The sequence below is a fragment of the Eutrema salsugineum genome, unplaced genomic scaffold, assembly GCF_000478725.1.
Source record: "Eutrema salsugineum unplaced genomic scaffold, Eutsalg1_0 scaffold_11, whole genome shotgun sequence".
NCBI lineage: Eukaryota > Viridiplantae > Streptophyta > Magnoliopsida > Brassicales > Brassicaceae > Eutrema > Eutrema salsugineum.
The window spans coordinates 1,618,837-1,760,907 of record NW_006256901.1 but is presented as its reverse complement, the minus strand read 5'-3'; the positions used below and the strand labels follow the sequence as shown (position 1 = coordinate 1,760,907).

General features: G+C 38.1%; 14 protein-coding genes, 1 non-coding gene and 2 pseudogenes across 17 annotated transcripts in view; 7 read left to right on the top strand and 10 right to left on the bottom strand.

Annotated features, from left to right (window-relative positions):
• LOC112089934 overlaps window positions 1–618 on the bottom strand; it is a 1,257-nt gene extending 639 nt beyond the window's left edge. The window contains exon 1 of the mRNA XM_024160802.1: window positions 1–618. This exon is cut by the window's left edge and continues 639 nt beyond it. Coding sequence (XP_024016570.1) covers window positions 1–618 — 618 coding nt within the window.
• A 784-nt stretch (window positions 619–1,402) lies between these two features.
• Window positions 1,403–3,663, top strand: LOC112089933. Its single transcript, XM_024160801.1, has 3 exons — window positions 1,403–2,392; window positions 2,518–3,471; window positions 3,553–3,663. Exons 1-3 carry the CDS (start codon window positions 1,403–1,405, stop codon window positions 3,661–3,663), a joined length of 2,055 nt encoding a protein of 684 aa, XP_024016569.1.
• A 408-nt stretch (window positions 3,664–4,071) lies between these two features.
• On the bottom strand, window positions 4,072–4,630 carry LOC112089932 (uncharacterized protein At4g04775-like). The gene is made up of 2 exons (XM_024160800.1): window positions 4,454–4,630; window positions 4,072–4,362 (listed from the first exon to the last, which is right to left on the bottom strand). Exons 1-2 carry the CDS (start codon window positions 4,628–4,630, stop codon window positions 4,072–4,074), a joined length of 468 nt encoding a protein of 155 aa, XP_024016568.1.
• Window positions 4,631–14,739: 10,109 nt separating this feature from the next.
• On the top strand, window positions 14,740–16,884 carry LOC18026078 (pentatricopeptide repeat-containing protein At2g17525, mitochondrial). Its single transcript, XM_006409228.2, has one exon. It carries the CDS (start codon window positions 14,865–14,867, stop codon window positions 16,752–16,754), a length of 1,890 nt encoding a protein of 629 aa, XP_006409291.1. The 5' UTR covers window positions 14,740–14,864; the 3' UTR covers window positions 16,755–16,884.
• A 48-nt stretch (window positions 16,885–16,932) lies between these two features.
• LOC18026077 (SRSF protein kinase 1) lies at window positions 16,933–19,628 on the top strand. The gene is made up of 4 exons (XM_006409227.2): window positions 16,933–17,427; window positions 18,118–18,909; window positions 19,010–19,057; window positions 19,134–19,628. The coding sequence occupies exons 1-4, from the start codon at window positions 17,248–17,250 to the stop codon at window positions 19,422–19,424; spliced, it is 1,311 nt and encodes a 436-aa protein (XP_006409290.1). The 5' UTR covers window positions 16,933–17,247; the 3' UTR covers window positions 19,425–19,628.
• A 4,712-nt stretch (window positions 19,629–24,340) lies between these two features.
• Window positions 24,341–31,541, top strand: LOC18026076 (annotated as a pseudogene).
• Window positions 31,542–39,547: 8,006 nt separating this feature from the next.
• Window positions 39,548–41,335, bottom strand: LOC18026075. Its single transcript, XM_024160853.1, has 2 exons — window positions 41,160–41,335; window positions 39,548–40,741 (listed from the first exon to the last, which is right to left on the bottom strand). The coding sequence occupies exon 2, from the start codon at window positions 40,730–40,732 to the stop codon at window positions 39,818–39,820; it is 915 nt and encodes a 304-aa protein (XP_024016621.1). The 5' UTR covers window positions 40,733–40,741; window positions 41,160–41,335; the 3' UTR covers window positions 39,548–39,817.
• A 1,522-nt stretch (window positions 41,336–42,857) lies between these two features.
• LOC18026275 lies at window positions 42,858–45,256 on the bottom strand (annotated as a pseudogene).
• A 12,429-nt stretch (window positions 45,257–57,685) lies between these two features.
• On the bottom strand, window positions 57,686–61,047 carry LOC18026273. 2 transcript variants are annotated; one of them, XM_024160810.1, is made up of 5 exons: window positions 60,524–61,047; window positions 60,372–60,448; window positions 58,899–60,275; window positions 58,640–58,808; window positions 57,686–58,546 (listed from the first exon to the last, which is right to left on the bottom strand). In XM_024160810.1, exons 1-5 carry the CDS (start codon window positions 60,606–60,608, stop codon window positions 57,885–57,887), a joined length of 2,370 nt encoding a protein of 789 aa, XP_024016578.1. In that variant the 5' UTR covers window positions 60,609–61,047; the 3' UTR covers window positions 57,686–57,884. The 2 variants fall into 2 exon arrangements, with proteins under 2 accessions (XP_024016578.1, XP_006409285.1); XM_006409222.2 differs by having other exon boundaries at window positions 58,899–60,272.
• A 4,695-nt stretch (window positions 61,048–65,742) lies between these two features.
• LOC18026272 lies at window positions 65,743–67,433 on the bottom strand. The gene is made up of 2 exons (XM_006409221.2): window positions 66,272–67,433; window positions 65,743–65,912 (listed from the first exon to the last, which is right to left on the bottom strand). Exons 1-2 carry the CDS (start codon window positions 67,431–67,433, stop codon window positions 65,743–65,745), a joined length of 1,332 nt encoding a protein of 443 aa, XP_006409284.2.
• A 726-nt stretch (window positions 67,434–68,159) lies between these two features.
• On the bottom strand, window positions 68,160–69,506 carry LOC18026271 (high mobility group B protein 4). Its single transcript, XM_006409220.2, has 8 exons — window positions 69,424–69,506; window positions 69,283–69,338; window positions 69,091–69,180; window positions 68,951–69,008; window positions 68,819–68,863; window positions 68,648–68,728; window positions 68,483–68,551; window positions 68,160–68,394 (listed from the first exon to the last, which is right to left on the bottom strand). The coding sequence occupies exons 2-8, from the start codon at window positions 69,327–69,329 to the stop codon at window positions 68,374–68,376; spliced, it is 411 nt and encodes a 136-aa protein (XP_006409283.1). The 5' UTR covers window positions 69,330–69,338; window positions 69,424–69,506; the 3' UTR covers window positions 68,160–68,373.
• Window positions 69,507–69,895: 389 nt separating this feature from the next.
• On the top strand, window positions 69,896–71,886 carry LOC18026270 (dehydrodolichyl diphosphate synthase 6). Of its 2 annotated transcripts, none has more exons than XM_024160709.1 (2): window positions 69,896–70,097; window positions 70,890–71,886. In XM_024160709.1, the coding sequence occupies exon 2, from the start codon at window positions 70,919–70,921 to the stop codon at window positions 71,741–71,743; it is 825 nt and encodes a 274-aa protein (XP_024016477.1). In that variant the 5' UTR covers window positions 69,896–70,097; window positions 70,890–70,918; the 3' UTR covers window positions 71,744–71,886. The 2 variants fall into 2 exon arrangements, with proteins under 2 accessions (XP_024016477.1, XP_006409282.1); XM_006409219.2 differs by having other exon boundaries at window positions 69,903–70,097; window positions 70,893–71,886.
• A 544-nt stretch (window positions 71,887–72,430) lies between these two features.
• On the top strand, window positions 72,431–76,422 carry LOC18026269. Its single transcript, XM_024160857.1, has 14 exons — window positions 72,431–72,565; window positions 72,655–72,742; window positions 72,850–72,954; window positions 73,040–73,137; window positions 73,235–73,318; window positions 73,437–73,633; window positions 73,747–73,819; window positions 73,903–73,948; window positions 74,043–74,152; window positions 74,256–74,363; window positions 74,453–74,509; window positions 74,599–74,660; window positions 74,733–75,045; window positions 75,186–76,422. The coding sequence occupies exons 1-14, from the start codon at window positions 72,494–72,496 to the stop codon at window positions 76,215–76,217; spliced, it is 2,445 nt and encodes an 814-aa protein (XP_024016625.1). The 5' UTR covers window positions 72,431–72,493; the 3' UTR covers window positions 76,218–76,422.
• A 6,176-nt stretch (window positions 76,423–82,598) lies between these two features.
• Window positions 82,599–84,383, bottom strand: LOC18026268. The gene has a single exon (XM_006409217.1). The coding sequence runs from the start codon at window positions 84,381–84,383 to the stop codon at window positions 82,599–82,601; it is 1,785 nt and encodes a 594-aa protein (XP_006409280.1).
• A 30,207-nt stretch (window positions 84,384–114,590) lies between these two features.
• LOC18026266 lies at window positions 114,591–116,873 on the top strand. The gene is made up of 6 exons (XM_006409215.2): window positions 114,591–114,684; window positions 114,873–114,983; window positions 115,073–115,129; window positions 115,219–115,280; window positions 115,353–115,665; window positions 115,805–116,873. The coding sequence occupies exons 2-6, from the start codon at window positions 114,891–114,893 to the stop codon at window positions 116,690–116,692; spliced, it is 1,413 nt and encodes a 470-aa protein (XP_006409278.1). The 5' UTR covers window positions 114,591–114,684; window positions 114,873–114,890; the 3' UTR covers window positions 116,693–116,873.
• Window positions 116,874–117,220: 347 nt separating this feature from the next.
• LOC18026265 lies at window positions 117,221–119,153 on the bottom strand. The gene is made up of 2 exons (XM_006409214.2): window positions 118,733–119,153; window positions 117,221–118,270 (listed from the first exon to the last, which is right to left on the bottom strand). The coding sequence occupies exons 1-2, from the start codon at window positions 119,064–119,066 to the stop codon at window positions 117,294–117,296; spliced, it is 1,311 nt and encodes a 436-aa protein (XP_006409277.1). The 5' UTR covers window positions 119,067–119,153; the 3' UTR covers window positions 117,221–117,293.
• An 8,098-nt stretch (window positions 119,154–127,251) lies between these two features.
• On the bottom strand, window positions 127,252–127,359 carry LOC112090147. Its single transcript, XR_002901497.1, has one exon. It is a non-coding gene; the product is annotated as a small nucleolar RNA R71 (small nucleolar RNA).
• Between the last annotated feature and the right edge of the window lie 14,712 nt (window positions 127,360–142,071).

Genomic DNA, 142,071 nt, shown 5'->3' with positions numbered 1-142,071 from the left:
ACTGAATGGGATTTTTGTTCGTCCCTCACTGGCTTTGTATCTTGGTTTTGCACAGAACTTGCAATGCTCTAACTTCTCATCTTCTTTCCAGAAGAGCATACAATTATCTATACATACATCAAATGTATGATACGGCAATCCTAACTTTCGCATCAAAGTTTCTGTCTCGTAGTACGAACCAGATGCTTGATTACCCTCTGGTAAATACTCTGTAAACAATTCAGACCATGAGTCCATGGCGCTTTCAGCCATATTATGGTCAGCCTTAATGTTCATGAATCGATCAGCCAAAGATAATTTTGATTGGCCTTCACGACAACCATCATAAAGTGAAGTGTTTGCAGCATCTAACATGTCGTAAAACCGTTTGGTTTCTTGGGTAGGGTCTTCATGAACATGATCATATCCACTTTCATGTTCATGATACTCATGATGATTAATTGGGATAGTACCATGAAATGCATCATTCACCATCCCAACATATCCATTCCCCCCATCAAATGTTGGTGGTTGATGATTATCACTAGTATAATCTACATTAGCATAATAACTACCCGATCTTCCCCCAAGCACATTATAATCTTCACCATGTTCAGACCATACATAATATTCTGACATAAATCCTCTACTATGCAAATGCTTCAAAATTGTATTTCCTGGTAAAAATTTATTATTTTCACATTTCAAACAAGGACAGTAAAATCTACCTCCACTACTTTGTGCGAGTGGCTGGCTATTAGCAAAATTCATGAATTGCTCTACCCCTGCCAATAACTCACTTGATATATTATTTGTGTGTGGATCAATTCTGTTATACATCCATCCTCGTGACTGATTCCACATCGATTTCTGATGAGACTTTTTGTTTCTTTTTTTGTTTTGAATATTTTCGGGGAAACGGTCTATTTCCCCCCATAACTTTCATATAATACTATATCACCCTGAACTTTGAGCCTCGGTTTGTGTCTCACTAAAACAAAAGTTAAATAGATTATTCCCCCTAGTTGCAAAGTTCGAGATCTATTTCCCCCTCAACCAAAATTTCGAAATCCTTTTCCCCCCAACCCACGTTTTTAGTTGGTTACTGTATACCAAATAGTTGCTAAACCAAAATTAACCTAACCTAAACCGATTACAACCCGATTACAACCCGTAAAAACCAATTAAAACCCACCCGAGCTCTAAACTGCAACCTAAAACCCGATTACAGCAAAATCCCCAAATCAGTTAGAACCCTAACCTGAGAAACGAACCCAGAATTCAAATTCGCCCAAATTGAGAAACCTTCTATCGAAATTGGAAAGCGTTTTCGATCATGGAGGTATTGGAGTGGAGAGAAGTACCTGAATTTTGAGACGAAGATTCCGACGGAGAAGATCGACGAGAAAGAGCTGATTACAACATGGAGAAAGCGCTGTTGGAGTTTGAGGATGAAGATCCTGTTCTTCACAACATGTATCCTGAAACCGATGATGAGGAAACTGGAACTCAATGCACAATGTCTGTTCCCAAGCCAAGTGATGGTCGCAGAGGTGGTAGTCAAAGTGGTGAATTTGATAGAGGCGTTGGGAATTTGTTTGAAGGGCAAGTGTTCTTTAATGGAGTGGCGTTTAAAGAAGCTGTGCTTGATTATGCACTCAAAACCGGTCGAAACATCAGGCAGTGGAGGTATGATAAAACTAAAGTCAGTTATGTATGCCGAGGTAAATCTGAAAATGGTGATAGTTGTGCTTGGAGGATCTATTGTTCGACTTCGGAGAAGAAGATCAAGTGGCAGGTTAAGACGTTTAAACAAGCTCATAGCTGTATTCCTAATGGTGTTTGCGAGATGTTAAAGGGTCCTGTGATTGCTCATCTCTTTCTTGACAAAATCCGAGAAGAACCAGAGTATTATATGCCAATGAAGATTGAAGAGATGATATTGGACAAATGGGGGATTAAAGTGACAAGGAATCAGTGTCAATCGGCTAGGAACAAAGCTCTGAGATGGATCCAGAGAGAATATGATGAGCAGTTTGCTAAGCTTCGTGACTATTGCCGTGAGATACTAGATGCGAATAAAGGATCTACTGTGGCGCTTGAGTGCATTAGAAACGAGCAAGGTGAAGATGTCTTCGACAGATTCTATGTCTGTTTTGATGTTATCAGAAAATCATGGAAAGAGACTTGTAGACCGATTATTGGACTTGATGGATGCCACTTGAGACACAAGATGAAGGGTCAGTTACTGGTTGCTATGGGTCGAGATGCGGATAATGCTATTTATCCAATAGCATGGGCGGTTGTACAAGCTGAAACCAAGGATAATTGGCTGTGGTTTGTGAGGAAACTCAAAGCTGATTTCGATTTGCAAGATGGAGATGGGTACATAATGATGTCAGATAGACATAGAGTAAGTGTTTTTGGTCTGGTTTTTAGGTGTTAACATTGTTTTGATTTGATTTGATTTGGATTGCTGTTTTTGTTTGGGTATTAACATTGTTTTTACTAAAATGTGAATTGTTATTTTTTTTGTAGGGACTCATAGCTGCTGTTGATCTAGAGCTCCCTCAGATTGAGCATCGGAAATGTGTTAGGCATATCTATGCTAACATGAGAGCATTGCATGGTAAGAACCCTGAAATGAAGAAATTGATATGGCGTTTAGCATGGAGCTACAAAAACACCGAATATGAAGAGAACTTGGACAAAATCTTCTGCTTTGACTCAGCTGTACATGCAAATCTGATGAAGACAAAGCCGAAAACTTGGTGTAGAGCCTACCACAAGATAGGTAATTTCTGTGAAGATGTGGAGAACAATTCTACAGAGTCATGGAATGGTTCAATTGTCAAAGCGAGAGACAAACCACTGGTTCCAATGCTGGAGACAATCGCAAGGATGGCAATGGTACGTATTGCAAGGAGGGGTTACAAAGTAATGGATTGGCAAAGTGTTTGCACCCCGTATGTGATCGACTATCTCGCTCTAGAGCATAAAAAAGCTAGGCTTTGTCAGGTCTACATATCCACAAATTCGACATTTGAAGTTAAACTCAGTGGCTGTTCATACCGTGTGAGTTTGATAGATAGAACTTGCACTTGTCGAAGATGGGAGATCACAGGTATTCCTTGTGAGCATGCTTATGCGGTCATCATCAACAAGATGTTGGAGGCTGAAGATTATGTCTGTCACTGGTTTAGGACAGCTCTGTGGAGAAGGACTTACCAAGAAGGTCTAGTACCAATGAGAGGTGCAAGGTTTTGGCCTGTAGGACAAGAACCACCGGTGCATCAACCTCCAAGACCGGAATCGCCTCCCAGGAAGAAAGGAGAAACCCATAAAGTTAGTAAGAAGGATAAGGAAAGGAAGAAAGGTAAAAATGAATCTCCAGTGAAGAAAGCACCAAAAATCTTGAAGAGAGTTATGCATTGTGGGATTTGTGGTGCAGCTAACCATAATTCAAGGTTTCATGACAAGAAAAAGAAAAAGGTTTAGTGGTTCTTTTTCTTTAGTATATGCGATTTTGGTGTATGGTCATGTTTGTTCATGTATGTTGTTATATCTGTACAGGGATTTGAAGGAGAGTCTTCTCGGGATGAATCTTCTCAGGTGCAGACTTCTCAAGGGAATCTCACACCGTTTGAGTCTTCTCAAGGGACTCTAACTCAGCTTGGTGATTGAAGAGTATGGGAAGCTTGGCGGTAGAAGCTTTTTTTTCTGTTTAAGGACAATATGTAGCTCGGTTTTAGGAATGTTGCAGGTTTTTGGTGTAAGATGCTGGTTTTTCCATTGCAGGTTTTTGGTTTTAGGACAAAACAATGTTATGTTCTCTATTTTAGGTGTAAGACAATCCTATTTTATGGTATTTAGAACCTGTTTATCAATGTCTTATCTTTGTGTTGTTCTGGTATTTAGAACCTGTTTATCAATGTTTACTATCTTAATTTGAAACCAAATGTGAAACAACACACCACACAGACAATTTATATTGTTCAAGACCATTAATTTGCTAAAAATAGACCATAAATGTCGATAAAGATACTAACCAAAACATACAACAACAAGCACACACTAAAAACCATACAAGACTCAACCTAAAAGCATGCTGAATCCGACAATGGCCACACACCCAAAGACTGCAAGCACCATCATTTTCTTCATCTTGGATTCAGTTTCACCAATTATTTCTTCAACTTTCTCAAATATCTCATTCTGTAGCTTCATTTCCATCTTGTCATACACCATTTTCTCAAGCTCCAAACGTGATTTTGAAAGCTCTTTCATCTGGTGTTCAATGCTTTCTGCTCGATAACCAAATGCCTCTATCTCATTAAGCAGAGCCTCATCAACCCACTTAAACACATGATTATCATTTGAAAGCTACAAAAATTAGATCAAAAATTGATTCAATTCAAAATTGTTAACATGAATATACAATTTCAAAATAAAAATCGATATGTACTTAGCTTACCTTCTTTGCAACAGCTAAAGAACACCTAAAATAGCGCCGGTATGGATTTGAATCCGATCGGGATATCTTTGTTATGATTTCTTCTCCACACCAATATCTTCTCGGAATTCCCATGACTCTTCCTCGATCTCGGCCACCATTTGATACTCCACTAGATGCGCCGGATATATTGCTCATCCTCCACTAGATTTGATTTTGAATTCGCGATTTTGATTTCGAATTCGCGATTTTGATTTTGATTTTGGAAAACTGAGTTTTAGGGTTTATATTCAATTTGGGGATTTTAATTGGGGAACGGGTCGGGGGAATGGGTCGGATCTAGGATCGGATTTGGTTTTTATTTCGGTTTTGTTTTCGGTCCAACACGTCTGGTTTACGGTTTACATGCGGAACCGATGTAAAACCATCGAAATTTTGGTTGAGGGGGAAATAGATCTCGAACTTTGCAATTAGGGGGAATAATCTATTTAGCTTTTGTTTTAGTGAGACACAAACCGAGGCTCAAAGTTCAGGGTGATATAGTATTATATGAAAGTTATGGGGGGGAAATAGACCGTTTTCCCAATATTTTCTTGTCTCTTTATGAAGACACAAATAATTTTTGTTTAATGGCAATGGAGAACAAAACTTATATAGGTAAATTTAACTAATAGATGGATTTTTCAAAACCCAAATGGTATATTTTTTTACTTGGAGTGTATCACTATTTATAGTACATGTTGAACTTGACCTTCATTCTTTTTTGTCGATGTGGGACCTTAACCAATTCAACACACGTACTTTATTTACCGACTACTTTGTGACGCAACAGTGACGGCAGAACAACGTTGCAAAATAGTCGCACATTTGCGACTAATTTGCGACTATATTTCTCGACTAATTTAACAGTCGTTATGTAGTCACACTTTGATACTAATTTGCGACTAAAATTAAGTAGTGAAAAGTTAGTCACTAAGTAGTCGCTAATTAGCGACTATGTACCGACGAATATCGTTGGTCGTTAATTACCGACTAATTTGTCTCTGCAGAAACGGTAGTCGCTTATTCGTCGCAACGTAGTTACACATTAGCCGCAAATAATTGCGACCATAAATGTGGTCGCAAAATATAGTCACAAAAATTGTGTTTTCTTGTAGTGTTGTTACCATATTGTGAATGACAAACACAAACACAATTCCCTCATTGTGAATGACAAACACGAACAACACTATTAGAATAACTAAAAAAAGTGTGAAGAAAGAGATCATTACCTTATAACCAAAAGGAGTTTCATCATTTTAGACTTCTCATTCTTTAAAGTTGCCTTGAGATTCAGAATCTGAAAAGTGAAAGCAATGCAAAGTACTTAAAATGGCAAGCATAAAACGTAAAAGTAGTTTAAAAGAGGCTTTTAAGAACTTCTTTACCTCTCTGAAGTTCATCTTGTAATTCGATCTCTTCAAGCATTTCTTCTTTAGTGACAATCCCTTGATCATTCATGCGAATTTCACACTTCAACCATTGTTCAGTGCACATCAATACCTCGATCATATAGTGAGTCAAGCAACTCTTATAAGGATCTAAGATTTGGCCACTTGTGCTGAATGCTGACTTAGAGGCAACAGAAGATACCTGCATAGCAAACACATCTCTAGCAATCTCGGATAACACATGGAACCTATAACCATTCAGCTTCCACCAACCTAAGACATCATAATCTGTTCCAAAAATGTTTTTCATTGGAATTTCACATTTTTCCTTCAAGTATATATCCAACTCTGAACTTGAATCTTCACCTCCTTGTTCTTCTAGCATCTCCTTGTACACAAAATCTATTCTCTCGTAGCCACTATCAAAATCTAAATCCATATTGTCGAACACAGTTTTGGGCGCCTGATCTTGTGACTCTTGAGTATCTGGCCCACTCTGAGATGTCCCTGCGGATTTAGTGGAAGTCTCAGGTCTGTTGTAGCTATACTCATCAAACAGCCTTTCCAAAACCTTTGTGACAGAATCTTGAACTGCTTTAAACTCTGGAGTATCTTTTCCGTAAATCATCTCAAAGCAAAGATTAACCTCATCTTGTTACTTGGGTCTAATATACTAGCTACAATCAACAACCTATTGATTTTCTTCAACCCATGCCAGTACTTATCAAATTTCTCTCTCATTTTGGTCGCCATTTCCCTCATCTTTTCATCAGAATCATTGCACATCCTTATCAGATTTCTTTCTATAGTTACAATTTCATTGTAACACTTGTAGAAGTTGACTGTAGAATTTGTTGAGACTATTAATGTGGAGTTATAAAAGATAACGAGAACTCTCGCTAAACTTGCAGTTGAATCCCAATCCTCTTTCATTTATGGCCCGTCTCTTTTTTTTCCATCCTCAGTTTCTCGAAAGTATTTGTTATACAGCATATCCTCTGCTCCCATTCTATCGAAACCTGTCCTGAACTTAAGGGCTCTTGTTAACATGAGGTAGGTTGAATTCCATCTCGTTTTGCAGTCCCAAGTTAAACTGCCCCTTGTCATCCTTCCTGATTCCACTTTCAAGTCGAATGCTTTGATCCTGTTTGAAGAAGCTCTCACATATGTAACACCATTACGAATGGCAGATACACTTTTTTCAATCCCATGCAATCCATCTTTCACCACCAAGTTAATAATATGAGCTGCACAACGCACATGCATGAATTCACCTCCTAAAACTAATGCATCATTACCGAGTAAGTTGAAAGCCTTTCCAAATCTCTTCAATCCAGTATTGTTGGCGGAGGCATTATCAACCGTGATTGTGAACAACTTCTTGATTCCCCAATAAGCCTAACACTCGATAAGAACATCACAAATAGTCTGCCCTTTATGATTGTCGATGTTCTTGAAGCCTATGATCATCTTCTTTAGAACTCATCTTGCATCAATGTAGTGTCATGTGATCACTATGTAGCTAGCTCCTGTAGTACGAGCAACCCAAATATCTGTTGTTAAGGACACCCTTTGCTTGTTCGCAGCAAGTACTTTTCTCATAGCTTCTTTTTTCTTCACATACATCTTCACAATTTCTTGAGTGGCTGTTCTCCTAGACTTAGGCTTTGGAAGGTTCACCCGATTGCATAGATGTTTCCATGCCACATTTTCAATGAATGAAAGAGGTAACTCAGCCAACACAAACATCTCGTTGGTTGCTTCCCTAAACACTTCTTCAGATACTTTTGACAATTGTAGCCCATTTTCAGTTTCAGGATTGATGATATTCTGCTTCTCCTTCTTAGTTTCCTCCCACGCAATGTGTTCCTTGCATATACCCAGATGATTCGTCAAACTTGAAGTTCCAGCAGAAGTCGCACAACCAAAGGACTTGCTACAATAATGGCAGATGCATCTATTCACATCATCTTCAATCCTTGTAAAGTGATCCCATACTAAAGACCTAGTGCTACTTTTCTTCTTCGGCTTCAGTGGAGGAGAACTAGCTTCAGTTACCGGATTCTCTTTCCGTTTGTTACGACTAGCAGCTACAGGATTAGTGTCGGGATCATCTTCGGTGGTATCCTTTGCAAGAGTAGGTGAGGAAGATTCCATCTGCATAGACAAAAATATGACTCAATTGCAAAGAGTAGGTTGAGAAGTGAATTGAGTTTGAGATTGTGTCAAACTCACATGAGAAAGCACTCGCGACGACGAAGAAGGAGGAGAATGGGGACCGAGACTTAGATCAATTAGAGTTTCCAGCTTTCCCGATTTGGGGTTTTTTCTTTTTATTAGTCGTCAATTAAAAAAAAAAAGAGAGAGAAATGAAATCGAATGTTTACATTGTTAGGGGATGAATTCAAAATGTAAAGAAGAAGGAGAGGAAATCGAATTCTCCATAAATGCGATTTTTTTGGGTATCTGATCGGTTTTCGGATATACCCGATCCAAACCAAAAACCGAATGAAATCTAGCTAAGAACCATTCGGTTATTGCATACAAACTGAAGCCGATCCGAATCCGTTTTTTTGGTTCCGTTCGGTTCGGATTTCTTGGATCCGGGTATTAAGCCCAGGGCTAGGTGTGCTTATGGAGCACACATGATTCTTAGATACATTAATTGAAATAGAAATAAAGAATATGCACAATATATGCAATAAACACACAATAACCTGTCAACCTATATGTTCTTAATACATTTCTACATTTCATGAAACAATCATTTCTATATGCAGTAATGCACTTCAAGACAATCATCCTAACAATACTATATCACATTCTCGAAGACTTCGGTCTAAGGTACTCATTCTCATTAACATCTGCAGCTCGTCAGCTGTTTTGTCCACTCACTGACGAATCCTTCGTGGAACCATGGCACTACACTTATCATCATGTCCTTTGTGCAGCCAACAAACAATACCGTGCTCCATGGCTCAATATCCATGAGGCCGGCAGCAAACACCGTGCTAACAGACATCTACTTCACATAATTATTCATCAACCATCTTTCAAATGCAACAAACAACAATCATATCTATCACCTATATCAAACATACACATATTCCTACTTCAACTAAGGCATCTTAGGAATCCACATCTAGTCATCACCTTAAAAACACCACAAAGACGAGCCTGAAGAGTAAAAGCTGGTATCCAAACCCTGTGATACACACAATACAAAAACTAGGGTTTCAGATTCGCATGACTAAGCTGTTTCTTGGCCGAGAAGGCAAGCCCATAACTTTCGCATCCCACCTTAAAATTTAAATCGGAAACTTGATCTGAAAATTTGGATGCAAGGGCTTCAAATTGATGTGTATACCGTGATCTGGGTCCTTCTTAAACCTCTCTCAAGTTGGCTCTGCGAACCTGGTAAAAATCAGATCTGGAGAAAAAATGATTTTTTGCCAATTTTGAGCTCGCATAAAATGCGGAGCTTACCTCGGATTTATAATCTGCAAACTGCTACGGATTGCTTGCAGCGAGTTCTTTCCAAAGGTATAAAATTCGGCACCTAGCTCGATCTGAATTGCTGGGAAACGACTTAGCCAAAACTCTCACTTGGGCAAATTTTAAACTGATGCTGCAGAGGTTATTATCGAGTTTTCCTGCGTTAATTTTGTGTAGCTCTCAATAGAAAATGGTAGGCCTTTATATAGGGAATAGGTCGAGCTCCTTAGGTATACGATGGAGAAGAAATGACAAAAATACCCTTACTCACACTGAGGGCTTTTTTTTTAACATCTATCTTTATTTATATAATATTCAAATTACATAAAATACATAAATTAGGATACATAAAAATATAATAATTACAATAAAAATAAACAAAGAAATTGAATGTGACGATTTTCTTCTTCAAAATTTTTTGCTTGCAATTAGAATATCCACTCTTTGCTTCCTCCTGATCGCATTCGATCTGATGTCACTTAGGGCTTTTATTTTCTTCTTTTGGCTTTTGGTGAATTTGAGCTTTTTTTTATAGAGGGGTTTTTAGAGATTGGCTTTTTTTATGAGATTCAACCCTAAGTTTGGGATATCACACTGAGATTCAGGGAGAAACGTTTCTGATGTTAATGATTGTATGAAGCGAAAAAATGGTTATGGCCTCAGTAGAGTGAGAGAAGAGATGAGGCTTTGTCTTTTTGACAACCAACGGATTCCAAAGAACTGAGTATTTCTTGTTTTTTCTCTTGGTCATACAAAATAAATGTATCTCTGACATGAACACAGAAAGTCTTTGTCAGAATTATCAAGTATTTTGATTTTAATGAAAAGACAAATTTCAGATTCATCACCAATATTATTTAATTGAATTTTATTAGTCAATGTAATACCAAATATATTTTGGAGTTTCATCAACAATGAAAGCCAGTAAAATGTGTATGATAGAGTATCTATTAATTTATAAGACTACTTTTAAAAAGATAGCATGGTTATTCTCCATTTCATCGAAATTATTTTATTTTTTCAATTTGCATTAATGGTTGTATCGATAATGTTTATATATCTGATAAATGCTTTATGATATCAATATATTTGATTTGCCAAGAAAAACTTATAAGTTTGATAATTTTTTTTTTTGGGCTTGTAACTGAAGATGAACATACATATACATATATATCTATATATATATATATAAACAAATATATATATATATATAAATCATTGGGCCATGATAACAAAATGGGATATCATTATAAAAAGGGAAATTATTTAAAATAGCCCTAAAAACCAAACTTTTTTTTTAAAGAACCTTCATTTGGAAGGGGACAACAATAGCATTTATTAAACCCAGAAAACACGCTTCTTCTATTTTCTTTTTCAAACCTTTGCAAAACCTAATTCAATTTTCCCAGAGAAAACTTCATCGATTTTTCTGAAGCATTCAAATAGGATTAAAATCACAGTATGAGAATGGAAGAACAAGCATCACACATCAATTAGGGTAAATTATTCTGATTGGTAATCGATTTTCATTGGATTGAGTATCAATTTTTGTCAGAGATCAAGAAAATGGTTAAACTTCGTCGGATTGATAACTCTCATAGGTTCCAATGGCCGGATTATGGGATATTAGGTGTTAGATCATGTCTGATTTTAGTCTAGGGCTGTGTTTATTGATTCGTAAAAATTTAGGAATGTCTGAATCGTTTTTATAAACCCGAAGACATTTGTATGTGATTTTTTTGTTTCTTCAGGTCTTAGATCTTAAGTGTACTTTGTCTTTCTTCAGGTCTGGAGAAGGAATTCTCAAATGGTGATACTTATTCTGGTCAACTCAAAGGAACACTCCCTCATAGGAAGGAGAAGTATGTATGGTCGGATGAAATCATATAGGAGTGTGATTGAGAAGAAGAGAAATATACCCGTTAATAATTTTTCCTAATTATAAATGATAATTTCCTAAAATTAAGTACTTGTATAATAGTCACAAAAGTTATAATTTGTATATGTATGCCTTCGGAAAATTGGCTTTTTTAGACCTGATCTTTCTGTAAATGTTAAACTTATGTCTAAACAATTTTTCTGGGTTAAACATACTTATACGTTTAAACAATTTGAAATTCAACCCTAATGTATGGTTTTTTGTGCGTAAAACTAATTTTCCGTATGCCTTTCTAAATGTATATGATGGGCTTCCAAAATTTCAGCGGTTGTATAACTATAAATAAAAGTTATCATTTAAATAAGGAACATTTGCTACAATAACCTTAAAAATATTAGAAATAGCCAAAATAACCTACTCAGATTTTTCAAAAAATTTTAAAAATATTTTCCTATATTACCCCTAATAAATTTATTTTTAACCAAAGTAAAATAATTAGAAAACATATTTAAGGAAAGTTTTAAAAGCGAAAATTCTATTTAAGGAAATCAAATCAGCAATAATAAAACAAATATTAAATACAAATCAATTATTTTTTTAAAAGTAAACTTATCTATTTTAAAAAATGAAATAATGTAAAGTCTACTATGTCTAGACTTGCATAAAGTCTATTAGTTTTTTGCAGACTTTAAGAGCCACTTATGCAGACTCATATTAAGTCTGTGTATATTCGGGAAACACTCGTGAAGTCTGCGTATATTCGGCAGACACTCTTGAAGTCTATAAAATTTTGATAGACTTCAATACTCAATTCTATAGACTTATATTTAATCCAAAATTATTCAGCAGATTTTCGTAAAGTCTACAAATTTTGGTAGACTTTAAAATGTGATAACGCAGAGTGATTACAAATATGCAAACATTCGGCAGACTTTCATGAAGTTTATAAATTTTTGGCAGACTTCAAAAACCTATCTTGCAGATTTACTTTCGATTTACTTACTTGAAGTTTACAATTTTTCGACAGACTTCAAAATTCAAGCCAACTGACTTACGTTAGATCTATATATATTTGATAGACTTGCGTAAAGTCTTTGTGTTTTTGGCAGATTTGAAGATTCTATCTGTAGACTTGCCTAAAGTCTGCTAGATGAGATTTTCAAGTCTACTAAACATGAGTTTACAAGATTGCCTATTTAAATTTGTCAAAAAAAATTTACAAATAACCATAGACAAAATATGAGTCTGTGATTCAAAAAAATATATTAAAACCATATATTAGGATAAAAACTAATGGTATACCGAATTTCGTTTAAAAATAAATAATTAATTTACTTAAAAAATAATTATTTTATAAAAACGTTTCTAAAAACAAAATTATAAAAATAGAAAGGGTAATTTTGGAATTATAAATTTATTTAAAGAATTAATGGGTTACGTGAGTAATAATATATTTGATGGGTTGTTATAGCTATTTCCAAAAAAGTAGGTTATTCTAGGTAATTTTCTCTTTAAATATTTAAGAATGTCTTCCTGACTATATATGATGACTTTCCAAATTTCATTTGTTGTATAAATAGATACATAAGTTCCAATAACACATTTTAGAATGAATTGAGATGTTTGTGTTGTTATCTATGTTATCAAAATACTCTTGAATTCTTAGAAATGTTTGTTGTTGCAAATTATTTTTATGTTCACTTGAATATTTTTTAAGTTTTTGGATGATCGTACAATATTTAGGAACGTTTCCTAAATATGTAGGAACGTTTCCTAAACTGCTGCAAATAATTGCAGTGTATCACAATGTCGTCTTCAAAAGTAGCAGCTTGTCCTTGTCGGCTCTCATCTACAGATAACAAACAATCTTCTGTATATTTGAAGGTGATGATATCATGCCTGAAATCGACATGTACTTAGCCCAATTCAATGACACATGAAAACCAATTGAGTTCCTAAATAACTCTGCATAATCACACATCTCAATATTTCTCTTTGAAAACATAGAGATTCTGTGATCATTGAAAACTAATAATCAAGAGAAGGTACCTGAAAAATTCCCAACGACTGATTCTGAAAAACTCTTAATTTAGATTGGAGAAACATAATGACCAAGATGATGATAGATGTGAAATCAATGAAATATCTCAATCTAAATGAACTATGATCGGCTCACGCAAATGAGCGATGTAAACCCAATCACAATCAACAACATAATCCTAAACTCAAATCTCTTAATCCAGTCGCCGATATGAAATTCCAAATCCATTCACTGATATAAATTTTTTTAGTCGCCCGTGGACTGAAATCGATAATGACCGGCTCAAAAAAAGTGATCGACAGCGATAATCCAGTTAATTTCAATTAATCTTTTTAATTAATCTTAATTCTCTTTAATAAAAGCTATAGTTGTTCCCTTCCAAATAGAAATATATATAACATAAAATTTAGTTTTTAGAGTTATTTTATTCAATTTATCTTGTAAAAAAAGAAGAAAAAAAATTCTAACTACTGTTTGAGCTTGAGACACCAAAGATATTTTCGATTGGTGATTCTGTTTAAACAAGGCGGTTAAAGAATTTTGAGCGTTTGTAGCTGAAACAATTAAAAAACAAAAAGTGATTAGAGATAACGGTTCGAAAAGATGGTTTTATAACAGAAAATAGTTGAAAATTAAGCTTAATTGGTAGCATTATAGCGGTTGAATAGTGTAAATGTATAACATTATTAGTACAATGTTTTTTAGAAGTTATTTATAAAATGATACAATAACACATAGTTATTATGACAAAGTTGTTGATAAATATGAAATGCACAACCTTTTTTTTTTTGCCGATGGACATAAATGCATGCACAATTCTTTTTTTAAAGAAGTTACAAGTAATTAATTTTAGGTTTTTTTTATATCAGTGATGATAATTGTTTTTAATAACTTTAAAATGCATATCCATTGTCTTATTAAAAAGTTCTTTTTTGTTTTGCCGAGTAAATTGGATTGAATGAAATAACAAAAAAAAACTAACACATACATATACATACAAAAAACATAAATAATTTTACTAGTTTCTAATTAAAAATTAATATCAAACCAAAAATTTTATTATTAAAAAAGGCTCTGACTATAACCGTTCGTTTGCTCTAAACGCCCACGTTTTTACAATTTGTAACTGCTCGAAAATTAACTTTCAACTGCCTGAATCTTCTTTCAACCGCCCGTTTTAAATGTTAATTACAACCATAGTTTTAAACGCTTTCTCCGATCGATGTTGCTGATTGGTAGTATTTTTTCAACCGTCCTTGGCAACTGTCGTTTATATGTTATCAATTAGACCCATTAAAAAGGAAGCACACAACCAGTTTTTTTTCTTGAATGAGTGTTAAATTTATTTAAGCAAAAAAAAAGTTTTTAGCGGGTCTCCTTCTCGTTTTAAGAAATTAAAAAACTTGCGTACCAGTTCCAATGAAAAGTGCCTTTTTTCAGTGCTTTTTTCAGTGACGGGTTGTTGAGTCGCAAACTCAGCTTAAGATCTCCCTGAACCCAATCTCGATGGATATTAATTGAATCTATTGACTTGGGTTTCGTCTCATCAGAAAATCGAACCCAAGTTGTGAGAGCTTCGTGTTCCTGATGCTTAAAATCTTGAATCTTTCGACATCTTCTCGGTACGTGCCAGTGACGAGATTATGGCTTCAACTGCGTTGTTTCTGCTCATCTTCTTCATTATCATCATCGTCGTCTTCTTCTTCTCTTTCTGTGCCTAGCGATGACCATATCGTCCGTCTCATTCTAGACCAGAAATCACCTTCAGGAGCTCTAGAAACGTTTCAATGGGCCTCGACTTTCCCTGGGTTTATCCATTCTCGTTCCACTTACCGTGCTCTGTTTCATAAGCTTTGTGTTTTCCGCCGTTTCGAAACTGTCTACCAACTGCTCGATGAAATGCCCGGATCGATTGGTTTGCCTCCGGATGATGCCATCTTCATAACTATCGTCAGAGGCTTTGGTCGCGCTAAATTGACCAAACAGGTGATCAGTGTCGTTGATCTTGTTTCGAAATTTGGGATCAAACCATCTCTGAAAGTTTTCAATTCGATTCTTGACGTTCTGGTAAAGGAAGACATCGACATAGCCAGAGAGTTTTTCAGGAGGAAGATGATGGCTAGTGGGATCCAAGGTGATGAGTACACATATGGGATTTTGATGAAAGGTCTTTGCTTGACGAATAGGATTGGCGATGGTTTCAAGCTCCTTCAGATCATGAAGACACGTGGTGTTACTCCAAACACTGTGATATATAACACATTGCTTTATGCTCTTTGTAAGAACGAGAAAGTTGGGAGAGCCAGGAGTTTGATGAGCGAAATGAAGGAACCAAATGATGTAACTTTCAACATCTTGATATCTGCTTACTGCAACGAGCAGAAGTTGGTTCAGTCGTTGGTGCTTCTGGAGAAATGCTTCAGTTTGGGTCTTGTTCCCGACGTTGTCACGGTAACTAAGGTGATGGATGTTCTCTGCAATGAAGGACGTGTATCTGAGGCACTCGAGGTTCTAGAGAGAGTGGAAAGCAAAGGAGGTAAAGTCGACATTGTAGCTTGTAACACCTTGGTGAAGGGGTATTGTGCGCTAGGGAAAGTGAGAGTAGCTCAACGCTTCTTCAAAGAGATGGAGAGAAAGGGATACTTGCCTAATGTGGAAACATACAATTTGTTGATTGCTGGATTTTGTGATGTTGGAATGTTGGATTCAGCTCTGGACACTCTCAACGACATGAAGACAGATGCGGTTAGATGGGACTTTGCTACGTTTAACACGTTGATAAAAGGTCTATCAGTAGGAGGGAGGGTTGACGATAGTTTAAAGATATTAGAACTAATGGAGGACAGCGAAAACGTTCATGGGGCCAGAATTGATCCATACAACAGTGTTATCTATGGCTTTTACAAGGAAAACCGTTGGGAGGAAGCTCTGGAATTCCTGTTAAAGATGGAGAAATTGTTTCCAAGGGCTGTTGACAGAAGCTTTAAGTTGATAAATTTATGTGAGCAAGGCGGCGTGGATGATGTAAAGACAGCGTATGAACAAATGATTGAAGAAGGAGGAGTCCCTAATGTTATAGTATCCCATTGCCTGATTCATAGATATTGCCAAGAAGGCTACATGGAAGAAACACTTGAGCTTATAAACGATATGGTGACCAGAGGCTGTTTGCCTCGATCCGCAACATTCAATGCTGTGGTTATCGGGTTTTGTAAGCAAGATAGAGTCATGAGTGGCATCAAGTTTGTGGAAGACATGGCTGAAAGAGGTTGCGTACCTGATGGAGAAAGCTACAATCCGTTGCTCGAAGAATTGTGCGTGAAGGGTGATTTTCAGAATGCTTGGTTGACTTTCTCACGAATGGTGAAGAAGGGTATTGTCCCTGATTTTTCTATGTGGAGTTCACTGATGTTTTCTCTTAACCAGAAAACGGCGATCCACTTAAATACCTTATTGCAGGACATAATCGAAAGTTGAAACTAGAGGCATTGCCATCCTTATATGCTTGTTGGGCTCGAACTTTGGGTCTTGTCGTCTTGATAGTGCATCTGCAACAAATACAGAGAAGGCTCTACACTGGGAAGCAGCGAGATAAATAAAGATGATGGTTCTTTTGTGTCTTTTTGAAAATCTGTTGAAAGCAAAGAGCTTTTGGAGAAAAGGAGATACCTGAACCAGAGCCAAAACATTACAACACCATGAGAAAAGGGTAAAATGGAGAATTGGACAACTTTAAAATGGAAAAAGTTTGAAGCACCCATCAATAAAAAAAAGGACAAGAAGAGCAAAAAGTGGAGAGAGTCTTACGTTTCGAGGTCATAACGCAATCTGAGTGCTATTCCTCTCTCTTTCTCTCTCTCTTTGTTCGAGAAATTAAAGAAAAGGAAGCTCTTTTATTCAAAGATCCAAACTTTGAAATTCAAAATCCACATAAGGATCAGGCGGTGGAATTCCGACAGGAAAACAAGATATGTCATGTTCATCCTCATCGGGATCAGATGAAGATGAGGGTATCGATGCTTACCGTAAAGGTGGATATCACGCCGTTAGAATCGGAGACCAGTTTTCCGGTGGCCGTTACATTGCTCAGAGAAAGCTTGGTTGGGGCCAGTTCTCCACCGTTTGGCTTGCATATGATACTCGCACCTCTGTAAGCATCTCTCTCCTTATAGAATACTCACAATCTCGTTGTACTATGCCCATTAGATCTTTTAATGCAGAATTTGATTTCGTAGATTTGTTTCTTCCCTTATTAAAAGCATGTATACATTAGTCTTCTCGAATTCCTTTTATCTTGGCTCTGATCTGTTTTGGTGCAAGATCTTGGCGTCTACCAACCTCTTCTTTTGACTTATCTTTCGGAAAGAAAGTGGATCAAGGTTCTAGATTTTGACACTGTACTCTGTAGTTAACCAACTATAGCAGTTTGTTTAAGGATGAAACTAGAGCTGCGTATTTGAAATAAATGCGTTGTTCCTTAAATGCCATCGTGACTTTATGAATGTTTCATCAACTATAGGCTTAATTTAATGTTTTGTTCTCTTCAAAGCTCTAACTTAGGAGTTCTTTTACTTTCTCTGAAACAGAGAGACATTTTTACTCTCTTAGGTTCTCTTTAAATGTGAGAAAATAATTCTGATGTTTTGCTTAGAATGTAGGAATGTCCATGTTCATGTCTATAGATTAATGATTCCTTATTTCACATAAAAAGTGGATTGAAATTAAATTCTACAAGCTCCTTGTCATAGGCATCCTCCTTTTTTGGCTCTTGTTTCAATTAGTTATTGTTTTTTTTTTCTACTCACATTTGGGCTTGTATAATAACTGTGTGTTTCTGCAGAACTATGTTGCTTTGAAGATTCAGAAGAGCGCCCAACAATTTGCTCAAGCTGCACTTCACGAGATCGAATTTCTTCAAGCTGCTGCTGATGGGGATCCTACAAATACCAAATGTGTTGTTCGTCTTATCGATGATTTCAAACACGCAGGTCCCAACGGGCAGCATTTATGCATGGTGCTCGAGTTTCTTGGCGACAGTTTGCTCCGTTTAATCAAATATAACTGTTATAAAGGGATGGAGTTGGATAAAGTGCGGGAGATATGCAAATGTATACTGACCGGTCTAGACTATTTGCATCGTGAACTCGGTATGATTCACTCCGACCTAAAACCAGAAAACATTCTTCTTTGCTCCAGCATTGACCCTGCCAAGGATCCCATCAGATCCAAACTAACACCAATACTAGAAAAGCCTGAGGGAAACCAAAACGGTGCACCAACCATGAATCTGATTGAGAAGAAGTTGAAGAGGAGAGCAAGAAGAGCGGTTGCTAAAATATCAGGAAGAAGAGTTTCCATAATAGGTTTAAGTGAAACACTGACAAAGACCAAGAGAGATTTGGATGGGATTGATGTGAGATGCAAAGTTGTAGACTTTGGGAACGCTTGTTGGGATGATCAGAAATTTGCAGAAGAAATACAAACAAGACAGTACAGAGCTCCTGAAGTAATACTTCAGTCAGGCTACACTTTCTCTGTTGATATGTGGTCTTTCGCTTGCACCGCTTTTGAGCTCGCCACAGGCGATATGCTTTTCGCTCCAAAAGATGGAAATGGTTACGGAGAAGACGAGGTAAAGATTGCTTTCAAGATATTCCAAATCGATTATAACCGAATAGTTTTCTTTTTTGCCTTTTCCCTAATATACATGCTTCTTCTCTGTTTGACTTCAGGACCACCTTGCTCTTATGATGGAACTCTTAGGAAAAATTCCTCGGAAGGTACCTTAAAAACACTTTAGTTTTAAGTCTCTTTATTGTTCGGTTATAGCCTCTTTGATACTTGTGATTTGATTAGATTGCCATTGGAGGTGCGAGATCAAAGGATTACTTTGACAGACATGGTGACTTGAAGAGGATCCGGAGATTAAAATATTGGCCACTCGACCGTTTACTCATCGATAAATACAAGCTTCCTCAAGCAGAAGCACGGGAATTTGCGGATTTTCTTTGCCCGATTCTTGATTTTGCACCTGAGAAACGACCTACTGCTCAACAGTGCCTTCAACATCCATGGCTGAATCTCAGAACACAGAATAATGAAGATCATATAGAAGGTCAGATGAGTAACTTGCAGATCAAAAGTTGAAGAATTGGAACTTTTTTTCCTCTTGTTTTTTGGCTTGCAAATGATATAGAACTTGTCTCTCTCTCTTTTTTTGTTTTATTCTTTGGTTCATTGCAGTTTAAATAATTTTGATTGTCTTTATTCTTTTGATCTTCTATTCTTTATTACTAAATTTTGGGGCGATGCCTAACAATTGCCAGTATACTTTGGATCCTACTTGGAATATTCCGGATTTTATCGGATGTCCCCGAAGGGACGAATATTCCGGATTTTGTTTGGTTTTGGGTTTGTTTTGTAACTAAGCTTCGGTTTGTGAATATTATTTTCTTGCTTCTATGCAATTGTCTTTTATCTAGTTTTAATTAAACTAGGTTTATTTCATATAATATATTTAAAATATATGTGTTAAGATATACACATAGTTAATTATAAGAATATGATAATTTTTTTAATTGTTTGGTATTATATTTTTTAAAATAAAATCTTTATCAAACAAAAAATATTCTCGTGTTTATAACATGCATAATTACCATGATTCTGTAAGAACCACTCATACTTTATGTTTCACAATAAAATGCAGTTATAATAATATCCTAGTTGACCTATAAAAATCATAAAATCTTTAAATAAAGAGAACGATATATCTTTACATTTTTTCATAAGACGAGCTTTGAAAAAAGTATTTATGATATGAATAAGCCAGAAGAAAAAATATCAAATTAGTACAAAAAAATATTAAAAAGTCCTAGATGAATACCAAAGAATTAGAAATATTGTTTATTTTTTTTTATTAGGAATGTAGAAAGCCTTAATTTCAATGTAATTATTAGTTATGAATATTATGTTAAAAAGAAAATAAAAGAAAAGTTATTTTAAACCCTGAACTATCAGAACTCTTAAACTTTTAGGTGCTGTTTCTCGCAATCTCTTCAAACCGGCTTCACATATTTTTAGAGGAAGCCTCAATATCAAAAAAATCAAATTTAATTTGTTTTTTCTTCTAGCGATATTATACTTTTCTAGCAGAACACCAAAACTAAAAAATTGAAAACGTCTTTTGAACCTATATTTTCATCGATAAAAAAGTTGAAAATACGAAGAATATGAAAATATATGATTGAAATTGTAGATGTGTTGTGAAAAAAAGACTGATAAAATTTCTCATTTAGAATATATATTTAATAAATTGAAAAATTGGAATAAATATCATTAAATTTATTTTTTAAATGGACACTTATTGTTCGCTGGAATGCTGATGTGACGAGTTGTGGGAGAAGGTTCACTTTTTTATATATACTAGGTGAATACCCGAATCCCGCCCGAGATCAGCCACTTGTAAGGGTTTTAACTATTACCCGAATCTAATGGTAAATCACCTGATTGATCTAATGACAAATACTTGGAATATGGGTTTGCTAAATGCAATTATTGAACCTGCGGATGTGGAAATTATTCGAGGAATACCTATTAGCAGGACCTACAGCCAGGATTCACTAGGCTGGCGTTTTACCAAATCTGGTAGATATACGGTTAAATCGGGATATCATATCAAAGAATTCTAACAATTCTCAATTTCCATGGATTGCGTGGTATATATGGAAAGCAAGAAATGAGAAAGTTTATTCGAATATCGATGTGGACCCAAGGATTACTTTAAAAAAGGCAGAAATTGAGGCGGTACTATGGACAGAGGCTCAAACGAATGAGCAAGATTTAGGGATACAAGACAATAGGAACATTTTGATGTCACAACCAATGATATATGAGGGTTGGTGGTGTTTTATCGATGCCTCTTGGAAGGCAACAGATTTATCATCGGGATTGGGATGGTATTATTTCCAGGACAGGGTTAAGGACAGAATAATGGGAGCACGAAATGTCAGACGGAGTCTATCACCTCTGCATGCAGAGATGGAAGCCCTAATTTGGGCCATGCTTTGCATGATCGAGAATCAGAAGACAGATGTCGCTTTTGCAACAGACTGTTCGGATTTGGTGCAGATGGTGTCTGACCCCGCCGAATGGCCAGCTTTTGCTATACACTTGGAGGAAATCGTGAAGATCAAGGAGCGGTTTAGTTTCTTTTCACTATCACATATTCCACGCGCGAAGAATAGGGAGGCAGATAACCTAGCAAGAAATGCTCGGATCTATCCTTGTGATGTTAATTATGTAAACTCGGTACCTCCGGTTTGGTTTGTCAAATCGTTATAGGTATCTAGACTGTTGACAAAAAAAAAAAAAAAACTAGGTGAATACCCACGTACATGTTTTTTTCTCATCTATTTCGAATTTATATATTTTTATATTTTCATCAAAAAATATAATCATCATTTATTATGTATTAGTATATTATTATAAATTAATCAATTTAAAATATAATATCATTAAAAATCAAAATTTCTACAAACAAATATTCATCAATATTTTTAACTAATAATAATATAATTTTTATTTAACATTTACATAATTGCTATTTATAAGTTAAAAAATAATTTCATTTTCTTTGATTCGTTTAATACTGAAAATTAAAATTTCTTAATTAATTTATTTCAAAAATAACTATCATTATTTTCAATTAATTATTTCATAAATTTTTGTTTAATATTTACATAAAATTTTTTTAAGAATCAAGTAAAAAAAAACTTTTCATTTTCTTTAAGTAATTTAAAATTTAATATTTACATAAATGTTATTTAAGAATCATTTAGTTAAAAAGTAATTTTATTTTTGAACGGTTTAAAACTTAATATTCAAATTTAGTAATTAATTTTCTTTAAAATAATAACTTTAAATTAAAAATATGATATATATCATTTCTATATTAACTTTCAAATGCTGATGTAGCACTCATATAGAGAGAATTTGTCTTTTTTATATATATAAGATAAAGAAAACATATAATTTTAAAATGATATTTTTTGTAAAATGAATGATCCTTTTTGTAACGTAAAAAATAAAACATCAAAAGGTAATTAGCTAATCAAACTACATGGCAAGATGAGTTTCACTTGACATTCACGCCACAGCACCACATGTGAACGTGACAGATCATATTTGTGGCTAGCTTTTTCTTTAGAGATTTGCATTTTTTTTGTCATTTTACATCTAAGTTAACGTCTCAGCACGTGAATCTGCACGTCACCAAGTTGTATCTATTCTTTAAATTCCAAACAAATTTGATTAATATAATAAATAGGCCTAATAATAAAGGTCTTTTCGTTATTTATTATTTACTGTCTAATGAGGATGTATCAGAAGGAAAGTGCTAAATCAATTTTGTTTTGGTAGTTAATCTCGGTTTAAGAATTAAGATTCAAGTGTCTTTAGAGATTTGCATTTTTGTCATTTTACATCTCAGGTTAACGTATCAGCACGTGACCAAGATGTATCTTTTTTTTTTTTCTTTTTTTTTTTTTTATATATATACAACTATCTATTCTTTAAATTCCAAACAAATTTTGATAAATATAATAAAAGTCTTTTCGTTATTCCCTTTATTTATTTACCGTCTAATGAATGTATCAGAAAAAAAAAAGTGCTAAATAAATTTGCTTTGGTTGGTAATCTCGGTTAAAGATTAAGATTTAAATGTTCGTCTCATTATCAATCAGAGGAGCGGAAGAAACGTGTCGATGCAATAAGTTATTGAAAGAGATGGTTTAAAGTTTTCTCAGATAATAAATAAGAGAAAAAATATATGGTTTAAGGTTGAGACGATTTTTTTGAATATGCATAACACATGTTCTCAAATGATTGTAAAATCATTAATTATACTTTCTATTTAGTTTTACTTTTTGTTTAATATTTAATTTAATTATTTATTTTTTGTAAAATTATAAAATTATTTTACCAATTTCTAATTAAACGATTCAGATCAAATCTGGATATCCCTTAATATTAAGGGATTTAGATCTATGTAATACTCTTATTGTTTCTTAATATTGAATATTTTAAAGTTTTTAGTTTGTTTTACAGTATAAGTATTTTTATATTTCAGTGAAATTTTAAATATAATTAATAGTTTATGACTGATTCTATTTTGCAGTTTTTTATAATTGGTTAGATTGTTTTAAATTAAATATTAAATAGATTTATTGTAAAAAAATAAAAAAACAGTGAAACTAGTATTTTACATTTGGATATATACTGACATTACAAGACATCCAATCCATGCTCATCCTTATTTATTACCAATCATAACTATAATTCCTGCTCAAAAACTCGGCCGCTTAGGCGTTCGGCGGAGGAGCACCGCCGCGATTTTCTCCTGGTCGGCTGGGCTAGGCGGTGAACCGCGGAACTAACACCTAAATCCGCCTAGAAAAAAAATCGGCCCAATTTCGTTAAAAATTGGCCCAATAAAAAAAAAAAATCGGCCGCATATTTCCCAAAAAATTTGGACTTCTGGTTCGGCCCACATTTTTTTTCATTCTCTTTTGCAAAACGACGACACTTCTTTCTTCTTGAACTCGGGATTTCCCCTTTTGAAACACTTAACACAGATTTTATGAAAAACTAAACCCTAATTACGATCAAATACACAAGCTTAATCCAGATTTCAGATGAACTCAGCAGGAATTCAGGCGTGATCGACAGCAATCTCTGACATCTACAACAAATCAAGCTCCCACATCATCTACGACATCAATCTTCTTGTTCTCGAGGTAAGAATCTCTCAAATTATCTTTCAAACTATCTTTCAAACTCTCAATCCCCTGAATCTTTAAACCTCTAATTTAAAAACTATCAACCTCTCAAACTCTTTCCTTTAGTGATTCTAACAACCTTCTTCTAACTTAGACCCTAAAAACTCTAACATAGAACCAATGTTTATTGGTTACGGTTCTGTTCTCAAAACCTTTCTTCTTCTAACTTAAACTTTATAACCACCACCTGAAACCTCACCTGCTCTTTATTAGCTTGATTGGGACGTTATGGCTGATCCACCACCTGAAACCTCACCTGCTCTTAAGCGCAATTCCACCGATGTTGGATGGGAGTATGGCAGCTTGTATGATCCTCAGAATCCAGACAAAATCAAGTGTAAGCTATGTTCTAAGGAGATTTCCGGTGGAATTCACAGACTGGAGCAGCATATAGCACATAAGAAAGGGGCAGTGGCTTCTTGTCCAAAATCCAGTCAGTCGGATAAGGATAAGTATATGAATGCACTTAACGGAGTAAAGGAGAAGAAAGGTCTGAAAAGGAAGAGTGAAGAGGCTTTACGGGCTGAAGTTAATGTTGACAAGGAAGCTGGTGATGAATTGGAAGGAGATCTTGGACCACTTAGATCACCTTATTTCCAAGGTCCAATAGATAGGTTTGCAGGCTTCATTGATCCAGAAGCTTTGTTGGCTGCTCAGAAACGACAGCAGAGCATCCATGATGCCATTTCTAAGGAGAAGACACATGTTGTACGCCAATATTGTGCTCGGTGGCTCTACCAGGCAAGTATCCCCTTCAATGCAATCGACAATGAACCTTTTAGGTTATTCTGTGAAGCTTTGGGACAATTTGGTCCAGGTTGGGTGCCTCCAAGTCAGTACCAGTTACGGGAACCACTTCTTAATGAAGAATATCAAAGGACAAAAGAAAAACTGAAGACTCTTGAAGAAGAATGGGATAAAGAAGGATGCTCTGTTATGACTGATTCATGGACCGACATGAAGAGGAGCAGCATTATGAATCTGTGTGTCAATTCCAGAGGAGGTACCTGCTTCCTTTCTTCGAAAGACACTTCTAAAGATGCTCACACGGGAGAGTATATCTTCAACTACATCGACAAGTGTATTGAAGATGTAGGGCCTGCAAGAGTTGTACAAGTTGTGACTGACAATGCCACCAACAATGTTGCAGCTTCAAAGATGCTTAAGGAGAAGAGACCAAATATATTTTGGAGTGGATGTGCAGCTCATACTATGGATCTAATGCTAGAGGGAGTATCTAAACTTTATGGTTTTTCTAAAGTCATCTATCAAGCAAAGGCTGACTATATTTGTTTATGCTCACCACAAGACTCTATCGATGATGAGAACATATACGAAGAAGAGAGACATTGTCAAACCAGGAGCAACAAGGTTTGCTACATGTTTTTGACTCTCCATAGCCTGTACGAGAAGAAGGCTCAGCTGAAATCCATGTTTACAAGCGATGAGTGGTATGAATGCACTCATTCAAAAGCTGTGAAGGGTAAGAACGTGTTTGATACTGTAATGAGTTTTGCATTTTGGAATTCAGTGATGTCAGTGTTGAAGATCTTCAGTCCTTTGGTGAAAGTTCTACGGTTGGCAGATGGTGAGAGGATTCCTTCTATGGGGTTCATCTATGGTGAGATATTGGAAGCTAAGAAGGCTATAATGAAAGCTTCTGATAATGTGGAAAGGAATTACCAACCTATCTTTCAGATCATTGATGAAAAAATGAAAGGTAGGTTGGATTCTCCTTTACATGTTGCTGTATACTTCCTCAATCCTTATTACTTCTACAAAGACACAAATATCCAATATGATTTGCAAGTCATCGAAAGGTTCTTGAGTTGTGTAGAAATTTTCTATCATGGTGATTTTGAGAAGCAAAACAAGGTTGTGAATCATGAAATCATTCTCTACAAGACCAAAGCTGGGTTGTTTGGTAGAGCATTAGCACTAAAAGGCTGTGAAAAGAAAGATGAGTCATTTGATCCAGGTATGTATTCTCAGTATAACTGATGGAGTAGCGGAAACTATAATCGACAAGAGAGAGGAGTCTCAAGCCGACGGAGTTGTTCTCGTAAATGAAATCGAAAACGCGAACAAAAGAGGTGCGAATACTCTTCGCAGTGCTTGTAAAAGCTCTTAAGAAAACTCAGATTCAATATTCAACGTACTTACAAATGAATCAGCTTTCAGCTATATATACAACTCCAAGGAAATCGTAACAAATCCCTTTCCTAATAATGTTAAAATATTTAAGCTTATCCTAAAAGATGAAGTAAACAAACAGAAAACCAGAGCAAACACGTATGGGCCAAAGAGTGTTTGCGTGAAGCCCAATAAGGGAATGATGCGCTGCATCAGGTCTCTCCGGGTGGGAGAGGATTCGGCCTCGAATCCAAAACGGCATTTTCACCACGAAATGGAGAAAGGTGCTTCACGTTAAAGACGTCGGAAGTGTGCATGTGAGAAGGCAGACGCAGACGATAAGCATTCGCATTGAGGCGTTCAAGTACTTCGACCGGACCAAACTTGCGAGACTTGAGCTTGTTGTACTCGCCTGCTGGTAAACGATCTTTGGTCAAGACAACCCACACCAGATCGCCAGGTTCAAAAAGGACTTCACGGCGTTTGACGTCGGCAGCTGCTTTGTACTTAGCTGCAGCGACCTCCAAATTCGATTGAGCTTGACGATGCACCTGCTCAAGATCAGCGAAGAAATCCACTGCATCGCCATGGAAACAAGTACGATCCGGCAAAGTGGTGAGGTCCAAAGGGCAACGCGGAACCACACCATAAACGACACGAAACGGACTAAAGCCTAAGCTGCGATTCGAAGCATGATTATGTGCGAATTCGGCTTGACACAATTTTGCATCCCACGACTTGATGTTATCGCCCACTAAACAACGCAGAAGATCACCAAGGGCACGGTTAGTCACCTCGGTCTGGCCATCCGTCTGCGGATGGTATGCCGAACTCATATCCAATGACGTACCCAGCAACTTCCACAAAGATCTCCAAAAGTGACTGAGAAAACGAGTATCACGGTCAGAGACAATCGACAAAGGCAGCCCGTGAAGACGATAAATCTCTCGAAAAAACAACACTGCAACGCTCACAGCATCTGTCGTCTTTTTGCACGGAATGAAGTGCGACATCTTCGAAAATTGATCGACAACAACCAAAAATGAGTCAAAGCCACGCTGTGTACGAGGAAGGCCTAACACGAAATCCATGCTCACGTCAGTCTATGGCTGCGTCGGAATTGGCAGAGGGAGATAAAGACCAGCGTTTGACGATTTGCCCTTAGCCTGTTGACAAACTCGACAACGCTCAACAAATCGCTCCACATCGCATCGCAAACAAGGCCAAAAATATGAAGACATGACGAGCTGGAGCGTCCTGTCACGTCCCACATGTCCCTCATTATGAAGTTCAATGTCCCTCATTATGAAGTTCACGAATAATCTGTAGACGAAGACTGCAGTCAGGAACGCATAAGCACAATCCTTTAAAGAGAAAGCCATCCTGTATCGTATATTCAGATCCCAACCCACGCTCAGCGTCTTGAAAAATGCGAGCAAAGAAAGCATATGTCGCATATAAATCAGCAAAGAAAGCAAACCCTTTAACAGAAGTGTGCATCGATGTCAGAAGGGAATGACGTCGACTAAGCGCGTCAGCCACACGATTCGTTTTTCCCGATTGATCACGAATAGAAAAAGTAAACTGTTGCAGGAACGAAATCCAGGTGGCATGTCGCGCAGACACCTTAGCTTGGCTGTCAAGATGACACAGAGCATCATGATCAGTAAACAGAACGAACTCGCGATGTACCAGGTAATGTCGCCAATGTTTAATGGCTTGAACAATGGCGTAGAACTCAACGTCATACGTGCTGTAACGGACCCTTGCACCAGACAACTTTTCGCTGTAAAATGCGATTGGACGACCCTGCTGGCTAAGGACGGCACCAATCCCCAACTTAGAGGCATCGCAGTGGAGTTCAAATGTCTGAGAAAAGTCTGGTAAGACCAGAATTGGTGCTGTCGTTGCTGCTTGAGTCTATTCGAATTTTCCGTCCTTCATGCAGTTTGTAATAGGTGCCATTATCGTGCTAAAATCATGCACAAAGCGTCTATAAAAATAAACCAACCCATGAAAGCTCCGAACTTCCGACACTGTCTGCAGAATAGGACAAGAACGCACTGCTTCGACTTTAGACACGTCCATTGCAAGCCCTTTTCCGGACACCACATAGCCCAGAAACAATACTTCCTGTACACCAAACTCGCATTTATGCCGAGCTGCAAGGAATTTCTCCTGCCGGAGAACAAGCAAGACGTCACGCAGGTGGTTCGCATGATCGGACAATGACGAGCTAAACACCAATATGTCATTGAAATAGACAACAAAAAACTTGCCAATAAATGGTCTGAGAGCTTGGTTCATAATGCGCATGAACGTGCTCGGCGCGTTCGAAAGACCAAATGGCATCACGAGCCATTCAAAAAGCCCCTCACGAGTTTTAAAGGCCGTCTTCCACTCATCTCCTGGGCGTATTCGTATCTGGTGGTAGCCACTCTTCAAATCAATCTTGGAGAAGACGGTAGCTGACCCAATCTGATCCAACAAGTCATCCAAACGCGGAATCGGAAAGCGATAATGCACCGTGATTTTGTTGATTGCGCGACTGTCCACACACATACGCCACGTACCGTCCTTCTTTGGGATCAAAAGAGCTGGAACAGCGCATGGGCTAAGGCTTTCGCGAATATGACCCTTGCGTAACAGCTCTTCCACCTGTCGACGCAACTCTTCATGTTCGTGTGGGCTCATGCGATAATGGGGACGGTTTGGTAACGTCGCGCCTGGGACGAGGTCTATGTGGTGCTGTATATCTCGAAGCGGAGGCAGTTCCTTGGGTTAATCACTGGGAAATACATCAGGAAACTCAGCGAGAACTGCAGACAGAATATCGGTCACTGGTGATGCCGATAGTAGCCGTGAAAAGGATGCATGTGTAATCGCAAAGGCAATGCCTTCAAGCTGGAATTCCGAGGCAAAATCTGCATAAGAGCAGATCAATGAGTTGAGGCGTGGCTGAGCAGTAGGCGTCTGTGGGATCGCGGCAGCTTCCGGTGGTGCTGGTAATGCTAAATCACCCGACGGCAGGAGCAAAATTTTGTGAGTTTCCCAAATTAAGCTATACGTGTTTTGAGCCCCATCGTGTACAATCTTGCGATCAAAATCCCAGGGACGCCCTAGTAACAGATGGCTAACGTCCATAGGAGCGATGTCACAATACGTTCGATCGCGGTAGTGTGGTCCAATGGAAAATGCCACTAGCGCACGCTGTGTTATGCGGACGCTAACACCATCTTGCAACCATCCCAATGTGTACGGTGCAGGGTGGTTCTCGCGCTGAATCCCCAGTTTGTCGACAGCAACATCAGCAATGACATTGCGGCAACTTCCCGAATCCACAACAAAGCTGCAAATGCGTCCTTTAATTGTGCAAGTGGACCGAAAGATACTGGTACGTAGCCATTGTTCGTCTTGCCGTCGTGGCGTGATACAAGAACGACGCACGACTAACATGTGTCCGGTATCACCATGAGTCGGTAGCACTGAATTGTCTACATCATCATCGCCATAAGAATCATACGCGAGGTCGGTTTCCCCCACAGGGACTTCAAGTAACAGACCACGGCGATGTTGATTAGGGCAAGCTGTCTGACGATGTCCCGGTTCCCCGCAAGAGTAGCATTTGAGGGCATTAGGGCGCGTCGAACGGCGTAGCGCAGGTGTTTCGTCGGTTGTCTGACCCGTCTCAGTCGTGGAAGCTGATGTCGTCTGGTCAGGTTCTTTAGTTGTTGGTGTCGAACTCATCTCTTGCAAGCGAGTACGCATCGATTGAGGCAACCAAGGGGTCTGGCGAAACTGTTGTTCGAACGTAGCAGCTCGACGATGTGCTTCTGCGATCGTGGTTGGATCAAACTGAGAAAGAGCGTTCTGTAACTGTGACCGCAACCCACCGATGAAACGGGAAACCAACTGTGATTCACTATCACGGACATCAATCCGCGTCAGCAAGAGGGCAAATTCTTCCGCGTAATCATCAACCGGGCGAGATCCATGTTTTAGCAGCTGCAGCTTGTTGTGCTGCGTACGCTCGTAGTTATGAGGCAGGAATGTTGCATGGAGGTGCTTTTTGAGTTTTTTCTCATGTCTGGATCGGATCTTTACCATTCCGATGATGCGTCACCTTCACTTGTTTCCACCAGGACGCTGCGTGACCTCGAAACTTCATCGCCACCAGAGGTACACGACGAGAAGATGGCACTTGTTTAAAGTCCAACATCTCCTCCACCGTAATTATCCAGTCAAGGACAGCATCACCACGCACACCGCCGTGAATTCCGGGATCTCAATACGAAACCCTGATTCCCAATGTGTATTGACGTTCCCTTGCTCACGAACCTGATTTGCGACTGGATTCTGGTCGTCGCCTGGCTCGTCTTCAACATACAAAGGATTGTTCCTTGTGAACTGCTGCGCGAGCATCTCCCCCAATTCATGGATTGACTCATGAATCGTTGTCTGAATGTTTTCCTGCAACGCCAATAGAAGTTGTCGAACGTCATTGCCGTCGGTTGCCGCGGCATCTGTCTGAGCAATGTGAACGTCAGCAGTCTTCTTTGGAGGAATCGGCGATGGACACTCAAACAATTCCCAGGAAGTTCCTGCTCTGATACCAACTGATGGAGTAACGGAAGCTATAATCGACAAGAGAGAGGAGTCTCAAGCCGACGGAGTTGTTCTCGTAAACGAAATCGAAAACGCGAACAAAAGAGGTGCGAGTACTCTTCGCAGTGCTTGTAAAAGCTCTTAAGAAAACTCAGATTCAATATTCAACGTACTTACAAATGAATCAGCTTTCAGCTATATATACAACTCCAAGGAAATCATAACAAATCCCTTTCCTAATAATGTTAAAAGATTTAAGCTTATCCTAAAAGATGAAGTAAACAAACAGAAAACCAGAGCAAACACGTATGGGCCAAGGAGTGTTTGTGTGAAGCCCAATAAGGGAACGATGCGCTGCATCAATAACTCTCTTGATTATCATATCATTTGGTTTCATTTAACACTTGCTAATGAAAAGTGATGTCTCTTGATGCATCGTAGCGAATTGGTGGGCCACTTATGGATGTAGTGCACCAACACTGCAAAGAATGGCAACCAGAATTCTGTCTTTGACCTCTTCTTCTTCAGGCTGTGAACGAAATTGGAGTAGTTTTGAAGGGGTAAGTCTACTATCAGCCTTTTCTGTTTCACAAACTCTTGTTATTATACTTGTAAAGAAACTTTTAATCTTTTTATGCAGATACACACTAAGAAAAGAAACAGACTAGATGTTCATCCGATGAACATCTAGTCTACGTTCAGTTTAATGCAAGGTTGTTTAACAAGCAGAAAAAAATCAGAGAGCAAAACTCAGATGTGATCTTCGAAGATGGAAATGAAGATACAGTTGAGGATTGGATAATTGGCCCGCGTTTAGAAGACCAAGATACTGAAATGAATGTGATCTTAGCCACCCAAGTTCCAAGCCTAAGAACTCTCTACGATGATGACTTTTATTCTTAACCAGAAGAGTTTGATGATATGGACTTTGAACCTGATCTATACCAAGAGGTTCCTCTGTTTCGTGACTCTCAAAGTTAGTAAACAGGTTAGTTAATGTTCTTAAACTCTTTTCCTTTATTGTTTTGGTTGTTTGATGTCTCGGTTGTTTGATGTCTCTCTGTTTTGGTTGGATGTCTTTGATGTTGTTTGATGTCTCGTATTAGCCTCTAGTGTCTATGAATGGATTGTACTTTTGCTATGAAAATTGGTCCATTTGCATAGTTCTTTTTTTGCTGATGGTTGTTTGATGTCTCGTATTAACAAGTTCTTTTTTTTCAACAGGTTTCAGTTCACTTATCAAAGACATAGAAGTGCAAAACAAATGATAACTTGATCATTGGAGAAGAAAAGGATGGAGATTTTGCTTATCCTTTGGCTTTTTTTTGGTGTATTCTCATGATCAAGACTCTATTTTTTTTGTATTATCATGTGATTGAACTTTATTTTTGTCTTTTGAATATTGTTTCAGTTTGATATCGGTTACTTAAGCAGATGGATAAGAGTTTTTATGCATTATTACAAGTTTCTTTATGCAATACAAGTTTAAAAATAGATTTTACATTGCATTTTTTGGTTCTAAACCCTATGACAATATCAATCTACAACTTCACAAACTCAATCTTTAATACAATATGAGAATTATACAAAAAAAAAAAAGAGTACAAACATAACTTAAACACCTAATAATCATAAAAAAATTCCCAAAAAATTAATCACTGATTAATCAGCGATTAACGGTCTAGGCGGTAATCTGTGGCCTTCCGCCCGTCTAGCGCCCAACGAGTATTCGAGCACTGACTATAATTAACCATTTTGTTGTGAAAACTTAGAAACTTTATTAATCACTGGAATGTATATATAGAGTACATAGGGAATCTAGGTTAAGTACAATGCCCTGATGGGCCTAATGGGCCGGTATAAGAGTCCATATATGATATGTGTTATAACACTCCCCCTTGGACGAGTGAACCGGGTCAGCTACTCAATCAGGATCTCGATAATGCGCTGGGGAATGTTGCCTCATTAAAACCTTACCAGGAAAAACCCAATGGGACAAAACCATGGTGAAGGAAAAAGAGTACATCACGCATTACTCCCCCTGATTGTAGCATCACTGCAGATCTCTAAGTCTATACATTCCTATCTGTTTGACGAGCTTCCGGTGTGTTGAAGTAGGCAATGATTTGGTGAAGAGGTCAGCTGAATTCTCACTGGATCGGACCTGCTGAACGCTGAGAGTGCCGTCCTTCTGCCAGTCTGAGGTTGAGAAGAACTTCGATAGAATGTGCTTCGTCCGATCTCCTTTGATATATCCTTCCTTGAGCTGAGCTATGCATGCCGCGTTGTCTTCATACATCACCGTGGGCTGTGTGTCTTCGTCCATACCATGGCTAGGATTTCAGCATGGTTTGATGAAGTGGCAGTGAGTGTCTGCTTCATTGATCTCCAAGAGATGGCTGTTCCTCCATGCGTAAAAACGTAGCCAGTTTGAGACTTGGCAGTGTGCGGATCTGATAGATATCCTGCATCGGCGAAGCCGACTAACCCATCTTTATTTTGGTTAGTATAGAAGAGTCCTAAGTCTTGAGTACCTCGAAGGTATCTTAGGAGATGTTTTATACCGTTCCAGTGCCTCTGAGTTGGAGATGAACTATATCGAGCGAGGAGGTTCACGGCGAAACATATGTCTGGTCTAGTGTGACTAGCCAGGTACATTAACGCTCCTACAGCACTGAGGTATGGCTTTTCAGGACCAAGGATTTCTTCATCATCCTTTTTGGGACCAAGAGGGTCATCACTTAAGCTTCTAACTACCATTGGGCTGGTCAATGTGTGAGCTTGGTCCATATTAAATCGCTTGAGTACCTTTTCGATATAAGCCGATTGATGCACAAGGATTCCTCCTTTGATGTACTCAAGTTGTAATCCCAAACAGTACTTTGTTTTGCCTAGGTCTTTCATTTCGAATTCTGCTTTTAAGCAGTCGACTGTTTGGGAGATCTCACCAGATGTTCCGAGGATGTTTAGATCATCCACGTATACTGCTATGATTACAAATCCTTTGTTTGAGTACTTCTTGATGAAGATGCATGGACTGATGGGGTCATTTTTGTAGCCTTCTTTGATGAGGTAATCGCTGAGGCGGTTGTACCACATACGCCCACTTTGTTTCAGTCCATACAAGGATTTGTTCAGCCTGATGCAGTATTGATCTCGAGATGCATTTTTGTCTTTTAGTTCAATGCCATCTGGGAGTCTCATATATATTTCGTTGTCCAGGGGCCCATAGAGATATGCGGTTACAACATCCATTAACCGCAGATCAAGATTTTCTCTTATGGCCAGACTTATGAGGAATCGGAATGTTGTTGCATCCACCACTGGAGAATAAGTCTCCTCATAATCGATTCCGGGTCTCTGTGAGAATCCTTGTGCTACAAGCCGTGCTTTGTATCGAACGACTTCACCGAGTTCGTTCCTTTTGCGCACAAAGACCCATTTGTGGCCCACTGGCTTGATGTGTGATGGGGTCCGGATGATCGGACCGAACACGTTTCTGAGTTTGAGACTCTTTAACTCCACGTTTATGGCTTCTTTCCATTTTAGCCAATCTGTTCGATGTGTACACTGTGTTATTGACGTGGGTTCTAGATCCTCTTGCGTGAGCGCAACATCAAGTGCTACTTTGTATGCAAAGAGTGCATTTAAGTCGACTTCTTTTCGATTCCATTGTATTCCGGACATATTGTAATTGATGGAGATCTCATTGTTATCTTCTGAACCTGGAGATTCGGCGTCCCGAACTTCCATTGAGGGTTCATTAGATTGAGTCTCAGCCGCGGCTATGTCTGATATTGCAGGAATCCCGGTTTTGGTTATTGCACCTTTCTTTGATTTCCAGGGATTCTTATCTTTGGAACCGAGAGGTCTGCCCCGTTTGAGACGTGATGCAGACTCTGTAGCAACTTGGGTCTGTCCCGTTGGGACAGCTATTCGTACTGGTGCATTACAAGTTGGGATGTACGATTTGGTTACTTTGGTCGGGTCAGCAAAGGAATCTGGCAATTGATTAGCTAGCTTTTGATAATGAATAATCTTTTGGATCTCTGAATCACATTCTAGAGTCCGAGGATCTTGCCAATTTAATGATGTTTGATTCCATGAAAGATCTTTGACCAGCTTGTTTGTCTCACCACCTAAAGAGGGATATACCGATTCATCGAATTGGCAATCCGCATATCTGGCCTTGAAGAGATCTCCAGTGGTTGGCTCGAGATATCTTATGATGGTGGGAGAGTCAAAACCAACATATATTCCCATCCTTCTTTGAGGTCCCATTTTGGTTCGATGTGGTGGAGCAATGGGTACATATACTGAACACCCAAATGTTTTGAGATGGGAGATGTCTGGCTCATGACCCAAGAGTAGTTGGGATGGGGAATATTTGTGTTCACTAGATGGCCGGATGCGTATGAGTTCAGCAGCATGTAATACTGCATGTCCCCATGCTGAGGCCGGGAGCTTTGATCTCATGAGTAATGGTCGGGCTATCCATTGAATGCGTTTAATGAATGATTCAGCCAATCCATTTTGAGTATGGACATGTGCTACAGGATGTTCCACGGTTACCCCCATGGCCTTACAATAGTCATTAAACGCTTGTGAGGTAAATTCACCAGCATTGTCACGGCGGATAGTCTTTAGTGGGAAGTCAGGGAAATGGGCCCGCAATTTTATGATTTGGGCCAAGAACCTAGCGAAGTCTTGGTTCCGAGAGGACAAGAGACAAACATATGACCAACGGGTCGATGCGTCTATAAGGACCATGAAGTACCGGAATGGTCCAGAAGATGGATGTATAGGTCCACAGATATCGCCCTGGATTCTTTCTAGGAAATAAAGTGTTTGTTTAGAGATTTTAACTGGTGAAGGCCGAGTGATCAATTTGCCTTGAGAACAAGCTGTGCACATGAGGTGTTGAGGATAAGCTCGGTTTTCTTTGAGGGTATGCCCTTGAGAGTTTTGAATTAGTTTACGCATCATATTTGCACCGGGATGACCGAGCCGGTCGTGCCAAATAGTATAATCAGTAAACCGGGCTTTGAGAGTGGTATTAGCTTCAATCATACTGACTTTAGCATGGTAAAGTCCAGTAGAGAGCGCGGATATGGTTTCGAGGATTTGTTTATGGCCGTCTACGGTTTTAGTGACTAGGAGGGATTCTTTGTTCCCTTGACCTTGGGTTTCTATGTGGAAACCATTCTGTCTTATATCCTTGAAGCTCAGAAGATTTCTCTTCGAACTAGGAGAATATAGAGCATCTGGTATTTCAAGTTGTGTGCCATTTGATAGCAACACATAGGCATGGCCATATCCTTCGATAAGGTTTGAGGGACCCGCGATGGTGCTAATATTTGTGGTTTGATAGGTTAGGTTTATGAAGTAACTTTTATTTCTTAAGATAGTGTGGCTGGATCCACTATCTACGACTATGGTTTCCATTTGCTGGTGTGCTTCATTATGAATAGAAGATAGAATCCAGTATTGAGGAATTCAGATAATGTGATAAATCATAAAGTAAAGCATTGTCTGAGAATAAAGGCAAATGGAAAAAAAAAATGAAACAAATCCCAAAATGAAAAAATAAAGAACAAAATCAAATTGTATCAGAGTTTCAGATGATTGAATTAATCGAGGAGATCAGCTGTTTCATAGTCCATGGGGTCGGTCTGCTCGTTTGTGGTGTTCTCATCATCAAGGAGGTCGTCACCTTCCAGGTTAGCAGCATCGACTGGCTGAGTCATGTTGGCTTCAGCAGGAGCTTTTCCGTACTTCTGGTATAGATCGCAGTGGATCTTGGGGGTGCGACATTGCTTTGTTGGGTGGTTGAACATCCCACATCTGGTACAAGCAGAGTGATCGGGGTTGGTGTGGCGGGTCGGCTTGGTGATGCCTCGACCACGACCAGGACCATAACTGAGGTTAGGTCGGTTGCCACGACCATGTCCGCGTCCACGTCTTCCACGTCCATGTCCTCGGCCATTACCACGTCCATTACCACGTCCACGGCGGTGATCTGAGGATCTATCGGGTTGAACATGGTAGGACTCTTGACGAGAAGCTGGGACAGGAGCCGATCCCGGGGGCCTCATAGCGCTGTTCCTCATAAGCAGCTGGTTATTCTTATCAGCGAGGAGAAGACAGGACAACAAGTCTTCGTACAATGTGTGTTTCATTGCACGGTATTGTTGTTGGAGCACAACATTCTCTGTGCTGAATGTGGATAATGTTTTCTCGAGGAGATCATTATCTGTCACATCCTCGCCACAGAGTTTCCGGATGGCAACAATACGAAAGAGTTCGTTGTTGTAATCATCTACGGATTTGTAGTCCTGGAACCGAAGGTTCTTCCAGTCGAAATCTGCCTGAGGCAACTGGACCATTTTCTGATGGTCATATCGCTTTTTCAGCGCTTGCCACAATTCAAGTGGATTCTCAAGAGTGAGATATTGCTGCTTAAGGCTCGGGGCCAGATGATGGCGTATGTGACATATCGCCTGAGACTGTCCCTTACGGGATGCGGTGTTACCGTCGGTAATACACGCATCGAGTTCTTTCGATGCAAGGAACAAGCGCATGTCTAGGGCCCACTCGAGGTAGTTATCCCCGGAGACGTGAAGGGCCTCGAATTCACATTTCTGAATGTTTGACATGTGAAACATGAGATTGATTTTGTTAGGGATTGTTTTGAGAAAATTTTGAATGCTGATGATGAAACTTTCTATTTTGAGAATATTTCTATTTTAGGAAAGTTTCTAAATTTGGAAAGTTTCTAATTTGGGTAATTTTCTAAATGAGGAAAGTTTCTATGCCGGGAAAATTTCTATATGAGGAAAGTTTTTATATGAGGAAACTTTCTATTAGAGGGAACTTTCTCGGAAATAGTAAATTTTAAAAGGGTATGGTTTTAGTTACCCTGAACATGATGTCGGTTTAATAGCTGTGATTTAATCGGTTAAAGCCGAATATAATTTCGGTTAATGAGAACCAGGTTTAGCCGGTTTTAGGCGGTTTAGGAGGAACCCTAGGGGAGCCGAATATGATTAGGGTTTTATCTAGGGTTTTAACGGTTTGGAAAACATATTTTGGATGTGATTTCGAGATCTATAGGATCTGTGGTCGATGGTTTTAATAATTTCACAAGGACAACAAAGAAATCACGTGAAAAGGACTAGGGTTTAAGCATTATGACTTACGATTTTGAAAATTACAAAATCGTGAATCAAGCTTAGGATTTAGGGTTGATTTTCTTAGTTTATTCAATCAAGTGTTTCAAGCAAGAGAATCAACAATCAAATAAGCTGCAACAAGCTTATTAAACATGAAGAAAATCGAATAGGTTTATGCCATAAACATGGCCAAAAACGGTTGTTAGGTTTTTGTAGATTAGGGTTTTATAAAACGAGTTTAAAACCTTTGAACATGCATAAACTTGTAATTTAAACAATCAATCAACAAGTTATCAATCAATCATCAGAGTATCAAACACTTTCAATCAATTAGAGATCGATTTTTTTTTTTATAGGGTTTTGAAGTGTTTAAACAACAGGTTCTATGGCTCTCAGTTTTAGAAGATACCTTTTCCACCTTTGGATTTCTGACAGGCTAATGAAACTGGGAGCTAATAGACCTCAGTTAGCCGCTACAAATTCCAAGGATTGATCACCAAAACTGGAGAAGCTGCTGGTTGAAGAAGGAAAACTCGGATCTGGTTTTTTTTTTTTCGGTTGATCGTCGTGTACTGTAAGTGTGCGTGAGGGCGCGTCCGACGTTGGATCGACAAACGGTTTTCACCAGTAGATTCGTCTCGTCGAGGGCTTCGATTTGATATGTAGATCGTCTTCTGGTTCCTCACGGTTTGGAAGATATGCGTCTTTTAAGTTTCGACTTGCTTTTAGGGTTTTGGTGGTGGCCGAATTTATTAGGGTTTTTCGCTCAGAGAGTCTTATCGTGCTGATAACGTGTTGTGAAAACTTAGAAACTTTATTAATCACTGGAATGTATATATAGAGTACATAGGGAATCTAGGTTAAGTACAATGCCCTGATGGGCCTAATGGGCCGGTATAAGAGTCCATATATGATATGTGTTATAACACATTTGTTTTAATTCAACTTCTTTTTTTTACCATTTTATTTACTATCATTAAAAAAACTTTTAACCGTTTTTTAAGTGAAACTACCACTCAAATCTATCGATTTTATCATAATTATCAATTTAATTTTGGAGAGAAGTATAGTTCTTTCTTTTTAAAAACTGGGAGATATATATATATATATATATATTCCGTTTTAAAATATAATTTCTTTCATATTTTTTGCATACAGATTAAAAAATAGTTTAATTTTTTATTTTATCCTTTATTAAAATATTATTTATTGTGTTCATACTAATTAATTAACTATAAAAATAAGGATAAAAGTGGATTTTTTAAAAAAATATTTGTATTAGAAACCAACTTATATTTCAAAATAAAATTAATTTCTAAACGACTTATATTTTGAAACTAAAGATAAAATACAAGGAAGGAACATAAGTTATCTACAAGATAAATTATTCCTTAGCACTGGAAAAAAAAATGTCTTAAAACATAAGAAACAAACACAGCAAACAACAAAAAGTCATTACTTTATTAAAAAAATCGATTCCATCTACAAATCCCAATAACTAGACCTTGTTCAACAAACACATACAAATGATTCAACAATAACATATATATAAAAATCTATGTATCTATTATTCCAAAATATACAAGTAACATAAATTCATGACACATTACCCAAAAAAAGCAAAACAAGAAGTAAAATAAAACAACATTGGGACTCTACTGAAAATAGCAATGCTCCTGAATTCTGCTGCACTCTCTTACCTCTTTTAGGTAAAAGAGTTGATATGAACGTACAACTTTGTTTTGCTTCACACATTCTCATGACTTTTTAGATCCTCGTCCTAAACACTTCCCTGCTATGATCTGACCTGAGCCGCCACACCACCACCATTAGAACCTTCCGGCTGAGCCAGCGGGTTACTGACCACGCCAACATTCTCAATTTCTTGATCTTTAGAGGTACACATGCTCAAAGGTAGCTTCTTTAGCTTCACTCTTCCTCTTCTTTTCCCCAATATTGAGCTACTCTCTTCCCCTGTTTTCTCCTTCAAGACCAGCTTCCCATTCACTCTTGTTCTGTCTACTTCCTCGTCATTCGAGCTGTCTGAATCCACAACACCAGCAACATCATTCCCATCGTACATAGTACTACTAGTCACTACGCTCTTCTGCTTCTTGTTTCTGTGACCAGTCAAGACTCTAGGAGAATTGTCTATAGCTCGATTCAACCTACGCGCTAGCTCCTCGTCCGCTACACCTTTCGAATACAGAAGCTGAACCGGGACGTGTTTCTTCTGCTTACTCTTCCTCGGAGACCTCTCCTTCACCGTCGTTGTCGTCGTCTCAGCCGCCGGAAAAGAAGCGAACAGTTCCAAAGCACTCTTGGCCGCAGCTACCGCCTTTGAAGCAATGATGGCTTTCTCATTAGCGGTGGCTCTCGCCGCCTTTGCGACCTTAATCGCTAAAGCAGCGGTTGCTTTCGACGCCTGAGCTAGCTCTTCAGGAGATCGGTTATGGTCATCGTTGAGCTGGCAAGTCAAGAGATTGTCGAGATGGGTCTGCACATCTGTTGAAGCAGAGGAGGATCCGTTTGAGTATGAAGTAGAAGAGGAAGAAGCGAAACAAGGAAGAGGAGGGCTCGGAGAAGAAGAAGATCCATTTCCGGTGGTTTTCGAGTTCTGTTTCTTGAATCCGGCGAGTAATCGCTTCCGTGGAGGTAGAAGCGAATCTGCGGAATCTAGCTGGTTCACATCGCAAGCATTTGTCGCCATTTTTTTCAGCTAAAAACCCAAAATTTGACGAACAATTAGAGATTAGATCATGAATCAAGGATCAGAATTTCAGAACATGGATCGAAACCAAACAAATCAGAATGATGAATCGAATCTGTAAAAATCGATACTTTAATCAAATCTCGCGAGAGAACAAAGAACATCTTGCAATATTAGCGAAATCGTCAAAAGTTAAGATTAAAATAAACATCCACCAAAACCAAATTTATCATTAGTTGATCAATCGAATTATCCAAAAGAACACATCCCAGAAAAAAACCCGGAATTTTCTTTCATATAAAAAAAAAAGCAGAATTTCTCAGTTTATTAAGGTTCTCGATCAAAGATCATTTTGCTCAACATTCAAGAGTAGAGGAATCAAAAATAAAAATGAGAGTGCCAGATGAAGAAGCTGTTCTTTGAGTACCTGAGACCTCCTTTTTTCCCGTTATTACAAGGTGAAATTCACGCGGATTTGAAGTTTACCTTATCATTCTCTGTTCGTAGAACAAAACAGAGAGACAAACACAGAGGTTAGAGATGAAGAGGAAAGAAAATTAGGGTTTTCAGAAGGAGAGAAATGGGGAATATAGAGAAGGAGATGGTTTGTTTCCAATCTCTGATCCATTTTCGTTTTTATATGTAAACCCTACGAATCAATTTTAATTATCTCTTAATTTTTTTTTGGCTAATTTTCTTACGGTTTTTTTGTTTCTTTTACATTTACCTCTGTCTCCATGACAAAAGTGAGACAGAAAATTAACCAGAGTTTTTTTTCGTTTTTCTATTACATTCCGTCTAACTATAATAACGGCCGTCATTACTCTTTCTTTTTTAACGGAGCTACTTACAGTATTATTACAAAACGTAGACTTTCTGTATCTACAATTTAGACATTTTGAATTTAATTTGGCTAACAAAAAATTTAATTTGACATATGTTGTAAATTATTTGTACAGTACTTTGTTTAAGATATAGACATTTTAAGATGTATTTTTGCATTGTAACATTTTATTTTAATTACCGCATAAAATTTGTTACAATTCAACACTGTTTGCGTACGCTACACGATAAAATAGAAAAAGGGTAAAATAGTCATTTAATATTAAAACATGACAAAAAAATATCTAACAATTTATGAATGTTAAAAATGATAATTCCATAATTTTAATACAAATTAAAATAGTATACAAAATAGATTACATGAAGGAATGTAAGATAAAATACATATGTAAAAGGGGTCACTGCAAACAAAAAAAAAAATCAAAGTCCAGTGGAAAATGTAAACTTTCTTCAGAAATAAAATCGGTGAAAGAAAGATAGATAAATCATTGAAAATCATGAAAACCAACAATTAATTACAAAAGAACATATAAAAAAAAAAAACTCCATTTAAAACAACCTATCAAGTCTCTAGAACTGTAGAACTAGCCTTAACATAAGCAAACCTTAAAGATAAACTAAGACATCCTCAAAACACGGATAAAACATATTCAAATAATCCAAAAACTACGTTAGAAATGCTAGAGAATCGCACAGCTTAAGAGATTATATCTACATTCATGCCATTGCCAGTCATATCGTTACACAACGGAACTCTTTTGGATTTTCAGAAGAAAGACGACAGATAAATTTACGACATCAAATATAAGCTCTCCCTCCACAAACCGATACCAAAGTTGTGTCTAAAGGAAAATGTTTTTCCATGCTACTTATTATGTATCTACATACTAATTTCCATTGCCCATAAAATTTCAAAAACATAGAGATACAGTATATTGAATGTTAGTAAAGCAAAATTATTGTTACGAATTCCACATTTATGTGACATCGGCAATGACCAATAAACAAAATGTTATCGACGGAGTACACTAGTAAACCAAAGTATATACAATGAATTATGTACACATGTGTTAGGAGAAAAAAGTCATAGCTCAAAGACTACCTTTGAAACATAACGGTAATGTTCAAAAATGATGGTTCTAATTCACCAAAAGACAACTCAACCCACTTCTAAACTAGATTAAATGAATCCGGCCCAAGTGGCTCATATTTGGCCCAATGTTAGTCAAATCCCATTTAGATTTGTAATTAGTGTGCACCATTACAATTATAAACTCCTTTTAGTATTAGTAAAATAGAAATTATATGTAGCAATGAGAAGAATTTTAGCTTCCCTGTACTGCAAGTAAACATTTACAGGTACAATGGAAACTCGCCTCTTAAAAAAAAAAACACCCCATTGAAAAACCCTATTTACAGAAACATACCAAAAAACCAATCACATTAACCAAACCAATCAGCTCTGCTTCAATATCTTAACTCTTGATCTTTAAACCATTTGTGTTCTTAGATCCTTAACAACTTCCTCAACAAGATCCGCCATGATCATACCTTCAACTTCTCTCCCCAACACATTAACTTCTTCACCAATCAAACCACTCCATGGACACCTCTCCAAGTCCCAACCAATGATCCCATCCAATGAACAAAAGGGTTTCTCTGGCTGAGAATATAAATACTCCGACATGATCCTCCAAGTTGATTCCAACAGATATTTACCTCGTATAGCCGTTGACTCAGATACACAAGAGCTTATAAATCTCTTCTTGAAACCTGACTTTGTCAATGGTCCAAGCACCACCGTAAGTACTTCGTTCAAAAGATCAAACAAGTATATTATGATTATCTTCACTTCTACTACTCTCTTTGCTGTCTTCGTCTTCTTGATTCTGATTGCTTCTCTCCTTGAGATTCTCTTTTATTTCTTCAAGAACAGACTTGTTTATAAGCTTTGCATATGGATCGAATCTAGACAATGATCTATCAGTAGTCCCTTCATACAAACCAGAAGCCACAGGAAGATCTCTAACAAATACTTTATCTGGATTTCCTAAATCAACAATGTTCTCAGTCTCTCGAGCCATCGCTTCTTCTTCCACAGGCGTTGGCACTTGTATGTCGGAGTCAAGCTCATTTATCTGCCTTCTTAGTTCTGAATTCAGCAGAAACAGAGAATGAGAAACACTTCAAGAAGTGTGTTGAACATTTCAAGAAAAAAGGAGAAAACTTTGTTTTGTTTTCTTACCACTTAGATTGGAACTGATGTCTCTGAAGACTTGAGGCATACCGTTCTCATCCGATACAGTCACATCCGGTGTCGAAATCTGGCTGAGATAATCAACATTTCTCCAGAACTCTTCTGAGATAATCTTTCTTTCCTCCTGATTGGTTCTATTTCTGCTTCTGTCTCTTCTCGTTCTGCTATTACAGCATCGTGCTATCTCATGATCTGCGCGCCTGTCAAAACATGCCGATCCTCTAACAGAAGCTTACCAAATGATGTCCCTGAGACAGGAGCAGATAGTGATCTTTTGAGATTCCTTGGTGATGAAGAATCTTTCTTAGGAATGTTTCTGTTTGTTCTCGTGTCTTCTTCATCGATTTCAACAGTTTGTTTCCGCAAGCTCTCTGCATCCGATACAGTAGGTCGCAAACAGCTACATTTGATCGCAGAATCATCTGAAGGACTCATCTCTTTTCTCAAAACGTTCCTAAGTCTCTCTGCCAAAAGCCTTCTTGTATCTCTACTTATAAACTCTTGAGGAGAGTCTGGTGCATTGCACTGAACCTCGCTCGCTGCATATGATCTCATCGATTCAGACCTCGGAAATGGTCTTTCGCTGAAAGGAGTCTCGATTTCGCTTCCTCTCACTGACGAACTTCTCTTGAGAGCTCTTCCTTGAAGCTCACCTTTCAACCTCTCCTTGACTTCCTCAAGAAACTCTTCAATGCTGCTTCCTCTGCTTCCTTCAATGGTCGTCCCTGAAGAAGTAGTTAACGAATCTTCGTAATCATACACTCTCTGAATACCAGGTCTTAAAACCACAATCCTTGTAGGAGCTTTCTTGTCTGACTTCAAGGTAAAATCTCGACCAAAGCTCCTAGTTCATGTGAAAAGCCTCTCCTTGTCATCACGAGCCACAACGCAGCCTGAACCAACGATTCTTGAACAATCTTTAAACCTTTTTATCAGCTTGCCAAGCTTCAAACTCTTTTCCTCGGAGACCTCTCCTTCACCATCGTCGTCGTCGTCTCAGCCGCCGGAAAAGAAGCGAACAGTTCCAAAGCACTCTTGGCCGCAGCTACTGCCTTTGAAGCACTGATCGCTTTCTCATTAGCGGTGGCTCTCGCCGCCTTTGCGACCTTAATCGCTAAAGCAGCGGTTGCTTTCGACGCCTGAGCTAGCTCTTCCGGAGATCGGTTATGGTCATCGTTGAGCTGGCAAGTCAAGAGATTGTCGAGATGGGTCTGCACATCTGTTGAAGCAGAGGAGGATCCGTTTGAGTATGAAGTAGAGGAGGAAGAAGCGAAACAAGGAAGAGGAGGGCTCGGAGAAGAAGAAGATCCATTTCCGGTGGTTTTCGAGTTCTGTTTCTTGAATCCGGCGAGTAATAGCTTCCTTGGAGGTAGAAGCGAATCTGCTGAATCGAGCTGATTCACATCGCAAGCATTTGTCGCCATATTTTCCAGCTAAAACCCAAAAATCGACGAACAATTCCAGATTAGATCATGAATCAAGGATCAGAATTTCAGAACATGGATCGAAACCAAACAAATCAGAATGATGAATCGAATCTGTAAAAATCGATACTTTAATCAAATCTCGCGAGAACAAAGAACATCTTGCAATTATCAAGCGAAATCGTCAAAAGTTAAGATCAAAATAAACATCCACCTAAACCAAATTTATCATTAGTTGATCAATCGAATTATCCATAAGAACACATCCCAGAAAAAAAAAACCCGGGATTTTTTTTTCAAATAAAAAAAAGCAGAATTTCTCAGTTTATTAAGGTTCTCGATCAAAGATCATTTTGCTCAACATTCAAGAGTAGAAGAATCAAAAATAAAAATGAGAGTGCCAGATGAAGAAGCTGTTCTTTGAGTACCTGAGACCTCCTTTTTCCCGTTATTACAAGGTGAAATTCACGCGGATTTGAAGTTTACCTTATCATTCTCTGTTCGTAGAACAAAACAGAGAGACAAACACAGAGAGGTTAGAGATGAAAGGAAAGAAAATTAGGGTTTTCAGAAGGAGAGAAATGGGCTGGGCTGGATCTTGTATTTTAGGCCGATATTTTTCTGGCTTAACTCCAATTATTCAAAATATAATTTATTTAATGGATTTATCCTGTATAACTCCAATTATTTTGTATATTTTTTTTAAGCTTTGTGGACTTAACCCAATTATAAGAAATCTAGCTCCCACGATTGCTCCCCAGCCCATTAAACGAATATCAAGCTTAATAGGCGGTGAAGCTCTATCGTTTCGTATTTGCGGATATACTTAAATCTTTTGAAAAATTTTTAAAATTTGAAATAAACGATGCAGATTTTATTACTACGTTTTGTGCTTCGCGAGCACCCTTAGATCCCCATTCTTTTTGAGATTTTACTCGAAATGGTTGCCATCCAACGGCCTGAATCTTCGGAGAATAAAATCTCTTTTTGGACTTTGGGAACCGCTTCACAAGTTGGGTATTTAACCTCGACTCTCCGTGTTCCCAATTAACTGCTCCACTCGTTTTTGATCAAGGTAACTTCTCTTTCCACACCCTTTGCTTTTATATTTGCTTTTAGGAATAGGGTTTTTTGGATTTTCGAGGTAAACTCGATTTGCTGCTTGGAGTCCTCCTTTTTGTTATTCTTTAGAAATCGCTACTTTTTTTTTACCGACATGAGTGTCAGCGAAGAGTTATTCGGTCCCTATATTCCCTGCACCACCTCGGAATATGATTTGCGAAGACTTCGGAATGCGCACGGCGTTCCTTCGGATGTTGAGATGGCGGTCTCATCGACAATGAAATCACCGGAGACCGTGAGGCCGGGATGGTTCTGCGCATACCACACTTACTTCGAAGAATGCGTACTGACCTTCCCGATTCTAGGGTTTCTCCTTCAAACCCTAGTGCAGCTCCGGATCTCTTTTTCCCACATGTGCCCGAACTTTGTTAGAAACATCGTTGGACTTTTCGTTCAGGCGCGGGAAGAAGGGATCCCCTTTACTCCGACCGACATCGTCACCTTATACTCGGTGAAGAAGAATCCCGGTTTCGAGGGGACCTCCTATTTTTTGCCTCGATGGAATCGAAGGATGCTCGTAGATGTCCTGCAATGAACGTTCCTTTTTAGGGTTAACGCCGCGTCGGTCGGCGATTTCGATTTCTCTCCCCTCCCCAGACTTTGGTCACAGGTCGCCGGTCGGGCACTCTTAGATGTTTAATCGATTCGGTGTTCGCTTTTGTTTTCGTCTTTCTAACCTTTTGATTTTACTTTCGCAGAAACTCTAAAAAAACCTCCACCGATAATGGATAGCGTTCTCGCAGCTCTTCGACAAGAAAGGGTCTCGTGGTACAATTTCACTCGTCAGAGGATTCTGCGAGCTCTTGAGATACCACTGCAGCCGATCGTTCACCAAGCAATCGTCAAACCTACTCTTTTCAGAGGTACACTGATAAAATCGTACTTGGGACCGTGTTATCGCGTTTTATGGGTTCCTTTGTACCTCGTTTTACTGACTAGGCTTTATCTGACCGGTTCAGCCGACGCTTCTCCGACTTCATCGACCGCCAGCACTTCAATGTCTCGACGCCTACCCTTCCGTCAGCGATCCTCTAAGGATCAAGTGGGTCCAAGCCGTGTCCAGAGTGAGACATTGCTGCCTCGATTTTCGAAGCCTTGGTGGCTCATGGTCGGCCGGCAGCGATTCCGAACGGTGCTCTGCCCCCTGCGGTGGCGACATAGGGGGTTGATCCCTCTCAGGCTCCCGCTACTGGCGTCCCGGCGGAGCCAATACGATTGAGCTCTGAGTCGGGGGGCTAAACGGCCGCGTCGCGAGGCCGACCCCTCTCGATCTCCGAGGCAGCGCCCAGCTGGCCCGATGAGGTTAGCCGGGAGTCCTCCGACCCATTCGAATGAGAGTGGTTCTTCCCAGGGTAACCCTCCTTTTCCCTAGAGGTTTACTCACTCGAGGGACTACCCGATCATTGAAGACCCGGAATCGTTCGCTACTTCAAGCCCGTTGGGTGCCGTCTCCCTACGGGTATTTTCCTTTCTGTTGTTTGTATATTTTCGATGTGTTATTTTCGTGACCCTGATTTTACTTTTCGCTTGCAGGCCATTACCGCACATAACCGCGTTGTATTTTTTGCTGAACGGATGTTCGAGGAGTCGCCTTGCTCCAACGAGCTAGATGCCGCTAAGAAGGTCTTTCAGGACCTAAGGGCGGAGCTTCAGGGGGCGAAGGATCGGGAGGCCGCGGTAACTGGTCAACTGGCTGAGCTTGAGGATTCCCGAGCTCGTTTAACCGTGTTGGAGGCTTCCAAACTCGAGTTGCAAGGAAAGGTGGGGACACTCTCGGAGCAGAACAAATCTCTGGCCGAAGAGAGCCATTCCTCCCTGGCTTAGTCGGCCCGGCTGGCAGAGGAGATCCGTCTGCTAAAGGCGGATTGGGAGGAGGAGCTGCATCGCCAGGTTCGTACTGAGAAGGGGGAGCTTAACCGCCAGTATCAGGAGATCCTTTTTTGATCAAGGACAAGTTCAACAAAAATAAAATCGAATTGAATGCTGATTCAAAAGAAAATTGAATGCTACTTGCCAATATTGATCTGCTTGAGGGTATGGGGAATGGGGATATTCAACCCGACACCAAGCTTGTGAACCTGCAGGCGCAGATACCGAACTTTGAAGTGGCTTTCCAGGCGGCCTTGGTTTCAGATTTCTCCCTCGGTAGGCTTAACCTCCAGGCGGTCTCGGAGTCATCGATGGCAGTGATGGATATCAATCCAAACACGTTGGTTCCAACAGGATTCAACCAGTTCGGGACCAACGTTCTGGAGGGGACGCGCGACAGGGCTCAGCGGGAGGGAAGACGAGGCGTAACAACCTTCAAGTCTTCGATTTTTTTTATTGTGGGGACCTGGAGTCCCCTTTTTACGTGTTTCTGAACATGGTGCCTGGGAGGGCTTTAATCCACTCTTTCTTTGCTTCGAATTGGTGTCCGGGAGGGCTTTAAGTTTCTATTTTGATTTTCATACTTAGTTGTTTTCACGTTTTTGCGACTAAGTTTTTTTGTCTTAGTTCGCTTTTATCGTGATGGGTCTTTGCTTTGAAAACTTAGTATTTAGTGGGCTTAATGCTGTCTCTTTCGAGAAATAGCTCGCTCGAGTTCGGGCCTCGTTTTCGACTTAGGTTGAATATTCCTTTGCTTCAGTCTCGGGAGTTGTGGGCTTTAGCCCGGACTTCACGAGGTGATCGGCTTTAGTGGTTTTAAGCGGTTGGCCTGAAATTTAACTTAGAAAATTTAATTCCTTAGCTCTTTTCAAGGCTTTATTGGTTTGTCGGTTAAACCTGACTAGGCACCAAGTTTTATTATTATTTAATTTGGGATTGCTTTGATACTACCGTGATAACTTGTTTTAACAAATTGTGGTATGTATCACATTCACCCCCCCCCCCCCAAAAAATTTTTAGAAAAGGAGGTCGAGTCGTATGTTCGAAATGTTTGTTTTATTGATGAGACACAATATTGTTTACAACATATCGAACTGAATACTTTTCAAGTTTTTCAAATGGTTTTTTAAAAAAAAATAGTGGCTGGATGCGTAGCTCGAGCTGCCTACGTATCCCGTCTACGGATCAAGCCGGACGTATTTCGATTGTTTTGAGAACTCAGAACTAATATCTTTTGAGATTCATGATGTTTCATGGTCTCTTTTTTGGTACTCCGTTGCGTGTTTTTAGTTAGCTTGTAGACGCCTGGGCGTACTATTTCGACGACCCGGTAGGGACCTTCCCATTTGGTCCCTAGTTTTCCGGTGTCTGCTTCCTTAGTGTGGTCAAAAACTTTGAGCAAGACTAAGTCTCCGACTGCGAATTTTCGCTACTAGACTCTAGTGTTGTAGAAGCGAGCTGCGGCTTACTGGTAGTTTTGGCCTCTGATCATAGCTTGATCTCGATGTTCGTCGATGTGATCCAAATGTTCTCGAAGAGCATCTTCGTTGAGTTCTGCGTTGTCCGGACACAAGGTTCTTCTCTGGCTTGGAACTACTGCCTCGAGGCCGTAAGCTAGCAAGAACGGAGTCTCGCTGGTGGCCTTGTGTGGGCTGGTTCGGCATAACCAGAGGATTGCTTGCAGCTCCTCCGCCCATCGAGCCTTTCTGGTGTCGAGGCGTTTCTTGAGGTTGCTCAGGATCGTCTTATTGGCGGTCTCGGCTTGACTATTGCCTTGAGGGTACCGAGGCGTCAACGTCGTAAAGCGGATTTTCCACCTATTGTAGAAGTTTCTGGTCGTTGTTGATATGAACTGGGGGTCGTTATCCGTTACGATTTCGTACGGGAGCCCGTGTTTGCAGAAGATGTACTTCCATATGAAGTTTTTGACCTCAGCTTTGGCTGAGTTCTGAAGGGCTTTTGCTTTAACCCATTTGGTAAAATAATCGGTTATGACTAGTAGGTATTTGACCTGCTTTCATCCGGAAGAGACTAGAAGTCCTATCAGACCCATAGACCACCTCATGAATAGGTACGGGGCTGTGACAGATGATAGCTTCTCCGCTGGAGAATGTATTATTAGTGCGTGCCTTTGGCATTTATCGCATTTTTGTGCGTATTTTTCGCAGTCGAATATCATTTTCGGCCAAAAATAGCCTTGCTTTCTTAATCTTGATGGTGAGGGTGTGTTCCGACGAATGGCTTCCACAGCGGCCATCGTGAGCTTCCTCCATCACTTTTCGAGCTTTGATGCCGTGTATGCATCGAAGGTAAGGTCCAAAGTCACTACGCTCATACAGCCGGTCTTCTATTATGGTGTACCTCCAGCTTTTGGCTCTTAGTTTCCTGGCTTCCCATTTGTTCGGCGGGACTGTGCAATCTCGAATGTATTTGAGAATGGGAATTCTCCAATCCGGTTGGTTAACGTATTCGTCGTGATCGTCAGGGTCGTCCTTGGTCCTTTCGTTCGGCGGAAGCTCTTCTGGCTCGTACATCGGGGGATCAAATTCATCGACTCTAACGTCTGCAGGTGTTGGTTCGGACTCCATCGAGGCCTGGGTTTGGTTAATCGGGCCCAGTCTGTTGGCGGGGCCCAAACTTCATTCACCGTTTGAATTTTTGGTGGGATATCTATGCTTGGTTTTTTTATACCTTCCACCGGGATTATCCGTTTGACCAGGGGGTCCAAGGTGGAAGCTAATGCGGCTAATGCATCCGCAGGAGTATTTTCTCCCCGGGGAATTTGAGTCAATTCGAATTTCTCGAACTGCTTACAATGTTGCACGCTAGTTTTAAGTAAGCTTCCATCCTCGTATCTCTGGTTTCATACTCGCTGTGGAATTGGCTGGTGACGGGCTGGGAGTCGCTGAAAGTGCTAACCTCGCGCGCACCTATTCTAAGGGCTAATTTTAGTTCGGCTATGAGGGCTTCGTATTCGGCTTCGTTGTTTGAAGCGTCGAAGCCAAGTCTGAAAGATTGTTCCATCACCTCTCCCGTCGGGGATATGATTCAAATTCCGACCCCGGAGCCTTGTCTTGACGAGACTACGTCTACAATCTACATAGAGGATCCATGTTTTGTTCAATGAGATTTCGTCTTGCGCTTCCGAAGCTAGCTCGATAATAAAATCGGCTAGGACTTGTGCTTTGGCGCAGTCTAGTTTGGTTTTCGATATCGTATTTGCTGAGCTCGATTGCCCATTTTGCGAGGAGCCCATATTGACTAGGACTGTGGAGTATGGTTCGCAGCGGTTGCGAGGTCATCCCCACAATTGCGTGGGATTGGAAGTAGGGTCTCAGTTTACGCGCCGAAACTACGACAGCCAAAGCCAATTTTTCCATTACTGGATAACGCGTTTTGGATTGAATTAGCGTTTTGCTCACATAAAATATGGGTTTTTGTTCACTTTGCTCTTCGCGAACTTACACGCCAGTGATTGCCGCGGGTGATACCACAATGTATAGGTAGAGAGGTTTGCCTTCTACAGGTTTTACGAGGATGGGAACTTTTTGTTCTCTTTGAGCAAGTTGTAAAACGGTAGACATTTGTCGGTTGATCGGGAGATAAACCTGTTTAAGGCCGCTATTTTCCCGGTCAACCTTTATACTTCCCTCGTGGTCTTAGGAGACGGCATTTCGAAGAAAGCGTTTATTTGCTTCGGGTTCGCTTTGATGTCCCGCTCGGTTACAAGGTAACCAAGGAATTTACTGGAGGGAACTCCAATGAGCATTTGGCTGGGTTCAGCTTCATGTTGTATTGATTGAGTATGTTAAAACATTCTCTGAGTTGCGCGACGTGATCGGTTTCTTTTTCGGATTTCACGAGCATATCATCAATGTAAACTTTCATCGTTTTCCCGAGCTGGTCGGCAAATATTTTGTTTACTAAACATTGGTAAGTTGCGCCGGCGTTTTTTAGTCCGAAGGGCATCACTCGATAACAGTATGTACTTCGGTCTGTAATGAACGCAGTCTTTTCTTGGTTCTCGGGATGCGTTTTGATCTTGTTGTATCCTGAGAAGGCATCCATGAAAGATAACAACTGGTGTCGGGCCGTAACATCGACTAAACGGTTGATATACGGAAGTAAGAAGCTGTCTTTAGGACAGGCCTTATAGAGATCGGTGAAGTCGATGCAGACTCTCCACTTCCTATTTTTCTTTTTTTACTACGACGGGGTTAGCTACCTCGTCGTTGACTGCTTTGGCCCGATCGGGGCCCAGCTTGCACCGTTTCTGTTTTACGGGGCTTAAACGTAAAGTCCACGTTTAATTCGAGCGAGGTGACTCCGAGATCGATGCCGGGCATGTCGGACATGGACCAGGCGAAGGTGCTGATGTTTTCTTTTAAGAAGCTCAGCAGTTCGTTTTTGATGGTGGGGAGAGGTCTCTCCAGATTCCTACGCATTTTTCTGGATGAGCATCGTCGATGCATTTTTGAACAATGAGCTCTCTGCGGGGTTTTCCCACGGAGGGATCTTTGTCGTTTTCTATTCAATGCATCGCGAGTTCATCCTCCTTCTGTGATTGCTATGTGAGAGATCGTTTGGCTTGTTTAAAGCATCCCATATAGGAGTGTCGGGCAGCTTGGTGGCAGACGCGCACAGTTTGGACTCCTTTCGGAAATGGTATGTAGAAGGGACTGCCTTCATGGTGTAGAGCCATGGCCTGCCTAAGATGGCGTTGTATGATGCACTTTCATCTACAACCACAAAGTCAATTGCTTTTTGTACTCCTCACGCTATCACTGGGAGTTGTATAGTTCCCATGGAGTAGCAAGTCTCTCCGGCAAAGCCGGTTAGGGGGTGTTTTTTCGCCTCTAAGCATGGAGGTGAAGAAACCCATTTGCTTGAAAGCGTCGTAGAATAGGACATCTACAGAGCTTCCAGTGTCGATCATGACGCGAGATAGTTCGAATCCACTCACATCGAGCTGGATTACAAGTGCGTCGTTGTGTGGTTTGTCAAGGCAGAGCGTTTCGCTTTCCAGAAAAGAGATCTCGTGATATGGTCCCTCGAGTAGTTGCTTTGGCTTAACGTTCGACTCGAGTATATGCTGAGGTCTCTGAAAATCAGGTCGATCCTCTTCCGAGGAGCTGGTGGTGGAGACTCCGGGGGTTCCTCATTGTCAGATCGCTTCTTTTCTTAGGGGTAGGCTTTTTCCTTTCTCTTCAGCCTTTTCCTTGGTTTTCTCAGTTTTTTCAGGGTCGTCTTTCGTGGCTAGCATCCTTATCCGAGTTCGGCATTCCTCGGTGGAATGTCCTTTCTTTTCGTGATATGTGCAAAATTTGCTTTCGTAAAAGTTTGCTTTTTTAGACTCGCCCTTCTTAGATTCGGGGCTATCTATGACGTAGATGTGTTATCCCTCGCCCTTGGGTCTCTCTTTGGATATCTTTTTCCCGGGAGGAGCACCTACGCTTTTGTCCTTGCGAGCTGTGATATCTTCTTCGAGGAAGATGAACTGGGTAGCTCGGTGCATGGCGTCGTCTAATGAGACGGGAGTTCATACGTTGATCAATTTATAGAATTTTGACGTAACTACTAGTCCTTGTTGCAGAGCTAGTAGGGCGACTTTTTCGTTTGGATTAGCTATCTGGGCTTTGAAAGCTTTAAACTTGTCCATAAAGGATCTGAGAGACTCTCCGGGTCTTTGTTTGAGTTTCCAAAATTCAGCTTCGGTTTTTCTTGACTGGATAAAAACGGAGTACTGCTTTAAGAATACGGACACAAGCTGAGTAAACTTGTCTATCGAATTGGGTTTGAATGTATAGAACCACTCTTGCGTGGGGCCCGTTATATTTCCGATGAAGAAACGGCAGTGTCCTGCGTCTTGTTCCTCTTCGTCTTAATGAGCTCCGGTCATGGCAAGCCTAAAAGCTCTGAGATGGGGTCGCGGATCGCCTTTCCCAGTGTACTCTGGGATATTGATTTTACCGAGGTCAGGAAGTCGAACATCAGTGACTCGCCGTGTAAATAGTGTTCTTCGAGTTTACTCGATTACCCGATCAATGTCTGGTGCTGAACTGGTCGTGCAACTTGCGAACTCAGCAGTTGTATCTCGTTGTGAGTTTGATCGGCATATCTCTCGAAGATTTCCCGGTTGATCATAGTGTGGGGGTTATCGCGATCTCTAAGGTTATCGCGGTTCTCGTTACCCTGTTCGACTGGGAGATTGTAGCGAGTCTCTCTGGCGGCAAACGAGCCTACGTTGCTCGTTCTTGGGTCATCATGCTGGAATTGCGGATATTCCTGATTTGCTGCGTTTGCTTCGGTCTGGAACTGCTATTGTGGAACCGAGCTCGGGTTTATATGGTCGTTCCACCTCCATGTAGGAGATCCGTTCCTTGGTGGAGGGGATGGCGATGGCAGGCGATCTGTGGATGAGCTTGCGTAGGATCACAGTGTCCTGCTTAACTCAGGAGTGACCGTCGACGGATACGTCGTAATGGTCTAATCGGGAATTGTTCCGAAGCAGACCAAGATTGTTAATTGCCTGTTCGAAGAGGTTTGAACAGGTGAGAAATTGAGAGTGGTTCGCAGGATGTAGGTTTCCTCGCCTCTCTCACGGCCGAGCTCGAACTACTGCCTCTGGATGATCAGTTCAAGTTCATGTTGCCTCTCAATCAGGAGTGTCATAGTGCAGCGTATTTTGGCCACCTCTTCGACGCTAAGACGTCTTAGAGATTTGGGCTGCATAGGCTGACAACGCGCTGGTAGCGGCCTGATCGACGTCGTATCTGTGGATGCGACAGGGTTACGAGAGCTATTCTGCTCCCGAGGTGGTGCATTGCGACCTGCCTCGGTTGGCAATACGCTTTGGGTCGCAACCGTGGTAGTTCCCACGAGTGCTGCTGGTGGGGTTCGGAGGTCCGGCCTGGTGGCAGCTTGGAGGCTCGATCCGACGATCAAGAGACTGGATTCGGAGCTTTGCGAGTCCTGAGAGGTAGATCTCTTTGACGATTGGTTTAAATCCATTTTCTTGCTTGCGATTCTAGGATCGGCTCTTGAGTAAGAAAATCTGATAAATCCCCACATACGGCACCAAAATGTGGTTGCTAAAATCGACACTCAGAATTTTGTATATAGTTTTAGGGAAGAGATTTATAACGATGGGTCATATTTATCTTTGAATCGATCGAGTATAGAAAAGTATTGAAGAAATTGGACTTTATTTGAATTAATCGGAGAAGAATACAGGATTTCTCTAAGAGAATGTGTACAAAAAGATAACTGTAATTTTAGGGTTTTTCCGGGGGAAAAGATGTCTCTTCTTTGTTTCTTGCAAGCTCTTTTTATACTTCTCTTTGGGTTTTGAACTGCCGCCGCGTATCTCGGGCCACTTCGTGTTATGCCGTTTCCGTGATGTCCGTAATGACTCCGAGCTGTTAGAGGAATATAATCGATTTTGACCGGATTTCTCGGAGCTCGAACGTGCGAGCTCGAAGCTCGTTTGGTTCGCACGTTCGAGGCGACACTTAGTTGGTCCGCGAGTGGGTAGATGAGCTGAATTCTGTATTTTGGGCCAATATTTTTTCTGGCCCAACTCCGATAATTCCATAATTTTAATACAAATTAAAATAGTATACAAAGTAGATTATATGAAGGAATGCAAGATATATGTAAAAAAGGTCATTGCAAAAAAAAAAAAAATCATAGTCCAGTGGAAAATGTAAACTTTTCTCAAAAACAAAATCAGTGAAAGAAAGATAGGTCAATCAATGAAAATCATGAAAGCCAACAATTAATATACAAAAGAACAGAAAAAAAAAACTCCATTTAAAACAACTTATCAAGTCTCTAGAAATGTGGAATATCCTTAACATAAACAAACCTTAAAGATAAACTAAGACATCCTCAAAACACGGATAAAACAAGTAAAGTTAACATTTTTAAGGTGTTGATTGGTTTATCGCTATCACCCGCAAACGTAGCGTTTGCGGTTGGTAGCGGTTAATGGCGTTTTATAATAATTATAGAAATCGCTTTAAACCGCTCTGTATCATTTTGTACCGCTGAAATCCAAAAGCTGATTCCCACCAGCGTTTGCAGTTACGGGCGGTAGCGGTTAGATAAAAAAAATTATGCTAGAAAAAAAAAATAGAAAATCACGATTAAAAACAATTACAAAACCCAAACCGTGCTAATCTTCTCATATACATATAACTCCTAACCTATCACTTTTTCTGTCAAATAAGTTGATTTGAGTTGGGTTATGTAAAAAATCGATTAGATCTATTGAAGAAAATTTATATTATGCATAAAAAATCCAGAAAATTCACGTTTGGAGCAAAAAATTTCCAGTTTGCTATATTACTAGACATAATTTTGGGTAATATTTCCAACAACTAAAATAAAACATGTCATTATAATTTTTTTTAGTTTTTTGAATAATTATTTAGTATTTATTTATAATTTTTTTATTATTATTAATTATTTTGAACTAGTTATTTTGATATTTAGCATAATAATATAGTTTTGTGTTTTTTTATAATTATATATTATGTTTATTTTAGTAATTTTATATTTAACCGCTGAAACATCCGCTGGTTAGTCAGTCAAAAATGTTTCGCAAACGGACTTGTTTTCAACAATTAAACCAGTCGTCCAAACCGCTTAATTACGCTTAAAACCGCAATCGTCCGCTTCCGCAAACTTCCGCACTCGTAATCGCAACCGCAACACTCAGGCCCTAAAAAATCTGAAAGAATCTCATGTGCAAATAATCCAAAAACAACGTTAGAAATGCCAGAGAATCGCGCAGCTTAAGAGATTATATCTACATTCATGCCATTGCCAGTCATATCGTTACACAACGGAACTCTTTTGGATTTTCGGAAGAAAGACGACAGATAAATTTACGGCATCAAACATAAGTCCTCCCACCACAAACCGATACCAAAATTGTGTTTAAAGGAAAATGTTTTTCCATGCTACTTATTATGTATCCACATACAAATTTCTATTGCCCATAAAATTTCAAAAACATAGAGACACAGTATATTGAATGTTAGTAAAGCAAAATTATTGTTACGAATTCCACATTTATGTGACAATTTGAATATCATCACTGGCAGTGACCAATAAACCAAATGTAATAGACGGTGTACACTAGTAAACCAAAGTATATACAACTATGTACATATGTGTTTACCAAAAAAAAAAAAACTATGTACATATGTGTTAGGAGAAAAGAGTCAAAGCTCAAAGACTACGTTTGAAACGTAATGGTAATATTTAAAAATGTTTGATGACTTGATTTACCAAAAGACAACTCTACCCACCTCTAAACTAGACTAAATGAATCCGGCCCAATTGGTTTATATTTGGCCCAATTTTGTCAAATCCCATTTGGATTTGTAATAGTGTGCACCATTACATTTATAAACTCCTTTTAGTATATAAGTAAAATAGAAATTATGTAGCAATGAGAAGAATTTAGCTTCCCTGTACTGCAAGTAAACATTTACAGGCACCGTGGAAACTCGCCTCTTAAAAAAAAAACACCCCATTGAAAAACCCTATTTACAGAAACACACCAAAAAACCAATCACATTAACCAATCCAAACCAATCAGCTCTGCTTAATATCTTAACTCTGATCTTTAAACCATTTGTGTTCTTAGATCCTTAACAACTTCCTCAACAAGATCCGCCATGATCATACCTTCAACTTCTCTCCCTAACACAATAACTTCTTCACCTATCAAACCACTCCATGGGGACCTCTCAAAGTCCCAACCAATGATCCCATCCAATGAACAAAAGGGTTTCTCAGGCTGAGAATATAAATACTCCGACATGATCCTCCAAGTTGATTCCAACAGATATTTACCTCGTATAGACGTTGATTCAGATACACACGAGCTCATAAATCTCTTCTTGAAAGCTGACTTTGTCAATGGTCCAAGCACCACCGTAAGTACTTCGTTCAAAAGATCAAACAGTATGTTATGATTGTCTTCACTTCTACTACTCTCTTTGCTATCATATTCTCCTTGATTCTGATTGCTTCTCTCCTTGAAATTCTCTTTTATTTCTTCAAGAACAGACTTGTTTATAAGCTTTGCAAATGGATCGAATCTAGACAATGATCTATCTGTTGTTCCTTCATACAAACCAGAAGCCACAAGAAGATCTCTAACAAATACTTTATCTGGATTTCCTAAATCAACAATGTTCTCAATCTCTCGAGCCGCCTCTTCTTCTTCCAAAGGCGTTGGCACTTGTATGTCGGAGTCAAGCTCATTTATCTGCCTTCTTAGTTCTGAATTCAGCAGAAACAGAGAATGAGAAACACTTCAAGAAGTGTGTGGAACATTTCAAGTAAAAAGCAGAAAACTTTGTTTTGTTTTCTTACCACTTAGATTGGAACTGATGTCTCTGAAGACTTGAGGCATACCGTTCTCATCCGAGACAGTCACATCCGGTGTCGAAATCTGGCTGAGATAATCAACATTTCTCCAGAACTCTTCTGGTGTACTGCTGCAGACTGATGCAGGACTTGGAGGCACTTCTGTTGAATTCTCCTGATAAAAAAAAAACAAAACTTGTATTTAGTTTAGATTATAAGGACAGTTGAAATTGGTGATAGAGAGAGAAAGTAGAAAAGTTCTTACATTTCGATCGTAAAAGCTGTTAAACCTTGAACCCGTCACAAAATCTTTGATTGATTCATCCTCAAAACTGTTTGATTCGATCATTGAACGTATCTTCTTACCAAAGATTCTTCCTCTAAGAGTTGATCTAAAGCTGGAAACTTTTTTCCTGAGATTAAATCTTTCTTTCCTCCTGATTGGATCAACAACAACAGCTGGTTCTGTTTCTGCTTCTGTTTCATCTCGCTCTGTTATTACAGCCTCGTGCTTTCTCATGATCTGCGCGCCTGTCAAAACATGTCGATCCTCTAACAGAAGCTTACCAAATGATGTCCCTGAGACAGGAGCAGATAGTGATCTTTTGAGATTTCTTGGTGATGAAGAATCTTTCTTAGGAATGTTTCTGTTTTCCCTCGAGTCTTCTTCATTGATTTCCTCAGTTTGTTTCCGCAAGCTCTCTGCATCCGATACAGTAGGTCGCAAACGGCTACATTTGATCGCAGAATCATCTGAAGGACTCATCTCTTTTCTCAAAACATTCCTAAGTCTCTCTGCCAAAAGCTTTCTTGTATCTCTACTTATAAACTCTTGAGGAGAGTCTGGTGCATTGCACTGAACCTCGCTCGCTGCATATGATCTCATCGATTCAGACCTCGGAAATGGTCTTTCGCTGAAAGGAGTCTCGATTCCGCTTCCTCTCACTGACGAACTTCTCTTGAGAGCTCTTCCTTGAAGCTCACCTTTCAACCTCTCCTTGACTTCCTCAAGAAACTCTTCAATGCTGCTTCCTCTGCTTCCTTCAATGGTCGTCCCTGAAGAAGTAGTTAACGAATCTTCGTAATCATATACTCTCTGAATACCAGGTTTTAAAACCACAATCCTTGTAGGAGCTTTCTTGTCTGACTTCAAGTTAAAATCTCGACCAAAGCTCCTAGTTCTTGTGAAAAGCCTCTCCTTGTCTTCACGAGCCACCACGCAGCCTGAATCAACGATTCTTGAACAATCTTTAAACCTTTTATCAGCTTGCCAAGCTTCAAACTCTCTTCTGAATCTTTGAAGCTCCTCTTCTTGTGGATGTTCTCGACGCATTGGTGGATTAATCTCCTCTGTCTCCATTACATTCACTGATGATGATGATGATGATAACCTCCCCTTTTTGTTTCTTTTTCCACCTGATTGATCCGCTTTAGTAGTCTGGCGAGGATTGATCCAAGCCGTTGATTTAGTTGACTCAAAAGGAATTGCATCCATTCCCATCAGCTTAGCTACAAGACTCGGCGAATTTTGTTTATCGTTGGAACGTTTTGAGAGCTCCTCGATGATCTTCTTCTTCATTGATTCCTCAATTGGGTAACAGCTTCTCTCGTACCATTCCTCTTCTTCAAATCCATAACTCTGCTATGAAAATCAAAATTAAAAAACAGTTATTCACCAGTTTTGTTTCCAATTTCAGAGAAAGTAAATAAAAACAGAAGTAAGTTCGTTATTAATTACCGGTTTATCTTTCTCGTTATGGTATGTGTGAAAATTGTCGACTTGAAGCTCGAAGCTATTCCTAGGAGCTTCCAGATCTGCAGAAGAAGATGATTGATCAATGTTCAAAGATAACTGTAGAACCCAGAAACAAGATTTGATTTTTTTCTAACCTTCATCGCGGCTTTTGTGATGGGAGAAAACTTTCCGGGAGAAACTGTTGTTATGGAAATCGAAGAGATGCAGCAATCCTCCCATTTTTCCGGCGATTGGATCTCCGGTGAAGAAATTGAGAGAAAAATGGAATTTTTCAAACGGAGATGAAATTTCCGATCTGATGAATCATCAGAAAGAGAGATAGAGACGAAACCCAGAATCCGACAAGAGAGAGAGTGGACTTCGGAAACTTTTTGAAACACTATTAATTGTCGTTTTAGAGAAGAAAGGATAAAACTTTATTAGAGAGAGATAAAAACAGAACAGAGCCTAATTCTGGATATAGAGACAGATTCTGAAACCAGGAACAGAACAGAATGAGCTTTACGCAATGAACCGATCGAGAGAGGTAAATGAATTATCGTCTCTCGTGAATCAATGTAAGCCTCGAAAATGGAGACTGTGAGAGGATGAGAGAGAAAGAAGCAGAAGAAGAAGAAGAATTGGGGGAACAGAGGAAAGTCGTTTTCAGACAGAGAGAGAGAAAGAAGAAGACTAATGGTGGTGAGTAGTAGGAAACTGACGAAACAGCGAGACGAGACACATCTAATCCAAAGTACGGAACTCTGGTCGCTTTCTCACTTTTGAAGAGAGAGAGAGAGAGAGAAAATGAAAAACGGAATTTTGCAGAAGAGAGAGAAGAAACGTGTAGATTCAAAGATAAACAGAGTATTCTTCTCCGGTACGTACGTGCTGTGAGCCGCTCCAAATTAAGTAATAATTAATAATTATGTTCCGAATTTAATAATTATTGATTAATTGATTGAGTTTCTTGTTAACCGTTATTATTAATCTCATTATTCTTTTTTCTTAACCCATCTTATCATTATTCTCATTATTGTGAATGACAAAGAATATAATCATCGAAAATGAATAGTGCTGGAAATTAGTTTTCTATTCTTTTTAAAAAATATGAAGTTTTATTTTTAGTTTGGCAGAACCGTTTTCATGTATATATATATATATATCATGAATATAGTTGTATATTGAAGGTTGTTTCAGAAGATATCTACAACAAGTAAACTTAGAAAATCGAAAATTCGTCAGAGAAGTTGAGAGATTCCTTCATTAATAGTATTTTTTATTGAAGAAGAGAACAAAATGAATGAGAACTCTCATTCTCTTTTGTAAGTTGGAACGTGTACAGAAGAGTGGTTGGATTGTGAAATCAGTCTCTTCGGTACTAACCTTCAATAACTACTTTAATTAGTTAATGCAATAAAGATTATGGGAAATAATACTTGTTGTATGTGTTACGAAAATTTCAACAACATAAGAAACTATGATATAACGAACAGCTCAGCATGGACATTGGACCGTCATTTTTCTATAATCAACTCCTTTAAGAAAAAACAAAAATTATTTGCCCGTTGCCCCAATAATAACTTAGTTATTTTGAAAACAAAAATTATTTGCCCGTTGCCCCAATAATAACTCAGTTATTCTCAAAATAGAATAACCCTCATCAATATAATGTATTTCATCAAACCTAAATTCTTAATTTATTTAATATTGTAATTTCCTTCTTTTTTTGCATTCTTTCTTATGTTAACATCGACAAACGGACATGTCGGTTCTTAGTAACATTAAATGTTATACTTATGCATATGTAACGGTGACTTTTTTTGTATAATATGAACACACAAAAAAGGTCTAACATGTTTTGTAACATAACAATTTATTAACTTTTGGTCATTTGGACCAAAACCTATATGAATTAGCAACCATAACACACAACCCATATATAGTTTCTCAAAAACCTCAAAAACAGATTAATAAAACAGCTAAATGTATTTATAAGAAACAAATTTAATGGTCGAAAGGTTAACAACTAGCGACTAGCATTCAAACTATTTACTCAATTGTTTCACTCTAATTATTTGCATAGTAATAATCTAGTACACAAAACTAAGCATACAAGACGTAGCTCTGCATACATGCAAAACACTAATCACCCATTACTAATTAAGTTATGTATTTTTCAATTATATATGTATGCATGGATAGTTCGTCAAAACAGATTCGCCCCTATTTGCACACAAAAAAAATAAAATTAAACTACTAAAAAATCATTGTAATAATCTAGTGGCTCTCAGGATTAATTAATAATCCCTCTACGTACCCAGTCAATAACCCCAAAACAAAGTGACTTATTAGAAAACGTTACACGATTAAATGATCCATAGAATTTCGATATCACCCAACTACCTATATTTTTATACTCTTAAATATATAAAGATAAATCACACCTTTTTGCCCATAATAAAATTATTTAGAATTTTTTTTTTCTACAACTTATACACTCATATATAATAAACTACATCAATAATAATAATAATAATCTTATATAATTAGAGAGTTTTCTCTCCTCTTAGAGTGTCCACATCAGCATAGAAAGAAAACTAAAATTAATAACTCAATTAATTCATACATTATAATATTATTGTAATTTAAAAGTAAAAGAAAAGTACTAATATTAAAAATAATGATTTAATTAATTCACATATTATTTATAATAATTATTTGTTATCAAGAAAAAGTAGAGTAAAAGCTGAAAAAAATAATAAGAAGAAGTAGTTAAAAAAAAACGATGATGAAAATGAAATTCAAAACCATAAAAAAGAAAAAAGGAGGAAGAAGAAAAAAATCAAATATAAAGAAAAACATGTAGATAAAGATGAAATAGAAGATGAAGTAAAAATAAGAGAAGAACAAAATTAAAAAAAAAAGATAAAGAAAAAACAAATCGAAGAAGATGAAGATAAAGATGAAGAAAAAAAGATAAAGAAGAAGAGGAAAAAGAACATAAAATAAAGAAAAATTTCGGAAAATATGAAAACAAAAAAGTTGAAAATGAAAAAAAAATTAAAATAAATAACTATTTTTGTGACTCGAAAATAAAAATAACAAACTATGTTAATATGATGATGGAGAAAAAGTTTAATAAAATGAAGAAAAATAAGAAAAAAAATATGATGAATTAGCTGTTTAAAAATAAAGTATGATGAAAGTATAAACACACAAAATTTAACATTAAAATATATTTAAAATATGCATTTAATACATGTATATTTATATTCATAATCAGTATATTTAGTACAAATAAAATAAAATAAAATAAATTTTAGTATAAAATCGAAGAAAAAATAAAACAGAAAATTAAAATAACAAACTATAAGAATATAAAAATGAAGAGAAACAAATTTGTTGTTATATAAAAACACTATTAAAAATAACTACAATAAAACACATGCATTGTTAACGCAATGCAAACCATAGAAAAAAAATTATTCAACCAAAAAAAAAGTTTTACCAAACAAACTATTTTTCAAAAATAACATATAAAAACATGAACATATGTTAAAATCCGCGCGAAACGCAAACTCAACTCTAGTACAAACAATTGGAGTAGAAGTCCCGATCATTAATTAGCAGGAAATCAAAACACATATATAATTTGTTTTGATGGTTTTTTCTTTTTAATAAGAAGACTCAAAATTGATAGCACTAACATAACTTTCACACAAAAAATCTAATTCATAACGTAAACGACCTAACACAACATTATTGTAGCTAATGAAAGCTAATACTAAATTAATTAATTCATGTATTACAGAGAACTAAAAAGGTGGATTCGATAAGAATACAATACATACAACTCATGGTGATGGTGATGGCATTTTGTGGGGCTTTTAGTTGTAAAGTTATGACTCAAAACACGCTTTGATATTTTTATATTCATTTATTATATGTATTAATGATGGATCGTCATGTGCTTCGTATCCTCCCTCGACTCTCCTCCATTATTACTTCTTTTATTTCCTCTCGTCTTTTTCATTAATTTTTTTAAAATTATTACATCTGTATATATACGATTGAAACTCTACATTAAAACCCTAGAGCCATTAAGACTATGCAATGACTCCCCTAACTTTTTTTTTTCTCAATAGAGGTTTTAATTACCACTAGACTACCAATGTATTTTACTAATCTAGCAGCCTGTAAAATAGATAATAGAATTATAGCTGTGAACCCAAATTTGGGCCGAGGACTGGCTTTGTCTACCAATGGGACCGTTCTTGACCTGATTTTAACCCTTTTTAAGTCAGCTAACCGATGGGTCATGAGCTGACATAAGTCACATAATGGTGTGACAAGAGCTTTATATAATCATGTGGCTCTGAGAGATGGGTAATTCGTTAAGGTCCACTCTGCTACAAATGGGAGCATTCGACTATTGAATCATTTTTCCTAGAGAGGAAAAGCTCCTAGATACTAACTATCATGATTTTTCTAGTTTTAACTCTTTCACCATTAATCAAACAATACAACATTCTAATTTCTTTTCGTTTTTATTCTGACTTGTGTTATGTTCATAACGAAGATCTAAGACCCAACTTCGTTGATCAATGAACTCGACTTGTTCATATATAAATGCATCCTCGCATCAACACTTAATAACATTTAGTACATTTCTTTAACAACAAAAAAACATATAGAACATTATAAATGTTAAGGATATTTAAGGTGTCGACCAATATAGACGTATACAAGAATCGCAGAGATCTTCAAATCTCATTGAAGAACACTTAGGTGAAAATACTAGAAACATTAAAAAGAAGGAAAACAATAAAAGGTTGAAAATCGAGTAGTCACATGTACACAAAAAAAAAGATTTATAGATAACTATGAAAGACCCAATATTTCATAATTTACGTATAATCTGAGATCCAAAAACACTGATAGAGACTATACTAACATAAAACTCCATTATATTATAAAATTTGCAACATAAAAAAGCACTAAACCTAAACTTACACATCTACATGTCTATGGGACCAACCTTAATCATTTTTGTCTTTGATCACATCGGTTTCTAAAAGTCGCTTCAGACTCACATGCAATCGAATTTTTCCTCTACTCGCGGCTTCTTTAATCATTATCACAAAAATGGAATAGTCCTTTGCTTTAAATCATTTTTTCCTTTATAGATTGGTCCCAAATAGAATATCTAACTAGGCCTATCTATCTAGTAAGGCACACCAAAATACATGATTAAGCCTGATAACCATAGTATTGGCCTATTATAATATAGCCCAAATATTAATTGCAATGGTCCAATACTTCAACCACATTCTCGGCCCGAAGTCAAATAATGATAACAATCTTTTGCGGCTTACAATTCAACGAAGCTAACAATGAGAAACTCGACGAGACAGGCAGCAACAGTCTTAATCTTATAAAGAATGCTCAAAACCATTCGTAACCATTTGATTATTTGGTCAATGTTTGGATGTTCGATGTCCTCCACGGCTAAGTTGCTTCTAATGATGTTGATTGTTGAGTCTAGTACGGGAGAAAAAAAAAACCATAATCTAAGAAGTCAAATAACCACAATGTTTACCCATAATCGAACGAAAAATTATTATAAATTTATTGGTTAGATACTTCTTCTTTCGATTGTCAACTGATTTATCATATAACAAATTGATTTGACCATTTTTAAAACTTCGAAACCAAAACCCTTAACCAAGCCGAATGAATGGAATTTTGACATAATTTATTTTAATCACTTGTAATAAAAATAGGTGTCATACAACATATGCATAATATTAGTTTTTTTTTTTTTGACCTAATTAATTAATTTAATTATTATGAGATAAAGAAAGATGAGGAATAATAATAATAGTTAGGAAATTGAGAACAAAATCCAAAATCATGATGGATTGGATTGGTGGGAGGAGCAAGCCAATAAGGAACAGTGAGAGAGTCGAGTTTGGCGAGTTGGGTGTAAGTGTGAGTAGCGAGATGGAAGATGCAAACGCAACCCTTGTCGATGAAGTAGATGGAATTAGGCTGAAGTCCAGAGCAGTTGGTGGCGTTGACGCAGAAGAGCTCGTTCTTACCAAAGAAAATGCAGAGATCTCCGATGTCTTCCGTGTAAGACTCGCAACCACCACCATTTTCGGAATATCTCTTAAGCACTGTGAACCGCTTGGTGGTAGGCACCACGACACCGCCCTTCTTCTTCCTTTGCTCCACCTCCCAGAACGGGATGGGTTTCCCCTCACTCGTGTACTCGATAAACCAATAAATGAGGAAGAAATCGCCAGAGGGAGACTGAACTAAGTGTTTGATGCGGATACACCTCTCCAGAAGCTGGTGCTCGGAGTCTGAGAGGTTGGGGATAGAGAGAGGAGCGCGTTGTTGGTAATGAGTCAGTCGAGGGAACTGGCCGGGACGTGCTTTGATCTTCTTGATTGGGTCCGAGCCAGGGAGTAGACAAGTGTTAGGAGTGAGATAAAAGCTTGCGTGTTTTTCGGAGAAGAGGACACCGGAGGCTGCGAACTGGTTAGGGAGAGAATGGAGGTGAGTCCAATTCGATCCATTGCTAAGCTTGCAGAAAGAGATGGAATCTCTCCACTTAACGGCCAACGTGACCGAGTCGGGGTCTTGTTGGTCAGGCGAAGATGAGAGAGAGACGCCCTCAACGATCCGATCCAGGCCGGGAGAACCAGAGCGGATAGGGTCAAGTGGAGGTAGCGAGATCACTCTTTGCCATGGCTTTGACACCGTTGGATTGAACAGATTGGTTAGATGTACGGTTAGATCTTCTGTGTTCATACGAGCTACCCAGCCTCGTGACGAGCCGATGTAGCTGCTACACGTACTACCCATCTTCTCAGGAATTGTCTGATTACCAACTTTCACCGTTTTATTCTTTGCCGGATCGTAGTAGTTCAAATTTACCACTTTGCCATCGAGACTATCTCCCACATCCTCCAAAGGAAGCAATAGGTACGGTGATGACGGTAGAGATGACGTCACACCCGCCGAGGAGGAGAACCCGCGAGACCCAGTTCGCATAGTTACAGAGTTCAAACTCAAGCCACCAACTGATTTTGCCAACCTAGTTTGCAAGAATCGATGCATCTTTTGTGGTTTCTTGCAGTGTTTTCTTTTAGATCGCCGAATCTTTCTCTCGTATCTCTAAAATTCAAGTCAATAAAATATATATCCTACTCATATGTGTAGTAGAGTAGGGTTTCTCTTCCCTCGCATAATAATAATATTAGTTAAAGTGTGTTTTATAAAAATGTATGGATTTTAAGCTACAAACAAACCGAACTTATTGGTTGTATCCGGTTTTAGGTTTTTTATAATACCGATAAAACGTAAACAATCGAACCAAAAGCAAACCATAAACCAAGCCGCCCAAGCATATAGACCAGTATTGCCCAAGCACACCATTTGCTGAATAAATTTCTTCAAATTTATGAAACCAACCCTAACAAGCAGAGATTTAACACAAAGGAACAAACCATGAATCTACCGAACCATGAAAAGACTCCTAACATACCGACAAACCCACAACAGCAAACAAACAGAGAGAAAGATTCTGTCACAAATATTCCCTTGCGAAAAGCCACACAAGAGTCAAACAACAACATACCAGAGAAAGAGAGAAAGCACAAATTGACAAAATCAGAGACTCAATCAACTAAAAGGTACAAACCAGAAGTCAACAATCAGTACCATTAGTAGAAATGAGACTTCAAAACTAAATCAATCTTTTACTAAACAGAAGGAAATAAGGAATAATAATATAGCATTCAGGTGATATTATCACTACAACTGACCTACAAAACACAAATAGAGAAGTAGCAAATGAGGTTCTCAATATCACAAACACAAAGCAATAACCAGTTTTTAATTTTTTTTTAGGTTATATCTAAGCAAGTTTACACAGACTGCTAATCCCATCCTCAAATCTGAGTCAGTCGATGGCCACCACAACTTAAAAACCTCAATCGTCGTCTTCTTCCTCCTGCCAAATCGAAGAGAACACCAATGTCACATACATGTAAGAAAAACAAATCAATACAATTAAGAATTTTAAAATCTTAATCAAAAACCTCGCTTCCTCCTGCTTCGTCCACTTCAGACTTGGATTCTTCATCTTCACCTCTATTGGTTCCACTAGCCTAAACAAATATTATAGGAAAAATTACAGTAAGAGCATAAGAAAAAGCACACACAAACTAGAAAGTGAAAGATGAATCAATGAGAGTGTTTCATACCAATTTCATGTTGTACTGTTGCATACTCTTGGCATATTCAGTCTTTCTCGTCTCTGCCTTGGAAGCGTAAGGCGCTTTATCCTGTAATTATAGATTCAGGAAACAATTGAGTATAGATTGACAAAGGTGATAACAATCGATTAAGCACATTTCAATGGCTAATACACTCACTTCATCACTCATAGACTTCCATTTAGCTCCGGCAGCTTTACCAACCTGATGTTGCAATATGATTCAGATTTATACAGATCTGAGAATGTGGGAATCAAAACAAATTTCCCAGAGATTTTGGAAAGTACTTACAGTAGCGACGGACTTGTTATTAGGGTTCGCCTCGTTAAACTCCCGTCGGAAATCATCCCTTAGTGTCGAACATTTTAATCAGTGAAAAAAATTGACAAAAAATCGAAGCAGAGAGGAAATTGCGATTCTGAAATTTTTACAGGAAGACGAAGAAAGCACTTGGAGGTCTCTTAGGCTTGTTTGGATCCTTCGTCGTCTTCTTTCCAGGCTTTCTTCCTCTCGTTTTGAGCCTGAGAAAATCGAAATCAAAATCAGGAGAAGAAGAAGCAAAAAAAAAAAAAAATATGGATCTCAGATGCGGAGAAAACGAAGAGTCGGAGAAGCAAACAAACCTCTGATCAGTGCTCGTCGCTTCAGATTTTGATTGACCACCTTTCATCTCGAACTTCTGAGACAAGAGAACAAACAAAAACGAAGAATCGTTAGTGAGAATCGGGTGACTCGGACTGAGTCGGTAGGAGCCATTTGTTTACCTTAGGTTTTTTTTTTTGTTGAGTGTTTGCTTCTTGATGAGCGATAAATGAAATAATAAAAAGTTTAGATTTAACAATAAAAGCAAATTGAAATTCGCACTGTGGCGGGATTTTATTATATGGAGGGATCGAATTGTGTTATTCGAATCTTGACCGTCCAAATTACACGTGTACCTAAGTTTGCGGATCGACCCCTTAATTACAGTTTTCTTTTTAAGTACTCCAACTTCCTTTTGCAGATCTGCCCCTTTAGTATGAAAAATCAAATACAGGTACACCGGACTCAACCGACACCAAACCAGAGCTATATAAAATCAAAAACCGGAACCAACATCGTTTTTAATAAAAAAAAAACAAAAAAACCTCGAACATTGACCAAAAAGGAAAATAAAATACAAAAACTGAACCGGGTTTCGATTGGTTTTGCCCTTATTAACCGTTTCCGGTTTCTTCCTCTTGAGTGAATATTCTATTATTCCCAGTGCGTCTCTCTCATTCACAGTCACAGCTCTTCGACGAAGAATTTTGGTCACACCGTCGACGACTTTGTTTAAGAATCGATTTTATCTGTCTTCAATCAAATAGTGAACAGATTCACTTCGGAAATCTCCCTGGTCTCTTCCCCGGTTCGATTTACTTTTTCAAGCTAGTCGTTGATATCGCTAATTTCTCAGGTAGGATCTGTTTTACCAGTTTTAGACTTGAATTGGATATTTCAAGTTTTCTCGCTTTTCTGTGTATTTTCCAGTATTAATACTTATTATCTGAATCTATGGATTGACTTGTTTGATCCATCAATGGGTTTTTATCTTCTTTCGGAAAATCGGAAGCATGCAAATTTACAAATTGTTTGTTCGTCTTCTGATCTATAGTGAGTAAGGATCTTAATTCCGTATTCGGGTTCGAGGCTAAAACACTAAGTTGATTATGTTCCAAGTGAGGTGTTTTAGTCTTCCATTTGAGGACTAGTATGAATAAAGGGTGAAGCTTTAATTTGTAAGATAGATTCAGTTGTTCCAAGAGCATCTTTCTTTGCTGAGTTGTTTCCATATGGATCGTTTAAGATGATAAATGTTAGCTAGTTAAGTACTGTTAAGGGTTTGTGTAGAACTAAATTTTCATTATGAAACGATGGAGTAGTTGATATATCTTGTTTTAGCCTTTTATTGATAAGCTTTTTGAATATTTTGGCATCCTTTTTCCTTTGAGGTAGCAGCGGATAGTGGAATATGAATAAAGGGGAAGATAGATTTAGTTGCTCCAAGAGCATCTTGGTTTGGCACCATTCTTTGCTTCGTTGTTTACATATGGATCGTTTAAGATGATAAGTATAGTTAGTACTGTTATGGTGTGTGTAGAACCAATTTGTCATTATGAAAACGATGGAGTAGGTTGCGTAATATTGTTTTAGCCTTTTATTGATAAGCATTTTTGAATGTTTTGGCATCTTTTTTCCTTTAATGTAGCAGAGAATAGTGGAAAGGGGGAATCCGAAATGGTTGAACTTCCGGGTCAAATAAGACGTATGAGCGGTGGAATTAGCCAACTGGTCGAGCAGATTTGCGGGTTTTCAAGAAAATGTTTATTCCGAGTCTTATCTATGGGTCCTTTGCCGATTCATCTCGCCTTTATCATGGATGGAAACCGGAGGTATGCAAAGAAGCTTGGTCTAGAAGTTGGGTCTGGCCATAAAGCCGGGTTTCCCGCACTTATGTCTATGCTACAATACTGCTACGAGCTAGGTATCAAGTATGTAACGATATACGCATTTAGCATAGATAATTTTAACAGACGTCCTGAAGAAGTTCAGTATCTAATGGAGTTGATGCTTGAAAAGATCAAGTCTTTGCTTGAGAAAGAGAGCTTTGCGCATGAGTACGGGATACGTGTGTATTTTATTGGTAACTTGGCGCTTCTAAGTGACCAAGTGAGAGCTGCTGCAGAAGAAGTCATGAAGGTCACAGCTAAGAATAGTAAAGTGGTGCTTCTTGTCTGCGTTGCCTATAACTCGACAGATGAGATCTTACAAGCTGTCAAGAAATCGTGTATGAACAAGTTAGGTGATAGGGATGTAGAGAGAATACAGTTGGTGGATATTGAAGGGAATATGCAGATGAGCGTTGCGCCGGATCCTGATATACTGATCCGGAGTTCAGGAGAGACGAGGCTGAGCAACTTTCTTCTATGGCAAACAGGTAATACTCAGCTCTTCTCTCCGGATGCTCTGTGGCCTGAGATTGGCCTGAGGCATTTGGTCTGGGCTATATTGAACTTCCAGAGAAGCCATTCATACTTGGAGAAGAAGAAGAAACAGTTGTGATTGTCCTCATCTTTTCTTTTGGCTTTTTTGTTTTAATGTGATATGATGTGATGTTCTTGTGGTATATTATCAAAAGGAAACTTGGGATTACATAGAACAGGCAATGTATTTAACACACGAATAATGCTCGCTTGAGATTTTTTTGTTCAGAGGTGTTCGTTCCACGATTCTCTTCCTCATGGAGATCAAGAGCTTGAAGTTCAATTCGGTAGAATTTTTGAAAATCGAATTACCCGATAACCGAATCGAACCGAACCTTATTTTGTTCGATTAATTTCAGTGGAATTACACGAAAAACCGAAATCAGTTTCGGTTCGGTTAACCCGAATTCCTAGGCCTAGCTTGAACATTATACCAAGCAACACAACAAAATTGTTTGGGAAATTGTTTTCATTCAATAACAAAAAAACCTCAACCGAAGACAATGTTACTTTGTCTGACTTGTTGTAGTAAGGAATAAGGATGTTGCGTTATACAAAAAATAATGTAAGCAATAAATTTAGATTGTTAATGGTTTAGCCTTGATTGATTTATAAATTTCCGATCTAGCAATTTCAAAAACCCAAAGAACCGGGGTTGTACCTGAACCGTACCGGGGACGTGGACTCTGGTTCGGTAGGTTAGAAGCAAAATCACGGTCGGGCTTAGACTTGTGCACTTGAAACCTAAAAATTCGCGACTCTGTCACGGAAAGAGCCTTTTTTTCTTCGGAAAAGATGGCTTAAAAAGCCATGATTTCGAGTCTTTGCCATGGCGGGTATCATTAAGCGCAGAGGGAACGTAATCTTTCGGTCTCAAACCCTAGCCGCCATTTACTCCAAGGTGGGTCAAATTCTCCTCTCGTTTTGTTTGTTAATCTCTCTGCGGCAATTGCTCGAACACTTCATCTGCGGGTTTCTTCTGGTCTTTAGCTGCAAAGGAGTAATTACACGCTCGCTGAGGGAGTCATGAAGAAGTGTTCGAGCATTCGTTCAGTTATTGATGAAGACATAAGTTCAGGTGCTGTATTGTTTTTTTTGTGATACTACTAAAGCTGGTTTGGGACGGTAACATGTTCTCTAAGTTAAAGGTTGTTCTTTTCTTTCTTATGGATTGGTTTTTAACAGTTGATACATCGAAGTGGAAGAAGGTACGAGCAAGTGATGCTGGGATTAAAAATTCAATGGTTCCGGAATCCTCTTTGAATGTACTGAGTCTCCTTAGACGTCAAGGTTTGTGTTGTGTATGTTTTGCGGTTTGTAATTATTGATGTAGAAGAATAAGAAGAAAGCTAAATATTTGTTTTTTTGTGCTTAGGTTTCGATGCATACCTTGTGGGTGGATGTGTGAGGGATTTGATACTCCATAGAGCGCCAAAAGACTATGATGTGATCACTACAGCTAATCTTAAGCAGGTCTTATGGCTTAATCTTGTGATAATATTACCTTGTTCAGGACATTATGCTTTGGTTATTGCTTCTCCACTCATCTTGTCTTTTTTTTCTCTTACAGATCCGGCGGCTGTTTCATCGTGCTCAGGTTATTGGGAAACGGTTTCCTATTTGTCACGTATGGATGAAAGGTTCGGTAATTGAGGTCAGTTTCCTGGCCTTTACATAGGTTTTGCCTAGTTTTAGAATTGTGCTTCTTTTTTTTTTTATCTTCTGTTTCAGGTTCCCATAAGCGTTGTGCAATTTTTCCTTTTGTGTTATAGGTGTCCAGTTTTGATACCGTGGCACAAAGTGACAGTGAGCATGAAAATGATTTGGGGGAGTCCAAAGCGAAATATGGTGTTCCACATAATACTGAGGCAAACGAGAATAGCAGCCTCTTCAAGATGTATTCTGGTTGGGATGTAAAAGACTGCAATCTCTGGAGGAATAGCTTGCAACGGGATTTCACAGTTAACAGGTGTAGTTTCTGAAACATATGCCTTTTTAGCACAGTGTACTGTTTTCTGTTTTTTGATAAACATATGCCATCATCGAAACCCAACTTACTTGTTGTATTATATCTATGTACAGTTTGTTCTATGATCCCTTTGAATTTAAAGTTTATGACTACTCCAATGGAATGGAAGACTTGAAGGATCTGAAGGTGACTGACTTTGCTTACTCGTTTTGAAAATTGTCAGTGTAATCATTTATGGTATTAACCATTGTTTACTAATGCGAATGCAGCTACGTACACTTGTCCCTGCACAACTGTCGTTCAATGAAGATTGCGGTATGCTTAGTTTATTCTCCTCACGGCCTTGTATCTGAACAAGGTGCTTTATTCTTGTGTCTGACTAATATGTCATGGTTTTCTCCAATCACAGCTAGAATTCTCAGGGGGTTAAGAATTGCAGCTCGATTGGGTCTATCGCTTTCAGAGGATATTGAGACTGCGATACCTGAATTTATATCTTCCGTCGCAAATTTGGGCCAGGTATTGGCTGTTTGAATGTGGACATACTTAGAATCACCGCCTTTGTTTTAAGTAATATGTTCATGGTCTTAGCTATTACAATCATGCTTTTTTCTTTGTTCAGTTTAGATTAATTTTGGAGATGAATTATATGCTTGCGTATGGAGCTGCTGCACCTTCCATCCTTCTTCTCATGAATTTCAAACTACTTCACGTTTTGCTTCCTTTTCAGGTATATCATTTGCTCTCACTCGTCAATCTTGTAACTTTTTTTTTTTGTTTTTGTTGTTGAGTTTTTACTTGGATGAATTTGTATTTCAGGCAGCTTACCTGGATCAAGCTAGTAAAACATCTCCACCAAGTTCCTCAATGCTAGTAGTACGTGACTTCTTTATGCAAGGAACGTTTTCTAATGATCCCCTTTTTTTGGACATTTTCTGAGTCGGGTTTACTGTTGTTTGATGCAGAGGTTATTCTCCAATATGGATAAGTTGGTTTCCTGCGATCAGCCTGCTGACTCAAGACTATGGTGCGTTGTTTCTCTATCTCTATAGGAATACGAATCGTCTCTTTCAATCATGTCCTGATTTGTTTTGAACAGGATTGCAGTGTTGGCTTTTCACACTGCACTAGTGCGTAGCCCTCAGGAGGCTATTGTACTGCACGCTTTTGCCTCCCTGCTCTACCATAGAAACTGGAGCAGAGCTGTCAAATTTGCTAGAGAACATGAAAACTCAGTACTAGGATACGCCTCTGAGATATCTAAATCTTCGAGTAAGAGATCCGATAAAGATCTTGCAGAAGCAGTTTCAGAGTTCGCATATCTAGTTAGAAAAACTTTAATTGTTCTGACTGAAATGGAGGCTCTCCGCGAAGCCCTACACCTATACCCAGACTTCAAATGCTCTGGTCTGGTAAGTACAAAGTGCATTTTACTACGATATAAATACTCGGTTTAAGTTTTGCTGATCTATGTTCGATCTTGTACTCAAATTCCTCAAATCTCTGCTTCAACTTTTCTTAATCGAACAATTGTTTTTACGCGGTTTCTCAGGTGTTTATACCGAAGACAAAGCGGAAAGATGTAGCAGATTGGTTTGCGAGATTGAGTGATGTGGAATCATATGAAAGCAAAAAAGAAGGATTCTCTATTGACTATATCTCACTTGGGAAGGGAAGTCCATGCGAAATAGGATTTGTTCTTGGCAAAATCATTATGGACACCATCATCGAACAGCCAAATTCAGTCGAGAAGAAACAGAGCTCCAGAGATCAAATAGTTCCAGCGGCTTGTATGGAGGAGAAGGCTGAGTTGGTAGTTTCTAAACAATCAAAGGAGGATTGCAACGGTCAAGCTCTAGTCCATGGCTCTAAAGCATCATCTGTTTTCAAGGCTCACCAAAGAAATTTGAAGAGGATGAGAGAAGACTGTGAGCACAAGAATGACCAAGAGACTGAGATGTGTCCAGACTCAACACTCTCTGGTCAAGCAAAGAATCAAGATAAGTCTGTAGTTGTCCAAAAACCTAAGCGACGTCGCAAAGAAGCACTAGCCCCAAAGGATCCGAAGCAAAAGACTTCAAAGAGGTCAAATACAGCTGAGCAAGAGACTGTGGAATCAACCTTCTCTGGTCAAGCAAAGAATCAAGATCAGTCTGTAGTAGTCCAAAAATCTAAGCGACGTAAAGAAGCACTAGCCCCGAAGGATTCGAAGCAAAAGACTTCAAAGAGGTCAAAATCAGCTGAGCAAGAGACTCTGGAAAGTCTCTCTGGTCCAGCTAAGAATGAGCATCAGACCGTAGTCCAAAAGAACAACAAGCGTGGCACTAAATCACCAGTCTCTGATCTGCCTAAGCAGAAGACTTCGAAGAACCGTTTGAAGGAGACACATAAATTGAAACCGAACGACATGCCTATGAAGGAGATTCAAGATGCAAAACACGGCTTCGTTTCCGACAAATCTATGAGCGATCTTCTAAAAGTTCTTGTGAAACCAAGTCAGCAAGCGTCTAGTAAAGAGGAGAGCGACTCATTATCATCAGAGAAGACAAAGAGACCAAGAAAACTCTCAAGTCTCTTCAGGTGAACTACAAAATACTCAGGGGGCTTAAAGCCAAGACGGAGATCCCTTCCGGACAAGTGAGAAGGTCTTCTTCATTCAGTCGCATTCTCACTCCACAATTTTTACTTGTACGGTACCATCTAGTGACTTGGAACCAATATGTTTCATCTTTTCCATCGATATAGAGGATTTTTGTCCCGAGTAATATGATATATGCAAATTAATTAGATATCTTATATATATATATATATATATGTATTGTAGATGATGCAAAGCCATCTATTTTCCTTACTCTAGAACTATTAGTTTCTTTAGTCCTCGATACAATCAACACAAGATCTTGTAAGCCACTGAATAATCCTATGGTTATATAACAGGAGATTTTGATAAATTATCGAATTCAAAAGGGTGTTTTATTTTTCACAAGTGGTGTGAATACAACAAGTCTAATAGAAAGAGAAAAAAAAAAAATACGCACAACAGAAAAGTTCATAACATTTCTCACAACTTAACTTTTCCACGTCAAAATGACTAATTAATCGAAGAAACACATATGCTTCACTTTAGTCAGCTCGAAGTATACAGGGGTCCAGCAGCGATAGCCATATTGATTACAAATGGTCGAGTGTCTAGTGTTGGAAATAGGGGTGTTATTGTTGGGTTTTTACCCCATGGGTACCCGAAACCCTTTAATTTTGGGAAGATTACTAAACTATTCTCTAAAACTATGTTTATTAATAGTTTGATATATTTTTATATTTTATATTGGATTAACTTCGTATACCGAAAATGACTTTTTGAGCTTTGTTGAAAAAAACAGTATTATAAAAATGCTATTATTTTTTATATGTCATATAAGCAAAAAGTAGTACGGAATTAAACTTAAATCTATCAATATTTGTAGTAGACTTGTTAAAATTTGGTCAACGCAAAATTTTGTTGGTTATTTGACAGAAGTTAGATTTGTGTAAAATTAGTAGACTTATTTTAGTAGACATATTTCAGTATTATAGTAGACATATTTCAGTATTATAGTAGACATATTTCAGTATTATAGCAGACATATTTTTTGTTGGTAGACATATTATTTGTTGATAGACATATTATTTGTTGGTAGATTTATTGTCCTTTATGATAAACTTATAAATATTCTGTTGACTTATGGTAAGTGTTTGACTTTTTTTGATAGATTTAAATACTAGTGGTGACAGATTTATCTTAAAATTTGGTAGACTTATTTGTAATGGTGACAGATTTATTTATTTTGATGTACGATAGACTTATTTAGGTTGATAGATTTATTACTATTTATTGTAGCTCTATTAGAATTTGATAGATTTATTAGTATTAATGGTAGATTTAAAACCATCAAAATTCAGTAAATAATGTGGTTGATTTAATTACAAGCATGATAGATTTATTAATTTTTGATAGATTTAATATTTTTGATTTACAATTATGGTAGACTTATATTTGTTTTTGGTACTTAATCAGATAACCTCATCATGCCAAAATATTGTTCAGTTTAGTAGACTTATAAGTATTTGCGAGGTTGCTAGACTTATGAACCTTCTTTATTGATAGATATTTAACTTTTTGGAAACGTGAAATGACTATTTTGCCCACATTTGTTCGTAATTTTACAAAAAAGATGATTGTGTCATCTTCTTCGATTAGGGTTGCAGTCGTCGAACTGTGGGACTTCAAAATTTGTTGCATGTATCTGTTTCTTTATAACAAGTTATTTTCATCATTCCACATCTTCTCACAAAATATTCCTTCGATCACCTTAAATCATGGAGCAAACTTCATTTACATCTGTAGTAGACGTGTTACATATTGGTAGACTTATTTTTATTTTATGATTGACATGTTATTTGAAGTAGCAGTTGTAGTAGACTTCTTGACATATTTCTTAAACAGGTCAGAGTTGAAGATGCCAAACTTTTGCTTGTGCAAGTAATTGATGTAGATCATTTGGAGGTTATGGGCACAACTTCTGCGCATGTTGTCAATTTGAGGAAAAAAACATGTATCTGTCGTAGGTTTGATCTTTATAAAATCCCTTGTGTACATGCCATAGCCGCTGCGGAAGCAAGAAAAACTTCACGAATCTCCTTATGCCATCCCTACTACCAAACGAACTACTTGCAACATGCTTACACAGGAAGTGTAATGCTAAGAGATGTAGCACTACCGGTGCCAGATTAAGTGGCTAACAAAGTTTGTCATCCTCCTTTCGTTCGCAATCCTCCGGGTAGGCCAAAGAAGACACGCATTAAGAGTGCATACGAGATTGCCATGGCGAACAAACGTCCCAGACAGATGCCTAAATGCTCTAACTGTGGTAAATGTGGACATAATCGCGTCACATGCAAAGCCTAAACTTTCTATGTACAACTTTTTTGGAACTATCTTGTAATAATCGGTCTACCGGACTTGTACGACCTTCTGCTTTTTCGAACTCTGTTTGTATTGAACTTGTCCTACTTGATGCAAAATACCCCAATAATTAACGGTTTCGACAACAAATATACCAAAATTTCAAAGGACTAACATCTTGCAAAAAAAAAAAAACATGGTCCTTTGAAAGCATCAACGTGTCCTAAAAACATCCAACATAGAAGTCTACTGCGTTCGAATTCGACGTACAAAACAATAAAAGTCTACTTTCGTCAGGGTTTGACATAACAAGTCTACCATCATAAGAGTTTCACATACAAAATAAGTCTACCCATAAACGAATATTTGATCCCAAAAAGTTTACCTCATCCTATCCTTCTCATTTCGCCGAGTTTGTATCGGGTCCGTACTTGTCGTCCGCTTCAACACGCGTTGAATCAGACATCTGGGCTTCTTCTGGTTCGTGTGGGTGGGTACTCATTCGTCTTGCTAGAAGAGCCCATCTCTGCATTGATGTAATAACTTCCAGAATGTAAAAAAAGATCTAAGAATATAACAAGGTGACATAACACTCTAGCAAAACAGATCTACAAAACTATACAACAAATAACAATTAGTCCACCACTTTCAACCATTTACGAACAAGTATACCAATATCTATCTTTTCAAACAAGTATACCAAACATAACTCTATCATTTACAAACAAGTCTACTACTCAATCATTTACGAGCAAGTCTACCAATCTCTATACGAACAAGTCTACCAGTCTCTATACGAACAAGTCTACCAGTCTCAATACAAACAAGTCTATCAATCTCTATTATTTACGAACAAGTATACCATACATAACTCTATCATTTACAAACAAGTCTATCTCTCATTTACGAACAAGTCTACCAATCTCTATACAAACAAGTCTACCAGTATCTATCATTTATGAACAAGTATACCAAACAAAACTCTATCATTTATAACCAAGTCTACCAAACTATACTATACCGTTTAAATCTACCATCAAAACTAAAAAAATCGACTACAATGTAATGAAGAAATCGACCATACAATAACCATGACTCACCGCAAATTCTTCACCCTCACTGGAATTTCGTCACCCTCACCGGAATTTCTCCTAACCCACCAGAATTTTGCCTAACACCTGCAAAAAAAAAATTAGGGTTAGATTTTTCACAAAAATCAGCCGCCGCCGCGAGCTCCAACTTCACCGTTGTAACTCTGCACTTCATCGTCGTCATCGTAACTCTGCACTTCGTCTTCGTCGTCGTAACTCTGCACTTCGTTGTCGTTGGAACTCCACAGAAACATCCCTTAACAAAAAGGAAAGTACAGAAAAGTGCGAGAAAGAAAAACCTTACCAGAAAACCTTTAGTCCATGCCGGAATCTGGTCGGAGAAAAACAAACCCTAGTTCGCCGCCAATCGCCTTTTATGTCATCGCTTCAGATTTTTTTTTTTAGAACCCAACATATGATTTCCTAAACCTAATTGTTTTTAATTACCTTAATATCTCTTTAAAAAATTTCCTACACAAAATTTATAAAAAAAAATAACAAAATAATAGCAATTTTGTAATAATTTCAAACATATGGATAAATTAGATAATGGCAAGTTTAATAAGGATTATTTAGCAAGGTAGACTTATTGAAGGCTAATCTGGCAATAAACATGGGTTGGAGGATAGTTTCATACATTCTCACTTAATTTTTTCCTACCCAATACTCTGTTCTTTTAGCAAAAAAAAACATGCGTGTTTAAAACAGGCAGTTTGGTTTTCATTCTACCCTGTCGGGTTCTAGCCTATTGGGTTTAGGGTACCCGTGGGTTTTTTTAATGATAGATTTGTGATGGGCTTACAGATAAACATGATATATATAGCCCATGAATAATTTTTTATCTTCTAATAATTCAAAATCTCGGTTTACCGTCAAAAACGCTGAATCTTGGTTTCCGAAAAAGACGCTAAATCTCGTTTTCTCGCCAAAAAAATAAAATCTTGTTTTCCCGCCAAAAAAGCAAAATTTTGGTTTTCTGCTAAAAACACAAAATTTCATTTTTTCGCCAAAAACATAAAAGTTCCCGCTAAAAACCCAAAATCTCGGTTTCCTGCTAAAAACGTAAAATATCAGTTACCCCTTGAAAACGCAAAATTTTATTTTTTGCCAAAAACATAATATCTCGGTTTCCTGCCAGAAACACAAAATCTCGGTTTCCCGCTAAAAACGCAAAATTTCATTTTTCCTCCTAACATAAAATCTCGGTTTTTCAACAAAAACACAAAAATTTATTTCCTGCCAAAACTGCAAAATCGCCAATTTGACCGTCAAATCTGATAAATGATGTTTTTCCGCAAAATTTTGATTTTCCGTCAAAATGCAAAATTTGGATTTCCTGCTAAAAATTCTGATTTCCCGCCAAAATGTAAAAAAAAAATTTCTGACAAATCTATGAAATGATGTTTTCATAAAAAATACAAAATTGTTTTTTTAATGTATATTTAAAAATTAATCTGATAAAAATATCACTTTGAAATAATTTTAGCTTAATTTAATATAAAACAAATTTGATAAAAAATAAAACAAATAATTCAAAAGTATGTCTTTTTAGTCATTATATATATTTTGCATCCAACTATTTTCATAGATTCATAACAAATAATTATGTATCTAGACACATAATCTTGATGTAAAGTAAATTTCCAAAACAAACAATATCTAGATGTTGTATCTAGATGCAGCATCTAGATACTAAATCTAGATTCAACATCTAGATAAAAAAACAAACATGGCCTAAGTTGTAACTTGTTTTTTTTTCTTTCAAGATGTATAAATTTTTATTAAAACATCATTTGTTTTGTTTTAGATTATTTGACATCAAGTAAACTAATAATTTATGTTATTTTTTTACAGTATATATATTAAAAAAAAATTTAGGGTACCCACGGGTAAACTTTAAAACTCATAAATTTATTTAGGTTACATTATAGGATAATAAATTCCAATAGGATTAACCGATACATAGTTTAAAACGGACGGGTTCATTTTGGGTTCAGGTCGAGTAGGATAAAATTACCCAATACAATACCATGAGTCGGAAAGAACTTTCACACTAGTATATATAATAGAGCGTGTAGTCTGGCTTAATATGGCGGAAGGTCCAACAGTGGATAATGTTATATTGGGAGATCGGTGACACTGAACCTAACGGAAATTATAAAAAAATCATGAAATTTGTATAGTTACCAATATTTTAAAATTTTTACATTTTTCTCTAAATATATTGTTTATATTTGTATCTTAGATCTCGATAGAGATAACTTGTACAATTGTTCTCATGAGAGTCTAATAATTCTTTCTAACACTTTTATATACTTACTCTCATCATTTTTTCATGTTGCAAGGTTTGTTGCATGTGTAGTACCATTCTCACATACCTCGCACCAATAAATATGTTTCATCTGAGACTTCTCCGTCGTAGCAAATGGAGAATGGATGATGTACATCATATTTGTTGTGTAACTTATCTGGAATATATGGCCGCACATTCATAACATATAGCAAATTCGAAAACGATAGAAAGAAAAAAAACTGATAATCTTTCAAAACTCCTCCACACCACGTGCAGGTTTCGAAAGTGTTACCATGGTAAATTATGCCAGCTCACGGCCATTGAACTTTAAATATAGTGGACGGTGGCTTCAACATGGTTCCATCAACATATTATATAACCTTTAAAGTCTAAATAACTAAATATTAAATCAAATTCTTCAATAATTATATTATGTGCAAAAACTTGTTAATCGACACAAGATCTTGTGATGGTATTGCATAATTTGCAAGAAACTGAATCATATGGTTATATAAAAGAAGAGATATTGATAATCATCGAATTCAAAAGGATGTTTTATTCTCTAGTAGAACCAAAAAAAAAAACACATAGTAATACTGAACAACAGAAGTTCATAACATTTCTCTCAACTTAGCTTTCTCACATCAAAAATGTAAGACAGCTGAAAGAACACATATGCGTCTCAGTAGACAACTCCAAGTATACAGAGCTCGAGCAGCGGAAACCACAATGATGGCAAATCGGTCGAGTGTTACTAGTGTTGGAAACAACTTTCACACTTAAAGATCTGTTGTAATGGAACGTGTAGCCTGGCTTCATATAAGCGAAAGACCCAAATAGGCAACTCCGGTGGATAGTGATGCAAGGTTTGTTGCATGTGTAGAACCATTCTCTTTGATCTATTTCTTCCTCACATACTTCGCACCAATATGTTTCGTCCGAGACGTCTCCGTAGCAGAGGGAGAGAGGTTGATGTACATCATATTTGTTGTGTAACTTATTTGGAATGGTAGCACATTCATAACATATTGCAAAGTCACATAAAGTACATTGCAGATAGTAACCAGCACACCTACGTTCGCAACTCGCACAAAAAATCATTGCTTCACCAGTAGAAATGGGGATGAACAAGGGATGTTCATGGCTCTTGTGAGTGAAATAATCAGGAACTAAGATGCACCGAACATCTACTTGAAACTGTCTGCGACTCTCTTCGCCACAACCATCTTTGCAGCACTTGTACCTAAAACCCGTGAACGCCCGAGAACAAACTGAACAGCCTACGGAGAGAAAGCTGTATTCTTGTGGAGGAGACGGATCTAGGACAAGAGGGTGATTATGCAATGCATGATCAAGTTTCCGAGGAAGATTGGCACATACCTCATGGAGAAAGTAGTCACACTGCACGCAATTGTAGAAATCGCGAGAATCGATATGAAGTGTGCACGCTTGACATTGCTTCTCAGCATCTCGAACACCATTATACTTGTCAAGCCTAAGATGATGTTCATGACAAAAATGTATTATCAAATCATCACCAACTCTCTTGAATGGGGCAACATCTTCTTCAGTTTCAACAGATTCTTCAGGTTCCCATTCGAGTTCGCTCCCATCCCATACTGTTGTATGAGTTGAACATTTGGAATGAGCCACATAAGAGCAATCCTCATGATTGCAAGAATACTGACCATACTTAATATCAACTGTCTTGTAGCAAAGTCGACATGACGATGAAAGTGTGGGTGAAAGAAAAGGTCTATAAAAGAGGCGATGGGGATGGCGAGTGATTTTTATGATGCGTGGTAAATCTATACAGCTCTCGTGGACAATGTAGTTACATTGAAGACAAGTATAACTTGGATTCTTTTTTTCTACCAACCCACATGCATCACATGGAAGCAAAAGTGGCCGAGGAAGGAAAAAGAGTGAATGGTGATGGCTTTTTGGATTTGGGATAGTAGGAAGTGGGAATATTTTGGAACAAGGTGGATCCAAGCAAAAGTTACAGATTGAACAACGGTAGAAAAAACTGTAATCTTTCAAATTTCCTCCACACCAAGTGCATGTTTCAAAAACGTTACCATGATCAGGTATGCCGGATTGGGGGGTGAATCCCTCGTCATAGTATTCATGTAGGTTGCACTCATATATGATCATGGTTTTGTGGTTTAAAACACTGAAAACAAGAGGATGTTGTGGGTGAAAAGGGTGTGTCATCTTCCTCGGCGACATGTGACAACGATCATGGAACTCTACATCACATGTTTTACATAGATAGTAGAATGCATCGCAAAACGTCATTTCTTTGCCGCTTGCAAAGCAACCAGACGGAGGCTTCCCGCCAGTTCGATAGGAGAGGGTGTGAGGATGAGCTGGATGAGACAGACGACATACGGGCCCTTCTTCTTCATCATCAGATTGCATTTTTTCTGTAAAAAAAAAACTTCTTTGATTGAATTTGTTATGACAAAATGTGTGTGTCAGTGTGTTACATTTATACTCCCACCTTCCTCATCTTGACTGAAAGTTGTATAGATGTGAACATAAGTTAATTTAATTAGACTAGTTACGATTTTATATTCAACTTGTCATATACTATATCATTGGTTTGAATTCACCCAAACGTGTCTCCGAGCTGTCCATATTTAAAATAGTATATATTAATAACATGTGTTAATATCACTACTACCAAGGAGTTTCATGTTATCTCGATCTACTTCAAAATAAATTACTCCCTCTTGTTTCAAATTACTAGAGTTGACCCCCGCGCGGGTTCATATTATGTTTGTGTCTTTATATTTTTTATACAAGAAAATAAGGGTAAATCTGGCGGAATTGTCCACTAATATAATATCTCAGAAAATTTTAACAGATTTCTAATATAATTTGATGCTTTTATAATCTGTTAGAAATTTCCAAGGGATTCAACCTGCTGGAATTTTATATATACTCTCTAGGTATAATCATTTTATATATATTTTATGTTTAAATGTGATGTAGCATTTGTACACAATAGATCCTAACATCTATCTTATCATAAAACATTGATTTGTTATAAGCAATAGAGAACAATTTTTTAGAGCACAAAATCATGACAAAGGACTCACGAAGCTTCTAAAATAGTCTGCACTCTATATGGTTTGAATCTAAAACCTGGCCTTTCCCATTCTTTCACTTCATGCACAACAACTTAGTTATTTTTCTTATTTATTCATGTTTAAATTTGCGTTTTTACATTACTGAGGCGACAAAGTTTAGATCAATCGAGAAATTTACTATGGAAAAAGAGGTCCAGCTTCAACTTTATTCTTAACTATTGCCTAAGGATACATTGTTTGTACTATCTCTAAATTATCCACAATTATTATCCTTCTGTTCGGACCTCAAGTCCCGCACAGTATATAATCTTTACCTCGATTAATTTGCTATGTTTGTGGACTTATCATAAATTCATAACATGCATCTATAAATAAGGTATATGCAAGCAAATTTGCTTACTGAAAACGAGGTATGAGCATGCAATTCCTAGTACCACTTTGACAAAGTGATAGATCCACAAAAGTGTTTTTCTTTTTAAAAAGATGGTAAAATGAGTAAATTCTACTATATATGATTTGGTTATGGACTGATTTATTCGGAGTCGATCATGTGTCGATTATTTGTTTTAGATGCAAGACATTAGATCATCGTGTGACTAACACATTCATCAATTGAAAATATTGTTAAAAACTTAGTTTTCAACGAAAGATTCGAAGAAAATGAATTATAATAATGACCTTTCATCGGCTCTCGTGGCCATCTGAAAAGAGACTCTAGCTACCAGAGATTCGATCCAGAACAAATTAAGGCCAATTTATAATGGGTGTAAGACTGTTGATCAAAATATTATAATTACCATTAATTTAGATTAAACTAAGTAAAGAAGGAATATTAAGGAGGAGAAGAAGGGGACAAGCGAGGAGGCAGCTTAGTGCACATGCACAATAACAGTTTTTGTCTCTTCTAAATCTCATCTTCAGGTTACAGCAGATATTAACCTTTTAGCTTCATTGAAACACTAACACTAATACTCTCTTTTAGTTTATCTAGTTTCATTAATTAACACACGTTCATGCGTGTCAGATCCAACTTAACCTCGTTATGACAAAAGATTCACTCTTTTTTTTTTCTTGTAAGCCTCAAAATTTAGAAAATAGTCCAATATTTGGCGAAAAAACAATCTACAAACCCCAAACTTCAATCAGATCACTATCACTAGGGACTGTCCGCGCAGATTTGTTCAATTTTTGGTTTATAAGTTAATTTTCTTGTTTTTTGGCTTTTTTATTATGTATTTATTGTTTGATAGATATCAAGTTTATTTTTCATGGTGTTGTATAGATACAATGCTTAGATTGAATTACTTTCTGTTATTGGTTAACAATATTTAATTTAGATAAGTTTGTATTGGTACTACTAATAAATCGTTCATTTTTGTAGTATAAATTTGTAGAATTTGACCAAATTTTAAAATTAATTTTTTTTGGAATTTTAGATGAAATTATTTAATTTTTTAATTTATGTTGAGAATCTGTGTAATCTTTTAAAAATTGCATTTCTTCTAGACTAAAATATAAAAAGTGTGCATATAAAATTCTTAAACCCAATTATGTTCTCTTAATTTTGCATTTTGAAAATCTTAATTTCTATTTAAAACATATACTTCCTAATTTTTTCTACTATGTTTCTTTATTTTTTTATCTCAAAATTATAGTATAAATATGTAATTAAAAAAAACATTTTTTTTTTATTTTGCTATTTATTCACCCAGTATAAATGTTTTTGGATCCACCTCTAATTCGTGAGCGGGTAATAGTAAGATGGATGGTTTGATGTATGTTCGTGTTAAAGGGTCAAGTTTGATATGAGAAAGAGCGTTATTTGTTGGTAGTTTGTCATTTTGTTTATATTGATTGTATTGTATTGTTTGTTATATGTTAGATTTTGTGAGTTAACTTCAACTTCAACAGGTTTGAGTTTTAAATTGTGATGAAAAGTTGGTTAATTTTTTTTTAGTTTCCAATTAGAGGGCTTGTATTGTGGCCATTTAAGTTTGGATTGATGCCCATATTTTTGGTAATTTTTCTTATTGTAATTTGAAACGGGGTAATTTGTTTACCGTAGATGGCTCTTTTGTTAAACGACATCACTTGCTTATATATTTTTCTTTGCCGTCCTCCATTCTCGTCTATATTTTTTTACTTCCCTTTCCCGGAGAACTTGCTTCTCCTTCTTATTCTTCTCCTTTCCTACTTTCTGTAAGGAATCTTTGGATTGATTTCTAATTTGATTGTTTTTTTCCATTTGACGAATTGGCGAAGTTCTTGAACTTGTAAGTTTAAATAATGTATTCCTAATTTTAGGTTGTCGCAAGGAAATTGTATTCTATTTTGTTTGGACTTTAACACGCCCATACTAAATGTCTCTGTATTATTTTTATTTGAGTTTTCTATATTTTGATTATTGAAGTGTATATAATATGTCTTCTTGTTAGTCTCTTTCTTATTTCATAGTTACTTTTCTTATTCGGCGAAGCCTAGTGCTTTCGGTCAATCCCGGCCCAGAGCATAGGCAAAGTAGATGACGGTATAGGACATCCCGTTTTTTTTTGGCATAATTTGGTTAAAATTTTTTTCTCTAAGTTATTTTTATAAGATAATGATATTTGTAAATTTTTTTAGTAATGTTTATGGATTTTTTTTCTAAAAAAATATTAGTTAAGGGCATATTTTATAATAATTATTATTTTATCAAATAAATTCTATTTTAGAAAAAAAAATCATAAACATGTTATGATTTATTGAGATAGTTATGACTGAAGTTAAAACTAATAAAAGTTATTTGTAGTCTACCATGTTATCAGACTATTAAATGAGTTAGTTTTGTTAACTATGATAATTTAATGAATAAGTTTATAGGTAAAAACACAAAAAAACTATATTTCAATAATAAAATATTAGTTTTATTGATTTTTTATTGATTTATAAATTATTTATGGAATTGAAATGTTTTATGAAATTTATTTTTGTTTTCTTATTGTTTTTTTTATTTTAAAAAATCTAAAAAATATATATTTTTAAAATTTTGACTAAGACATTTAAATTGATTAGTCCGGTACTGATTTCGATAACTCCTATTCCAACGATTTTTTATTATTCTCTCAGCTCAAATCTGGTGTATATACTCCATCATGAATAAATTGGTCTTGCTATTCGTGAACACGATGTCTTGTTGATATTTCATTCGAATTCTTTCGATTATCACATCAAACACTAAGCAAGTAACAATCCCATCGGAACACAAGAAGTTGCAAAGCTTGATACATAATAACTACCATTGATATATATATATATATATATATATATATATATATATATATGAACCAAACATGGGTAACAAATTTTTAAAATTATGATGAAGCGTCCTTATATTTTTGTTATACATGTTTGTTTATCACCCCTAATTTTCATAAATTTAGAATATGCCCATTCAGTTTTTTCATTTAATTAAGTAATCTCATAAATTTCTCTACATGTTATCACGTTCAAGTCATCATCATTGTCTACTGTTGTCTCGGCAAAGTGGATTAAAAAAAGTTGAATAGTTAGAAACCTTAAGTTTTCGAACCCTTTCAAGCAGCTCCGAGCCTGCGAGAGTAGTTTCTATGTACCATCTAATATTGTTGACGCTTTTCTAAAAACAAAAAGAGTGTAAATTAAACGTCTTACACTTTCTCAAAAGTCTTAATTTTTAATAGTAACGATGGAAAGAAACACAAAGAATTTATCGACTTGAAAAATTATGTACGGTTGTAAGCTTGTGAGTTTCAAATTAAATCACAAACCAATAACGAATCAACTCTGTATGGTCTCTTGAAGTGTAAGTCTAAAGAAGAGAAGACATGTACCTTAAGTGAAAAGAATAAGAGAGCTGGATCATCTCCTGAAATTGCAGGAGTCATGGTCTCCACGAATTTGTATTTATCAAAGACCAAAACATTGAAAAGCAGTTGTCTCGCCTTCTAATCTATATGGTTAGAAGTAGCGTTTAGAAATATATTAGACACTTGGTAGTAAGAATTATGTTAAAATTGAATACGGGTGGGACATATTAACTGGATTCAAATGCAACCTAAGTCACCATGGAAACTGTCAAAGCTATTTGAAAGGCAAAATATGAACCTTCATAAGCCCATAAAAGCGACATACCATAAAAAAAATTGAATTTCAGAGATTTACCTGTCAAGAAATCGTTAATGTGGTAAAAGGATTTCTTATTGATCAAGGTGTTGAGGCAATGCCTTTTATACAAGTAGGTTTGATATACAACAATGACCTAAGCCTAATTACGAAATACGAAAGCCCAATTAGGCCCAATACCCCCTTCAAGGTGGTGTGTGGAGGTTACGAACACCCATCTTGCAGAGAAAAGCTTCAAACTCTTTCCTTCCCAAAGCTTTCGTCATAATATCGGCCAATTGAGAAGTTGTAGACACATGTGCCGGAGAGATCGTACCTCGTATTATCTCATCACGTATGAAGTGACAATCAAGTTCCACGTGCTTTGTGCGAGCATGATAAACAGGATTCTTAGCCAATTTGATCGCGGAAAGACTATCAGAGTATAACACTGTTGGAGCCGAGCAGTCGATACCAAGCGCAGGAAGAAGTTCACGTAACCAGAGTATCTCGGACACTGTATCCGCCATAGCCCGATATTCGGCTTCAGCCGAAGAGCGAGAGACAACGTCATGTTTGCGAGTCTTCCAGGACAATGGTGAACCCCCAAGTTGTATGAACCAGCCTGTGAGTGAGCGACGAGTGAGAGGACAAGAAGCCCAGTCCGAGTCGCACTAAGCTGTCAATGTTAGCGGTGTGTTTGCACGAAGAAGAATCCACTGTCCTGGACTGTTTTTGAGATACTTTACGACGCGAAGAGCTGCATCCCAGTGAGCTGGTTTAGGAGCATACATGAACTGTGAAAGGACATGAATAACATAGGATAATTCCGGTCTTGTAACTCCCAAATAAATGAACTTTCCAACCAAGCGTCGATAACAATACGGATCGGGTATGACATCTCCTTCAGCCAGTGCCAGTTTAGGATTCTGTTCCAAAGGAAATGCAACCGGTTTAGAGCCAAGTAAACCAGACTCAGTAAGTATATCGAGTGCGTATTTTCGCTGACAGAGGTAGATTCCTTCTAGGCTGAGAGCTACTTCGATGCCCAAGAAATACCGGAGAAGTCCCAAATCTTTCATACGAAAACAGTCACTGAGATACTCTTTAAAGACCGAAACAAGGGAAGCAGAGTTACCCGTTATGATGAGATCGTCGACGTACACAAGTACATGAAGGCAAACATCATTACATTCATAGATGAACAGAGAATAGTCCGATCCATTCTGCTCAAAACCATACTCCGTAAGAGCTGTAGCAAGCTTCGCAAACCAGCATCTGGGAGCTTGCTTCAATCCGTAAAGAGCCTTATGAAGACGACAGACTTTGTTAGGTTCATTCGAGTGAAACCCCGGTGGAAATTTCATATAAACCTCTTCGTCTGAATCGCCATGAAGGAAGGCATTATGAACATCCATCTGATGCACTTCCCAATCATTTGACGCGACCTGTTGGAGAAATGTTTGAACTGTAACCATCTTTGCCAGAGGAGCAAAGGTTTCGTTGTAATCGACACCCTCTGTTTGGTTGTTTCCAAGGACGACAAGCCTGGCTTTATGTCGCTCAAGAGTCCCGTCGGAGTTGAACTTCAACTTAAAAATCCATTTGCAACCGAGAGCCTTTTTCCCAGGAGGCAAGTCTTCGACAGTCCAGGTTCCCAGCTCCTCCAATGCAAGCATTTCATCTTCTGCAGCAAATCGCCATTTCTCATCTTCAAATGCAACTTTATAACTTTTCGGTTCTGAACCAGCAGTGATAGCGTAGATGAAGGTTTGATAAGAATCCGAAAACTGAGCACTAGACAAGTAGTTGTCTATGGGATAAGGTGTCGCTGAAGGATAGGGGTCGTGCAGAAGAGTGAGAACATGATCAGCAAGACGTACAGATGGAGTTTTCTTACGCATACCTCGTCCAAGGAGCTCTGGTTCGACAGTGACAGGGACAATCTCATTACCCAATGAGTGGACAACAACTGTGGGATCAGGAGCTGTTTCCTCAGGTGCAGGCACAGAGATGTCCGTGTCGCAAGAGGTCGAACAGGAAGGAGACAATGTCTCATTCGTAACAGTAGGAGAAAAAGGTATCGATGTATCATCTGAAATATCAGTCGGAGAATTTCTGTCATCAGCAAGGGAAGACGAGCTCGGGAGAGGTTTTTCAACGGATTCAGAAGGCATAAGAGGATAAAGAAACAGCTCATCATCATCATACATCAGCGGTTGAGGCTCTGTGAGATCGAAACTCGGTGAAGGAGTTGGCATAGCGGTTGAAACAGGGTCATGTTGAAATGGAAATTCTGATTCACAGAATATAACATCGCGGGAGACAGATACGATGCCCGTGTCTAAATTATAGACTCTCCAACCCTTTTTGCCAAAAGGGTACCCAAGAAAAACAGATTTGTTTGTTCGACTAGCGAATTTATCCCCTCCGTGTTTTTGGTTGTGGACGTAACAGAGACAGCCGAACACTTTGATATGACTCATAGGTGGTGGTTTGTCATATAAAAGCTCGAATGGAGTTTTCTTATTTAGTAACACGGATGGTGTGCGATTGATCAGATATCCAGCAGCAAGAACGCAATAGCTCCAAAACTTGATAGGAAGATGAGCTTGGAACAATAAGGCTCTAGCAACGTTGAGCAGATGACGGTGTTTTCTTTCAACTTTACCGTTTTGTTGCGGAGTACCTACGCAGGAAGTTTCATGAATGATTCCTTTCTCAGCAAAAAAATTCTTATAGACAGATGAATTCAGAGCCGTTGTCACTGCGAAGAGTTTTGACTGTAGCATTGAATTGACGTTCAACTAAAGCAACAAAATTCTTTAAGTGTATCAGTGCATCCGACTTAGATGGTAACAGGTATATCCACACAGCACGTGAGTAGTCGTCAAGAATGGTAAGGAAATACTTAGATCCGCAAATCGCTGTAGTTCGATACGGGCCCCATAAATCACAGTGAATCAACTAAAAAAACATGCTAGTTTTATTACTGCTCAAAGGAAAAGAATCTCTGGTTTGTTTGGCAGGAATACAAACTTCGCATGCCTTAAAATCAAAAACAGAACTACTTAAATCTGAAAACTGCAACATCTCCAACGCTTTTGAAGAGGGGTGTCCCAAACGGCTGTGCCAAAGCTCCAAAGATGCCAAATTCTCACTTTGAACCGCCGCTGCTACCTTCACTCCTCTGAAGAAGTACAATCCACGTTCTTGCTCACCCATTCCAATCAGCATCTGAGTGGTGCGATCCTGAACAATGCAAAGTCGATCAGATATCTGAAACATACAGTGCCTATCCCTAGTCAACTGCGAGACAGAAATCAAATGGCAGTGAAGGCCATCAACAAAGAACACATTCTGCAGACTAAGGTTAGAACCCAGATAAACAGATCCTTGCTTATTAGACGTCGTAAATCTTCCATCAGGAAGTTTTATCAGCATCGGAGCCATATCACTGACATCAGAGAGGTAATCGAGACTCCCTGTCATGTGATTGGATGCTCCAGTATCGATGATCCAAGACTCAATAAAAAACATACCTGAAAGTTGATTGCTTGAGGTCGATTTTCTCTCATTAAGCAGATTGACCAACGTGTTCCATTGTTGATCGCTCAGTCCACTAAAACCAACACGGTCCACAGATGTAAGTGGCATACTTGAGCCAGTCATCGTAGCAGCTGTATGAACGTGGTTGACACGCGCAGGTTCAGCCTGTTTTCCACGCGAAGGAGCAGTAACATTCGGCGCAGAACGAGGAGCAGAGTCTGTGGCAACTGTCCCTTGTTTGTTCCGAGTTCTCTCACCCCACCACGAAGTATATCCAATTTTCTTGAAACACCTCTCAGCCAGATGACCAGTTCTTCCACACAGAGTACACACAGTTCGGGCATCTGGGTTACTGCTGGTGTGAGGCTGTGTCTGCACCGCAAAACTCACACCCCCTGCTCTTTCTTCATGTAAGCGAGCAAGTGATTTGGACTCCTCATCCTGAGTAAGGACATTGTAAGCTTCATCGAGACTGGGAAGAGGTGTTCTCGACAAAAGTGAAGACTTAACGCTACCATATAGCGTTTCGTCGATACCCATGAGGAACTGATGCAACTTGTCTTCCTCACGTTCTTTAGCAATATCCTCCATTGTTTTGGCCTGTTGATAATCAGCCAAACTCGTCCACAGCTTTGTGAGTGTACCAAAATACGTTTCAATTGGTACACCTTGTTGACGACAAGTTGCAAGCTCTGTTTTGAGCCTTTGCACCCGTTGCCTGTTTTTCACAGCAAATCGTCGCTTGATCTGATTCCACAAGTCGTGTGCATCTTCACAGTGTGACAGCGAAGAGCACAACTTTTCATCGATGGTGAGTTTAATCCACGAGATGACCAACGCGTTGTTAGCGCACCAGTCCTCGTAATCTTCCGATTCTTCACTCGGTTTAGATAAGGATCCATCTGCGAATCCAAATTTCTTCATTGCTCTCAAGGCCAATCTGAGACTGCTTGCTCATTCATCGTAGTTAGGACTGTGCGACAGAGGTCTAGAGATCACAGTTCCGGGATTATCTCCCGTAGTCAGGTCATATGGCGAGATCATTCGCCTCTTCACCTCAACGCGAGGGTTTGGTTTGGTGGCAGAGGTTTCCACCGCAGATGAATTTTGTGTTTCGTCTGCCATTGAGAACAACTTTCGATAGAGTATTCGAGAAGTTCTAGGTCAAAAGAAAGAAAAATAACGAAAAGAGAGTTCGGCGGCTAGAAGCAACCAAGATCGAAAAACAAAAACCTTTTCGTAGTTAGGTTAGTGCTCTGATACCATGTCAAGAAATCGTTAATGTGGTAAAAGGATTTCTTTTTGATCAAGGTGTTGAGGCAATGCCTTTTATACAAGTAGGTTTGATATACAACAATGACCTAAGCCTAATTACGAAATACGAAAGCCCAATTAGGCCCAATATTACCGTTGTTTTTCTTTCCTCACATTGCGTTATATGCCTTCTTGAAATTTGTACATTTCTTCCATTTTATGGCTTAATCATTCTCAAACTCAAGTGGGGAATTTCTTTGCACTGCATCCAATTACAATCCTTAAAAAGATCATGTCATTTGATAGATTACTGTGACTGCTTAATATCTCTCAGTTCTTCTTTTCCTCATTTTGATTCTTTATTTTGCCTTAGGTAGGAGAGGATCATGAATGAGACGCTTGGCTAAATAAGGAGCGATGTCTTGCTTGGCTATGATTCATTGAGCCACTCTTGAACGCTGAAGGGCTTTCCTTACTTTAACTGGATGCATTTTGTCTGTTCATAAACTCACTCATTTTCACGTATGTTCCCTCTTTTTATTTTTTCACTGGTTGCATTCAGACGATGCCGAAACCGTTTTGTTGGTATGGTCTTAATTCACACCTCACATTCTGTAGCTTTCCCTTCTCATTCTGATACTCTTTTAAGATAAACATGGAATTTTTTAGTTGCAAATACCGAGGAGGTTCTTGAGAGAGCGGAGACGGTTGTGAGTGTGACGTGGATTAGAAGCTCACCTCTGATCCCAAGGTTTATCTATGCCTATAAATACTAAAGATCAGCAATAACTTTAAATAATTTATTTAAGGCAAACTCTGTCTCTCTTACCTACTGTTCAACATCAATCATCTCATGATTTTGGACCTTCAGATCGGCGGAAGAGCTTGTTTCCTTGTACAAAGAGTCGTCGATGCGATGATATTAGATCTCATATCATTCGTGCCTTGATGCTACTCGGCGAGTAATTTTCTATGGCTTATGAAATGCACTGTAAAAGATTGTTCACATTTATTCTGTTTGATTTAAGTTTTACTTCCTCACTCACAGGTGCAAAAGCCTACAGCTCGAGTCAGCATGGTTCTTGTGTTCCAAATCTGAGCATTGTTAGCGAATATATTTGGACTACCTTGAGTTGATTTCATGAGCCTCTATTTAACTTAGAGACTACCTTGACATTGCTTTCTAATGTCAAAATGTCATTGCTCACCACACTGGAGGCTGCATATCATCACATAATGTGTTCCGAAAAGTGTTTTCTAAATCTGACTTATCGGTCATATCCTGCAATTGTGTAAAAACAACGTGAAATCTTTTTTTCCTTTTGACGGTGTGACAATGCAAGATTATAACCAAGTAGAGCCGTTATTGAAAAGACAGTGATATTTGTAAGATACCTCCTAGTAGAAGCTCGAGATGGTGCAGACTTCCTGGTTTTTCTATTGCTTGTCTTTGAATATCTCGTAGAAGATTCTCTTCGTCTTAAGTTCTGCAGAACAATGAATACAAAACCTTATTAAGCTCAGTAAACCAAGTTCTTTCACAGTTGACAAAGTATTTTTATACCTAGAAAACAGTACTTTTTCCTAATCATAAAAAAATATGTTTCACATAAAGCTAAACCTGCTTAGCAAGACTGCAACTATCTTTGACTTTGTTTGAAGTCGTCTTCTGCTTACAAAGTGAAAACAGAACTTTGTCGCTAGCTATCATAGAAAAAGAAAAGGAAAACAATGTTGTCATCCAGAAAGTGAAAACATACACAATAAAACAGTTTATTAAATCTTGACTTGCCTTAACATAATTTTGAATAACATTTGGGTTGTGATGTGGTGTGTGTGTCGAAGGTGTCAAGTTTTACCCTAAATGAAATCAATAGCCGCAAGTGCAGAGCTGATCGATTGTAGTACTTAGGAATCAAATCCACAGGGAAGGAGGATCTTTCCTGCAAAAGCCTTCGAAAAAAATATAAAGTAAAGAAGTCTAAAACCAGGCGAGTTTTGTGAGGGTTTTGGTGGTGCGTTTAAAAGGTAAAAACGAATCTTAAAGAGAGAATACGGGAATTAAAATGACCTAATAACTAAACTTAACGAAAACGGGTAAAAACGAGAAAAACGGCTAAACCTAATTGCTAAGTGAAAATCGATTGAAAGAGTAAATAAACTAGACTAAAGCTTGAATGAAAATCGGTGTAAATCTATAAGAAAAGAGGCGCTGGGGTTCAGGGAAGTTTTCTCAGGGGTATGAACGATTCAAAAAATTGCTAGAGAGTAAATTTGATAAGATCTTAGCTTAAACTTTTCGAACTGGAGTCACGGACATTTGAATACGCTACTGTCGTGATCATAGACAACTATCCCTCGCAACCCTGACCAGTAGGGTTCCACTCTGGCCCTGGAAAAGAAGAGATGCATTATGTTTAAGACTCGTCAGTATTCACAAATCACCCATAGGTAGGTTTCCACTCCTATGTTTGTTTTGCTCTCCCAAACTAGATCTGACACCGGATGAACACTTTCGTGTCACCAAGCATCTGGATCAGATTGTAGTTCATGACGCCAATCTCATGCAGTAAAAACGAATTCAGAAGAAAAAGTTCTAAGATTCGGCTCAAAAGCTCATGGAATCCTCACTGAACATATATATCCCCATCGAAAATCCCTTAGACCCAACAATAAAACTACTCAGACATAATAAACAAAATCAAAAACATAGTATTAAAAGTAGAATAGAAATAGAAATTGAAAAGAAAGAATAAGGGTTCAAGAGACATATCTCTCTCTCCTTAAAACCTTAAAACAAAGCTTAAAGTAAAATCTCTGTAAATTATTTCGTCTCTCTTCTTCTCTCTTTAAAAACGACCTAAATAACATGTATTTATAGTCTCCAATACTCTCTGTTGTCTAGGGTTCCGGAATTGAGACTGGGAAAATGATACGGGCTTCAGAAATGGGCCTTCAAAGTCGGAGTTAGCTGGCCGCGGTCGGGAAGTGCGTGACCGCGGGGAATGGGTGGCTGGCCGCGGTTGCGGTGATTGTGACCACGGAGAATGGCCTGTTGGCCGCGGGTGGAAACGCTTGCCGGCTGGTTTACAGGACATCTTGCTCTTCGCATATCTTTTGATTGAACCGTTGGATTGCCAAGCTGTAAAGTGTGCTGGAAAGCTGATACTTCCATATTTAAGATCTCCAAATTTGAGCTGGATCATACGGTGAGAAGGCCTTCAACCGGGGGTGAAATTCTGACGGTTTGACTCTGAGCTGAAATCTGGTTTTCTATCCATTTTGTTAAGCTTTTCCCTAAATTTCCTGAAAAGAGTCTTGGAACTACAAATACTAGAAAAACGTAATAAAAGTACTTAAAAGCAATTAAAAACATAGAAAAAGTATTTCAAAATAATCCATAAAAGTAGTCAAAATACGGTGTTATCAACTCCCCCAGACTTAAACCTTTGTTTGTCCTCAAACAAAGCAAAAGCCTAAACTGGTTAAATGAAAATAAAAATAGGAAATGCACAAATCTCAGAGACATGAACTCCTAAACTAGAACCAAAGATAGTGCATCAATCCACAACTTAGTCTAGAAAATTCTCACCAATACACAAAAGATACTAGTCCACTTTTTCCGTCATGCAAAACTTAAACAATCTAAATCTTGATTCCAGTCAACTAGCTCTCTACATTCATTAAGTTCAATAGTGAGTTCTTATTAAAGACATCATCCAGGGTAGACGGCGTTTAGCATTAAAGGGCTGTTTAAGTGGTGGAGTTAAAGTGTTTCGGGTTACCTGATGAATCTAGAGGATGCAAGATAATATGCAAAACCGCAAGAGAGATAAGGACCTGTTGAGGACCGCAATTTTCAGTCATTTCTTCTTGCCAAATGTTGTTGGCTTGTTGCATAATCCTTCCTCCTTTGTTGTGAACAGCTATTCCCCCAGGCTTAGATTCTTTCCGGGAATCAGAAAATGATCTCCAAAACTCCATAAAATCGAACTCCAGTTGCCTTGGGACTTAAAATTCGACCTCTCTAGACTCTCTAAGGCTTTTATTTCCTTTTTTTCTTATTTTCGGATTTTTTTTTTTTTGGAACGAAAAGGAAATGCATTTTAAAGACAGAGAGACTAGAGGACGAGATTATACCAAAATTTAAGATTTTTCTAAGGCAATCTGAGCTTCTTTTTGTGTTGAATCCTTCCGGGAACTTTTCCGGCAAAACGCTGGTCTCTGTCTTTGGTGACTGAAAACTGCGTCGTTCATCTTTCTCTCCAACGTTTTTGCACTTATCTGCATATAAGACAATATAAAACAAGAGTGCATGTGGTTTGAAAGAGGATTGGTTAAGGTGGGGAACTAGCTAAAGATGAACTAGCCATTCAGGATCAACATAGAGTGGTAAAAGGATAAAGGAGTCCTGAATGTATGATTCGTTTCCCTGGTCTAATGCTTCAATGAGAAAATTAAGTCCAAGTTAAGTCCAAATAAAACAGAGCTAGTGTATTCCTTCATCTAAATTGAAATCATTCAAATTCCTCTGGGGTACTTCGTTTCAAATGTGCTTAGCTACCGCCTAGTCTAGTCCTAAATCATGAATGAGTATGTCACTAGGAACAGTCTAAAAGCACACAGTCAACTATCATTGATTCATGTTCACCATTCCCTTTAAAACGTATTTTGTTTTGAAAACCAATTTCGAAAAACTTTAAGGAAAATGCAAAAAAGTGTAGATAATGCAAGACTCATGAAAGAAAAGTGGTTAGAAAGGGATGAAATCCTCCCCCAGACTTAAATCACACTGTCCTCAGTGTGAAACAAGTCGAGATTGGATGAGAAAAATGCATAAATAATTGAATTGGTAAGGCCAAAGAGAACTTACCTGGATCTAGGATGCTGGTGGTGATGGACCGGATTCATTCGAAGAGGTTTGGGAAGGTGATAGGTGGTGATGAAGGTGGTGGGAAGTGCTGAATGAGGTGGAGTGGGGATTGGTGAGGTGGAATGAGGTGAAGTTGGTGGTTTGGGGTCGGATTTCGTCTCAACGATCTTTCACTGCGGTCAGAGGTCACGCGACCGCGGTGAAGTGGTGCTCGGCCACAGTCAGAAAGATGCGGCCGCAGTCGATCATGCGTTTCCCACGATCAGAGCATCTGCGACCGCGGGGGCTTATATCGCAGCCTGTTCCTGCTTCTCCTTGGTTCCTGCTGGGCCGAGCAGTCAGGGACCATCCTTCTTTTTGGTTTTTTCGGGTTTTTTTTATTTTTTTGGCTTTTTTGTTTTATAAGAAACACATGAAACTAAGAAAAAGAAAAAGATCAATAGAAAAAGAAAGAAAAATCTTAAAGAAAACAATACCTAAATGGGTTGCCTCCCATTAAGCGCTTCTGTTTTAAGTCGTTTAACTCGACTTTTGGTGTTGGACGTGGCTTAGTCCAATGAAGAAGACCTTGTCCTGAGACAAGTCTTTTTTTAAATCTCCTTGCTTTGCCTAGCAGGTTCTTCGTCACTCCAAAGCTCTTCTTCAAATTCTTCCGTTGCAGAACGTTTTCCTGCTTTGTTGTTGTATGGGACAGCTTCTGTGAAGACATCTTTGTCAATATTAGCAAACGAAATCCTCCGGTTTGGCCAGTCTATTATAGCTCCGGAAGTCGCTAGAAAAGACCATCCGAGAATCACTGGATATGTTGCGTCTCTCGTTTCGACAATGTAGAAGTTGACTGGCACTATGCAATCTCCTATTCTCAAAGGAATTTCATGAGCTATTCCTTGAGGCGTTGCATTGGAATCATCAGCTAGACTAATCTTTGCTCTAGTCCTGCGTAGGTGTTTAATACCAAGTCTCAAAGCAATTACCTTGGACATCATGTTAAGACAAGTTCCAGAATTACAAAGTATGTTTTTAAACATTTCTCTTCTAATAGAACAAGAGATGAGAAACTGACCTACACCTTCGATTTTGTGAAGTGTTCGAACAGGTTTACCTCTTCTGGCGTGATTGAACAAGTCTTCTATCTCAGGGATTGATTCCTTGCTCTCACAGAAGTAATGGCCTATCATGAAGTCCTTGCAAGCTCTGGCAAAGGTGATTCCTTCAGGCAAATTTCGGACTACATCATTGAATTCATCTAGCTTTTCTTTGCTGATTTTGTTGGTGTAGTGGCTGCAGTCTTCAGGATTTTTGAGGTGAATCGCATAGACAGCTGCTTCTGGTGTTGTCATGTATCGAGCTCGCATAAAGTATCTATGGATATCCTCTTTAGACTCCTTGCAGTACCTGAAAAAGACTTGCAAACGACCAAGCTTCCAGATTTCATCAAAGCTTAGGTGAGCAGAGAATGACCTGACCACGTTGTTGAACTCCATGAGCTTCTCTCTACTGATGTTGTTGGTGATCCATTGAATTTCTCCTGAACTGTCCTCTGAGGAATATCCTGCGTTTGGATCTTCTACAAACAACCCATACTCTTCATCTTCAGAGTATTGTTCTTCATACTCATCTTCACAAGACAAAGCCATGTTGCAGGGCCATGACTTGTCCTCGTCTTCAGATCTTTGGGTGCTGATGGAGCAAAAAAGTTTTTGATGGAGTGGTTTAGTCATCCTAGGAGGTGTATCAGACGCACATCTGCTTGTATGAGCTGAACGGGACTATTTTGGAACGTTTTTCCGGTTGGCTTTGACTGCAGGGGACGCAACTGCAGGAAAACGCCCATGGGCCGCGGGTAGACCGAGCACGTCCGCGGGAGAAGGCATCCTGGCCGCGGTCGGAAGCGACGCGACCTCGGGAAAGTGTCTCCGAGTTGATTTGCTGCTGTTGCTTGCTCCTTGGCTTCCTGGATGATCTCCTGGGTCTTCTGGCTTGATGTACTTCCTCTCTGGACTTGAGTCTTTAGTTTTGGTTGCTGAAATCTGCTCTCCAAGTCCTTGTATGATCTCCTCAACCTTTTCTTCAACTTCATCAAGAGCATAGACTACTTTGTCCATGGTTGAGTCAAGCTCTTCGGTTTTCTCAATGACTTTGTAAACCTTCTCTGAAACTTCGACTGTGAAGTCATAAAAATCATTCTTAGCTTCGTTTTGGGCTTTGTCCACATCATCGAGTTTGAAATCCAGGTCCATGACTTTGTTTTTGGTGTTGCGGAGCTCGTAGGTGTGCTTCGCTTGCTCTTCCTCCATGGTGTCGAACCTGTTAGCGATCATAACTGCGTCCTTTGTTGCTCGTTCTTCTATTGATTTGACTTGTGAAACTAGGTTATCAATCTTCTCATTTAAAAGTTTTGATATCCTGTCAATCCTTTCGTTTAGAGCGGCTGTAGCGGTTGCTTGAACCTCTATGAATTGTTTGATTACGCCTTCGAGCTGACTCAATCGGTTACTGAGCTGGACGTTTTCATCTTGGTGGAGAACCTGGTGAGGTAGGCGATACATAGGATTTCTAGGGTTTGCCATTAGAGGTACGTATGGCTCGTTCTGGAATGTTCTGTAGTCTTCAGTTCAAATTTCTTCGTAGAGATCGCGTAAGTACTGCTTCTCTCTGCATCTGGTGGCTTGAGGAGTGTTGTAAAAACCTTCCTCATAGTGTGGATTTCGATTTATAGGATCCATATCTTCTGAAATCGAAACAAAATAACCGAAAAATGGAAATATGCAGAAAAAGGGGTTCTAGAGTCGATTTACCAACTTTTCTTAGGGTTTTGCGGAAATGAAAACGCGTGCCTTCCCCAGCAACGGCGCCAAAAACTTGATGTGGTGTGTGTGTCGAGGGTGTCAAGTTTTACCCTAAATGAAATCAATAGCCGCAAGTGCACAGCTGATCGATTGTAGTACTTAGGGATCGAATCCACAGGGAAGGAGGATATTTCCTGCAAAAGCCTTCGAAAGAAATATAAAGTAAGGAAGTCTAGAACCAGGCGAGTTTTGTGAGGATTTTAACGGTGCTTTTAAAACGTAAAAACGAATCTTAAAGAGAGAATACAGGAATTAAAATGACCTAATAACTAAACTTAACGAAAACGGGTAAAAACGAGAAAAACGGCTAAACCTAATTGCTAAGTGAAAATCGATTGAAAGAGTAAAGAAACTAGAATAAAGCTTGAATGAAAATCAGTGTAAATCTATAAGAAAAGAGGCGATGGGGTTCAGGGAAGTTTTCTCAGGGGTATAACGATTCAAAACATTGCTAGAGAGTAAATTTGATAAGATCTTAGCTTAAACTTTTCGAACTGGAGTCACGGACATATGAATACGCTACTGTCGTGATCATAGACAACTATCCCTCTCAACTCTGACCAGTAGGTTTCCACTCTGGCCCTGGAAAAGAAGAGATGCATTATGTTTAAGACTCGTCAGTATTCACAAATCGCCCATAGGTAGGTTTCCACTCCTATGTTTGTTTTGCTCTCCCAAACTAGATCTGACACCGGATGAACACTTTCGTGTCACCAAGCATCTGGATCAGATTGTAGTTCATGACGCTAATCTCATGCAGTAAAAACGAATTCAGAAGAAAAAGTTCTAAGATTCGGCTCAAAAGCTCATGGAATCCTCACCGAACATATATATTCCCATCGAAAATCCTTTAGACCCAACAATAAAACTACTCAGACATAATAAACGAAATCAAAAACATAGTATTAAAAGGTAGAATAAAAATCGAAATTGAAAAGAAAGAATAAGGGTTCAAGAGACATATCTCTCTCTCCTTAAAATCTAAAAACAAAGCTTAAAGTAAAATCTCTGTAAAGTATTTCGTCTCTCTTCTTCTCTCGTTAAAAACGATCTAAATGACATGTATTTATAGTCTCCAATACTCTCTGGTGTCTAGGGTTCCAGAATTGAGGCTGGGAAAATGATACGGGCTTCAGAAATGGGCCTTCAAAGTCGGAGTTAGCTGGCCGCGGTCGGGAAGTGCGTGACCACGGGGAATGGGTGGCTGGCCGCGGTCGCGGTGGTTGTGACCGCGGAGAATGGCCTGTTGGCCGCGGGTGGAAACGCTTGCCGGCTGGTTTACGGGATATCTTGCTCTTCGCGTATCTTTTGATTGAACTGTTGGATTGACAAGCTGTAAACTGTGCTGGAAAGCTGATACTTCCATATTTAAGATCTCCAAATTTGAGCTGGATCAGACGGTGAGAAGGCCTTCAATCGCGGGTGAAGTTCTAACGGTTTGACTCTAAGCTGAAATATGGTTTTCTATCCATTTTGTTAAGTTTTTCCCTAAATTACCTGAAAAGAGTCTTGGAATTATAAATACTAGAAAAACGTAATAAAAGTACTTAAAAGCAATTAAAAACATAGAAATTTTTTTCAAAACGATCCATAAAAGTGTTCAAAATACGGTGTTATCAGGTTGGAGTTGGAATCAGAAGCATGTATATTGCTGGTGCTCATTCTTTATCACTCCATTTCTTATGTAAATTTAAGAATTTCATGTGAGAATCCAACAGAAGTGATACATAGTAATAGAAGTCTTACTATATCCATGGCCAAAAAAATACTTACAGTTACAGTCTCAGATTGAGAACCAAGAACAACTTCTGCAGCAATGGTGAAGATTGCTCCTCGAGAAAGATTGGCCTTTGGTCTAGTACCGGAGGAATCGGTTCGCGTTAACCAACCAATTGACCTGATAAGATGAACAGCTATGATCAATATGAAGCAGAGGAAAAGGACGCCATCAAATTATAACAGTACGCCAAAAAGATTCAGATATGAAAATTGATAGAGAGAATCTGGAAACCAACATTTTAGAACAATATGTGGAGACCAAGATTTGAAATTCAATCTGCATAAGACCTCGTTGCAAAAATCACCTTCAATGAATAGAACGCTTAGCTCAGTTGGTAGCGTATCCGTAAATTTTTATATTTTCTAAAAAAAAAAAACCTTCAATGTCTTGGAAAGTTTTCCGGCTTGGTATCTAACAGATACGAAAATATTAAGCTATAAACGTAAAACAAAGACACAGAATTAACGTGGTTTACTAATGATGTGTTGGCTATGTCTACGGGCAAAAGAAAACTGATTTATTAATGGAGGCTGAAGGTTTAGAATACATCATATTTAGGTATAATAAGGTTATTCATAGGTAACACCAAATTAACCCTAAACAGATTTAGACCTATTCGCTTAGGCCCACGTAACAACCTTAAGTTAGTAGCTTCGGCCCATATAGGAATTATCCTATCCAAAAAGCTTCGTAGCTTACAATCTGCTAACAGTTTGGCAGCTTATACAATCTGCTAACAGCTTTGCAGCTTACACAAGCTGCTAACAGCTTCGCAGCTCACACATTCTCCAAACTCCACCTTCTGCAGTTTGCTGTGTAGACAGCACCTTCCGCAGGTGGCACATTCCTCAGTTCGCACCTTCCTCAGATCGCACCTTTCTTAGCTTGCACCTTTCTCAGGTCGCACCTTCCGTAGGTCGCACCTTCTGCAGGTCGCACCTTCTGCAGTCTCAGATTCAATGCACACTAACAAGTCTCCACCTTGATTTGAATCCTCCAAACAGATGTACTTGACGCACCTTAATGATGCCAGATATACCCGATTTCTCCTTTTGCCTCAGATGTCCTTTCGAACCAGACGCCCGAAGGGCCAGTTGCCCTGAAGGGTCTGATAAACAGCTTGTGACGTTCAGCAAATCCAAACAATGTTGGAACTTGCTGCGAGGAACTGGCTTAGTGAACATATCGGCTGAATTATCAGCAGTTCCTACCTTTTTCACAGTGATTCTCTTCTCATCTCTTAGAAAGTGATACCTCACGTCAATATGCTTGGTTCTTTCATGATGAACCTGATCTTTAGCTAAGCAAATCGCACTCAAGCTGTCATAATACACTGTAGCTTGATCATAATGCAAACCCAGATCACTAACCAACCTCTTTAACCAGATATTTTTCTTAGCTGCTTCTGTCAAAGCCATGGATTCTGCTTTAGTAGTAGACAACGTCACTGTAGGTTGCAGAGTTGCTTTCCAGCTAATAACAGAGTCGCCTAAGGTAAACATGTAGCCAGTCATTGACCTTATACTGTCTACATCTGCAACATAATCAGAGTCAGAATAATTTGTCACTTGGCAGGGACTCTCACTTCCGTAGATAAGACCAACATCAGATGTACCTCTAAGATAACAAAAAGTTCTCTTCACAGCTAACCAATGTTCCTTTCTTGGTTGTCCCATAAACCTGCTAACAACACTGACTGCATGTGCAAGATCTGGTCTTGTACATACCATAGCATACATCAAACTTCCAACAGCACTAGCATAAGGAGTCCGAGACCTATACTTCTTTTATTCTTCAGACTGAGGAGCAACCATTGTGAGATGAACGTTAGCTGCGATTGGAGTATCGATAGGTTTAGCTGTGTACATTCCAAACCTTACTAATACCTTTTCAACATAGTTTTTCTGTGACAAGAAGAGCTTCTTCTGTTTTCTATCCCTGAAAATCTCCATGCCTATAATCTTCTTTGCCGCACCTAAATCTTTCATCTCAAACTCAGAGCTAAGCGAATCTTTCAGCTTTTGAATATCACACATCTCCTCTGCAGCTACTAGCATGTCATCCACATAAAACACCAGATAAATATATGATTCATCCTTCAACCTTTTGTAGTAAACACAATAATCATAAGGACTTTTAACATACTCCAACATCGTCATGTAGCTGTCAAATCTTTTATACCATTTCTTTGGAGATTGCTTAAGTCCATATAAAGACTTGTTCAGATTGCACACATAGTCTTCCTTGCCTGGAGCTTCAAACCCCTCTGGTTGGGTCATGTATATCTCTTCCTCTAACTCTCCATGAAGGAAAGCTGTCTTCACATCAAGTTGTTCGAGCTCCAAATTCTGACGTGCCATTATTGCTAACAGCACTCTGATAGATGTGTGTCTGACCACTGGTGAAAAAATCTCGTTGTAGTCTACTCTTTCTCTTTGACTGAAACCTCTAGCAATAACCCGAGCTTTATACTTGACTCCTTTTGAAGGTGATGTCCCTTCCTTTATTTTGAAGACCCACTTGCAAGTGACAATCTTTCTCTCTGATGGACGTATGACCAGATCCTATGTATGATTTTTATCATGAGACTCCATCTCGTCTTCCATTGCAGCAAACCATTTCTCAGCTTCAACACTTGATACAACTTCATTGTAAGTGCATGGCTCATACGTATCAACCTCTTCTGCCACCTGCAGTGCATATCCGACCATATCCTCAAAGCCATATCTCACAGGTGGTCCAACACCAATCCTCTTGGGTCGATCCTTTGCAATACTATATTTTGTAACTTCAGATGGTTGAGTTTCAGATACTGTAGGTCCCAAAAGAACATTTTCTGTTTGTTCTTCTTGACCCTCTTTGTGTTGCTGCAAATCACCATTGTCATGATCTTCATGCAGCTCCACTTGCTTGTCGAAGCTCTCATTATCTGCAACAGCTGTAGGCTCTGCTGAACATCAGAGCATAGAACTTTCATCAAAGACAACATTCGTGCTTGTAATAACTCTTTTCTCTGGTGGAGACCATATCCTGTACCCCTTAACTCCATCTCCATAGCCTACGAAAACTCCCTTCCTTGCTCTTGGTTCTAGCTTACCTTCACTCACATGATAGTAAGCTGTGCAACCAAAAAAATTTCAGATTCGAGTAATCAGCACATGTACCTGACCACTTCTCAGTAGGTGTCTTGCACTTGATACTTGTATGTGGTGCACGGTTTATTAAGTAGCAAGCTGTACTTACAGCTTCAGCCCACAACCTTTTCTCTAAACAATCATTAGAGAGCATGCACCTCGCTCTCTCCAGTAACGTCTGGTTCATCCGCTCAGCTACACCATTCTGTTGGGGTGTATCTCTGACTGTGTGATGACGTGCAATACTTTCATCTCTACACAACTGATTGAACTCAAATGAACAGAAATCCAAACCATTATCAGTTCGCAACCTCTTGATATTTTTCCCTGTTTGATTTTCAACTAGAGCTTTCCACTCCTTGAAGTTTTTAAAAGCATCACTTTTATTTTTCAGTATGAACACCCAATTCTTCTGTGAGTAGTATTGTGGAGCCTTGCAGAAAATACAAAGTACCATGTATCACACCTTTCAGAATCACGTCAGAACCCATGCACACTTTCAAAACTCCATCACCACCTGAATACTTGAACCCTCTACTGTCCAAAAGACTTAGAGATATCAAGTTTTTTTTTGTCATAGACGGAACATGTCTGACATCTCTTAAGGTGCAGAATCTACCATCATGTGTCCTGATCTTGATCGAACCAATTCCAACAACCTTGCAAGCAGAACTGTTAGCCATCTTTATGCTACCATCATCTACATGGTCATATATGTAGAACCACACTCTCTTAGGACACACATAGCCAAAAGCTCCAGTGTCTAGAACCCACACATCTGAGGAATGTGTATGTTCATCTACAGCCAGTGCAAAGTCTACTTCAGACTCGCTGTCATTCTCTGATACGGCAACAACAACAGACTGCTTCTTCTTCTTAGGACAATCTGTTTTTCAGTGCCCTTTATCTTTACATTAATTGCAAATATCATATGGTTTCAGACCTTTCAAAAAATATCGTTTTGCATTCTTCTGCTTGTTATTTCCACCGCTGACAAACAGTCCAGAAGCTTGATTATCTGCACTTGTACCAGACGCCTGATGTTGTAGCTCTCTACTATGAAGTGATGAGCGAACCTCTTCCAAAGATACAGTATCTTTACCGACTATAAACGATTGCACAAAGTTTTCGTATGATAGTGGTAGAGATACCAACAGAAGTAGAGCAGCATCCTTATCCTCCATCTTAACATCAATATTACATAGCTCTAGTAATAATGTGTTTAGCTGATCTAAGTGATCCATGAGGTTTGTTTGTACCCTCTTGCATTCTTAACCCGAAAAGATGTTGTTTCAGAAGCAACTTGTTTGTAAGAGACTTTGTCATATACAATGTCTCCAACTTCCCCCATAAACCAGCAGCAGTCATTTCATTTGAAACCTCGACAATGATGTCATCTGCAAGACAAAGCAAAATTGATGCATGTGCCTTCTCTACCAGACTTGCCATCTCAGCAGCGTTACCATTGTTATTTTTAATTAATGGCGCCCACAAGCCTTGTCGCTTGAGCAACGCTTGCATCTTGATTTGCCAGAGACTAAAACTGTTTCTCCCTGTGAACTTGTCGATCTTCACGTTTATTTCAGACATCTTCTCACCAGACACGGAAACTCCCAGAACCTGGAGCTCTGATACCAGTTTGTTATAACAGATGCGAAAAAAATAAGCTATGAACGTAAATCAAAGACACAGAATTAACGTGGTTCACCAACGATGTGTTGGCTACGTCCACAGGCAAAAAGAGACTGATTTATTATGGAGGCTGAAGTTTCAGAATACATCATAATTAGGTGTAACAAGGTTATTTATAGCTAACACCAAGTTAACCCTAAACAGATTTGGACCTATTCACTTAGGCCCACGTAACAACCTTTAACTAGTAGCTTTGGCCCATATAGGAATTATCCTATCCGAGAAGCTTCGTAGCTTACAATCTGCTAACAGTTTTGCAGCTTACACAATCTGCTAACAGCTTCGCAGCTTACACAAATCTGCTAACAGCTTCGCAGCTCACACATTCTGCAAAGTCCAACTTCTGCAGTTTGCTGTGTATCCAGCACCTTTCGCAGGTGGCACCTTCCTCAACTCGCACCTTCCTCATATCGCACCTTTCTTAGCTCGCACATTTCTCAGGTCGCACCTTCCCTAGGTCGCACCTTCCACAGGTCGCACTTTCTGCAGGTCACACCTTCCGCAGTCTCAGATTCAAGGCACACTAACAGTATCTTTGAGGGAACGCAGGGTGATGAAGTTGGGCGGCGATACAGAATTTGTTTTGTGTTGGTCGGACTTCAGAGACTCGGAATTTAGAACCAAAAGTGGTGGTGGTGGAGTTTAATTTAAAACACATCAAAAAAGGAAGAAAAGAAGGGTCTGAAAAAATTTAAAGAGTTAGAGGAAGTAGGAACTTGTACTTTTATTTAAAGTCTCTTGAATTTGAAAGAAATTAGGAAATAGCATAAACTGATGCCACATGACAATTTTTTAGAATATGTGTGTTTGGCTGACGTGGACAGAGTGAGGAGTTTCAAACAGCTCATTTTATTAGAGTAGATTAGATTTTACACCCACGTTATGCGTAGGTAATTTTTTAATACTATCATATTGATAGAAATAATATTTAAGCAGTTATATTTATTTAGATGTTAATTTATTGTAACCTCCCACCTTTTAGCTCGGCTCATCGACAAAAACATCAGAAATCGTATATCTTTTCTCAAGCGTGCGGGCTCAACGAAGTTTGAAGATGGTCTCCAATGGTGGTTTGCCACCAGATGAATTATTCCCCCTGTAAACTAGTAACTCTACTCTAGTTTTAGTGGTCTTAAATTTCAAAACAATGAGGCATTTATTGTAAAAAGGTTTTTTTTTACGAATAAATTTTACATTCTGCAATAAAATAAAATAAAATAAAATAAAATTTATCAAAAGTAATTCAGTTTTAATTTCAAAATTTATATATAGTTTCTGAGGTTTCAACAATCTTGTTTGTATTTATAGATATGTCGTTTCAAAAACATATTATTTTGTTGAACGCTTAACATTTTGTATACCAAAATTAATCCAAAATGTAAAAAACTAATTAATAGTACTTAGTTAATATTAACATGAAGAGAAAGTACTATACATCACTTATTAGTCAAGAAATAAGTTTTTTTTATCAGTTGCATCCTTGTTATGTATGTTTTTTTTTATGAAAAATGATAAAATTAAAAATTATTCTCTTTCCTTAACTAGTTTAGTCGATACAAATTTTTGATTTATTTTAAATTAAAAAATAAACTAATAAACATAATTTTTGCTTTCATATATTTTCAGTAAATAAATATATAATATAATAAAATATATAATAAATTTTAGTCAATTTTATCTTAAATTGGTAAATACCAAATTTTTTGTCAAGTAACATATTGTGTGTGATAACTTCTAAATGATTTTTTATTGATAACCAAGAAAAGAAAAATTTTCTCCTTATTTTACCGTTTTAATGAGTATAAATTATACTTGATAGCATTGAATTACCCCTTAATAAACTATTAAATTAATTTTTTGATATATATTAAAATAGATTTCACAAACTTATTGTCGTCTTAAAATTATGTTTAAACCACAAATTATCTCCACATATTAATATTGTGTTGTTTTATGTTATAGTAAATATTATTTTAATTTGTTTTATAATTTAAATTTGTATAAATATTTTTAAATTCTTCTAATGTTTGTAGGTTAGTATAATAAAAAGATAACTAAAAACAATAACAAAATAATCAATTACTGTTTAATAAAAATAGTATTAACACGAAAAAATTAGTATATGTTTCTTCTCTAATAAAAGAAAATAAGATTTTTCATCATCTTCAATTTCATTCTTTTTATATCAGTTTTCTAAAAAAACTGAAAAACAATTTTAAATTTTACTTTCTTTCCTTAATTGATTGCATATTATTTTATATCTAAGTAAATTTGTATTTTGTTTAAAAAATGTAATTAATTTAATATTATTTTATTTTTTGTTGTTAATGGAAATTTAATACATAATTTCATTTTTTTTATATATACCGTCGGACCGCTTGGACCCCCCCCTCATGTAGTCGTCGGCCTTCCCCAGCCACCACCTGGTCGTATGAAACTGGCATGCATCCTGGCTCCCGAGACTCTTTCATAGAATTCCAACAATTTCTCCCGTTCCTCAAAAGCCCACTGAGGAACTGATAAGGATGTGTTTTTGCTTTGCCAGGGTGTTCTATCACGTTAATCGTCACCCACTTAAGCTCGAACAAGTCCGGGTCAAATAGCAATGATTCGAAGCACATATTAATTTTTAGAAACTTTCTTAATTTTGAATGTTGATGTGGACCAATAGAATTGCATTTTTAAGTCTATGTGGACACACTTAGAGGTATTTAACTTCAACTTTTATTAGTAATAGGATGTTATTTAATATCTTAGAAAACAATTTATTTGTTAATAATTGGTTCCTTTTTTTTAAAAAATTAGTTCTTTTTATGTTTGCATTAAATTAGAATGTGTGTTTTGTCAGCTCTTCTGATTAGTTTTTCTATATAACAATAGATTTCTCATAATTCTAATCAAGGAAAAACTGGGAATACATTCAGAAGGTGGAACAGGAAATACTTAGCCTCCCAGAATGTTTTAGTGGTTCAAAAGTTGAGATGCTGAGCTTTATTCAAGACAAGATGAAATCACGTTTTCATGGCTGGTATGGAAGATTCTTGTCACAAAGTGGGAAAGAAATTCTTCTGAAATCGGTGGCAATGTCTATGCCAGTGTACAACATGTCTGTTTTCAAACTCCCAAAAACGACGTGCCAAAACTTCACTAGTGCCATGTTAAATTTCTGGTGGGATGCACAAGAGGACAAGAGGAAAATACATTGGGTATCTTGGGAGAAGTTGTGCCTGGAAAAGGAGTTGGGTGGCCTTGGATTCAGAGATATAGAAATGTTCAATCAAGCCTTACTTGCTAAACAAGCATGGAGATTACTAGCACAGCTGGAAAGCCTCTGCTCCCAGGTTTTAAAGAGTCGATACTACCCTAACTCATGTGTCCTCTCAGCAGTTGTGGGTTCACGACCTTCATACGCATGGCGAAGTATCCCTCATGGGAGGGACTATTGGAAAAAGGTTTAAAGAAGTCAATTGGAACGGGTGATACTGTTAATGTGTGGCTTGATAATTGGATCATTGACGAGACGCCACAGGCTCCTTATCGGAGGGAACTGATTTGGGATCTGAATCTTAAAGTTGGTGACCTGATCAACCCTCAAACCAAAACTTGGGACCGCGGCAAGCTGGATGAGGTCTTTGTCCCAGGTGATGTTGAGATTATAATGAAGAATAAACCAGCTTATGGAATGCCGGATGGATATGAATGGGCTTATAACAGGTGTGGCGACTATTCTGTTAAGTCTGGATACTGGTTGGAAAGGAACTTGAATCCGTCGGAAGCAAGGCTAGCTGCCATGGTAAAACCGTCACTTAATCTTTTGAGGAGCAAAGTTTGGAGCTTAAAGACAACCCCAAAGATCAAATTGTTCATATGGAAAATATTGAATGACGCACTATCTGTATCAGAAGGCCTTAAAGCCAGAGGAATGAAAGTTGATTGTGGCTGTCAGATCTGTGGCGGGGATGGGGAATCTATAAACCATGTCCTTTTCGATTGTACGATTGCGCACCAGGTTTGGGCACAGACCAATTTCCCATTCCCACCTAATGGCTTTGATAAACAATCGATATATGGGAATGTGTCATACTTACTTAACAGTGTGAATGACAAGGAGATACCGACGGAGATTAGCAGAAGCTTTCCATGGATACTCTGGCAGCTCTGGAAAAATCGAAATGCCTTCTTATTTGAAGGAAAGAAGTACACTGCTACTCAAACTGCAGAGAAAATCTGGGAAGATTTACTTCAATGGTTCTCTCTTCAAAGGTGCAAGACTGAGCTCGATAAAAAGAACCAAAAAGATGGCTACCCCCTGAGCACGGAACCCTGAAATGCAATATTGGCGTAGCGTGGTCAAGAAGGAAGAGAATAGGTGGAGCGGCATGGATTGTTAGAGATCACAATGGAATAGTCCAAATCCATAGCCGCAGAGCCTTCAGTGCCATTGAAAGCCTGAGTGAGGCGAAAGCGAAAGGGCACCTCTGGGCTGTGGAAAACATGCGCAATCACCACATTGACAAGGTTATTTTTGCTACAGAGGCTTCTGAGATAATTGGAGCTGTAAACAGACCAAAAGCATGGCCATCTTTTCTAGCTCAATTTAACAAACTACTTGAGGCTTTGAAAGATGTATGAGAATGGGAATGGAAACTGGAAGTCCACAGAACGAATAGGCCGGCTTCGTTAATTTCGAGGAGTGTGCTAGTGGAGGACATATTGCAATCGTATGTAGCTGCAGGAGGCTCGGGGTGGCTAAATGATGTTCTTGAGCAGGATAGGTCGATTACCTCTGTGTATCAGGCCTGATTGGAATGGTTTTTATTCTTCTTGTTTGGCATGTACAAGACTCTGTTTATCATGGTGTGAACTCTGTTTTTTTGTGTGAATTAATAAAATGATCATTTTGTGTTAAAAAAAAAAAAAAACACTTCTGTTAATTTTATTATTTCTTGTGTTATATATTTTTATCTGTCACTAATTTTATTATTTCTTGTGTTATATATTTTTATCTGTCACTATTATATGATTATAATTATAGTTTTAAATTTTTTATTTTTTTTAAACCATCTCAATTATCTCATAAGTTACATAACTAGCTGTTACCCATTCGAGTTCTCTCCCGATTCAAATGTGCATATGCGTTGCACATTTGGAATTTGGAATGCGCAACAGAATAAATCTTCATGGTTACAAAAAAATTTGATAATATTGAATGTTGGTGCAAGAGGTTATTATCCTTGTGTTGTCACCAAGAGAGGAAGCTTAACAAAGTAAACTTTACAAAATCTCCTAATCTCTCACAAGTTAGCGTCTTTGATTGTTGTCGATTTGATTGTTCTTATGGGTTATTTTGGGTGCTTTGAATCAGTAAGCAAGAAGAAGGATGTCAAAAGAAGAAGCTTGATTCTCTGCGACCCTCAGTTTTTTTTTTTTTTTTTGAATCTAATGTTAAATTATATTCAAAAGAAAAAACAACTCTGCGACCCTCAGTTACAAGGTATAAAGCTTGAATCTTTTTGTGTGTTTTGTGTTGACCTGATTCGAAAGAAAATATCTGATTTGAAAGAAAAGATCTGAGATTGTTTTGATCTTTGTGCAGATCTCGTGTTGAAGAGCCATTGTGTGAAGAGGAGACGAAGAAGCTGAAGCAATCAGTTCCAAGTGCAAACGATTTCGTTGACTGTAAATTCTTTGAGGATGAAGAAGAAGTTACATTGGACCATCCCATGCCAATGTCGCTGGAGAAGCCATACACAAGCATCTCTGACTCTGATCCAATGGTAAACATAAATCAATTCACTTCATAAAAGATCTTAGCTTTGAATGCAAATAAAATATTGTAGAATTGCATAATGCTGAATTTCAATCTTGTTCGGTTTTGATTGGACAGGAGGAAGTTGAGATGGAAGATGTAACAGTGGAAGAATCAATTTTGGATATAGATGTCTCAGATGCGAAGAACTCACTTGCAGCTGTTGAATATGTCCAAGATCTCTACGCATTCTACCGGAAAATGGAGGTAAATTAGTCTGGTTTAATCCGTCTCTCAAGGAGCAAGAGTCTTTGAGAGCTTGTTTAAGACGATCCTTGTTTTGAATTTGCAGAGGTTTAGCTGTGTTCCAGTAGATTATATGATGCAACAAATCGACTTAAACGAGAAGATGAGAGCAATACTAATCGACTGGCTAATCGAGGTATACATCGAAATTCGACCTGAGAACGGTACTGTGTAATTTGATAGAGGCTAAAGAAACTTGAGTATAATCGCAGGTACATGACAAGTTTGATCTGATGAACGAGACGCTGTTTCTCACAGTGAATCTGATAGATATATTCTTGTCTAAGAAAGCTGTTATGAGAAAGAAGCTTCAGCTAGTAGGGTTAGTGGCTTTGCTCTTAGCTTGCAAGTATGAAGAGGTTTTGGTTCCTGTTGTCGAAGATTTAGTACTCATTTCAGACAAAGCTTATACGAGGAATGATGTTTTGGACATTCTTAGAATCACCGCCTTTGTTTTAAGTAACATGTTCATGGTCTTAGCTATTACAATCATGCTTTTTCTTTGTTCAGTTTAGATTAATCTTGGAGATGACATGTTATATGCTTGCGTATGGAGCTGCTGCACCTTCCATCCTTCTTCTCATGAAGTTCAAACTACCTCACTTTTTGCTTCCTTTTCAGGTATGTCATTTGCTCTCACTCGTCAATCTTGTAACTTTTTTTTTTTGTTTTTGTTGTTGAGTTTTTACTTGGATGAATTTGTATTTCAGGCAGCTTACCTGGATCAAGCTAGTAAAACATCTCCACCAAGTTCCTCAATGCTAGTAGTACGTGACTTCTTTATGCAAGGAACGTTTTCTAATGATCCCCTTTTTTTGGACATTTTCTGAGTCGGGTTTACTGTTGTTTGATGCAGAGGTTATTCTCCAATATGGATAAGTTGGTTTCCTGCGATCAGCCTGCTGACTCAAGACTATGGTGCGTTGTTTCTCTATCTCTATAGGAATACGAATCGTCTCTTTCAATCATGTCCTGATTTGTTTTGAACAGGATTGCAGTGTTGGCTTTTCACACTGCACTAGTGCGTAGCCCTCAGGAGGCTATTGTACTGCACGCTTTTGCCTCCCTGCTCTACCATAGAAACTGGAGCAGAGCTGTCAAATTTGCTAGAGAACATGAAAACTCAGTACTAGGATACGCCTCTGAGATATCTAAATCTTCGAGTAAGAGATCCGATAAAGATCTTGCAGAAGCAGTTTCAGAGTTCGCATATCTAGTTAGAAAAACTTTAATTGTTCTGACTGAAATGGAGGCTCTCCGCGAAGCCCTACACCTATACCCAGACTTCAAATGCTCAGGTCTGGTAAGTACAAAGTGCATTTTACTACGATATAAATACTCGGTTTAAGTTTTGCTGATCTATGTTCGATCTTGTACTCAAATTCCTCAAATCTCTGCTTCAACTTTTCTTAATCGAACAATTGTTTTACGCGGTTTCTCAGGTGTTTATACCGAAGACAAAGAGGAAAGATGTAGCAGATTGGTTTGCGAGATTGAGTGATGTGGAATCATATGAAAGCAAAAAAGAAGGATTCTCTATTGACTATATCTCACTTGGGAAGGGAAGTCCATGCGAAATAGGATTTGTTCTTGGCAAAATCATTATGGACACCATCATCGAACAGCCAAATTCAGTCGAGAAGAAACAGAGCTCCAGAGATCAAATAGTTCCAGCGGCTTGTATGGAGAATATGGCTGAGTTGGTAGTTTCTAAACAATCAAAGGAGGATTGCAACGGTCAAGCTCTAGTCCATGGCTCTAAAGCATCATCTGTTTTTAAGGATCACCAAAGAAATTTGAAGAGGATGAGAGAAGACTGTGAGCACAAGAATGACCAAGAGACACAGATGTGTCCAGACTCAACACTCTCTGGTCAAGCAAAGAATCAAGATAAGTCTGTAGTAGTCCAAAAACCTAAGCGACGTCGCAAAGAAGCACTAGCCTTAAAGGATCCGAAGCAAAAGACTTCAAAGAGGTCAAAATCAGCTGAGCAAGAGAGTGTGGAAAGTCTCTCAGGTCCAGCAAATAATGAGCATCAAACCGGAGTCCAAAAGAATAACAAGCGTGGCACTAAATCACCAGTCTCTGATCCTCCTAAGCAAAAGACTTCGAAGAACCGTTTGAAGGAGACACAGAAATTGAAACGCAATGACATGCCTATAAAGGAGATTCAAGATGCCAAACGCGGCTTCGTTTCCGACAAATCTATGAGCGATCTTCTAAAAGTTCTTGTAAAAATAAGTCAGCAAGCGTCTAGTAAAGAAGAGAGCGACTCATTATCATCAGAGAAGACAAAGAGACCAAGAAAACTCTCAAGTCTCTTCAGGTGAAGCGGTTACCCTACAAATTACTCGGGGGGCTTAAAGCCAAGATGGGGACCTTCTGATTCAGTCGCAGTCTCACTCCACAATTTCTACTTGTTTGGTACAATGTATTAACTTGACCAATTGTTTCATCTTGTTCATCGACATAGATGATAATTTTGTTTTTCTTTCTCCGGAGTAATATGTAATATGCAAATTAGATGTCTTTTTGGGGTAATATATGTGTTTAATTCAGAGAATCAAATAATTTTCTTCTTTTCTACATAATATATATGTTAGATGATGCAAAGCCTCTATGCGAAGCCATCTATTTTCCTTACTCTGTATTCTGTAACAATTACAAAAGAGATCACATTAATAGTTTTTTTAGACCTCAATACAAACAACCGTATGAACTGATTTGAAACATACTGCGAAAATTTGTTACTCCACACAAGGTCTTGTGATGATATTGCATAATTTGAAAGAAACTGAATCATATGGTTATATAAAAGAAGAGGTGTTGATAATCATCGAATTCAAAAGGATGTTTTATTCTCTAGTAGGAAAACACACACACACACACACATAATACTGCACAAGAGAAGTTCATAACACTTCTCACAACTTAGCTTTCTCCCAAGAGACAACTCAAAGAACATATATGCGTCTCAGTAGACACCTCGAAGTATACAGAGCTTGAGCAGCGGCAGCCACAATGACAACAAGTTGGTCGAGTGTTACTAGTGTTGGAAACAACTTCCGCACTAAAAAAAAAAGACTGGAACGTGTAGCCTGGCTTCACATAAGCGGAAGGCCCAAATACACAACTCCTGTGGATAGTGATGCAAGGTTTGTTGCTCGTGTAGAACCACTTTCTTTGATCTAAATTTTCCTCACATACTTCGCACCAATATGTTTCATCCGAGACCTCTCCGTAGCAGAGGGAGAGAGGTTGATGTACATCATATTTGTTGTGTAACTTATCTGGAATGGTAGCACATTCATAACAGATTGCAAAGTCACATGAAGTACATTGTAGATGGTAACAGGCAGACCTGCCTTTGCAACCCTCACAAAAAATCATTGCTTCACCAGTAGAAATGGGGATGAACAAGGGATGTTCATGGCTCTTGTGAGTGAAATAATCAGGAACTAAGATGCACCGAACATCTACTCGAAACTCCTTGTCACTCTCATCCTCACAACCATCTTTGCAGCACTTGTACGTAAAACCCGTGAAACGTCGAGAACAAACCAAGCATTTTGTGAATCTATGGAGGTGTTCTTGGTGAGGAGACGGATCTAGGACAAGAGGGTGATTATGCAATGCATGATCAAGTTTCCGAGGAAGATTGGCACATACTTCATGGAGAAAGTAGTCACACTGCACGCAGTTGTAGAAATCGCGAGAGTCAATATGAAGTGTGCACGCTTGACATTGCTTCTCCGCATCTCGAACACCATTATACTTGTCAAGCCTAAGATGGTGTTCATGACAAGAATGTTTTATCAAATCATCACCAACTTTCTTGAATGGGGCAACATCTTCTTCAGTTTCAACAAATTCTTCGGGTTCCCATTCGAGTTCACTCCCATCCCATACTGCCTCATGAGTTACACATTTGGAATGGACCACATAAGAGCAATCATCATGGTTACAACAATACTGACCATACTTAACATCAACTGTCTTGTAGCAAAGTCGACATGACGATGAAACAGTGGGCGAAAGAAAAGGTTTATAAAAGAGGCGATGGGGGTGACGCGTGATTTTTATGACGCGTGGTAAGTCTATACAACTCCCGTGGACAATGTAATTACATTGAAAACAAGAATAACTTGTACTTTGTTTTTCTACCAACCCACATGCATCACATGGAAGCAAAAGTGGCCGAGGAAGGAAAAAGAGTGAATGGTGATGGCTTTTTGGATTTGGGATAATAGGAGGTGGGAATATTTCGGCACAATTTTTATCCAAGCAAAAGTTACAGATTGAACAACGGTAGAAAAAACTATAGTCCTTCAAATTATCTTCACACCAAGTGCATGTTTCAAAAATGTTACCTTGATCAGGTATTCCGGAATCGGCGGTGAATACCTCCATGAAGTTATCTAGGTTGCAGTCATATATGATCCCGGTTTCGTGGTTTAAAACACTGAAAATGAGAGGATGTTGTGGGTGAAAAGGATGTATCATCTTCCTCGGCCACCTGTGACAATGATTATGGAACTCTACATCACATGTGGTACATAAATAGTAGAATGTCGCGGCAATCTTTTCTTCGCCGCATGCAAAGCAACCAGACGGAGGGTTTTTGCCGGTTCGACGGGAGAGCGTGTGAGGATGAGCCGGATGAGACAGACGACATACCGGCGGCTCTTCTTCATCAGATTGCATTTTAAAAAAAAAAAAACTTCTTTGATTGTTATTTTGTTATGATCAAATGATTGTGTGTCTTTACATTTATGCTCTCACTTTCCTCATCTTGACTGAAAGTTGCATAGATGGGAATATAAGTTAGTTTAATTAGACTAGATACAAATTTATATTCAACTTGTGATATACTATATCATTGGTTTGTTCACCCAAACACGTCTATGAGCTGTCCATATTTAAAATAGTATATATTAAAATAATAACAAGAGTTTTTTTTTTTGTCGGCCAACATTAATAACAAGAGTTAATATGATAATATCACTACCAAAGAGTTTCATGTTGTCTCGATCTACTTCAAAATAAAGTACTCCCTCAGTCTCTCGTTTCAAATTATAGATGTTTTAAAATGTTTTGTGTTTGTTTCAACAGAATTAAGTTTTTTAAATTTTATAGGTGTAGTTATTGGTTTTTTCCTTTTATTTACCACTACTATTTTTATTAGTTAAAAAGAAATTTTAAGCAGCAATTAATAAAAACAAGGATAGAACTATAGTTACAAATTTTTGGCAAAAAAACTGTAGTTATAAATAATTGTTCAATATATATATATATATATATATGAAAAACCTAAAACATCTAAATAATTTAAAAAGAGAAAATAGAATAAAGTTTTGAGATAATTATCACCAAAGACACTTTTCAACACTTTGGTTATTATTATAGGCACTTTGATGTTTTGGTGCACTTATCTTGTTACACCTTATTTCTTAATAATACCCTTCATTTACACTTATCTTATTTCATTTATAAAAAAAAATATATTAAAACTCTCGGATCCATTTGACTTCACTCATCTGCTTTCACACACTAAATCGCAGGGCACCTATCTTAACTCACTCACATCTATATAATTATGTATATACAGTAAAACCGTGATCTTGGCTCGAGTGTCAACCTCATGCCTTACTCTGTAGCTACAGCTGGAGCGGAACCCAAAGATCCTCTTATCCTGAAAAGATCATTTTTAGCTACAGCTGGAGCGGTAATTGATGTCAAGCATGGTAACCTTGATTTCCACCTGGGAGATACAATCATGAACTTCGAGATGGAGAAGCTGAAGGATCCAACCATAGATGACCAGACATTCTAAGTCAGTGCAATACCGGAAGTGATAGTTGGAGATCAGAAGGTGCTTGATGCTGAGAAGGTGATAGATCAATATGAGTTGACTAAGACGTCTACAGAACCAGTAGCTGCTATTGAGCAGAAAGCTCAAAACATCATGCTCCATTCATTTCCACCAAAGCAAAGGTACGCACCTCTTGAGCATATTCCTAATAATTCTTGTGATATTATCAAAGCTGATTTGAAAGATGCAGACTTTGTCTCACGACGAAGGCTACGAGATTATCGTAGAGCACTTGGTTTTTCGATTTGATGATATTGCAGGGAATAGGTTAAAGCCGTCCAAACACAGATCTCACCCTGGTGCTATTCCTGCATTCCTTGGACGACCTCATGCGCACAACGCTTACAAACCACCATGGATGAGATGACTTTTACAGAGGCATTATTTGCCACTGTGTGATCCACCAGATGCATAGTCCATCCGTCAAGTCAAGCTAATGACTTAAAACAAGCGCTTGGTGGGAGGCAACCCACCGGTAAGTCTGTATATAATTTTTTTTGTTTCTTTTGATTTTCGTTTTTTGTTTTTGTGTTTTAGGTGTAGCAGATACGAAGTGGTTGGTGTCGAGCGACACCACCATCAGTGTCAATCGACACCAGCCTTAAAAAAAAAAAAAATTGGCAAACCGGAACCGGACCAGTGACGATTCTAAACCGGAACTGGAAGCAGACCAGTGTCGAGACACAGAGCATTGGTGTCGCTCGACACTACCATTGGTGTCGCTCGACACCGTCTAACAGATTTCACTCAATGTCGCTCAACATGAGTACTTGTGTCGACCTAAGCATGGTGTCACTCGACACCAAGCTGTGTGTCAGTCGACACCAACCGAGAGGTAAGGTATTATCGCCGTAATCATGAATCTTTTCAGTTCCATTCCCTTCTTTTACCAACTTTGGACTTTATAACACTGGGGACAGTGTTGTTTAAGTCTGGAGGAGGTAGTTGCTGACATTGTGTTCGTTTTTCTTAGAGTCAGTAGTGTCAAATTGTTTTTAAGTCAAAACCTGTTAGAGATTATGATGCTTTTCTTGGAATTATTGTGCTGACCTTTCATTTAAGTGACTATTGCTGTAGAATCAGTCTAGATCCGACTAATAAAAAATCCAAAGGCTCACCAGTTGACTAGAGGCGTCCATGTTTCCAACAAAGTCCACTAACCTGAGCTAATTTCTGAACTCTATCTTTTACCTCATTGATGTGACTGATGTTCATAGAGCTTGATTCTTCATTCATACTTGACAAATGAAAGCCTGTGTGAGATCTAAAGTTAGTGTTTCTCTCTCTTATGTTCAGTATTTAAAAAAAAAAAGGAAAAAGGCGAAAAGATTGAGATGATTTTCTTCTAAGAGTAAAGGGTTAGGAAAATTTTCAATGATCCCATTATTTTACTTTTAAGAAGGAATGATCACACAAAGGAAGGAAGCGAGGGGTAGAAAAGTTTCCTATGACCCCATTATTCGCTGAAAACCTTTGATACATAGTAAAGGGACAAATCGGGGATTCGATGGCAAACACCATCAATACTCGCATCTTTAACCTTATCGTGTATGCCATAAAAGATGAGAGTACAAAAATAATAAGTCTGGGGGAGAGAAAAGTACCAAAGTGTATGGCTGATTTGTAAAAGTGTAGTACGGGAAAGAGTTTAGAAGGTTCTTGGCATTAGAACATTGATGAGACCCAGCGATGAAGCTTATGGACAATGTTGTGGAATTTTGGACTTAATCTGGGAGGCTGCAAATGTCTGAACCCCTGTTTCTTAAACTCATTATTCTTTTCTGCAATCTATTCATTCATGTTTATTGCTTCAATCTCTATGTCTGAGTAGTTTGCTTGTTAGGTTTAGGATTCTCATAAAGGATTTCATTGAATGTTAGATTAATTGATTAGTTAGGGTTCATAATCTATTTAGTTCTTCACCATAGGTTGTTCTTAAAGCTAATTCTGGACTGACCACCTAGAACTTAGATCTTAGGTTAATTGATTGACACGAAAGTGTAATTGAATAATTGGAAAGAATCTAGGGTGAGCAAAGTAGCTATCTGCAAAGAAATTTGGTTTAGATACTTTGTGAACATATCGAACCTGCACTTAAGGCTAGTTTACATCTTTAGGATTTGCAAAGAAATTTGGGATTCTAAGATTTAGACTTAGATAATTCTCGCAACAAAAGTTTGTTAATTATAATTTCGTGATTTGAGTTCAAGAACTGCGCTTAGCTTGAATCCTGACTAGTTGATTTATCTGCATTCTCTGATTTCTTAAGAAAAACCCTGAGCCTAATTCTTTTCCATCGAGTTTACAACCGTTTTGCTTTCATTGTTATTTTAATTTCATTGTGTTTGCTTAGCGTAATTCAAGCCTATGGAGTTTATTGAGCGAATCTCTCATCTCTGTGGTTCGACCCCTACATACTACAACTGTACATCTGTGCTCTTGCACAGTAGCTCTAGGGATTAAACTTTGAGCAGATCAGCTCATCCACGCGTTACTAACGCGGCAGTTGGTTACAAAAAGAAAATACGAGATGTGGACGGCTTTCGGTGGATATCCAATCAGGTTCTCTTTGAAAGAGTTTCAGCTGGAGACTGGCCTGCTTTGTGGTGAGTTTAACAATGATTACGATCATGATTCTGTGTTTCAAAACAAAGCATTTGGGGTCGATATTTGTTGGCATAAGTGGATTGGTGATGACAAGAGGACGACATGTACCGATATTGCCGAGATGTTAAAGTCTGAAAAAAAACATGAGCGGTGGCAGACGTCTTCGCCTGACCCTTATTCTTATAGTTGAGTGTGTTTTAATTGAAAAAACTCAGGCTCACAGACCAACGCCGCGTTATGTCAGACTTGTTGATGATCTCGACGCTTTTTAAAGTTTCTCTGGGGCAGAGAATCTTTCCTGGTGACAATTACGTCAATGATTCCTGCCGTAAAACATTTAAAAGGGCAGAAGACCCAGTTTCCCATTTCGTTCAACAATTGAAACAAGAGACATATATAATGCAAGGATTTCCTTTGGTGCTACAACTAGTTACGTTACGATGTGTGCCCACACTAGTAACCAAGCTTCCTGAGACAGTGGATAATCTTACACTTTTTGATTTACACACTTTGGAGTTATCTGCGTTGTCAATGAATGAAGTACTTGAAGCTGAGGCACATGTTAATGTAAGTTAATGTATTTTCTAGTGTGGATAACTTATAATATTAGTTTTCGATGACGCTAATTGAAACGTTTTGCAGTTGGTAGTACACTCCAGCGTAGGGAATGACACTGAAGAACTAGACGGATGGGGAGAGTGGGACGAAAAAGTCCGAGATAAGAAAGTTTTATACATGTTGGATTTGTTAAAGAAAAGTCATTTGTTTCAAAATCTTGATTGGCCTGGTGGTGATAATTCTCAACCGTTAATCAGGGTAGAGCCTGAGGTTATCAAAGGGAATCTTATGATTCATCTCATAGATAGGAGGGGAATTAAAAAGGGAATGACAGTTGTAGAACATAAGACAGTAGGCGGAAAAAGGGGTAATTCCATTCTGTCCAAAGCACCAGAGGATCCTGAGGGGCGTCAGAAATGGCTGATCGAGCAATTGTGTTTGTTAAGTGAAAAGGCAGACATACTAGAAAAACTAATTAACCATGTGCTGCTGGAGTGAAAAGGAAAAGAAGGGTTAAAATGGATAAGCAGGACACTGGAACTAGTAAAGCATTGATTCCTGTAGAAGAAGGAATTAAAAACCTTAGTGATCACGAAAAATCGGCGGAGTTGTGTGGTGGTGAGATATCCTCAAGTATTGTTGCGGTTGATATGCGAACTCCCGGCCAAGAGGTTTGTATGTTTGTACTAAACATCAATCTCCTTTAATAGCACAACATAATTGTATAATGGTTTAAACTATCAGTTAATGTGTAGGTTCCTGCAGTTCTTGAATGCGACTGCGAGGAAAATGAATTTGTGAGTTTTTAAATGGTATTTAGTATAAAACTTGGTAAAATTGACTCTAACTTAGATGGTTACGATCTTATTTCGTTGTGTAGGCACCACCTCTGAACCAGATATGTTCAATGATGAAGAAAGGATATATATAAAAGTAGGTTCTTACTAAATCCATTAACTTATTATTTCAAATATTAACGCTTACATTTTTCTGCTTGTTTGCACTTTGTCTTAAAATGGAGTCTACGTTGGAGATGTTAATGACCGTTTGGTTCGAAATATCTACTTAGCGTATCAGGAACCAGAAGGGATAGACGGGAATGTGAAGAAGGTATGATATTATCCCGGTTTTGTGGTGTTATTTAATAAAGATTTTCTTGTAATGGTCGAATCTGTATCTACATTCCCCCTGTTGGCAATGGGTATTGTTTACATTTGAATGTTTGCAGAACACTGAGGAAACTAACAAGCACGAGACGAATGAAAACACTCCAGCTGCGAATCCTGAAGAGGTTAAAATCATGTAGAGATTGTTGTGTGAATAACAATAAAAAGATAAACTAATCAGTTTTGGCTCTCATCATTTGTAATTGTATATGTACAGGAAGGAAATCAAACCCAGAATGACGAGTTAAATGCCCTGCTTACAATTGTTCAATCTGTTGATGGTAAAGAAAGGTTAAGTAGTGGATGTAATTCGTTGGTCATTTATAAACGAAGGAAGCTTGGTGATTCTGTTGAGGTAAAATATCCAGCACCAACTTCTATATGACCGTTGTTGGTTTGTTTGTTTACTTACTGTATTTATTAAAGATCTATATGTTTACAACAAGTACAAGTGATAACACCGTATTTTGACCACTTTTATGGATCATAATTGTATCTTATGCAGGTGTTTTAACTCTGTTTTCAATGGTTTTTAAAGTGTTTTCAATGTCTTAGAGTTTCAAAAGACTTTACAGGAAACTTGGGCAAAAGATATGCAATTTGGAACAAATGAGCAATTTTGGATAAATGCAGACCATCAGAAGTATGGCAAACTATGAAGACCTTATCACAGTCTGATCACCCCTAAAATTTGAGACAACATAGAGGATCCAACCATCTTTCTAATGCACTTGGTTTGGAGACAATCCAACGGTTAGATCTTCAGATACTCCTGATGCAAGAATGATAAAAAATGCAGTTCCGGAAGAGAGCCATGTGCCGGGACCGCGGCCAACACCTATTTTCCCGCGGGTAGAGCCACCGCGACCGCGGACATTGGTCGTTCACTTTCCAGACGACTTAATTAAAGCCCAGATCAATTCCTTTCATTATTTTTGAAGCCTTAAGTGTCTAGGACAACTCCAGAAGCAATAAATACCCCCTTTAGGTCATTCCTAAAGAGGGGTAGACGACATAAGGTAGAAAGAGAGAGAGATCTCGTGGAACCCTAGAGAGGAGGCCGCCGCATCAGAAGAAGGAGCCGCCGCTGGAGGAAGTCATCGCGCCTCCATCTGCTTCTCCGTTCTTTGTTTTTCTTCCCTGTTCTTTTAATTTCCTGCAACTTTCAATACTCTGTGATGATTGTTTACAATATGTTTGAGTAGTTACCCAGTTGGGTTTAAAGGGATTGTTCAAAAGGAATTTCGTGTGTCTTTGCTTATAAATCGATAGATTTAGGATTACTAATCTTCTATATGTTCTTCGTTTGCCTTTGATTTTACTGCGTGATTCTTTGCTGGCCACTTAGAAGCCGATCTGATATGATATGTTGGAAAGTTTTCATTGATTGTCTGGACTAGGGTGAAACGAGTAATTATTCTATAGGAGTGGAAACCTACCTGTAGTTGAGTTGTGAATGTTGATGAGTCTTGTTCTGCTATTGCGTCTTCTCCCTTCCAAGATCAGAGTGGAAACCTACTGATAAGGATTGCGAGAGATAGTTGTTTAGTGCTGCGAAAGTAGGCTATTCATACTTATGTGTCTCGAGTTCTAGAACATACATAGTTGATTACCTTTATCATTTGTTTAAAATCGACATAGCTTAGTCCATGAACCCCTGCGAATTCCCCTTGATGCCCAACGTTTGTTTTTTATTGCTTACAACCTTCGATTTAGTTTGCTTTTCAATCGCTATTCACTTGCTTCCATTCGCCTTTGTTAATCGCTTTTGATTTTCTTTACCTGCTTTCGTTTTCAATTGCTTTTACTTGTTTTGCTTTCTAGTTTAAGATTTAGTGACAACCAAAACCCAAAACCAAATCCCAAACCTATTTAGTTCTAATCTGATTTAAGCATTGCCGTGAATTCGTACTGAAACAACTAAGTCTCTGTGGATCGATACCCTAAGTACTACAGCGCACATCTGTGCACTTGCAGACATTTCGGGGTTATCAATTTAAAACCTGAAGCTTAGTAAAACGAAAACAACAACCCCATTTACAATCGCAATCAAGTTTTTGGCGCCGTTGCCGGGGACTTTGATTTGTTTCGTTGCAAATCCCAGCTTAAATCCATTAGAACACTTGTTTACTTTTACTTTTTTTCTTTTGAATTTTTCAGGTTTCTATACAATGAGAGACCGGGAACATGTTCCCGGAGCTCTCGGTGATCCACCATATCACGTGGATGGTGACCCGGTTGATGATGATGACCTGACTGATGATGAGTTTGAAGAACCGATCTATGATGATAATGAGCTAATCAGATCAACAAAACGTGAAGATGATGATGAACTGATTGGAAGTTTCGATTCACTCGAGAAATTCTAGGGAGATCGAAGAGCTATTCAACCAGCCTTAGCAAAGGATGGCAAAACCGATATTAAGGTATCCTATATCCATTTAGTTCAACAAAATCAATTCTATGGTTATTCATTCGAAAACCCGATTGACCATATCGAGACGTTCGAAGAATTATGTGCAACCATTACAGCAAATGGGGATTACCACAAGTGTAGTCTTTTCCCATTCTCTTTGAGAGACAATGCCAGCAAATGGCTAAAATCCTTGCCACCTGCTTCACTAAAAACGTGGGCAGCATGTAGAACTGCTTTCCTAAATCGTTTTTACACTAGAAATTGTTGAAATCTCTTAAGAAACAAGATAAGAACTTTTAAACAAAAAGAAAATGAAGATCGTTTAGATACTTGGGAAAGATTCAGGGAATACTAAAGAGATTGTCCACACCATGGATAGACCGACGAATACCTGCTGAGTATCTTCTATCGCGGTATAACTCTAGAGTTACGACATTCTTTCGACACAGCAAGTAATAGAGACTTCTCAACTAGATCTGTAGAAGATGCTCACGTTTTCATCAAAAATTTTGCAAACAGCATCCGAAATCAAGCAACCTTTGGTAATTCTGCACTTCCTGAGAAGAAAAAAGAGATCTCAGAAGTTATAAAGTGTCTCCATCACATAATGAGTCATCTTGGATTGCAACAACCAAACAAGGTACACAATACGTGTAACTTTGACATTTGGGACAGCCCAATGGATTCTTATGATCAAGGGATGGTTAACACTGCAGATGTCTATCAAATCCTAGATTTTCCCTTCATTTCTGATCACCGCAGGTCCATTCATTCGGACCGCGGCCAACACTACAAGAATGAGGGGCTTTTCCGTCGAAATATTTACGACGATTTATAGTCGTCGTAAATTTACGACGACGTTACGTCGTATTTACGACGACTATAAATTTCGTCGTAAATTCGACGTAAAAAATGACCGTCGTAATATCGTCGTAAGATTACGACGATTTTACGACGAATGAAGAACAAATTTTATTTCGTCGTAATATTGTCGTAATATTTACATCGATAATACGACTAATTGTCCTCTATATTGTAATTGACGTAAAATCAATGTAAATGTGATATAAGTTTTATTTCGACGTAAAGTTGATGTAAATATGCAATGGTAATATGTTGGTAACCAAACAAAAAATTCTATATATACCCTTTCTTCTCTCATTATTCCATCACCCAAAAAAACATATAAAGACACAAATGTTGATGAAGACTAATTAAATATGTTGACATTTAATTGCATGCTTTGAACGTTTCAATATAACATTTGTCAAATTTAAATTTTTGAAAAATTAAAGCCAATTAATGAAGACTAATTAAATGTTGATGAAAATTTCTTAAAGTGTTGACTTGGACATATGTTGACTTTTACGACGAATTTACGATGATTATTTGGAAATCGTCGTAAATTCGTCGTAAAATGCAAATCCTAAATCCTATAGGGTTTAGCTTTCCCAACTTACAGAATGATTTTTGGGTTCATTTTCCTAAGTAAACTGATGTATTATATAAGGGTCTGTAGTATAAGGTTCAGGAACTTGTAGAAATGTGGTTTTTATTACGACGAATTTACGACGAATGGGAGTGATCGTCGTAAATCCGTCGTAATATACCATCGAAATTACGACGAAATATAACCCCTAAATCTTATAATCAATCTTTTATGGGGTTCAGGGGGGATTTTGATGAAGAGAATGAAATGGCTTACCATCTCATAAGGTAAAACAACTTTCTAAACAAAAAAAAAAAAATTCAAAATTTGACATATATGTGTTTATCAAGTAATCTTAAGGTGTTATATACATTTACACAAGATGTATGGATTTATCTTACATTTTACTAAATTCTTCATTAAGTTATGTAAACATGCTAGAAAGTTATACATACCACATTTATCATGAATAGACATGCTTGTATGTGCTTATGGATGTTTCAATTTTTGAATTTCATCAATTTTGGTATAATTTGTCGTAAATTCGTCGTAATATTACGATGAATTTACGACGATTTGTGGATACACAGCCATCTTAATTTTTATAATTTATACGATTCGTCGTAAAATCGTCGTAATGTTACGACGATTTTAAGACGAATAACACGGATCATCGTAAACTCGTCGCAAAGCCCAGATACAGCCACGTGTGTTTGTCTTATTCGCTTTGTTGTACGGTGGGACCTTTGTGACGAATTTACGACGAATTCGTCGTAAATTCGTCGTAATGTTTACGTCGAATTTATGACGAATATAAATTCTATATATAGGACCTCACCCCTTCCTCATTTCGTCGCTCATCTCTCCTTCCTCTCTCTCTGCTTCCTCCTCCCTTGCATTCCTCCTCCTTTTGACGCAAAAAAAGGTAATTATTTTTTTAATTACTTTAAATTATAATATTATTAAATAGTTTAGAAATTCAAACGGTTTAGGTCGGAAATTAGTTTAGGCTCGGAATTTGTTAGATTTAGGATCGGAATTTCTTAGATTTAGGATCGTAATTAAAAATTAATTGTAATTAATTTGAAATATAAAATTTTATAGGTTTTGCAGACGATGACTCGACGGAGGACGCATTACATCAATTTCATGGCGGACGGACACTCTTCCCGGACAGTCTGTTTTCGGCTCCGGTAGTGCAGACGGGAAACGACGGCCCAGCAGCGACGGGCGGCCAAGACGGAGAGCCTTCTCGTGACGTCGATCTCAACCTCGACGATTACGAAATCACTGTAGATTAGGTTTTTTTGTAAAAAACAATTTGTAATAATTTTTTTTTATTTATAAATTATTTTTGAATTTAAATTTCAATTTAAATTGTGTTTTTTCTATTTTTAATTTTTTATTATTTTCAAAATTCATTAATTAAATTAAAATCGAATTAAATAATTAATTTATAAATCGACGTAAATTCGTCGTAAATTTACGTCGATCTAACGTCGAATATTTAACGACGAATTTACGTCGAATAAGTTTACGTCGGATTTACGTCGAAACTTTACGACGATTTAACATCAACAATTAAAAATTTAGTTTCCTTTAATTGAAATTGTTCGTCTCCTAATCGTTGTTAAATCGATGTAATTTTACATCGATTTTACGTCGTTCTTATGATGGAGTTCTTTCGTTGTACTTCCGTTGGAAATTTTACGTCGTATTTACGACGAATAGTTTGTGACGATTTTACGACGATTTTCCGGAGTTGGTAATTTTACGACGATTTTACGACGATTTCGGTTTTACGACGATCGTTTTACGACGATTTTTTTTTCGTCGTTAATTCGACGTAAATGCTCTTTTACGTCGATTTTACGTCGATATATGCCGACGTAAAACCTGATCTTTCTTGTAGTGCAAGCAAGCTTTCACAGCAGTCGTGATGATGCTGACCGCGACCAAGACCTGGTTCACCGCGGTCGCGAACCTTCTGACCGCGGAAAACCGTCTTCCGAACTTGCCTGGAAACCATCTTCCGAACCTATCTTAGCTATTCAATCTAATCCCATTCCATATTCTAGTTTTCCCTCTTCTGAAGCTGAAAACCTAAACAAAAGAATTCTAGAGCTTGAAAAATCTAGGTCTCAAGAGATTAGTGATCTTAGATCTGAGCTAAAAACGATGCAAGAGGATTTCAAGAAAAAATTTCCACCCTCCTTAGCCTGATGGTCAAAACTAATTCTAAAAACTTAGAAAATTCTGAAGAGGAGCCAAGTGAAAATTCTTTCGAAAGCTCAAGCAAAGCAGATCCCTCCGATCATGTGAAAGCTATCACACTTAGGAGTGGATTAGCTTACAAAGAGCCTGAATTTCCTAAAGATCCCGAAGATGAGGAAAAGGGTAAGGAAAAGGAGAAAGTAAGAGAACGAATCACGATTGAAGATGTTGAAAAAGAAGTGGTAGAAGAGAAGAATGGAGAAGAAGTAAGAAAAGATGCGTCCCGGGAAATTCTCGGAGAAGACCCAATTCCACCTCCACCAACTCGTGTCTATAAACCTAAACCTCCATATCCTAGAGCCTTAAGAGCCCCTAAGAAAGAGAAAGAAAAATCTAAGCTGAAAGAGTTGATCGATTAATTAAATGTGAGATTACCTTTCGTAGAAGCTTGTGCTATGATTCCAGCTTTAAGAAAATACATGAAGGGTATTCTAACAAATTCTTTATCTCTTGAAGAAGGCGTTGTGATGATAACCCATGAATGTAGTTGTATCCTGCAAAGCCGAATCCCTGAAACGAAAAACGATCATGGAAGCTTCGTACTTTCTTGCACCATCAATGATGTCGCTTTTGAGTGTGCTCTCTGTGATTTAGGATCTAGCAAAAACATGATCCCTCTTTCAGTAGCAAAACGTTTAGGAAATCACACTTTCCAGCCTACTAAAATCTCCTTAGTATTAACTGATCGTTCTGTTAGACAACCCGTAGGTATCCTAATAGATGTTCATGTAGAAATCAAAAAATGTTCCATACCAACTGATTTTGTAGTTCTAGAACTAGAAAGAGAACTTAAAGATCCACTTATTCTTGGACGACCATTCCTATCTACAGACGGAGCCATAATCAATGTCCCAGAAGGAAAAATCGACCTTCATCTAGCCGGTTTAGTTATGCAATTTGACATGAACAAAAGTTTCGATAAACCAACTTTGGATGGCAAAATTTGTTGGATTGATGAGTTAGACGGAATTATTGAGGAAGTCTATGAAGATTTGCTTCTAGACGACCCTTTAAGTGTCACGCTTTCACCCGCAAAAGATGAAAGCAATTTTCTTGAAGAAATATCGAGTGAATGCGCGCGTATGCTTGATATGTCCGAAACTTATAGGAAACCTCTAAACTATCTAGATCTTAAGGACCAAACAAACATTCTTACACCTCCTAAAGACACTGCCGCAGCAATTAATGATCCTTGGAGCGAGCTTAAAGCCCCTAAAGTCGAGCTTAAACCTCTTCTCGTCGGACTTAAGTACGTTCCCTTGGACCAAATTCTACTTATCCTGTCATTATAAACTCTGGTTTGATGGAAGAAGAAACCACAATGCTGTTGACTGAGCTGAGAAAGCATAGAAAAGCCTTAGGATATTCGCTTGATGACATACCTGGAATCTCTCAAGATCTATGTATGCACAATATTAATCTAGAGGATAATGCTAAAAACTCAATCAAAAGTCAAAGGAGACTGAACCCTAACCTCATGGATGTTGTCAAGAAGGAGATTATGAAGCTTTTAGAAGCTGGAATAATATTTCCTATCTCAGATAGCACTTGGGTTAGCCCAGTTCATATCGTCCCGAAGAAAGGAGGAGTCACTGTCATTAAAAATGATAAGGATGAAATGATCGCTACAGGAACAGTAACTGGACATCGTATGTGCATCGATTACCGGAAATTGAACGCAGCAACTAGGAAAGATCATTTTCCACTTCCCTTCATAGATCAAATGCTAGAAAGGTTAGCAAATCACCCATACTATTGCTTCCTTGATGGATACTCTGGATTTTTCCAAATTCCTATTCGCCCGGGGGATCAAGAAAAAACGACATTTACCTGTCCATATGGCACGTTCGCTTACCGACATATGCCTTTCGGATTGTGTAATACACCTGCTACCTTCCAGCGGTGCATGATGTCGATCTTTACAGACTTTATTGAAGATTTCATGGAAGTATTCATGGGTGATTTCTCCGTCTATGGATCTTCTTTTGAAAAATGCCTAGCCAACCTTGGTAAAGTTCTGCAAAGATGTGAAGATAAGCACTTAGTATTAAATTGGCACTTCATGGTATGAGACGGAATCGTGCTTGGGCACAGAATTTCAGGAAAAGGAATTGAAGTTGACAAAGCTAAAATCGAAGTCATGACCAGCCTACAACCTCCCACAAACGTAAAAGGCATCCGTAGTTTCTTAGGACACGCAGGATTCTATAGGCGATTCATAAAAGATTTCTCTCAAATAGCTAGACCTCTTACACGTTTGCTTTGCAAGGAAACAAACTTCGAGTTCGATGATGAGTGCTTAGCAGCGTTTCATAAGATCAAAGAAGCCCTTGTTTCCGCTCCAGTCGGGCAAGCACCTGATTGGGAACTCCCATTCCAAATCATGTGCGATGCAAGTGACTATGCAGTCAGAGCAGTGCTTGGCCAACGAAAAGATAAAAAAACTGCACGTAATCTACTACGCAAGCAGAACTCTAGACGAAGCTCAATGCAATTATGCAACAACAGAGAAAGAACTTCTTGCTGTCGTATTTGCATTTGAGAAATTCCGTTCTTATCTCGTAGGATCTAAGGTTATAATTCATACTGATCATACTGCAATCAAGTATTTAATGTCTAAGAAAGATGCTAAACCTCGGTTGATAAGATGGATCCTCCTACTGCAAGAATTCGATATCGAAATTCGAGATCGGAAAAGCGCAGATAACGGAGTTGCAGACCATCTTTCACGAATTCGAGTTGAAGAAAGATTGCCTCTAAATGATAGTTTGCCAGAAGAAAACATCTATGCAATAGATACTACCCCCACCAATGCCAATACCGCACCACCACGTCCACTCATGCGAAGATCAGATGCTTTCAACACCCCATGGTTTAGGCACATAGCGAATTACCTAGCAGCTGATGTAGAACCACCACAATTCTTTGGTTATAGGAAGAAAAAGTTCCTGAAAGACGTAAGACATTATTTTTGGGATGAACCCTATCTCTATAAGAGATGTGCTGATGGGTTATTCCGAAGATGCGTAGCTGAAGAAGAGATGGAAGGAATTTTATTCGGATGCCATAGCTCGTCTTACGCAGGACATTTTGCAACCTTCAAAACCGCTTCAAAGATCTTACAAGCAGGTTTTTGGTGGCCTACTTTGTTCAAAGATACTCAAGCTTACATATCGCGATGCGATAAATACCAAAAGATGGGCAACATAAGCAAAAGGAATGAGATGCCTCAAAATTTTATTATCGAAGTCAAAATTTTCGATGTCTGGGGAATAGATTTTATGGGACCACTTTCTTTGGAAACCAATACATCTTGGTAGCAGTAGACTACGTCTCTAAGTGGGTAGAAGCAGTCGCTAGTCCCACCAATGATGCAAAAGTCGTCATGAAGCTATTTAAATCTGTAATCTTTCCGCGTTTTGGAGTTCCTAGAATTGTGATAAGCGACGGAGGATCACATTTCATCAACAGAGTTTTCGAGAATCTTCTTAGAAAGAATGGAGTTACACATAAAGTTACTTCTCCATACCATCCCCAAACCAGCGGTCAAGTAGAAATCTCAAACAGAGAAATCAAGTCGATTTTGCAGAAAACAACTGCAGTTCATCGCAAGGATTGGTCTACGAAGCTTGATGATGCATTATAGGCATACTGAACAGCATTCAAGTCACCATTAGAAACAACACCATTCAACCTAGTTTACGGAAAAGCATGTCACCTTCCAGTAGAACTCGAGTATAAAGCGCAATGGACTATCAAGGAGATGAACATGACCATGAAAACAGCTGGAGAAAGAAGACTACTTCAACTTCACGAGTTAGAAGAAATCCGACACAATGCTTACGAAAACTCGAAGATCTACAAGGAGAAGACTAAAGCATATCATGATAAGAAGATTATTCATAGAACTTTTGCTCCTAACGATAAAGTTCTTCTTTTCAATTCTTGTCTTAAGCTTTTTCCAGGAAAATTACGTTCAAGATGGTCTGGACCCTTCACGATAAAAGAAGTTAAACCATACGGAGCCATCGTCCTGTGGGAAAAAACCGGAAATTCATTTACAGTGAATGGACAACGTGTAAAGCCATATCTGGCTGAAGAAAGAGAAGACGAAAGAGAAGTGATGTTTTTGAATGATCCATCATCGGCCAATGATGAGACCAAGGAGTGTCACGACCCCGGTTAAGTCTAATCGAGCAACAATGTCAAGCTAACGACTTGAAACAAGCGCTTAGTGGGAGGCAACCCACTTGATATTTTATCTATTTCCCTTTTACCTTTATTTTCTATTTCCATTGCTTTGCTTCTGTTTCATTTAATTTCAGGTTTTCAATAAGGAAGAACAAATAAAAAAAGACGAGCAGCACTCTCCAGCACGATAAGTTCACTTAAACATTTCAACTTTTCCATTTTCTTTACCATTCTTTCCAAGATTTATCACACTGAGGACAGTGTGAAATAAGTCTAGGGGAGGATGTTCATCCGTTACTAATGAAATTTGATTTGTTTTGAGTTTGTTTTGGACACAAAAAATTTTCAAAAATCGTTTTCAAAAATCGTTTTTCAAAAAGTTTTCAAACCAGGAACACAATAAACAATACTATGATGATTTAGACCAGTGTGCTTCTACGCTATTTCCTCGTTTTTTGCTCTTTTTGTGATTTAGGCCTAGACTAGGCGGTAGCTAGAATACTTGCATTACGAAATCCCACAAGAGGACTTCTATTCATGGAGATTCTTTCTGACAGGATATACTAGCTCATTTTATCTGAACTTAATTTCGACTTGATTTGTAATTGTATATGTACAGGAAGGAAATCAAACCCAGAATGACGAGTTAAATGCCCCGCTTACAATTGTTCAATCTGTTGATGGTAAAGAAAGGTTAAGTAGTGGATGTAATTCGTTGGTCATTTATAAACGAAGGAAGCTTGGTGATTCTGTTGAGGTAAAATATCCAGCACCAACTTCTATATGACCGTTGTTGGTTTGTTTGTTTACTTACTGTATTTATTAAAGATCTATATGTTTACAACAAGTACAAGTGATAACACCGTATTTTGACCACTTTTATGGATCATAATTGTATCTTATGCAGGTGTTTTAACTCTGTTTTCAATTGTTTTTAAAGTGTTTTCAATGTTTTAGAGTTTCAAAAGACTTTACAGGAAACTTGGGCAAAAGATATGCAATTTGGAACAAATGAGCAATTTTGGATAAATGCAGACCGTCAGAAGTATGGCAAGCGATGAAGACCTTCTCACCGTCTGAGCACCCCCAAAATTTGAGACAACATAGAGGATCCAACCAGCTTTCTAATGCACTTGGTTTGGAGACAATCCAACAGTTAGATCTTTAGATACTCCCGATGCAAGAATGACAGAAAATGCAGTTCTGGAAGAGAGCCATGTGCCGGGACTGCGGCCAACACCTATTTTCCCGCGGGTAGAGCCACCGCAACCGCGGACATTTGTCGTTCACTTTCCAGACGAGTTAATTAAAGCCCAGATCAATTTCTTTCGTTATTTTTGAAGCCCTAAGTGTCCAGGACAACTCCAGAAGCTATAAATACCCCATTTAGGTCATTCCTAAAGAGGGGTAGACGACATAAGGTAGAAAGAGAGAGAGCTTTCGTGTTACCCTAGAGAGGAGGCCGCCACATCAGAAGAAGGAGCCGCCGCTGGAGGAAGTCATCGCGCCTCCATCTGCTTCTCCGTTCTTCGTTTTTCTTCCCTGTTCTTTTTAATTTCCTGCAACTTTCAATACTCTGGGATGATTGTTTACAATATGTTTGAGTAGTTACCCAGTTGGGTTTAAAGGGACTGTTCAAAAGGAATTTCGTGTGTCTTTGCTTATGAATTGATAGATTTAGGATTACTAATCTTCTAGATGTTCTTCGTTTGCCTTTGATTTTACTGCGTGATTCTTTGCTGGCCACTTAGAAGCCGATCTGATATGATATGTTGGAAAGTTTTCATTGATTGTCTGGACTAGGGTGAAACGAGTAATTATTCTATAGGAGTGGAAACCTACCTGTAGTTGAGTTGTGAATGTTGATGAGTCTTGTTCTGCTATTGCGTCTTCTCCCTTCCAGGATCAGAGTGGAAACCTACTGATAAGGATTGCGAGAGATAGTTGTTTAGTGCTGCGAAAGTAGGCTATTCATACTTATGTGTCTCGAGTTCTAGAACATACATAGTTGATTACCTTTATCATTTGTTTAAAATCGACATAGCTTAGTCCATGAACCCCTGCGAATTCCCCTTGATGCCCAACGTTTGTTTTTTATTGCTTACAACCTTCGATTTAGTTTGCTTTTCAATCGCTATTCACTTGCTTCCATTCGCCTTTGTTAATCGCTTCCAAAACCCAAAACCAAAACCCAAACCTATTTAGTTATAATCTGATTTAAGCATTGCTGTGAATTCGTACTGAAACAACTAAGTCTCTGTGGATCGATACCCTAAGTACTACAGTGCACATTTGTGCACCTGCAGACATTTAGGGGTTATAAATTTAAAACCTGAAGCTTAGTAAAACAAAAACAACAACCTCATTTACAATCGCAATCAACAAGCAGGGCAAAATGATGAACTTACGGAAGGTGATAAGATTCAGGAGTCAGTTATTGCTGAATCACTGCTGTCTATTGAGGGTATATGTAAACTCCCGAACGTTGACTCGGTCGTGAACGAGGTATATATCGTGCTAGTAGATCATAATTTTCTGCTATTGAAATATCCACTAACCACTCAACCTAACTATATGGTTAACATCAGGTAGTAATGAATTGTTGTTTTGATTCGTTATGTTTTTTGTCTGTTCAAAGGAATCGGTAACCGAGGAAATGGATTTACACAGACAGGAGAATTTTGTTAATACTGTCTATATGAATGGAGATATTAACCGTGAAAACGGTAAAGGTAGTATAGGCATTAACCAGGACACTGTAATCGAGAAGGTAAAATATAAACTAGTTTAGTTTATAAAACTAAATTTCTCCATTAGTATATACTTCATCAAAATGATTGTGTCTGTTACAGGTTCCTAGGTTTAATAAAGATGAGGTATCTTCAACTGTTATTGAACTTTCAAAAGTATCTGAAGACGTGGCTGAGTTGTTGAAAAAAACTACAAATTTAGTTAAAGCGCTACCGCGTAGGAGGCTAGATGACCTTTTCCCTCAGATGGATGAAGATGTTTTCACATTATTACATGAATTGATGGCCGAGGGCAAGAAAATGTACGTATTTAAGCATTATGTTTTCGTGAATGTGTATAATAACAAATGGCTGATCAGAACTTACATGCAGGAACTATAATCTCGTTAGTCATACTTTGTTTGACATCAATTTCGTACTACTGTTCGTAATGCCACGTACAGCGTTGACTACAAATGTAAGTCGTAAAATGTCTTTTTGAAATGCAAGCTTCGATAATTTGTTAGAAATGTCGGAAGTCTTGGCGTAAAAATTCCTATATTTGGTGCTTACTCATCGTCTGTCTGTAACAGCACACGTCGAAGATGATTTACTTTCTTGGACAAAGACATAGATTGCATTTAGTATGGCATAAGACCCTTTTTTCTGACCCATGGTTGGTTGAACACATAGTTGGGAAGTATAGATCTTTCAAGGCAATGAGAAACAAATCTCTCCACCGTTGGGACAAGCAATTGATAGATTTCGTCCAGAAGCCTGGATTTATTTGGCTGGAAGATGTTACAACCGTTTTTGTCCCTATGATATGGGGATCCAATCATTGGGTTTGTGTGGTAATTAACTTAGTTTTGTGGACTGTACGCATTTTTGATCCGGCCCCGGCTATAGTTAGTGACAAGAAGATGGCTGAGTATATGAATCCAGTGTTGTATGCCCTACCAGTAATTATCAGGAACCTTTACCCCGATCAGCTGACTCAGTCTCGAGGGTTGGACCCTTTTACTTTGGAGAGGATTATTGAATCACAAACAGATGTTGGAAGTGCAGATTCAGGACCCGTTGCTTTAAAGTATATGGAAATGCATTTGTTTGGTTGCCAGTTGCCAATACTCACTTCTGAAAGTGTGGTTGTTATTCGAAAAGCTTATGTACTGAACTTCTCCAAGATATGGTGCTTCCTAGTCCTTGTTAATTCATTATATGTTTCATTATTCAAGTTAGCTTTGTTTGATTCATCAGTGTGTTCGTGATTTGTGTTAAAGTGTAGCTTCGTTTGATCCATCAGTGTGTTCATTTGTGTTAAAGTATGGGTTTGTTTGAAAACATTATGTAAACACCATTCTGTAGGCTGTTTTAATAAATGTATGAATCATTATTTACATCAATGTAAGTCGATACAAGGTTAATTATTAAATAGCAGTAGGTTGATGATCATGAGCATATGGTAACATTGAAATCCTTATTCAATAATGAGATAATTAGTTTTGGAAAAAATAATCTGTATTCACGTTTTTTGATAGGTACGTACTGAAATTACGAGTTAAACCAGGTAATGTTTATCAGTTGGTAAGAAGACAAACCTGGATAGATATGTTTTCGACGTTAAGATGTGTATTACACGCAGTCCAGTCTGAATCATAATGTCCTTACAACTGTAGTGTGTGGTTATGAAGAACAGAAACACCAACATCTTGTCCATATAGTTAGTCCAAAACAATCGGATTAAATGTGTATGCAAGACTGCGTTTTTCCTTTGTGGATAAAATTGTCTGGACATTATATTAATGTTTGAATAAGTACTAGTACTGCTTAGAACATCTTACCTTGCGTACAGAATTAAGAGAAACTATACTTTAATGGCCTTGAAAATGGATGAGTCATTAACCGAGATTCCGAGATTCCTCTACCTTTTAAAAGAATCCACTGAGGGTTGTTGTAGAAATTACTTTGGCATTGTAACATTTACGGTATGATGCAGAGAGGTTTAATTCTTCAAGGACAAGTTGCTGAAAATGAGCAGCACGGGCGCCTTCTAGAGTATATCCGTTTTTCGCATTGAGAGCATCGATAACTCTAGCTGAGGCCCTTTTGCGCCATGCGTCTCTGGATTCTAGGCTTCATGAATGGTTAAGTTGTGCCAATTTACTGATGTAGTAGTTTGTATCACGGACCTCTTGAGCCTTGATACGCCAATGACAGTTACCATCTGGACATGTTAATATGAAGTAATGTCGTTTTGTTCGCGTCTGTTTGTAGGATATCATTGATTTGATAGCCCAGATGGCTAATCCAATTTGGCAGTCAACCTTGCTGTTGTATAGCTTACCTTCAAAAATCCCTTCTTCAGCCTCATCCATGTGCAGATCCAGAATGTCGGAGGTATTATAAGTTGTACCATCCACTAAGGGTGGAATGTCGAACACTTTGTCGTCGACGTCGGAAAGATTCTCTATTGTATGATTTGTAGGCGTAGCCACAGATGGCAGCACATGTGGATCAGTAGATGTGGATGATGGGGGAAAATTACTTCCTGGGTAGGAAACATCAGGCACCGACGTTGCTGGCGGAGGTGAACACATCACTTCTGGTGCCCGAGAGCCACCACACCCGCCGTTTAGAAAAGGTTCCTAAAACTCGACGTCGTACGTTATGGGCAATGGGGCAACTTCATATGCAGTCATCATCTAGATCGGAGTCTAAATCAGTTTCGTGGGAAGTGGTGTGGTTAAAATCAGTGGACACCGCCAGTGTTTCTAACAGAAGTAAATTGTTAACTGTCGGAGTCACGTTTGAGACGTTCTGCTTCTCAGGTTTTGTGTATGTTTCGGATCTTGACCCCTTGCTTTTTGAACTGGTTAAGAGCAGTTGTTCCTCCAATGATATAACGTGTTCTAGAAAACCATCATCGTCGTCACAGAAAAGCGTTGTACTGAGTGAGTGTCCAAGAGTAATATTTGAAAATTTTGAAGATGAAGCATAGCTGATATTTGTTGAAGTCGGTGTTTTGAAATCTGAGAATGAGTTGGGTCCATGCAAACGGAAGTTGGACTCGGTGCCGGTGTAACTGGGGACCCTACGGTCGTGTTTGAGTTGGCTGATGAACTATAGTGTTCACCTTGACTGGTTGGCCTGTTGATAGAGGTATTCGTATCATTTAATCCCAGGTCAAAGCTGGGGACCTTTGCAGAAGTAGACGGTGAAAGAGTTAAGAATTGAACATCGTGGGAACGTTTCAGAGTCCGTTGAAACGTCGCAAAGATGTTTAAACCGGCTGAGACATGGAAATGTTTGAGGAAGAAAGCAATTGCTCCATCATGAGTAAGTAAAACCGGCAGCCTCTTAATCCCAGTTACGAGTTCGTAGCTGTTAGGAGGTCAGTATGACAAGGTCACTGTTATTGCAATTATGTTAGCTGGGAAGAAAACAGATATAACACATTCTTTGAGCATTGATAGCAATTTCTTGTCGATATCGAAATCCCATCAGGCAAGAGCATAGCAGGTCCATTCACCGTCTATGACCACACAGTGGTCTTCCATGATGCAAGTTGTTCTTGAAGTGTAAGGAAATATATAGACAATGGTAACAAAAATGTTCTTCTTGAGGTTTATTAGGGGCGTAATGTTGTGGTTTGCGGATTATGTGTGTTTACACTCTATTATGGATCATAATAAGTGGATGAAAATACCAATTGTGTCTAGTAAAGCAAGCTGTGAAAGCTGTAAAAATAATATTTAATGTATTTACATGTTCGCTTAAGTGGGGTCAGGTATTAAATGAGTAGAAGTAAGCTGCAAAAGTAAGATTACATGTGTAGGTTGCTCGCTTAGTGTGGGCTAAAAAAGTAATAAAGGCGGGAAACCAGAAGTTATAGTTCATTTGAAAAATGTACTATTTATATCAGTTCTCGACTAAGTTTGTCACCAACCACATAGTTGTTAAAATATGGACGGTTGTGAAGTTAAAATACGGTTGGTAAAGGTAAGAGAGGGGGACCCATCCGGTGACTGGTGTTTTATTTGAAACTCGTGTTTTGGGATGCAAGAAGATACCCCTATTAGTGAGTTAAGGAATTCTAAACCCTTGTCGTAGTCCCATAGATTTAAGGTTTATGTGTTCGTGTTATGTTTTCGCGGAGAAATTGGACTACGGAATATTGTGTGTAATATAAAGAAGAGAATCCAAATTTTAAAATCCTTGTGTAGTGAATGGAACCATGTTGTAGTACTTTTGTGGTTAAAGTAGCATCTACAAAAAGATAAATTAGTTTGGTGGTGATGGCATTCCCTATTAAAGGTAGATTACAATGGAAATAGGAAATGCCAATTGAGGTAATTAGAGTTGACAACAACAACGAAACGATTATATTGTTCAACTATTACAAAATATTTAGTTTTCCAATGAGTAACATCTGCCAAATACTCAGGCTGATATGATCCAAGGTGA

Bases quoted from the DNA above. Each gene is read 5' to 3' on its own strand.
- LOC112089933 (XM_024160801.1), top strand. From the start codon at position 1,403: ATGGAGAAAGCGCTGTTGGAGTTTGAGGATGAAGATCCTGTTCTTCAC. The intron at 2,393-2,517 runs GTAAGTGTTTTT...TTTTTTTTGTAG, and splicing joins TGATGTCAGATAGACATAGA to GGACTCATAGCTGCTGTTGA. The intron at 3,472-3,552 runs GTTTAGTGGTTC...ATATCTGTACAG, and splicing joins ATGACAAGAAAAAGAAAAAG to GGATTTGAAGGAGAGTCTTC.
- LOC112089932 (XM_024160800.1), bottom strand. From the start codon at position 4,630: ATGAGCAATATATCCGGCGCATCTAGTGGAGTATCAAATGGTGGCCGA. The intron at 4,363-4,453 runs GTAAGCTAAGTA...TAATTTTTGTAG, and splicing joins CTTTAGCTGTTGCAAAGAAG to CTTTCAAATGATAATCATGT.
- LOC18026078 (XM_006409228.2), top strand. From the start codon at position 14,865: ATGCTTAAAATCTTGAATCTTTCGACATCTTCTCGGTACGTGCCAGTG.
- LOC18026077 (XM_006409227.2), top strand. From the start codon at position 17,248: ATGTCATGTTCATCCTCATCGGGATCAGATGAAGATGAGGGTATCGAT. The intron at 18,910-19,009 runs GTAAAGATTGCT...GTTTGACTTCAG, and splicing joins ATGGTTACGGAGAAGACGAG to GACCACCTTGCTCTTATGAT. The intron at 19,058-19,133 runs GTACCTTAAAAA...TGATTTGATTAG, and splicing joins TAGGAAAAATTCCTCGGAAG to ATTGCCATTGGAGGTGCGAG.
- LOC18026075 (XM_024160853.1), bottom strand. From the start codon at position 40,732: ATGGCGACAAATGCTTGCGATGTGAACCAGCTAGATTCCGCAGATTCG.
- LOC18026273 (XM_024160810.1), bottom strand. From the start codon at position 60,608: ATGGGAGGATTGCTGCATCTCTTCGATTTCCATAACAACAGTTTCTCC. The intron at 60,449-60,523 runs GTTAGAAAAAAA...CTTCTTCTGCAG, and splicing joins TCACAAAAGCCGCGATGAAG to ATCTGGAAGCTCCTAGGAAT. The intron at 58,547-58,639 runs GTAAGAAAACAA...TGCTGAATTCAG, and splicing joins CATCAGTTCCAATCTAAGTG to AACTAAGAAGGCAGATAAAT.
- LOC18026272 (XM_006409221.2), bottom strand. From the start codon at position 67,433: ATGCGAACTGGGTCTCGCGGGTTCTCCTCCTCGGCGGGTGTGACGTCA. The intron at 65,913-66,271 runs GTTCTCAATTTC...CTCCCGTACTAG, and splicing joins CCATCATGATTTTGGATTTT to ACTCAACAATCAACATCATT.
- LOC18026271 (XM_006409220.2), bottom strand. From the start codon at position 69,329: ATGAAAGGTGGTCAATCAAAATCTGAAGCGACGAGCACTGATCAGAG. The intron at 68,729-68,818 runs GTGAGTGTATTA...CTATAATTACAG, and splicing joins GGAAGTCTATGAGTGATGAA to GATAAAGCGCCTTACGCTTC. The intron at 68,395-68,482 runs GTTTTTGATTAA...TCGATTTGGCAG, and splicing joins ACGAAGCAGGAGGAAGCGAG to GAGGAAGAAGACGACGATTG.
- LOC18026270 (XM_024160709.1), top strand. From the start codon at position 70,919: ATGGTTGAACTTCCGGGTCAAATAAGACGTATGAGCGGTGGAATTAGC.
- LOC18026269 (XM_024160857.1), top strand. From the start codon at position 72,494: ATGGCGGGTATCATTAAGCGCAGAGGGAACGTAATCTTTCGGTCTCAA. The intron at 73,820-73,902 runs GTGACTGACTTT...ATGCGAATGCAG, and splicing joins AAGACTTGAAGGATCTGAAG to CTACGTACACTTGTCCCTGC. The intron at 74,153-74,255 runs GTATTGGCTGTT...TTCTTTGTTCAG, and splicing joins CCGTCGCAAATTTGGGCCAG to TTTAGATTAATTTTGGAGAT.
- LOC18026268 (XM_006409217.1), bottom strand. From the start codon at position 84,383: ATGCAATCTGATGATGAAGAAGAAGGGCCCGTATGTCGTCTGTCTCAT.
- LOC18026266 (XM_006409215.2), top strand. From the start codon at position 114,891: ATGACATGTTATATGCTTGCGTATGGAGCTGCTGCACCTTCCATCCTT. The intron at 115,281-115,352 runs GTGCGTTGTTTC...TGTTTTGAACAG, and splicing joins CCTGCTGACTCAAGACTATG to GATTGCAGTGTTGGCTTTTC. The intron at 115,666-115,804 runs GTAAGTACAAAG...GCGGTTTCTCAG, and splicing joins ACTTCAAATGCTCAGGTCTG to GTGTTTATACCGAAGACAAA.
- LOC18026265 (XM_006409214.2), bottom strand. From the start codon at position 119,066: ATGCAATCTGATGAAGAAGAGCCGCCGGTATGTCGTCTGTCTCATCCG. The intron at 118,271-118,732 runs GTAACATTTTTG...CTCATGAGGCAG, and splicing joins TTCCGGAATACCTGATCAAG to TATGGGATGGGAGTGAACTC.